The sequence below is a fragment of the Neolamprologus brichardi genome, chromosome 16 (assembly GCF_056152115.1).
Source record: "Neolamprologus brichardi isolate AB-2024 chromosome 16, ASM5615211v1, whole genome shotgun sequence".
Taxonomy (NCBI): domain Eukaryota; kingdom Metazoa; phylum Chordata; class Actinopteri; order Cichliformes; family Cichlidae; genus Neolamprologus; species Neolamprologus brichardi.
In genome coordinates this window covers 4,287,020-4,411,387 of record NC_142119.1, presented here as the reverse complement: position 1 = coordinate 4,411,387, position 124,368 = coordinate 4,287,020, and the positions used below count along the sequence as shown (strand labels likewise).

At 39.7% G+C, this 124,368-nt stretch overlaps 1 protein-coding gene across 5 annotated transcripts; it reads left to right on the top strand.

Annotated features, from left to right (window-relative positions):
- The first annotated feature begins 10,169 nt into the window (after nt 1-10,169).
- pcbp3 (poly(rC) binding protein 3) lies at nt 10,170-90,526 on the top strand. Of its 5 annotated transcripts, none has more exons than XM_035909052.2 (17): nt 10,170-10,468; nt 39,957-40,018; nt 40,175-40,241; nt 41,519-41,624; nt 41,993-42,114; nt 65,582-65,741; nt 69,797-69,820; nt 69,905-69,937; nt 70,150-70,266; nt 70,912-71,043; nt 73,123-73,251; nt 74,600-74,674; nt 78,979-79,020; nt 79,993-80,068; nt 81,899-81,951; nt 83,106-83,275; nt 86,795-90,526. In XM_035909052.2, the coding sequence occupies exons 6-17, from the start codon at nt 65,667-65,669 to the stop codon at nt 86,829-86,831; spliced, it is 963 nt and encodes a 320-aa protein (XP_035764945.1). In that variant the 5' UTR covers nt 10,170-10,468; nt 39,957-40,018; nt 40,175-40,241; nt 41,519-41,624; nt 41,993-42,114; nt 65,582-65,666; the 3' UTR covers nt 86,832-90,526. The 5 variants fall into 5 exon arrangements, with proteins under 5 accessions (XP_035764945.1, XP_006793770.1, XP_035764943.1 ...); XM_006793707.2 differs by having other exon boundaries at nt 79,990-80,068; XM_035909050.2 differs by lacking the exon at nt 86,795-90,526 and adding an exon at nt 84,269-86,777.
- Nucleotides 90,527-124,368: the final 33,842 nt, after the last annotated feature.

Genomic DNA, 124,368 nt, shown 5'->3' with positions numbered 1-124,368 from the left:
TATAATAGAGTACCTTTGGGATGTGATGAAAAGGAAGATTCACATCAAGGATGTATAGCTGACAAATCTGCTGGAACTGTGTGATGTTGTCATGTCAGTATGGACTAAAGTCTGTGCCTTGAAAAATTAAGGCAGTGAAGGTAGGTAACAAGCTATATTTAACAAAGTGGCTAGTGTGGGTGTATTAAGACTAATACTAATACCACAGACTGCTCGACCAGCTCGAGCACTCGTACGAACTTGCTTTAGCATCACAAGCCTGACTTGTTTCCAAATGAAACTGTCACTCAATCATGGAGACATTGGCTGTAGTTTTACGAGAAAGGGAGATTTTGAAGGACTGAAGTAGGTCACCAGTCATTTGTGATGGCTTACGGAATTCTCTTAAAGCTCTTCCTCAAAGTTAGGTGTTAAAGATAATATTTGATTAAGAAGATTATTCAAATTACTCAGAGTTGACCTAAATTGGTAGTTACTTTAAAATGAGAAGTTTAAGGTAAAACACCTACAAACCTAGATCCCGTGGCATGGCAAAATTAAAAGATTCAGCTAAAACATATGGGCAGCATGTCTTCTCACTGCTGTGTACAGGTCATCTCTAGGACCGATAGGTTAGGGATTAATTCTCCTTCAAAGTGCCCTTGACAAAAGCACTGGCTTAGAACTAGAGCTCTCCTGCCTAGGACCACAAAGATTTCCAAAAGTAAGCTACTACATTTGATGCTGTCAAAGTCACGCACCAAATTTCAAAAAATAGTTATTTGTCAAAATCTTTCCTTACATGTCATCATGACATGCGATCATGACATCGCCCTACTCTTCCAAGTATAAAACAGTAACATTTGCCTAACATAAAGGTGGTGCTAGATCAAAGTCATATTACCAACCATACATCAGAGTTATTCTATGAAACAAATGTAATAATGAAATAAAATACCATCCTGGAAAGGTGTTTTTTTTAAGATAACAGGAAAACACAGGGGAATGTGTGTGTTAAGTAAAAGGCAATTTTCCAAATCACTGTCTGAAAGCATGTTTTAATACTCTCGACGACCAACCTGAAACAGAACATAACCAGCACATACAAACCACTGATTCAAGAAAGAAAAGCTCAGGCAAAGGTGTTTGATGGTCAGAACCCAATTTGAGATTTTTAAATTACAAAAATTTAAGTAGCAGTCATACATGAAATGTGTCCTGAACAGTGATGGCAATAACGGTGTTACAAGTAACGGCGTTACTTTTTCAAAGTTCAATTCAATTTTATTTATATAGCGCCAAATCACAACAAAAGTCGCCTCAAGGCGCTTCATAGATACAGAGAAAAACCCAACAATCATATGACCCCCTATGAGCAAGCACTTTGGCGACAGTGGGAAGGAAAAACTCCCTTTTAACAGGAAGAAACCTTCAGCAGAACCAGGCTCAGGGAGGGGCGGGGCCATCTGCTGCGACCGGTTGGGGTGAGAGAAGGAAGACAGGATAAAGACATGCTGTGGAAGAGAGACAGAGATTAATAACAGATATGATTCAACACAGAGAGGTCTATTAATACATAGTGAGTGAGAAAGGTGACTGGAAAGGGAAAACTCAATGCATCATGGGAATCCCCCGGCAGCCTACATCTATTGCAGCATAACTAAGGGAGGATTCAGGGTCACCTGGTCCAGCCCTAACTATATGCTTTAGCAAAAAGGAAAGTTTGAAGCCTAATCTTAAAAGTAGAGATAGTGTCTGTCTCCCGAATCCAAACTGGAAGCTGGTTCCACAGAAGAGGGGCCTGAAAACTGAAGGCTCTCCCTCCCATTCTACTTTTAAATACTCTAGGAACAACAAGTAGGCCTGCAGAGCGGGAGCGAAGTGCTCTAATAGGGTAACTTGCTCAACACTGGTCCTGAATATATAATAAACCAAGAGGATGCTGTAAAAGAAAAATGACAAAACCTCATAACCTTATAGCCCTTAAAGAAGGGGTGGGGGACTCCAGGCCTCAAGGGCCGATGTCCTGCAGGTTTTAGATCTCACCCTGGGTCAACACACCTGAATCAAATGATTAGTTCATTACCAGGCCTCTGGAGAACTTCAAGACATGTTAATTTAGTCATTTAAATCATCTGTATTGGATCAAGGACACATCTAAAACCTGCAGGACATCGACCCTTGAGGCCTGGCATTCCCCCACCCCTGCCTTAAACCAACTACTGACAACTAAACTAACAGTTAACTGAAAGACCTCCATTTAATTAAAGAAAGAAGCTATGCATCATTTATTGAACTACTGCAGGCGTTGGGCTCAGTTCTCTGAGCTCATCACTATGTACTTTAGCAACACTTTGGTATCAGCTACATTTTCAGACTGATAAATGTGTTACAGTGAATCACTTCCTGTGGTGATTCACACTAAACAAGACAGTTTTTTGGACAGAAAGGCCAGTGTGGATTGCACAAACTTTGGGGTCAGTTTCTGTCAAGTCTAATATTTTTATAAACTCTCACAGAAGTCAGGATTAAATAGTAGGAGCTGGAAGGCATCATCTGTCACAGCGTGTCACTGAAGAATCAAGGCCCAAACTTATCCATTCGCCCACCCTATAATAAGATGTTAGGGATATCCTAAAAATAATCAGTAAATGCAGCAACTTCCCACTCAATTCCATCAAATCTTAAGCATTGAAGCTTTAAGAGTGCTATAAGGCTTATATTAATTGACTGGGGGGGCTCAGTGTCACAGCAGTGTCCCCAGATGAAAGAAAAATAAACTAGCATCATAACTCCTGTCCACAATGTCCTGACAGAGTAAATCTTGAGGAAAAAAACCCCCCAACATAACTCACAGAGTGGCGTATTATTGAAGTCTAAGTAAGGTTACGGTGGGAGGGGGTGGTTAGGATGTAATAACCCACAGCTGCAATGTGCTATCGCACTACGTGCCTGAGGACAGCTATATTTAGTGGGCAGTAAGTAATAAGTAAGTACAGTGAAATGATCCAGCAACAGTAATGATACAACAAGGTGACAACCAGATATTGGGGGACTTAATTACATTGGCGGAGGAAGCGAAAAGCCACAGTTGTCAGATCTCTGGGTGGTGTTTATCCATTGGCGGTGACTCACTGTCACTTTAACCCAAATCTAACAATATCTAAACAGCGCGGTGCCATAGCCACTTAGTTTCTTCCAGTGTGTTCTCAGAGAAGAGATGCCTTCGTTTGGTGTGGTAACAACCTCAGCAGCACACAGGAAATAAATATGTATAAAAAGACTATTGTACTTATACACTATCAGTAAATGTGTGACTTTAATTTTATTAGTTTTAATGCATTCTAGATCAACATATTTAAAGGGGAATAAGGAGATGTGACGTTACATTTGTGTTGCATCTCAGTACTTAAAGCGTTCTAGGAGGCTTTCACATCTCACTGACATTTAGATAGATAATGAGTAACACTCTTCCTGTCTTTAAATCCCCTTGTGAATCTTCTGGCATTTAAGTCTATTTTTTTTAACATCTCGTCTTTAAATATTTGATGAGGATGATGTTATCTCCAGTGGATATTCCTGGCATTGTGGAGATGAAGGCTTTGACCACATCATCATAGCTTTGCTGTCTTTTACACTGATCCAGGTATGTTGCTCTGATGACTCAATCAATCAGTCTCAACGGCCTGGATGTTTTTTAAGCAAAGCTATGTCACACGGCCTTGTACTGACTTTCTATTAGTGACTGCCTATATTGAATTGATGCATTTTAATTAATGCAATTTGTGCCCGTGCTCTTGCTTTAATGCATTTTTTATGTTTTCCTTTTTCTTTCCTCTAAATGAAAATGTCGCTTGGCAGCAGCGAGGGAAGAGAAGACTTCAGCTCGTGCCAAAACTCTCAGCCAAACTGTAGCAGCTCACGGATAATATAATTACTCTCTGTTAATTTCCGAAAAGCTTTTCAGACTTCTCCTTTAAATAAACGATGGTGTAGCTACTATAGATAAAAATAAAAATTTTGCTCGGTTTATCAAGCTTCCAATTTTGTACTTCCGTGATGGCATAATTTAGAATTCACTCAGGTCAGGTCTGCAGCGCCGTGTTCGCTGCTACAACGCCAACCTTACACAGCTCACTGCCCGTGGTCGTCAGTGCAGCTGGGTACATATTCGATGTGACATCTCTTTCCATCTTCTAATGAATTTTTTATGTTTCTTCCTCTCACGCTTTCTCACACACACACACACACACACCCAGAGACAGACGGGCTTCGTTTCAGGCCTATTCTGAAGAACTATGCCACTGTAAATGACATGTTGCCTTTGTCCATAACCCTTCTGCTCTGTCACTGCTATAGATTTCAGTATGGTTCCAAACTGATTGTATATGTTCAGAGACATTCATGCATACATGAGATCCTTTACAGGATGTGCTGTTAACAGAGATAGTCGTGGTCATGAAAGGAGTTGAAAAAAACCCAGTCGATGGGATAAATAACTGTGAGGTTATTTTTTTCAGATACGCACTTGTGCATTTATATCCAAGCCTAACGGCCATTTCACAAGCAAAAGGCCAACACAGATGATTATTATTATTACTATTTTAAGAAAGTCTATCCCTGTTTGAATTCATTTCAGAGAAAGTTAAACTCTGGGGTTTCATTCACCACTAAACTGAGTGTTTGATGTCATGTTTTTGCTGTGTTTTGCTATAATGCACTTGTGAGTGCATTGACAGCCCCCACTGATTTTCAGTGCTACCTGCAGCCCTGCAGCCCCTAGACGTGCACAGAGTCTGACCCTAGAGCTGTGGATCATTTTTTATAAAGTAAGTCACTGACTCGTGCTATCCAAGTATAGTTCCATTAATCTTACAAAACAGTAATCGCACCAGGTTGACCCGAATGACAGTTCGGTGATCTCTCCGAGTCTAATTAAATGCTTTGCAGAAACACTATTAAAGGTGTAGTGATAAATTTGTCAACTAATTACAGTTGAAAGGGTTATTCAGGTGTCCGAGTCATTCAGATTCGATGCTCTTCTTTACATGTCCTCCAAAACCCTCTGAAGGATATACAAACCAAGTGAAAAGCTAACAACATAATCACTGGGAAATTGTCTGTCCAAATCCCTGTTTCCCACAAACAGAGTTTATTTATTTATTTATTTTAAATAAATGAAAGAATGACACAGACCCAATCTATCAATTAATTAGTGGCATCTCCATCCATCTTCTCCTGCTTATCCAATTCAGGGTCACCAGTCTATTCCAAGGATACCAGAGAGAGACATACAACAATTCACACTCATATTATCACCTATGGGAAATTTAATCAGCTGCAAACCTAACCCCACAGAAATGGTGTGGAGTCATGCTCTTATTTTTGTAAGTTCAGTCACTGCTGACCACCAGCTCCAACCCTTCCCTCCCCAGGTTTCCCTACCATCTGACTAGATTAATTCTGTGGAGATCCTCTACACCATTCAGCTGTCTCTCCAGTGTGCTTCACGTCCTGTGGACATAATCCAACTCCAGTGTCTCACTGAGGCTGCAGAGCTGAACAAGGACCAGGTAACTAGTACCTAAGACGTTCAGCCTGACTGCAAAAATAAGAAGCAGCTGGTTCTCCCCTAACCATCTGTGGCTCTCTGGCTAGGTTGGTAATGCAGTGATCCAAAATATCATGCAGCAGTCTCACCAGTTACTCACACCACAGTCAGACAGACAGACTCTAAATCCACTGGGTGTGACTGAAGTTGGTAATAGTACTTCTCCTTCTCTGGAGATGCACTGCATAGGTAAGTGTAACCAGAACCTGCAGCAACTGGAGAACTGGTTTGTGTAACCAAAGACTGATCCTACAGAGCAAAGAAATGACCTACAACCTGCAGTCTAAGACCATCAATGAGAACTTCTTAAAGTGATGCACGTGTATTCCTCTAAGATCAGGAGCAATATGTTTGCATACCTTTTCTTGCAGACCTGGATAGGATGAAAACACATTTTCCAGGATGTCATGTTACGGCCAAAGATCAGTGAATGAGAGCCATTTGAATAATGCTTCTTTATAGAGGTATTCATGAGTTAAAAAGTCTGGCATTTAGCGTCTGCTCTTCTCTTTCCTTTAGTGTGTGGCATCATCATGCTAAGAGCTAAAGAGCTCTGTAAGGCCTTCAGAAAAAAGGTTGAGTGTATCCAAGAGCTTGCCAAGGGATTTAAATAGATTTCCAAATTTATCTACAAGTGGTGTAAAACTCAGGTCCATGATGACCCCCGTCCTCAGGAGAAAAAAAGACAAAATCAGCCTTGGAGCACGCCATTTGCTACAAATGCAAAAGTGTTCATCTCAAAAATCTAAAAAAGAAAAATACTTAATTTATCAATGTGTTGAAAAAATAAATGAAAGAACAGTGAGGTGAAGGTCATGATTAACCAAATAACATTTTTTTTTTTTTTTACATGATGCATTTTAACATTTGGAAAAACCACAAAGACAAAGCCCAGGCATTTAAGTGAGTTACATTTCAGACATTAAAAAAAGAAAGGATCAAAACATAACTTTTATATAAGAAATGGATCAAAAAAAGGAACGACTAAAACAGAGGAGGAAAAGAAAATTCAGCCACGTAAGAATCAATTAAAAACAATGCTTGTGTAATTATTGAGCTATTCCTCACAGGAACCATCCCTGAAGGTGAAACTGAGCACCATGGTGGTTCTCCACAGGGGTGGATCATTGCACAGGAAGCAGATTGGCGTCTGGTGATTGGTGAACAGCTTCAGTCATGCTCACAGAGCTGAAGAAAATGGTACCAAAAAACCCAGAGCATGAAAAGACTTGTGTGCACTGAGATGGCTTGTCTGAATCTTGTTGCCCTTTTCCAAACACGAACAAGTTGCTGGCACTTTCGTGAAAGATCAGTGCACTCACTGCACTCACCAGCTGCTTAATCCTGAAGTAAGGCAAACTCAGGTGGTATTATTTCTAACAATCAGTGTGCCTTTAATAATCATGCTTTGTTCATTGTTCTTTCAGCGAGCTTCCATCTTCCAAGCACGACAGCTTACGGGATGAAATTTTCCAATGGAAAAAAGGTGCAACGTTTCTTGACTTTTCTTCTCAAACGAATTATTATCTTTTTGCAAAATTGCAAAAGGCACAAAACACATTGCAAACATCGGTATTAACACCACCAAGTCCCCATTTCCCGCGGTTAGAAAGAAGAACATGCAAAACTCACTTCACACCTGACAAAATATCAGCTTGAACTGAATTTGATCAAAATGTCATGTGTGTTTAAATTACAATTATTTAAAATAGTAGCAATAATGTAAAAGAATACTACACAATAGAAAAATGCAACTTGTCCTTTGCCAAATCTGACTGCACTTTCTTTCATTGCACTTTGATCACAGAACCCGTCAAACACTTAGCCGCTCTAATATTGAGAACATGGTGGGTAAACTGGCCCGAAGCACGTCTAATTTATCAACTTTATCTGGTCGCCACTGTTTTTGAACAATTATGCTAATTGGACTGAGAGTGTGTTTTGTAAATGTATTCGTAATTTACCTTCTCCCGGAGGGGAATATGCATGCACAAGGTCAGGGTACCATCTAAAAATACATACACATTGCAACATATAAGATCACTGATTAATTCTACGCATGGAAACCTAGGGTAAACCGTGCCCCAGGCATTAATGTGCTTTGGAAAGGAGATATAAAGACAGCAATGGTTGGTAACTGTAAATAAAGCGTGAACCAAAGCCAGCTTTTCAGGGGAACAAACGGAAATCAACTTCTGGTTTGTGGCTGCTTCACTGCCTCGGGGACTGGGCAGCTTTGACCTATAAATAACAAAAATATGAAAATGATTTTTTTCTACTAAAGGCAACTCTGATGTGGATCTTTAAACAGTATGCAAATAATTTCCACCAGGAACAACACCAAAAGAAGATAAGAGCATTTATGAGATAGACTAGAATCTTACTTAAAATGCGGCTGAAGGAATTTTACAGGACGAGCAGTCAAATCTTCAGCAGTTTCACCAAATTTCTCCATATTAAAGGAAAGTTGAATCATACAGCTCCAGCACAAGTTTCTTCCAGAAGGATTTTGCCTGAGATCTTGTGATATGACCTAAAAAGAACCACTGAATCAAGACATCCCAAAAATACTGATGAAGAGAATGAAGGAATGGTCCAAATTACCATCTCATTGTTGTGCAAGTCTCATAAAGAGGTTCTCTGAGTTGAGTTCTGCAATTTCAGTTTAGTGTGATGAAAACAATCAGTAATTCCATATATATGTATGAAAACTGGTTCATCCACCATGCTCTCAGCCACTGGTTTGTGAGGACACTTTATAAACCTAACGCGTTTGTGCTCATCGTGTTGTTTTGGAATCAAATATGATGAAAGACAAGACAGCCAATGAGAATATCACATATACTCTTATTTTCTGACTAATTTTCAGCAGAAATTACTCGAGCCCAACCAATATAGGACTTTTAGACCTATAACGATATTTGGTGATTTAAAAATCTAATTTTCCGATATTTCAGCATTTTTCCTAACATTCTTTATGTGCAGTTAATTATTTATGAGCTTACGCTCCACCTGACTCCACTCTGACTCCACTCTGACCAACTAGTTGTTGCGTTTGTGGCTACTACACAATGTCAACACTTCATGGCTCCCATCTCTTCTTTACCTTTACATTTTGCATTTACCAACTCTTCTAAAAGCTGATAAATATTCAAACATCGAATATAATATCAGCCTGTGGATCTAAAATTTACTAAAGGAACACTTATTCAAAACGGGAGATTGTGATTGAGGCCAGTGTAAGTATTTTGGCAACCAAAGAATTTGCCTCCTGCTGGCCAGGACAAAGAATGCAGGTTCACTTTTCAGACCCAGTAGCTATGCAGATCATTTATGGTATTTATGGGTTTATTTATTTATACTATTCATGTTTCTATTTCATGTATCATCCCTATGTTCTTTTCCTTTGTGCTAGAAAGTTGTGGGCTGTTCGTCATGACTGGCATGCACACGTTTGGTAACTGGAAACGTTTACACGGTGCGAGTGTGATTTAAGGCGTCTGTCTGATCAACTGCCGGTCTCTCCACTCTATACTCACTTCTTATCCAATGAATGCTGGGATAGACTGTAGCAGAACTCAGAACAGCAGTTAAGAAAATGGGAGTATCATTTTCCTTGAGGAATGTTCTTTTTTCAAAAGGATATCAGGGTATTATTAATTGTGAACCAAGTGAGGAAAGTGCTGGGTTTCATAGCACCGTTTCAAACCCTGCATCCTCCACAGCTGGCGGCCCTTGAGAATTCTTAAAAAAAAAAAAATCTAGTTTTCAGCAAGTCATCAAAATGTGCTGACTAAAAGAACAACCACTTTTCTGTTTTTCTTTGATGTAATAGTATAACTGGTGTTTCCTTTGTTTCCTGAATTGGTGATGTGCCTCTCATTCCTCAACCTGACCGCTCGCCATTGATCATTTATTATGCTCGGTGCCTGCCGGAGCCATCGATTGAGAGGGAGGAAATAAAATAAGACTTGTGGAAGTGAGGTATGGTCCTCAGTGAGCGTGAGAGCAAAGGTGCCTGATGAAATTTCACACTCGGTTCTTATTCTCCGCTCATAGTTGACGAGCCTGTAGATTCAGCGTTAAAGGCACAGAGCGTGACACATATGAAGTCATAAGGTTTGCATGTGACAGCCTGTGAATATAAACACGAGTGCTTATGCTTTTTTGTTTGTGTGAATGACTAATTCTCAAACTCCAGTGAACTAGAACCTCTTTATTTTTTACTGTCGAGCAGCAGTGGTATGATGCTGGGATGATTGGCCCAGAATCTAATCACTCTAATGTCTGTGGCAGCCCTAAATCACAATCTGTGGCAGGAGTGTGACGCCTGTTCTGTCCTTCAGAAGGGAAGCCTTTCATGACTCCTTCCATATTGTAATTATTCCAACTGGATATGAGCTATTGCACTTATTGGCTGGGGTAAGGCACCGGCTGCCTCTGCTTTCATTGGCTGGCTGGACACCTCTCTGCCACCTGCCATTGGCTGCCTGGAGGAGAGTGGGAGGGGAGCTCACCCCATCCTCCCCCTGTGGCAGAGCTTGTAAATGTAAAGACTCTTTCTCTGTCTATTATCTGAGTGACTCGGGCTTTTGGAGTCTGCCTCCGAGCGCGTGTGTGTTTGTGTGTGTGTGTATGTTGGAAGGAGAAAAGAGATAAAGAGAGAGAGAGAAAGGGAGGGAGAGGCAAGCGGCGTTTATTCTCCCCCCTTTAGCCTCCCCGTCTCCCTGCTCCCTGTCACTCCATCCTTCCTCCCCTCTCCTGGACCACCCTCCAGCCCCGCTTCCAGCCGGACCGAGACCCCCTACCACCCAGACCACCCCGGGACCCTTTGACTCTCCTCACTTCTCCGTCCCACCAGCCAAAACCTCTGAGCAGGTAAGAGTCTGCTTTTCTCAGTCTGCACTGAGCTTCAAAAAAGTACTTGCTGCTCTCTCCTCTTCTTCTTTTTCTTCTTCACTCACCTAAAGCACCTCTAAAACTGCCGCTCTGTTCTCTTCTCACCTGTTTCTGTCTTCTTTGCCTTATCTATACGCATATTACAAGTTTTCCCTGCAGCACTTCTTTCCCCTCAGAAAAGTGACACGGAGATGCTATCAGTGAGGTCACCATATTTTTGTTCTTGCACTGATATTCTGCTTTGATATCAACTTCCTCCTCCTTCTCTACCCTGCAATCGCTGCATCTCCTCCCCTTTTGTCTTTTGCAATCTCATACCCTCCAGCTTTAACCACGTGCAAATTCACTGAGAAGTCTTTTCTTTTTTTCTTTTATTTTGAAGTCTGCCCCGGAGCACAAATTGACAAGGACACCATGCTGTATTTTGGTAGCGGAAAAGGCATCTCTAATTGATTTCTGAAAAGTGTTTATGTTAGTTGGTGATGGCTATTTATAGCTGCTGACGTGCAAGGCACACATGCTTTCGCTAGGCCACTTCCTAGCAGAACACGGGTCCGTCCGCTGGCTCCAGAACACATGACATTGCACAAAGTGTAATGACTTTACAAGGCAGCGACTTGCTTGATTGAATCAAGCAATCTTTCCACCCAGAGAAGTCCAATATTAACATGGCCCATAAAGCATTCCTGGCAACAGCAGAGGAGGAGAAAAAACTGCTTAGTTCTTGAGCCGCACATCCTGTACTTCACCAGGAAGGGGAAGTGGAGTGTGTATATGTCTGTGTGTGTGTGTGTGTATTTGTGACTGAGACAGAGATACAGCTAAAGTGCTTTAGACATCAATACTGCCAGCCAAGAGATTTTAAAGCCACTCAATCATTTCTGAAAATTGGACCTTACAACAACATCAGCTGCTGCTTCCCATGTGGGGTTTTGAGGGTGGTTTTTGAGGCGCAGGTAGAATGCATAATACTAATTTAACTTGTGTTTTCACTCCACCGGAAAAACTCCTCTTATATGCAGAGTTACAGGTGTGAAGAGCTGAAGCGATTTTTATTATCAATCTCTCTGCTAAATGCAACACGGCAATTAAAAATGTTTCTTACACACCACTTTCACCTTTGCTTAGTTTATTTAGATGTTCACATTTTCCTATGTGAGAAGTTAAAAACACCATCATTTGCATGCATATTCACATTATATTTCCATAATGCAATCATACTAAGCCTGCCTGTGACTTTTAACTTAAAAAGAACTCATTGTGTCTTGCAGACGGTTTGACCTTTCTCTCTGTGATAATCATTTTCTAATTTAGACAAAAAGAGCATCTGTGACAAAGCCTTCTGGGAGCGTCAGTTGTCCCAGTAGGGCCGCCTCAGGGGAGAGCAGCATCGTTAGTGACAAACAAGAACAGAAAGAAAACACAGAAATCTGTAACTGTGAGCAGTACTTTGATTTGGCATCTTTACGGTGTTTTTGACTACAAATATGTCAGTGTAGAGAGGATTTATGATGCTGCCGACTGCATGCTCATACTCATTTCTTCAAGTGTCAGGCTGTTAGTTTATTAGGAAGTGTAAATTAAGAATGAAGGAACGTGCTGGTGTTTGTTTGCACCAGTGCACAGCAGAAGCTCAGCTGGCTGTGGCCAAGATGCTGACTCTCTTCTGTCTTTCATTAATCCAAACAATTAATTTTTATTCAGTAATGAAATCTTAGGCTTAATAATGTTGTAGAGCTACTATGGTGAAGGTTCTAATCAATAAGTGTAATCTTGATTAACTCAATTAGTCCTTAACTTGATAAACATCCATTTATTAAACTTAAAATGTGCCTTTTATATGGGGACATTCCTAAAGACATTATGGGGGCAAAAAAATGCTATGGTGGGGGTGGGGACATGGTCATCCAGTACAGAGTTGGGACCAGGCTAGCGGGTGCTTTTGACCTCGCTAGGGCAAACTGCTGCCCCGCATCCTCTACTGTGGGACATCTCCGGGTGGCAATGACAGAGGCAATTATGGGCTCAGGTAGCAGCAGATTCACGCGCCTGAGGATACCTGCACCATACCAAAAGGCCACGCTGACAATCAACCAATACCTCAGTTGAGCACCATAAAGTGGAGTTGATGGCAGACCCTTGCAGGTGCAGACGCTACCTGACGTCTGTTAGATGAATCCCATTGACGAAAGCTTCTCTTTTATATCAAGATAAAGACAATTCTAAGTGAGTTTGGGGATTTAGAGAGACTTAAAAAACAGACCTCTGTAAAGGAAAGGGGTGCAAAACCAACAAAAGAGTATAGCAGCAAAAAAAAAGTGATTTATTGTTTTCCAAATCATTGACAGACAATTAAATGAAAGACACAAGAGGATGCAAGGGACAGGGTGACAGGGAGGCTGTGGTTACTGCTCAAGGGAGCATCTGAAAAAAAGACAACGGCCTAAACGGAAATTAAACAAAATGGCAAAAGTTGGAATAAAAGATGTAGGTCTGACCAGTAAACGCCATGATTGTAAATTCACCGTTTTCATCAAATAGTCAGCTGCATTTAGTGAATCACAACTTATATTCATGAATTCAGACAGTAATTCTACTGTAAGTAAAAAACATACACCTCAAAGCAAACCTAAAACAACTATAGGTACATGAAATATAAGTGGCCTTGTTTTCCTTCTTATGGACGCAACTCTCTCATGAGCCCAGGAGCTCCCGTGCAGCTATATTTAATGCACTTACTGCGCTCTTGCACCGTAAGCTCTCATAAGAATGCATATGCAACATCCCTTGAAGAATGAGATATTTATGAACCCCTGTGATGTGTTTGCACACGCCTGCTTGCGCACTTGCGTGGCTTTATAAGCCACCACTTTATGCTTAAGCTGAGCTGCGTGTATTTAATGCAGACAACGAGTGTTGCTCACCGTGTCACGGCAGTTTTACACCTTCACTTCACAGAATGCCACAGCTGTCAGTTTAGGGCACTAGGTGTTTGTGGAGGTTTGATTTGAGCAAAACACACAAATGTAGTGCTGAAAGAGCAGCAAATGAATTGTGAACAGGCAGGAATTGTTTTTACAAAATAAAGACTGATTAAAGCTGAGCAGAGATCTATTAAAGGGGTGCAAAATGTGTTAATAGAGCTTGTTCATTTCCCCTAATTTTCCAAATCTAATAACTGCACTGGAAAAAGAGGCATCACATGTATCCAGTACTTCCTCCTATGTAAAGCCAATGCAATGCAAGCAGCTGGCCCTTTGTGGCTTGGCCCTTTTGAGCCATTCCGGATCTCCCACTGGCCTGGCCCAGTGCACAGTGTGGTGGGAGCTGCCTGTGTGGGGACTGGCTCAGTGTGAAAAAGACCTGTGACACTCACTGGATGCTGTCATGCAGTAAAGGAGAGCAAACGGACACGGACAAAAGGCCTGACAAAGAATTCCTGTCTTTACACTGTGGAGTTCTTCCCTTTGAGCTAATAAATGATAAACTAACTGAGGACTAGTGTATATATTTCCATAATAAAGATTGATTACAGCATATGAATAACATGGAAAGTCATTTTTACTTCATCTTTGCTTTTCAAGTGGCATTTCATCCCCACCTCTCAAACCCTGAACCCTCCCTTTTTGTGGATGTGATTTAACACCATAAAAAGACAGCCTTAAGGATTAAAATGTGTACACATGTGGCATGTTGTTTACATTCAATCACCTAACAGCATAAGATTAAGGTCTTGTTCTGTAAACTACACTTTCAGGATAAATCCACACTATAAAAAAAATAAACAAAAACAGAAAAATCATCAGGGTTCTTGTTTGTTCGTTTGGTTTTTTTTAATGAAGCGTTCCGTAAATAATAAATTCAATGTGTAGGTAAATTAAAAAAACTGGGAAAAAATCCTTTAAAAAACAAATAATCCAGAAAATTCCTAGAAAATTGTAGAAAATTTCTTCTAGCAGTGGAGGGAACCTAGGTGTTTGTGGAGTGACACAGAAAAATAAAATGAAATAAAATAAAAATATAAAATAGCTGCAGGTATAACGCCATGTCCATACTCTGCAAATGATATTTGGCATACATATAAATATAAATATAAAATATAAAAGTGTGTCTTTAAATTTTTTTCTTGCCAACACAAACCTGGTGTGTACGTTTGGACTGAAGCCAAAGTGGTTTAGTTCTCCTAAATCAGCTGTCAAACTGGTGCATATACCAAATCAGATGACCTACAATAAAAAAAAGCCTAAAGCTGCTTATCTATGGCAAAAATGATCATGATATTTAACAGGGGTGCTCATTAACTTTAAGAACACGCTGCATTTACTATATATATATTCGTTTAACAATGGATTTCCTGGAACCATGATATCCTGCAACTGTGACTCAACAGTCAATCAATCAGTGCAGACTGAACTGAGCCTGACGCAGGCTGGTGGGAGTGATTATGGACTTTTAGGAATGGGTACTGTTGTTAAAGGAATGGGGGTGTCGGTTTTATAGAACACACAAGGATATTATCATGAAACAATTTGTGGCAGCTATTTCAATTATCTTGTTTTCATAATTGGAGGAACCCAAAATTTAATTTGAAAAAAGGTTAATTTTTCATGTATTATACAAACCAACTGACTCCAAGTACAGCAGACGAGGTTCATTTGGTTTTAGCAACAGTAATGAAAATGAAATTAAAACGTGCTTCACTACTACAGTCACACTATTAGACAAACCAAACCAATCATCTGGTCACCTGTGTTGCATGCTTACAGGAAAAAAAAACGACATTTTGTAATGAACAACTAATGGTCTTGGTGTCACAAACATTTAAAGCCACCGTGCATCAATGCCACTCACATGAGCAGGACAGAAAATTTAAAACCATTTTCTATACTGTATTATTAACCAATACACCTTTAAGTTGGGGTGTACACGCCATAATTATAGGGTGTTGCAAAAACTCTGTGATACTTAGTGAAGCTGCTAGATGGCTAACCTTAGCTAGCTTGCTTCCTTGCCAACGTGACCGTTAGGAACATACTGAAATCAGTTCTTTGTTGATATCAGTGATTAGTGGAATACATTTCTAAGCTACCATTCATCACTGTTGATGATGTTGGGAGCAAAAAACAGCGACTGAGGCAGTCAGGATTGACAATAAATGTCATATTATTTGGACTTCACATGGAACTTAACAGGTTCTTTGAGGCAGCTGTGCTTAGGCATGCCATACATTAGTGAAACAACTTCAACCACATTAAAAAGACCCTTGCAGTTAATTCAAATTAGCAGTTGGTCAGATGCTATTAAGTATAGCCATACCAAAACATGAAAGTATATATATTTTTTCATTCTAGCTCGAGTGGTTGAGAGCATCAAGCCTTACAGCAACCAATGGGCATTTAGAGAAATTATACCCTGGGTAGTTGATAAAACACTTGCATAGGAAACTGTGCAAACAAACCAGTGGGCACTCCTGAGGCCACCGTCTGTTTTTTTACATTTCACTCCTGCCTTTAGACCAGTTGATTTGTAAGCATTTCTCAGTCACTGAGCTGGGCCATAAACCTAAACAATCTATCAGGTGTCATAATTCAAAGCAATGGATGGGTGTGAGGCACTGCTGAAATTGAACATGGCATCTCTTAAAAGTTGAAGCTATTGGAGAGAATTATGATCTGTGAAACCCGAGGGCCGTTCTGTCTCCGCGCAAAAGCCACTGGCTGATGTAATTTAAGCTAGCGAAGGTTTTTGAGATCAATCAGGGAGGATGGAGAGTAGGGAGGGGGCGAAATGGAAGAGGCTGCTGAGGGTTAAGAAGCAAAAGGTGAGGCAGGAACAGAGCTTTAGCCTTCCCCGCTGCTTTTCTTGCATCGCTACGGGTGGTGAAGTATGGTCATAAATAGGCAGCCCCTCTGCCCCGTGTACTATTTTTACACTCGCTAATACGGGCAGTGGTGAAGTGACAAGAAAATATTATTGTTGGCTTGGAGTAAAGCGAACTGTAGTGATTAAAGAGCTATGCAGAAACCCAGAGCGGAGGGTTGTGTCAGAATTAGCCTTGTGCTCCTCTGTTTTTAGGGGGTTTTTTTTAATTAGATTAGAGCTCCACTGTGTTCATTTATTACTGTGTCTGACATGTGTTGAAAGGTCCATTTTATGCCTTGAATACGAGTGCAGTTACTCATTACTTTTCTATTTAAAAGAACAAGCACTTCTATGCAGATTTATTGTTGTCTCAGTTAAAACAACAGCAACGCTGTGACAGCTTCAAATGAATTAAATATTCCAATTGCTCATGGGAACACTGATATTAAAGTTTCTCACGAGAAATTTAAAAAAGTGACCTGGAAGAAACAGGCACAATGGAATATAAGATTGATAGAGTTTGAGTAGTGCTAAAGAAGAAATTTTCCTGTAATTCCATCCATGTCATACCAATATCAGCTGCTCTCACCATTTCAACATCGACAGTTTACACCTGCTGATGCTGTCACATACTGTGACCCAGATTGTGACAGAGGAACACTGTGCATACCTTATTGGTGTCTCTCACATGTAACAATCAATTATTCAGAGGACTTTTTTAAATCCACACACCCACCCACTGACTCAGAATTTCCAACCACTCCTGCCCCACCCTCCAGAGATTCATCTGCCTCATGACAACAGCCCAAAACCGGTGCTATTAATTTTATTTTTGGCGTTTGACCTTAAAATTCACCTCACTGCTCTATGGTATGCACCTAGGTCATTGTGTGTGAATTTAATTAAGCTACTATTTATTCATTTACTAGTATCATTATTATTAATATTATTATTATCATAATTGTTCTTCTAATGACCTAACCAGCATAGACTAAATGATGAATTGCAGTCTTTTTACCCAACTCTATAATAAATTAGTGTGCAGACTCTAAGATCCGAAATTTTTCAAAACCCCTCTACAATTAACAGTCTTACAGCTTTTCAAATCAGTCACATTTTATCCACTTTTGACAAAGAAAATAGTCAAAACTCTTCCTACGAGTCGCACTATGCCAGCTGGAATAGAATCCAGCCCTTTAGGCACCAATAAGTAAGATAGGCAGTTAAGAATATGGATGGATGGAAATAAATAATCAATGGTTGGTTAAAAAGTTTGCGTAACCCCAACCCCTCACTGTTCTTCTGAATGAGCAGCTGGCTTGCAGTCTGCCATTTCTTGCTTCATCCAAGTCTGAAATGTGTCAGAAGCAAGCAAGAGACTAAACATTCTGTTGTTTGCTATAAGAAACAACATAATCAGTATTATGCACACACACATCATATATATATTATATAGATTTTTTATCCCTGCAACATAAAAATATGTTGTATATAATTTAGAGTTTTTAAAGATACTTTTCCAAAACTGATCATGAAACAGTGGCCAACATAGTTGTATGTTAGTCACTGCTCTGCACAGCTAAAGTCTTGATCTTATAAATGGTGTTTCATATGGGCAACAACACCCCGCTGCACTCAGAAATCTGTTATTCTTCATGGTTTGTGCTATGCAATAACAGTTTGTCACACAGCTCAAGAGCTCTTATACAGCGTTCAGGCCTAAATTAGTTGCTGCACACTGGACCGTCAGTGAGCCGCAGAAACAAAGCATTCAGACATCGAAGCTAACGTCAACTAAAAGCTGAAATTATGTGTCTGAACTTCCTGAATTACACAACACAAGTCTGTGTTTGTATTGGCCCTTTGGGAGGAAAGGTGGTTTCCAATCCAAGCAGACATGTTAAAAATTTTCTTTAATGCTTAGGTAGCATGTTGTGGGCAGAAAACATATACATACTTCAGATTTGTTATGCGTTTCTGCCCAAGAGGAACAGATTTAACAGAATATGTTCCTGATGGGTCTGAGAGCTGATATGCTATGTTTGGCTTTCTCCAAATGTACCTCTGTGCATTATAGCCAAACATCTCTACTTTGTTCCTGTCTGTCCAAAGGATACTGATCCAAAAGTCTTGTGATCGTTTAGATGCAGCTGCTAAAACCTAAACAGTGCTGCCATATTCTTTTGTAGAGACGAGAGGCTTCCTTCCAAACAAGGCATACTTGTTCAGTCTGTTTCTAATTTTGCAGTTATTAAGTTTAACATTTAACATGCTAGCTGAGGCCCATAGACTCGGAGATGTAGCCCTCAGCCTTTTTTAAAATTTCCTTGAGCATTTCACATCTTGGGGTGAAATTGCCATCTTTAATGTTTTCAACTTGTGAATAACCTTTCTCACTGTAGAATGACAGACCTCAAATTGTTTGGAAATGGCTTTACAACTGTTCTGGAAGCAACAATTGCTTCTTTAAGACCTTTAACTTTAAGACCTTGCCATTGTGTTAACACACAATTGCCAAAACTTGAGCTTTTATGAAGGTGCTCACACGTGTTGATGGTGTATTTTAGTTTTTCCACAGTTGCCCTTTGATTTTGCTCAAGCCAAGGCAGTAGATAACGTCTGGGTTCATAATCTAAATTAGACTGTCACAGTTGAGCAATGCTGTAACTGCGCTCTGCACCAGGGTCTCCTGTAGTGCAGTAGGTCATGAAAAAAATGAGAACAATAGACTAGAAACTACACAGATTGCCTTCATTCACAGTAAATGTGAAAGCCATTTGTAGAACGCACACATGAATGGCGCTATAAGGCAGCTACACTGAATATGATGACTCACATGGAGTAAAGGACTGGAGAAAATGACTGTGTCCTCTTTAAAGAAAAAAGGAAAGAGAAAAACAGACGTGTCTGCAGCTTACAGCGAAAATGCACGTCTGGTAATGTCAGGAGAAAGTGTAACAGATATTCTAAAGCTCATCTCTTAGCCTGGGCTCCTGGCACTCGCCACTGCCTCTCAGCATTTTTGCTTGATTAAAAAGCACCCAGGAGTTAGTAAGCGCGTGGTAGGTGTGAGCGCACACCCTGACAGCTTAACATACTGATTATTCAAGCCTCTTAGGCTAAGCCACGGCACTCGACTGATGAACGTCAACTCCCCTCTCTCCCTCACACAGTCTCGGTTTCTCCTCTCTTTTATTCTTCAGTTGAAAGAGTGGAAAGCCAGTGACAGCTTGCAGAAGGCAAACCTGTTGTCTGGGAAGCAGAGGGGATCAGTGACACAGTGATTCATACAGTGCAAGGCTTTATTTAGACATAATCCAGCCAATGTTGGGTCCGCTCACTACTTTTTATGTGGAACTGGCTAACAGGAGCCAGGCTCGAGTGTTTCTCCTGTGGGGTTTAACACATTATCAGAGCTTGTCTATGGCAACCTTGTGAAGTTAAGACATCAGTTAAACACAAAAAAGATCAGTCGTCTATTATATGTCTTTGATCATTTCTGTTTTGTTTTTGTAGATGAATTGCACTTTCCACATCACTGCCCCAGTTCAGTTACGGTGATGGGAAACACTCTGATTTCTGTCAACTCAGAGAATAATGCTCCTGTTTCTATTTAAATGCCCTTCAAGATTAAAAAGAAACATTTGAAGAACAATGAATTGCCACCAGAATACAGTGTGGATTTTATCCTGTGTGTTGCACTGCAGTGTAAGCAGTGTTCCTTTCTGTATTTGTGCTGTGTGCACTCTCAGCTTGCTGGCAAGGCCATGGCTGCTACTGCTGAGCCACACCTGACCAACAGATTGGCCCCAGCTGGAGGCCGGGGCCTGAACAGACACTGTGGAGGCCAGTGATTCAGCCGATGTCGTGGACTTGTACAGGTGTAAAAAAAAACAACTTCAAGAGCTGTGCATAAATCCTGGGTAGCAGAGCTGCTCATTAATAATCTTTTTGTATTTGTAATCTTGATTATTATTAAACAAATTTCATTATGTTGTTGTTTCTCAACTTATAAGATATTTTGCTGAACTTTAAATAAAATTCTAATGAAAGAAAAATAAATAAATGAGAAAAAAGGGATGGAGTATAAAGTCTGGCCTTTATTATGGAGTATTTTTGACACCTCTCCCACCTCAGGATGGCAGATGGGGGGTGGGGGTGAAAGAAAAACCCAGGTGGCAGAGGACAATGATGGGAAATAGAAATAAACTTCTAACTGCTCAGTCTCCACCACCCAGGAATAATGAGGATCTGACACATCCTCTCAAGCTGATGAAAATAGTTTTTTTTTTTTTTTTTTTTTACAGAAGCTGCCCAGAGCAGATGAAGAGGCAGGAAGTCAGACACGAGAACAGCACAGAGAATCAAGACCAATTTCAAAATAAAAGACCAAGTGGAGAATTAACGCTCCACTTCTAACACACTCTTGGTGTGACGTGAAAGATGGAACTAATTGTAACGCAAAGGCAACGTCAAAGGCACATGCTGGGTATATTCCTAGTGTGACCCTCTGCAATCCAGAGACAAAAGTAGCAGCAGGCAACCATTAATGATTCTTCCACACACTCCCCTACAGATACAGTCTTTCAGTCATCTCAGCTCCAGCTGGCCTAGGTGCTGGGTGACTCTGGGTTTTATGCAAGGGGCAAAGGCACATCACTGTATAAAAATGGGATGCATTTGTTTTATAGCACAAGACAAGACATGAAATCTTTGCATATCTTGTTTTCATAACTGTTGGAAGCTAAAACCAAAACTAGGATGGAGTACAAAATAAACTGCAGCATGATTTGTTCAGTGGTTACACAAGATTTTCTCACCGTGCGAGTTTGAAGGACAAAAATAAGAGAGACATTGACTGAGTGGCTATTTTCATTTCAAGCCCCTCTCACAGCAAATAAGCAATTCATATTTTCCCCCATAGTGACAGTGGCGGGCAGATGTTTTTGCCTGTTTCTAAAGAGGCAAATATGAACTAAATGGGCTCAACTGGGTACTTGTTTGAGCATAACACTTTAAGGTAGACTGCCGCAGAGGAGACTGTCATTCAGATTGGCGTCCTTGGCTCAGACAGACAACTTTTGCCGTCTTATTTATTTGTTGTGAAGGCTGAGAATGCACTTGACTGGTACACTGTAGACTGGAATTACCAGAGATGCTTCATCTAAAGCTTTTTAAAGCAAGAAAGCATTTCTCCAAGCAAACGTGTTGGAAGTTAGTAAGACTGTCTAAATATTGGACTCCCTGATTCTGCAAATTCTCGCTTCAGTGGACGGAAATCTTGTAGCATGCAATTTGTCTGCACCCAGCTGAAGCTCCACCCCTCACAGTAAGTGGTCAGGGAGCTGAAGGGGGGATTCGACAGTGTTATGTTCGACATACTGTTAACATTGAATCATTAACCTGAGGTGGCACAGCATTGAGAAAAAATTAATAAGGAAAAAAAGCTAACTGCTTAAAACTTAATTAGAAACAGCAGGGGTCTTATTAACAAGTCACTCTCAGGTAATGATGTAGTATACACAGGATCATAAACAACAGTTTAAATCACACTAAATATCCTCCCTGTTTGAAGTCTTACACATACAAGAAAAAGAAAGAAGAAAATCCTTGGACACCGAGCATTTAGAGTTTAGGAGTCTGAAGCCTGAGTGCGTAGTCCAAGCTCACTGTATGTAACACTAAATATATGACCGATAACGGAGACTTGTTTCCTACAAAAATATGCTACATCCTTATTATTTAACTCAAATATGTTTAATAGATGTCTTCGTTTTAATTTTTTTACCTCACCACTGAATCCCTGGATGCACCAATAAAGGGACAGGCATCGTCAGCAACAAACTCAGGTAGTCTATGGTGCTAAAATAATTCTTAAACTCAGTTGGTTCCAAGGGGCTCAAAAGGGTGCCAAGAAAATATCCCACACACCATTACACCAGCAGCCTGAACTGTTAATACAAGGCAGGATAAATCAATGTTTTTTTGTCCAAGAGTCGCTCTCATGACTCATTGAGTGACGACACTGACTGGCCAATAAGCAGCATGTAGTCTGTTGACGTCATATATTCAGACTGACTCAGATTATATATATATATATATATATATATATATCTCAACACACATACACACTTTTGTGTGCAGCTCCAGAAGCATCCGCAGAAGAAGCTGCTAAGTCAGCAAGAACTCAGCCAAGTGAGCTTAAGCAGAGGGGGGAAAAAGAAAGAAAGAAAAAAAAAAAGGAGGCAAGACCGCTTCAGGAGCTTGAAAAACTGTTCTCCGGGTTGCTGCCGCTGGCGTATACTCAGCATCTTAGCTAGTGGGTTTGATGGGAAGAGGAAGAATGATGAAATAGGGGTAGGTCTGAAAGAGGAAAGCTTCAAATCATATTAGCCAAGGCCGCGATTTTCCACCTCTCTACGTTTACAACCTAATTCATTAATCAGTAAAAATTCCAGACATCCCCCAGGAGACACATTTAAGAATTCGATCATGTACAATCAGGGTTGACATTTGAATGCTTTGTTGCTCTGAAATAATGCTTCAAGTGTGCAGTAACTCCTGCAAAACCTAACATGCATGCATGCCTTAGTGTAGATGCTTTCCCTTCTGTCTTTCCCTTCTTTCCACATTAAGAGGAAATGCTCTTAACCCTCCCTTCTTCCTCTATTATTCATTCAATGGAATACTGAAACTGCAACTACTCATACACTGAACCAGTGCTCCCTCTCTCCTGCCTTGTTCTCTTTGCTTTCTTCTATGCTCACTAACTCATCCTCTAATCTCCCGTTTGCCATGTCACCTCATGACAGAAGAGACATGACATTTCACAATGCTCTTTGAGACACACGGCATCCGTTTCAGCACGGCACATAATAACAGCAGCAATAAGGGAGACTTGTCGTTCATTGTCTTAACGCTTCAGTCAGCTTTTCTTTAACTAACAGACACAGCTCTTCTACTACATTTACCTCTCTGTCGGTTGACATTGTGATGCCAAATCTGGCACAAAAACTATAAGAACATCCTCTTGATGTTCTTTTTAAATTTTGCACAGCTTGATATGAGTGGAGCTACAGTCTTCTTCCCTGCAGGGAAATCCAAAGCGGAAGCAGATTATTTAAACAGCAGGGTGTGATCTCCGTGCGCCCAGATTTAACAAAACTTGATCACTGGCTAATTTGCTTTTGTCGTCCTGTAAAACGAAGCTGTGTGACGTCATCGATACCCCATGCAATGACAAGCACACGCTCTGTAATTTCTCTGTAAACTTTTTTAAATTATCAGTGTGAAATCCCAGGCTACCACAATAAATCGACTTGTTTTTGTGTGTACAAGTTCAGAAACATAAAATTTCCTCCCTCCCTCTTTGGGATTAAGTGGTTATATACTGGGACATCAAAGAGCTTTGGTGCCATCTCGATATTAAGGGAAGGCTCTGTGATGGAGGTGTGAGGATGTCAAATGTTGCTTAACAACACAGGATATTCCCCGGACACACAAACGGAAAGACAAGCACAGTCAGTGCCTGTTTAACACACCAATGAGCCAAACACACCATTTCATGATTTTGTGCTGCTTGTCTTTTTTGTGCAGTCTCCTGCATCTTGCACCTTTCTATACTCCTTCGTGCTGTCATTCATGACCTGAATTTTCTCTCTTTCTTTTAGGCTTTTCACAGGTTTAATCATGTTGCACAGCTAAAAAAAAATGCTTGTGAGTGGGACACAGGAGGGCCCATGTACATGAAAATTGCATCAATTATAGATGTCACATGTCACTAATTTACAAGATTGATGCAAACAAACAATATGAGTTCCTTTAATGGAGATACCATCATTTGGAAATGCAAGGAGAGAGACTGATTTGCGTTTGATATGTTGGGATTGATGTGTATGTTTAGACTTTACTGGGCAAGCAGTGCCTGCCTCGCTTGCACAGAGAGCACACCCATAATATAAAGAGGGCATATACACAACCCTAAAGGCTTTACTGCTTGTCATAATGATGCTGACAGTTGGATATAACAAAGTTTTCTTTACCTAATACCTTGAAATTCGAAATTGTCTTGTTTTATTCATACACACCGACAGAATTAGATCTAGCACTAAACTTTGAACCTGACCTTAGAAAAGTTGTCTAGTCCTTCATTTTAATTAAGATTAATGACCAGAATTGAACTGATGTGCCATTTCTAACTTTCTGGAATAAATGAAATGCTAGTTCAAAATGCAGCATCGAGGTGTGTTGTTGGTTTGACTGATCAGTTTAAAGCTCTTCTGGCGCTTGTCCTAAATGACATGGTAGAAATGTGGACCCTATGTGAAACATTTGAAGCTTTAAATCCTCCAAGGCACTCCTGTCTGTTTCAAAGTGTGGGCTTAAATCTAAGGTAGCTATGGTTTGACATCAGGATCCCTCGCTTTTCAAATGACCTGTCTGGCTCACTTTTTTTTAAAACTGTAATTTTAAGACAATTTTATATCCCTGTGCAACATTTTCTCAAATTGTTGCAATTATGTATGTGTGTTTGTTGTTTTAAAAAAAATTGCTTGTCATTTATTAAGTTGACAGTATTGTTGCTTTTTTGCATTAGGTTTTGTAAGACGTGGGGCCTTACACAACTTTAGATTTGTCCCGTTTTGTTTTTTATCCCTAATGTGCATTTGATTGAACTTAGCATTTAGCATTTGCACCGATATCAAAGGATTCTAAAACTTAGTTCTCAGTGGTACAATATAAATAGAATTGTTTTTATTCCAGATATAAACACTTATTATTAGCACACACATGACTGCCTCTTTCAGCAGTACAGAATTGGTCTACACTAGGCTGCAAAGGATATTGAGATGTGTATAAGCACAGGGGCAGTCACATATTGAAATCTCCCTAGACCACAAATAGGACGACTACAGTATTTTAATCACTGCAAATCTGCACATCCAAACTTTTAACATCAGCTCACTGGTACAACAAACAGAAATAAGACTGGATGATTTTTACATTTGATGTCTGGCTCCATTAATTTGTGTTTTCCTCAGAGTTCCAAGTGCCATCAAAAGGTCTTGTTAGCCAGTGACCTCATTAATGTGGTTGGATCAAACAGACTTGTATCTGATTCTAGCGACCATTTAGCAACAGGGTTCTCAGCTGCAGGGTCAGAACACCACAGGGGGTCAAAAGTCAATTTTACTTCATTGAGTCTTTATTTATGGGTCACCAGGAGTACTTTCATCCCCTATAATAATTGCTTAATATACAGGGGCACCTCAAATAAGGTAGTACAGCTTATTAAGACATTTTTTTGGTATACTTTGGATAACATATGTAAACACATTTTTATCTGCCTATATGATTTATATACTGTTTTACCTTTTAATTCAATTCAATTCAATTTTATTTATATAGCGCCAAATCACAACAAAAGTCGCCTCAAGGCGCTTCATAGATACAGAGAAAAACCCAACAATCATATGACCCCCTATGAGCAAGCACTTTGGCGACAGTGGGAAGGAAAAACTCCCTTTTAACAGGAAGAAACCTCCGGCAGAACCAGGCTCAGGGAGGGGCGGCCATCTGCTGCGACCGGTTGGGGTGAGAGAAGGAAGACAGGATAAAGACATGCTGTGGAAGAGAGACAGAGGTTAATAACAGATATGATTAACTATGGAATCTTTTGTTATATGGATTGTTGGAATGTATGATGATGACTTATGATGCTAATCTTTTGAGTCAGGGCAATGGTTGGTCACAACAATCCTGCACACCGTGTGCAATTTGATATGCAATTAGTAAAATATGGGATCAATACTGGTATGAATGTTTTACATTTTCAAAAATCGAAGGTCTGATATTAGTTAGAAACTGAATGTCCTACATGGACTACCAGGCCTTGTAAGTAAAATAAGGCCGAAAATAACATGTTAGAGATTTTTTTTTTCAATGCTAGGATGATACTGTATGCATCTCATGAAGAGGGATCATAATAGGGCATTCCTTTGATCATTACCCATAGGGGTAAACATCATACTGTATTCAGCACAACAACATGTCAGTCAGGCTCTATTTATTATTCAAGGAAGCAATTATAGTAATGATAGTAATTCTATTCTAAAAATAATAGCTCCTTTGTGTACATCTGCTTATATCTTTGCTTGTGTTTGAGCAAAGGAGAAACTGAACAGCTGAGAAACTGAGTAAGTGGCTCCTAACTGAGAAAATTCACTTGAGAATGCTCAGTTAGTTCAGCATTATTAAATCTGTAATTTACCACCGTAGGGAGCAATCAAGCACCATATGCAATCCATCTTTATGGAAAGGAGAAACTCAGGTAATACACCCTGTCAGAGAAAGTGACTGGTCAACAGTTTGCAACTGGTAATTTATCAGATTTATTAACGCTGGCAGTTTTCATCTGCTCAAAAAAAATTGTACTAGTAAGGGAAAAAAACAGCTGCACAATTTCCACGCACAAAAGGGGGTGTGTCTCATGATGCATGAAACATATTTGGCTGACTACGTCTTTGTGTACAAACAGGTGACAAATTAAAGGAAAATCTGTATAACACATCTTAGTAAGCTTCAAAAAGCCTCATCTTTGGAACTATGCTGAAGGGATGGACACAGTTCTTCCAGAAGTTATTCCCGCAGGAGTCCAAAATCTCTCGCAGGTGTTCGGTTGAGTGGAGTTCTGGATACATTTTCAGTGCCCTAAGGATGGTGGCTCATGCTGGAAGAGACCATTTTATCAAAGGATTAAGGTCACTCTGATAAACTACAGACTCTCCATGACTAATGTGAGACGTGCCCCCTCATTTGTATTTGTTTCTGTAGGTATTTGACTATGCAGAGAGAGGTACTGTGAGACTTTAGGCAGTCTAAAGGCTATGGAGATGCACTTGTGGGCAGTGCTCCAAAAAGGCAACAGCTTTTTGTCCAGGGGAGACTGCACAATCTAGGGGAAAGCTCACTGGTTATAAAGTTGGCATGAACAGGACGATAAGAGACAACAGTTCTTTCTGTGAACTATAATTGATGGCAACTAAATTCTAATTTTTATATCCATAATAAAACAAACTATTAAACATTAAACATATTTTTTAAAGATAACTGGATGTCAACTCTTTTCAGTTCAGTTCAGTTCATTTTTATTTCAAACATTTCAAACATGTGCCTTCACAATCATTACAAAATATTATTACATTATTTGTTTGAAAAGGAGTAGGCAGAAGTATTTACTTATTTGTCCCTACGCCCTCATATTTGCAGATACACAAGTTATGGAAAAACAAACAAACCAAAACAAAAAACCCAAAAAAGAACCACAACACCATTACCAGCAACATTACTGTCCTGGGTTAACCCCGTTTTCTTCATTCTTATACTTATTTAAAATTAGGTTTTTATATCTTACTTTAAACTGGTTTATGTTTTTACTGTCTTTTATTTCTTCTGTTAGACTGTTCCATAATTTAACTCCTGCAATTGAGATAGACATCGTTCTTAAAGTTGTTCTAGCACTTTGTATTTTCAAATTCCATTTCCCTCTTAAGTTATACCCACCTTCTCTTTCTATGAACAATTTACAGATTTCTTTTGGAAGCAATTTATTTCTTACTTTATACATTATTTGCGCTGTTTTAAGCTTCACCAAGTCTTGGAATTTAATAGCTTGCATTTTGACAAAGAGTGCAATTGTATGGTCCCTGTACCCCACATTATTTATTAATCTAATGGCCCTTTTCTGTATTATAGTTATTGTTTGTGTGTTACTTTTGTATGTGTTTCCCCAGACCTCTACACAGTAGCTCATATATGGCAGTAGTAAAGCACAGTATAAAATGTGCAGTGCTTTCTGATCCAACATATGCTTTGCTTTCCCCAGGACGGCAATGCCCCGTGCCAATTTCCCCCGAACATAAGTAATGTGTGGCTTCCAACAGAGCTTGTGGTCAATGATCATCACCCCAAGAAATTTTATTTCATTTACCCTTTCTAAATATACATTGTCAACACATATTTCTACTTTGATGTTTTTCTTTTGGTTTCCAAACAACATAAATTTGTTTTTTTCTTTTTTTCTTTTTTAATGAATTCCATAATTTTCCTTGAAACTGCTTTGAACCCGTGTTCATACCAACGCTCATGCTGGGGCTGGTGGCTTGTAGCTGGTTAAGCTTAGCCTTTGTTAGTTTCTTTAAATATATACATGTTTACCTGGATGGAGGTATTTTAAATGTCTCATTTTTTCTGGTGTCTCTGTGGTTTGTTTTGGCAAAATCTCTGTCTACACTCATGGTGAAGAGCTACCATGTCAATCAGTCTTAACTGTAGTAAAGGTGAAGAAATAAATAATAAATAAGTTGCCTTTTTGTCTTTTCCATAGCAGGGGGTATATTAAAGGAGAAACAGAGAAAAATTGGTGTGTTTCAAGAACAGTGCATATTTTCATTTACTCAATTTTATTCTGATACTGCCCCCTGGTCACAACAGACACCCCCAACACGAAGACATTGGTCTACAAATCTGCATGTACTACACGACTATGCTGGACCTAAAGGGGAACAACTGGACCAAACCTTGTTCAGACACCCCCCAACATAATAGAGCCATAAGACCTAACTTTTTTTCTTTGATACGTCAAACGCCAGGATGAGTGGAATACATTGTACAGCTTAAAAGGGCTAATTATAGACTGTAATTTCTCTTTCATTAGAAATATTTGAAAGAAAGATATGAATACTTGAGCTGGACATAAGTGGAGCAAAGAGGTGGTTAGCTTCTTTCCTCCTGAAGATGTGTGCAGGATTAATAAGGCTCATATCCTCTACTCAGGGAAATACATTACTCCTAAAGCACAGAGGAATAAGCTCAACTATAATTAGAGTGATAAAAAGGAAGAAAAATATTGATAATGTCTTTAAAAGATTTACATTAAATTGGGTTTAAGTCTTCAGTGGAAATGAGTAAAGCTATCTTGCTTGAGCCATATACTTTCAAATGAAAGTTTCTTGGATGGATGAGCAACAATTATCTGTTCTAATATCAGCATTCAGAAACAGATGGCAAGAGATTAATAAACACCAGTGGCAGAATCTGATCAAGGGTACTTGATCTGATGCTTGCAGGGTACCTATCCTGTCAGGCAGAAAACAGACGTGGCTGTAAATCAAAGGAATACTCATAAAACTGACCTAGCAGGTCCTGACTCACTGCTGATCAAGGAACTAACTGATGGCAAGACTTATTTATTGAACAAGTTGCATGTCGCAGCAGATAAGACCCAATTCCTCTATGCAGCTTGCAAAAAAAAAAAAAAAGAAACAATCTGTGGGTGACCACCAACTGCTGGCTGGAGGCACTACACTTTAAAACAGGACTTTCAATTTCTGCATATTGTCAGATTAAAACATGGCTGTTCAGAACATAGACTGTTTACTTGCTTTGACACAAAAATGGCAGCATTTTTCACATGGGCAGTTATATACACACGTATATAATAGAGGTGGGAATCACCATACATCCCACGATACGATATTATCACAATACTTAATGCACGATACGATATTATTGCAATTTAAAATATTTTGCAATATTCAGATTCTGTGCATAAAGGTAAACTTTATCAATATTCATTTTATCTAATATCAAAGTCTCACACTCAGTCTTTCTCTCATTTCAGTTTTATTGTTGACAAACTGAACGGTTTGTATTACAGTCTAGTCCAACTTAACTGAATCAACCATCTGGTGCAATTATAGCTATTCTGAACTATGCAGTTTATGAAAACTATGCAGCCCCTTCAGCAACTGAAGAATTTGAAAGTAAATTAAAACAAAATATAATTTTACATTAAATAAAAAAGTTTTAAACTTAATTAAAATAAAACATGTCTTAAATTAAAATAAGTAAACTGTCATGTTTATTGCTGCCATAAAAAAAGTTAAACACATTTGGACAGTGAAGGAATGTCAGGATTCTTGCTCAGAAAAAGGATCAACATGCTCTGAAGTCAGAGCACAAAAACCTTTTTGTAACAAAATATTGATTTCTGCTGTCCCTGTATCGATACATTATTAGCAAACAAAATATCACGATACTACAAAGTATCGTTTTTTTCCCCCACCCCTAGTATATAACTATCAGTGTGCTCAAAATTCACTCACACAGGTTGTGAATTTACCTGTAGAGGTGGGTGGAGCTGTGTATAACTAATCTGCATGCAGACAATAAAGCAGCTTATGGCAGACACTGTACACCAAATGCGTTGCAGATAAGAGACCCCTTCATTTTGTAGGGAGATACTTCCATCACATCAGTCCTAAGCTTAAATCTGAAATGAAACAATCGGTGATTTTTTCCACATGATAAAAAACCTTTCACACTGCACAAACATGTGGGTAAATGCCTTTTAACTTAGTCTTCAAAAGTGACAAGGGAAGCGTCAGAAGAAAACAAACAAAAACATTTTTAGAAATGTGCCATTAGTATTCCCAGCTCCATGTCTCAGTGCTCATTCATGCAGATGTCACACAGGATGAACTGATTCTAATAACCGCTGTGAAACGTAATTCATCAGACAGTAACGTAACAGCCCATAAAATTATCCTGACAGGCCTCAGTTTGCTCTCTGCATTTGTCCTTTATGCAGTTTGACTTCATTAAGTGGACGCTCAAGTCACATTTTCACATCTCAGGGTCAGGCTTCCCCTTTTATATATATATCAAGATTCTGTTTTGCTGCACACACAGTAATCAGAAAGTACTGCAGCAAATTTATGGAATAAAACAAATTTGGTGAAAATTTAATATATAATAGGACAAAAACAGTATAGAAGATTACATTATTAATATAGTGGAAAAATACCCAATTAAAAAAATATTTCTCATTTATATATAAAAGGCTTACAAATGAAAACATGCAGAACATTGCAAATATTAAGGAAAAAAATGGGAATTTAAAGTAAATATTATAACTGCTGATAAAGCGTGGGAGGAGTCGTGTACAGTTTGCCATAAAGGAATTGAAAGCTAACTATGGAAAGAATTTGACTGGAAACTAAAAATCTCTCATAATCTCTTCATATGTGAAAGAACCCAACAGGGATCTATGTTGGAGAAAATGTGGAAAAACAGGAGCACTCACATATCTTTGGGACTGCCCAGTAATCCAAGGATTTTGGATACGGGTCAAAGAAGAAACTGATCAAATCTTACCAGTGAATTCTCCATTAGAGCCACTGATCTTTTTTTTTGGGAGCTACACCAACAGAGACATACAGCTCAGACCAAAGGCACAGTCTACTGACACTTTTACTGATTGCTAAGAAAATGATAACTGTAAACTAGAAAAAAACAGAACCACCATCCATAACTCAGTGGGTACAGAGACTGAAAAAGGTCTAACACAATGGAGCGAAGTCTGCAACTGAAGCTGGCCATTTTTCAACAGAGGTAGAACTGCTGGGTTACACCGTACCTGGGTGACTGAAGGATTTGGGTTATTGTAGCAAAGCCACTATTGTGATAGAATAGTTAGAAGGAGCTGTGCTTTTCTAGGACTGATATGGTTTTGTCACAAACTTCCCTTTTTGTATCCTTTTTTTTTAAATATGATTTTAATTCAAGTCGTATATCAGTGAATACCGTCGTTTTGTGGAAAGATGAAAAGAAGTTCATAAAGACGGGGTTTTTTAAGTGAGGTGCAGTTTCATGTGTTGGCCTCACGGTCTGATACGCTCTCACACAATTAAATCTTTTTTTAAATACTTTAGAACAAAAAAACATCCTTACTGAAATTTTCATACGCACGATGCAACTGTATTAACATGTAAAAATGCTAATTCTGAAAATTGTGTAGCAAGTTTTCATGTGTTTTATCTTTTCAAAGACAGAATTGATCATGTTTGCTCTTTCTCCAGGTTAATATTTTTGCCTCATATTGATAGCCTGTTTCGACTAAGTGCACTATTCTTTATTTTGTTTGTCTTTCTTAGTTTGCCTCCGATTCTTGTTGTCCAGCGGTTGTTGTTTTCCTAATTTGCACTTATTTTACACCGATCAGCGGGATTTCAGTGGGACCATTCTCCATTTAACTGAATAACCATTTGAGATAGCAAGTAGAATGTTTATACTGGTTTTGTGCACCGTTTTCTCTCTAATCTAAAAATGGAATTGGCCTAAATGAGCTCAGTAACCATTGTTCAATGTGTTTGTTAGAATCACAGACAGTACAAAAGACGAACATAGCTTCTAAAGTTGGAAAAGTAAATCAAATGCTTTAGGGTTTAAACCTTTATTACCTATTATTTTTAATAGCCACCAGGGGGCAATGCCTGTGGCTGCTAAAAGACTTCCAGTCCTGTTGAAGTTTAATGGAACACAGTCCTCTGTCCTGGCTTCAGTGATTACATTCCTGATGATTTTATAGCCACACTCTCATTTTACATCACAATGAATAAAACATAATTTTGTAAACTTTAAGTGTCAGTAAGGAGGATTAATCAGAGAATGCTCCTTTGCTAATCACTTTGACTCTCAGACATGAGTCTTGTTGAGTCTTGTTGAGTCTTGTCACATCTAATTTAAAACACCAAGAAATCATCAAACTTCTCACCTCAAGGTCTCAAAACAGGACTTCACAGTGGCTACTTCCATCTTTTACACCATCTATAGTTAGATTGTATAAACTATGCATCTATTTTTAAATCACAAAATAAAGGTTATAGTTCATGTTCACCAATTCTGGCAATACTTCTATCATCACAGTAAAACACATGTAAACTTAATATTTCGTAAATAAATGATGGGAAATAACTTCTCCCACCTTACATTAGAATTTAGGGGATTTGTAATTTATTTACATCAAACACAAACATTATGCAAATGGAAATAAATGTGTAATCGCATACAGTAAACAGTATACGCATGCAGTGGGTCACGTCTTATCAACACTGCACATGAAACCAGCAGAAACACCACACGGTTGACTACCAGACAGTTTGTGTGATGAGCAGGCAGAAAGGCGAGCCTCTCCGGACATAAATATGTCCAGCCTTAAGATATACAACTGGCAATTCCATCTCCAGTCGAAGTCTCACCAATTGCTTTTTGCCCCTTCCCTACAACTCATGCAGGCGTATAATCCACAAGACAAAAACACGGCCTTGTCCACGTGCAGGTGCAGCACAGGCTCATAATCACACCACGGCAGTGTGAGAGAATGGATATTTATAACAAAATGAAAACGATGCCTCCGTTTAAATGGAGGTCACACTAACAAATCCATCAATGGGATGTGGAAGCTCTGTGCAGTCAAGCAGAAATCCAAGAACACAGATAAGAGTCTTATTCATGATAACTAGCAATATTCGAGGATCGATACTCTCGGACTGAGGACTTTAAAAAGTGCTTTGCTTAAATGTTACTTTTGGACAAAAATTGAAATTGATAAATTGTCCCAATAAATAAAATGTTTTAGTCCAATGTCTCCAGTGCTTCCCATTTACAGGCCTTATTTTGATTGGGCATCTAGGTATGCTAACGGCAAACCCCTATTAGCATTATTTATTCATATTTTCCATCCATTTGTGATTATGAAGCCATTAGTGGTCAATTAACTGGCCATCTAGTTTCAGCTCCTTCACTGTACCCATTTATTTTGCTAGCTCAAGTCAGGTCTACTTACATTGATATATGTTCTCTGGTATTTCACTCTATGTCCACATTTGAAACTGAAGTTAAGACCATAACCTCTAACATCTGAGTGCTCATTTTACATGGAAATAATGTTAGAACCATATATCTTATGTCATTAGTGGCAGCTGGGCTTGCCTTTGCATCATCCTAATCTACAGCTTCTCAAACCTCAGGAGAAACTAAAGCATTCCTCCTGCTTGGGCACATAAGCCGATTTCTTACCAAGAAAGCTTTCCCGCTCTTTCACAAAGGCCCCAAACTGGCTGTCATTTGTATCAGTTGGATACTGTTGCAGTTTTGCGCTGGCAGCTATTTGGCTTATAGTTCTTTTTGTTAATATTAGTATTATTATTAATATTATTATTAATAATAGTAGTAGTAGTAGTAGTACCTTTTCTTAGTAGCTGCTGTGTGAATTTCCTTTCTTTGTTGTGTCCTGAATGAGCCGGGCTTAACAAAAATCATAGCAAAGCCACTGTAAGTTAAATTATGACATCAAAATTTAAGCAGTGGAAAAACAACAGCTTGAAAGTGATTGCGGTTAACATGTAGAGTTTCTAACCTGCTTTTCAGTCTTCATGTCATCTCTGACTTCCTAACATGCCCACTTGATGTGGGTCAGTCAACTGGCAATGATGTGAAGCACCAGATCACTGTTGTCTATAATAGCTCAGTGTTGACACACAGAGAGAGAGAGAGAGAGAGAGAGAGAGCATTTCTGGGTGCAATTCTATAGATGACACTGCACAGCTGGCTTAATCTGTAAATTGACTGGTTCCCTTCTATTCTACTTGAGCAAGTCTAAGTGTTCAAGTAAAAGAAAAAAGTATATGAGTGTGTCTGAATGTTAGAGCATAGCACCTCTATGCTCTAAAATCCTGCTAAATACTATAGGGTATATATAGCTTATATAGTTCATAATTTATAGCTTCTAGTTTATACAGAACTTTAGACTTGTCAATGTGAACAAAGCTATTTTTATAAGTCAGCTATATCAGAATTTAGTGCAGCTGCAAAGTGATAGATTTCATCCACAGCATATCATTGGCTTTAATAAATAATATACAACATGTGAGGTATGGATAATATCACTTTTATAACTAAAGATTTAGTTATAAAAGTGATATTATGTAGGCCAGTGACGCAGCAAGTGCACATCAAAGTTCAGCAAACTTTAATTCTCTGTGAAGTCATAATAGAAATTCACGACAATGTAAAAATGTTTCCGTGTGTGTTGCTCACAGAGTGTCAGTGACGGGTGAAAACACCTCAGAAGCAAAAATCCTTAAAACGCAGCACTCAAGAAAGCTGATGCACACTCTCCAATAAAAATAGCATGACTAATCCCTCCTCACAAATGACAAGGCCTAGTCATCTCACACACAATGACTTCAAAGCTAGGCATTTGCCACGATTCAGACCGGAGTGATGGAGCTCCATTTCTCTCCGTAGCATACAGGGTTAACTAAACAAGCAATTTCAGTGCGGCAGCATTTACTAAAAAGCTTGATGGGGCCAGCTAAGCTCCTGTGATTGGCCTTTGTGTGTAAAAGTGACCACTTAAGTGCTGTGCAGCCTCTCCTGAGTGTGTTTGTAGGCATAAGCATTTCCTCTGACTTTTTGCCTGCTTGCACTGTGCATTTGTGTGTGTCCTTGGGAACGTATTGGTGTGAGTTCTTGCTCGCTGGTGCATTTGGGGTTGATCTGCTGTGTGCGCATGTGTGCAAGAGAGCCATCTGTGTTTTTAAAGGCCTTGATTTGTTGTGGTGCCGTAGCAATTTAAACAAGCTTATGGTAATATGCTCATTTTTCAGCATTCACAAAGTCACATGGAATTTTCCTCAGTTAAAATATTATTTGTCATCATTGAAATTTATATTTGTTTCTTTAGCATAATTTATATGCCCCCAAACATTACTTAAAAGGCGATATAATCATTACAACACTGATGTAATTTGAAATGTTTTCATTTCATTTGTTGACATTCAGCTGGATGATATATGTTAAAAGTTAAAAGCATCTATCCACTTGTTAAGTGTGACAACATGTCCAGGTGCAAATGCTAACTCAGTTCCCTGAAACAAAGTACCTAACCAGGGCATCTTTCAGGGCTAAAAATGGTCTTTTAACTACAATCAAGTGATCAGTGTGGCTGTTCTTCAAAGTGTTACAATCAAGCAAAGAGAGAATCATAAGGCTGAACGAAATCAGACGTAGCTGTAGTCTAGCTAGCTCAAAATTGACATCTGAAAATTACATATGTCAGTTTTGGAGGGTTAAGCTATTTGGCATAGCTTAAAATTCTCATTAAAGTGGCGGGGCTCAACACCAGTGGTCTGGATCAAGGCCAGTTAATGTACACTGGCAGGGCTAATGTTTGGCCAAGTTTTGGTTTGACATGCTGGTGCTTTAATGTGAACTTTAGTTTTTTTAAAGTTCTACTTACTGCACAATGTTCACATTCATACTGTACAGCACATGCCTTTAGGAGAACGTTTTATACTCTTGGTCCATTTAAAAAAAAAAATGCAGCAGACAAGGCAACTAGCCAAGTGAGGAATTTTTTAAGGCCAAGTACTGGCAAGGTTTTCAAAAGCCACCACAACCCACTTACTGACAACTGGACTGACTGCCGTAGTGCCTGACAGATTATAAGAAGTGTAAACAGCTGTATTATAGGCCTGGCACAGCATTATTAGGTAATATGTGATTGCCAGCATTCAAGTAATTGTTTAGTTATTGATTACAAAGGATAATGCTGTTAAAATATAATGTTATGGCATTAGAAATACTTACTGGTTTATTATACAAGTAATAAGTATTATTATTACTACTATTACACACTGGTTCAGTAGCTATCCGTCACAATCCAATAGCTCCCCTTACCTTACCCTATATATGTATTACCTGAGGAAAGTTAGCTGGCTCCAGCAGTGTTTTAATTAGGAAATAAAGATCAGCATTCAGGCTGTGTCGGAATGAACTGACATATAAGCATTCAACAAGACCATTCACTACAAACACATTCACTACAGCTAAGTGGCTGTTAACCTACAAACATAGACAGATGCTGCTGCCTCAGTGTTAACAGTAGCCATGCTCTGAGTGACCTTACTTTTAAACTAAACGATTAGTCTAAAAGTAAATTAGCTTTTAATTGAATCACAAAATTAGTAAGTACTTTCTTTCTTCTTTCATTTATTCCTAGAAGACCAGATGAAACATCAGGGGACTGAACACTGTGAATTTTACACTCTTTATTCACAACTTTCTTGTTACAAATACATCATATAACCCGGCCTAATCTCAAAGTTGTAACCCAAAATAGTCTGAAACAATTCACTCGTTCGCTGAGTACATTGGGTCACCTTGTTTAACAGCTCTCTGAGCTCAGCTATTCAGTATTTAGTAATAGTATTTATACACATGTACCACATGAACAACAACTTTGCTTTAAGACACAGCTAATGGGGATTTTATTAAACAAACAATTAACAAATTATGCAAAAAGCTTGATGGTTTTACATAACACGTCACAGAGAGCGCTGAGACACAAGATGTAGTTTCCTTCCTACTCTTTTGATTTAAACACTCACTGCTTTTCCTGCATATGAGTCACTTTTTTAACACCTCCATATTTCATATGGTCTCCCCTTAAACACATCTTAAACGGCACATTAATTTCATTCATGTCATGTGTGTGTATGAGAGAAGGATGCATTTACCATCAGTGAAGGGTGAGTCCTTCAGTAGACAGGGTCAGTGCTCTAATCTGAGGAGGTGACGATATTGTGAGGATATTTAATGAGAGGATAAGAGCGCAAGCGAGAGGTGGGGGAATTAGCCTTTTTAGATATCATTAAACATTAATATTCTCGGGGGACTGGAGCACACTGGGGTCCTTTTCATTGACTTTCATGCTGCGTGCTAATAGAGTTTCACCTCTGGGGACCTCAGCACCCCTCACCCACCCCTAAGTGCAGAGCTAAAGCTAATGGAAGATCAGATCGCCATCCCGCTTCTGAGGATGAGATTAGTGTGTGTGTGTGTGAGTGTGTATTCGCTGTATATTGTAAGATTTTGTACTCTCTTTTGCACCCTTTCTATCTTTTGCTCACATATATATGCAAGCGTAGCATACATTAAATATAGCTATTAAAAACTATAAAAATTTTAATGGACTTGCATATGTTAACTTAATACTTAATCTGGGTGCCTAACATTGTCTCCTATGGCATGTTATTCTTACAGTATTAAGCAAATTGACGTTACCTGCTCTGTTGTTCAGGGGTTCAATCTGAAAGACTGCAAGAAGATATTTGCATTTTCACCTGCACCTCTGTGGGATAATCTATAATAAAGTTCAGGTTCTTCTGTGGTTTATATCAGAGACTGCTATAAACGCTCCATTTCAAACAGCTTCTTTCCAGCCTTGGATCTGTGCGATGTCATGTTGAGGCGATATCCCTAATATAGCCATGTCAGCCATACGGCTATGGGTGTCTGCACTGACATTTAACCACTTCCATTTACAATCTTTCCTTTTTCTTTCTTTTTTTTTTTTTAATGAGAGACAACCAACAAGAGGAACATCGACTTAAAGCTTAGGGTGGACTTATAGGGGGACATTTCAGACAGTCAATAAGATGAGGGGCTGCATCAAGTAGAGATGTACCAGTCCAAGATTTGGATCGGATTTCTGTCAGATCCTGATTCAAAAAACTGGATGTGATATTATATGCGAGTCTCGTCCTCGCAGTGTACATTACAGCTTATTAATTTAGCACTGGTACAGGATCAGTACTCTGCGTCAGCAGATCCCTTAACCCCTGTGTCTGTATCAGCTCAGAAATGGTAATGGCTGGATTGGTGTATCTCTAGCATCGTTATAAGGCAAATGAAGATCGCAAATCACCAGATACTACAGTAGCTTTGCATGAGTCACAGACCAAAGTCCAAGAATATAAATATTCAAATGGAAATGTGCATGAGTCACATTTAACCCCTAGTAAACCAATGGGGTCGGATCTGACCCCATTGGTTCTCCAGGGTTAAAACTGACCAGATTACTTTGAAATGTGTTTTTTAACTTAAACAAACATAGTCTGAACGTTTGGAATTTCATGTGAATCAAATCATGTAAAAGCTTAGCAAATGGGTGCTGGTGATGTACTGGATGGTTTTAACCACCTGACGCAAAGCCTTCCCATACTGGGCGGCGCATATTCCCATAACAATTTGTGATTTTTCCAGTTAGCACGTTTTCTATAGCTCCCTGACACGGGATTAGTCGTCTTGACATTCCTCAAGAAGATTTCTGAGTTTTCTTAGCCAGTGTGGAAATGTGAGCATGACAGGTGTTCTGTGCATTCACCTTGTCCACCTCAGTGCGTGCCCTTGCCTTCTTTTTAGCTAGAGCCTTTTAGATTAATAAAACTTAATTAATTATCAAATTTAATTAATTTAACATTTAACTAATTTTTTAATCTAAGGTTACAAATGTGCATTTTGGACTGTACAATGTGTGTGTGTGTGTAATATGCATTATATAACAATCAATTATGGAAACAATTATCGAATTGTCCTCTTTATGGCTCCTTTTCTATTGTTCTAAATATCTTTAAAATGGGTGGTGTATGGCACATGGAGCGCCAGCAGAGGGCGGTGACTTCCTTCTAAAGAGAAGAGGCTTAGCCATCAATGCAGGAGCTCCTTTGCCCTGTGTGTGTGTGTGTGTGTGTGTGTGTGTGTGTGTCGTTCAGCTGGGTGTGGCTGCGCCTGAATGAGCCCATGTGCCCACTCTGCTAAGTGGGATGTGGGCAGATGGTGACACAGGGAGCTGTTATCGTACAAAACCCAAGACACACTGATACTGCAATTAATAAATGAATCCTTTTTTCCCCCCCAGGGATTCCACTCGGGTCCTCTCCTCTCTCGGAGTGCTGTCTGTGAACATCTCAACCGCACAATGTAAGAAACATTAAGCACATTTTCATTTTTAAATTTGAAACCCTTTAAAGCTTGCAGTTCATGCAGTTTGATAACATAGAAATTATCGTGGAGTGAACGATGTGCTTTTAGATATTACACATCACCCTTACAGCAGTATTTTTCTTTCTTCCACAGATCCACTTAACCCAGCTGCCACACTTAATTTGATCTAAATAAGCTTCTGCTGACCAGGCGCAGCAAAGTAAGTGCTTGTACCAAATTTGATTTATCTAAACACACAGAGCAAATTCACATCCTTTCCACGGCCTCAATCACAATCCACTCCTAATGAATCACTTTTCTCCTCTTTGCACCTGACTTGCATTTTTGGAAAACCAATGGAGTAACCTTTGCTTTGGGGGGAAAAAAAGTCCACAAAAAGTTTTCGGCCTTCCTTCACAAGCTCAATTTTGAAACTTAATTTACTCGAGCATAAAATAAATGTTTGCTTATTCAACTAACTGTAAAGTAAGACATAGAAATTTCTTTAATTATGTGGGCACCAATCATGCTTACATGGCTGAAAGGACCTTCCTGAGCAAGGACCCTGGTTATGGAGGTCACGTTAGCCTTAGCCACAGATTTACAGAGGCCATGGGAAGCAGCACAAACTTAACCTTTAAAGGTTTTTCAGTTCAAATGGTTACTATGAGAACTCAAACGTGTCTTTCACACATCCAGCCATGCAGCCATAAGCAATGCATTGTCAAAGATGATTACGCCTCAGTACGAGAAAAGTGTAGGTATGCATTTGAAAGTGTCTGACAACTTTTATTTCCAGGCTGGAGAGCTTCTATTCTCTCTGAGATGTGTTGACTGGTGTTAGAAAGAGGATCGATCTCACAGAGTTAGCAGAAGTTATATTTGTGACAGTGACAGCACAATAAAAATATGATAGTAGCACAGCTGGGCAAATATACATTTTCAAATGAAAATCCCCACTGGTGATTACAAATTGATAGGCACTGACATAAAATCATCAGTTGTTAATACAACTAATGATTTTTAAAAAGCAGGAAGAAGGAAGGGGAAACCTATCCCGTTGGATTATTGTAGACCTAATAAACAATATCTTTTTTGCAGATTACAGATGATAAACTTAGTAAGTAAGAGCATCAGACAACCATTGATTACTGATATTTGCAGATGGGTGAGTGTGCAGCAGAGGAACAAGGCACCACCTTGTGGCTATATTCATCAATTGCCCCTTACAGGCCAATTATTAGCAGGCTTCTATTCTTAAAGGAAGAGACTACTAACAACTATATGTTCAAAATGAAACACCACAAAAATTACCCTACAAAATCAGTGTGAACAGTAGCTGCAGGAAAACTGTTAAATAAAGGATCTATATTTATGTGTCTATATCTAATTTGCATGTTCCGACAAGTTTATAAAATCTTAAACTAGTAAAAGCCTCATGATTCAGCCAACACTCAATAATTTAAACATGGCCACGTTCTCATACGATCTCTTTAGGTCCATCAGCCAGACGTCCAGTCACCTCATTCTGCTGAAAGGCTGATAGCCACAGGTCACATGACCTGGAAGAAAAAGCCTTGGAGACTTTTGGGATCCCTCTTTGGTCAGACACACCTTCTCATTGTTATTTCTTGCACACACTGTGAGTAACTTGACTGATGGGCTTGTCTATTCTGATTGAAAGTCTGTGTTGGGAGCGGCTTAGTTTGCTTCAAAAGGAATTGATCCAGTGCAGAAGCCCAGGTTTTATCAAGAAAATCTGCTCATTTATTGATAATCTATACTGCAATGCAATAACAAACGCGATTTGAAGTGAGCTACCAATTTAAAGTACGTAATTATAAAAATATGTGAAAAGAGCAGATTAGTGCTGCTATGTCTCATGCATTAAAATGTATTCAAACTGTTTAAAGCACAGCTACAAATAAAAGCTGATAAAGCTTTTTTTTTATTAATTTTATTGTGTTTTAGCATGGACTGGTTATCAACCTGAAGGGAAATCCAAAGGCTGATGAACTGATCCGTGTCTGTGTGAGACCACATTGCTCTGGTGTCCTATATGCACTGCGAACACACCACGCAGCGCAACTCTGGTGAGTAACACCACTCATTTGATCATTCAAGGTTAAACTGATGGGATTTACTCCATTTCATTACTGAAACATTTTAGTAAGCAGGTGTCCTTGCTTTGAAGTTTTGAAAAGGACAACAGTTGATGAAGGAAGGCTGATGATGAAGAGGACGCCGATGGTGTCAATGGTTTTTAAATAGTCTCATCTTCCAATGACATGATTTTGTTCATTTGAAATCAAGAGCAATAAGCAAAAGCACTGGTCAACTAAACAATTAAAACATAACCCTAAACTAACTAGAACCAGACATACTCTCCAGTTTAACTAATAATTCATAATAAACACATTTTAATTGCCAGTTCACTGTTGGTTTCCTCTCTCTCTACATAATGGGAAGAGAAGAAAAAAAAGCTGTGTGGCGCAGGGCAGCTCTGCAGTACTTCAATCTGTTTGTGTATAGACCGTATAAACGTAAATTGGCTCTCAACCAGAACAATGCACAAATTTGTAGATCCTAACCTGCTAGGAAGGAAGGGTGTTGTTGTGCCACTGCTATCCACAGACGGAATAAAAGATGGACACAGTTTGAGAAGTGAAGCCAACATCAAACTGCCTTAAACCTGCATTCTTTTCACTGGCCACGAGGGGTGATACCTGTGGATGCAAAAAAGATTCCTACTTCTATCAAAGTCTACTGCAAACGGGACCTCAGTCATAACCTCATCAGACACTTTCCTGATGAGTTTATAGGTTCACTCAGTCATTTCATGCCACACTGAATAAAACATGAAGCCTATTTTTGTGATATTTGGTCATTCTAACAGGAAGGACGATCATCAGGGGTATGCTTACTGGCTAATGACTTGAGCCTGCAGTTGCACTGGGAGTTACACCCCTTGCTCATCACATTCAGTTTAAAACAGCCATATCAAGGCTTCAAAGACAAAACTTCATAAACCAGTGGGTGAAGCCAAGGTGACTTTGTGCATCTTTTGTACCGTCTCTGCTGCTAACATTAGCCTAAACTGACCTTGTCTCCAATGTAGAGTTAATTAAATCTGCAGGGATCAAAGCCCCATCAATAATAACTACAAATTCATTTACTTTGATGGTACAGATGCAGAATACCTCTTATTCCCAATTAGCTGATATTGGTCTTCCTACATTGGACTTCATCTTACAAACTACCCTGATGTGCTTCCGGTAATTGTTTATTTCCTAAAGCTATTCAATGCATTTCTACACGTAATCCTATATAACTGAAGTAAATTTACAGTTCAAACACCCATGTGGTAGAGTTATTGAACGTTATGTTATTGAAACATTTCCCTCATTGTTCCTTCTCAGCTGCTTTTCCAATACATGCAGTCAATATAAAAATACAAAGCTATTGTGTGGCAAATGTAAACAATACTGAGGCACCAACTAAATGCGGCAGACCGTAATGGCCACATATTATAGTTGCTGTGACTGATAATGGCCACCTTCAGCTGTTTTGAAAGCAACAAGGAGGAAAAGGAATAAATGTGTCCAATTCCTTTCAGGTTTTTCCATCACAGATATATTTTATATTTGTCTGACCGTCTACCTGTCTGCATCCAAGTCCTTTGAGCTTTTTGTACATGTCACTGCATACACATGTATGTGTGTTTTGACACTTTAATACTGGCAGCAAAGCTTCAAGAAAAAAATATCTAAGCTTGCTCCCACTACAGAGAACTGCTCTGTACTGATAGGACTAAGTCAGGAGATACCGGCGTTCTTTTCATAACTCTGTAGGGGAAGAAAACTGCTATTTCTAACCATAGCATAATTCATAAATACACAAAGACACGTTAGGATATTAATACACATACATATTTCAGACAATTTCTCTTTCACAAACTAAACTTAACAGGCTAAACTATTCATACAGTAATCAATGTAAAAATCATAACTAAAAAAATGCCTTGTGGAAAAATTGAAAAACATAAAGTACATTAGATGCTGTTTAGCTTTTGTGAATGCAACTACTTTGCCTAATGCAGACAGTACCTTATGTTATTTGGTGGCCCTAATGATCAAGCATTAACAAACTAACTAAAACTGGCTTTATGTGCATGTTACGTTCTGTTCTTTCAATAATTGCTGCAGTGTTGACTTTGTCAATAATAAGGATAATTAGAGGCTTGTCTCAAAAAAAGAGCACTATACTGAGCACAGTAGGATCTCTGTTGGAACTGATGGTATGCTGAGTAATTCTGACAAAAGGCTATCTCATGACTAATAGCGATAGAAAGAATTCATTCCAATAAGTGCTAAGGTGCTAAGGCTTGCAGCGAGTTATACACACCATTTCTAAAAATGCTGGGACGTTCTTTAAAGTGTAAACAAAAACAGAATTACTCAGTTACACTACATTTAACTGAAAACAGTATATCAGAGATTTTAATTACCTTTAGTATATATATATATTTTAATTTATTATAATATTTTACTTTATGAAGCAACCTTATTCTATTACATTCAACTTTTTACTTTCTATTGTATGCTATTTAGCTTTGTACTTAATGACCTCTTCTGTGTTATTTAATCTGACTTAATTTTTTGTATTCTAAAACAATTCTCATTTTTAAACTGCTTGTGGAGGAGAGGAAGCCTCTTCCTGCTAAAAAGAACATGGCACCATCGCTGCATGGTTGCATCTGAACAAACTGCAAGATGTCTGGAACAATGTGCTTTGGACAAACGAGAGCAAAGTGGAGTTGTCTGGTGTACCACAGAATGGCTAAAACCAAAATGACCCAGTCAGTCCTCAGCCTGATAAAGATGCTGTAGCTGGACCTTAACTGAGCCGTGCATTAACGAACAAATAAGCAAAGCAAGAGCAGGTCAAAGTTGGTTCTACAAACTACTAAATGATGGGGTTTTCATAGCTGTCTTTAGTCTATTTAAATTAAACTCTGGTTTCTTTTCTCCCCTCGGTGCAGCCAAAACGCTTTGTTTATGGTGTGAGCGTGATTCGAACCAACTACCAGTAGAGCTGGGCGATATAAGATGTTTTCATATCACGATATGTTTTTTTCATTTCAGGCGATAACGATATATATCACGATATAAGCCAAATTACTATATTTGTAAGATTTAAATGTGCCGTTGCTCACAAGTAAAATGTGAAATAATCAGCAGCTTGTTTTGATTTAAATATTTATTTCCCATAATAAGTTCAACAGGGTAGATGTACTTAAGGAACATGAGACTTTTTCAGATAAATAAAGGCAAATATTGCAAACTACACAAAAGGCAGCCGCTAAAGCGTTTAAGTTTCAAATCAGAACAAACAAAACAGACTAAATTGTCAATTCCACTTAGAAACAAAATATTAATTCTAAAAATAAATCTTAGTTTGTTTTACAGAAGAACAGAAAAAATTGACTAACTTTTGTCAATATCAAATAAACTGAGAACTAAAAGGAAATTCTCAATCTCTCCTTGTTGTATAGCTTAGCTTTTCAAACAGTTTTAACAGTTACTTTAGTCTGACAAAAGCCGAATGACGAATTAGCGCTTTCAGTCAGAGATCGAGCATGCACCGCTTTATTGTATTTCCAGACTTGCTTTCGGCACAATTTACAGTGCGCGCTACTCTGTTTGACTTGAAATAGCCGAAATACCTTCACACTACCGAACTTCTATGGCTCTTCCGTTCGACAATCTCTCCGGCATTGGAACCATCATCGGTTTTCTCCTCGGTAACCTTCGGTCACGCTCTCGGTTGATTTTTCTCTAGTCAGCACACTCATTTCCTCCATTACCCAGGCGGCACGGCGGCTGGCTGCTTCCCAAACAAATACACATGTGCAGCTTGGCACTTGTGCTGTACGTAACAAGTCACATGATGTGACGCTGCGGCTGTGATTGGTTCGGCTCTGCGCTACTTAATTTGGATTGGCTGTTCTTCTTCTTTTTTTTTTTAAAGAGGACAAGCGAGATGAGGCTTATCGCAACAGTTTAACTTTTCTATCGAGAAAAAGTTATTTTGCAATACATATCGTTATCGTTCTATCGCCCAGCTCTAACTACCAAGCATTAGCCACGTATGCTTTATATTTTCAATGCAGGAACGTACTATAGATCTGCACAAGTGAGTACAGGCCAGCAACTAGCTGTGAAATGAATGTAAATTCTCTGTGTTCACAAATAATCCAGAACGCAGCACCTTCTTCTGTACTTACTTTTGTTGCTCCCGCCCCACACACATGTGCCCAATGAGCAGACTGAACATTCTCACACAGTTTGAATGAACTGAAGAGATCAACACAGGGCGATAGTTTCAGTCAGAAATAAGCCTAGTTCACAGATTAAAAGGGTATTTATTTAAATTTCAAAAAAGTAGTTCTTTAGGGATCTGTTAACAGAACAAATATTACTGATGTGGTTGTGATACTTTATAATTTAGCATCCTTTTTAATGAATATCTCTTCATTTTAAATGTAATATGTTCATAAACTGATTTGTTTACTTGTGCTTACAGACTGCTTTTGACTCCAATTAGACTAAAGTTCAGCCCACATCATAAGCTTGTGCGTCAGTAAATGACGCACACAGCTCAGACTGGGTGTGTCAAACACAAAAATATTTTAAGGTGCAAGATATGACAATTTGGGAGCAGGAAAAAAAATGCAGCTTTTTCATGACAGCTGACGTGCATCAAAACGCTGCCAGTGTGGGCCTACGTGGAAAACAATGGATATGGGTGTTGTGATGAACATCAGTCATACTGTGCATTTGTGTGCTGCTCTTAATTCTTTGCCAATTTAAATAACAAGCAGAAGCATCGGGATAGGGGCTGAGATTTTAGAGTGTTGTCTGACCAGCATAGCTATTTCTTATCAAGCATTTATAATCACTTGTGTCACTAAAGCCAGAAACATCTCATTTGGACTTCATATCAGAGAGTATATCTGCAGACTCTACATCATGGCCTGTTTTCATTAAACAAAAAGCTCACGTGCAGGCGGTTTCCATTCACCTTTTTCCTCACTATTTATAGCTTCACAGCTGCATGCCATGGCCATCAAAATGTGTTTTAATGAAAGGATGCCATCCTCTTGATGACCACCCATTATCACGCAGTTCCCCAGATCAAATTCTGATGCCAGTGTGCATATGCCTGAGCAACGTAATGAAATAAAAACAAATATTTAAATATGCACCAATCACTGGCACCCTGTACTGCATCCAGAGAAAACTATATTTCTCCTTTTCTTTGTCATTGTGGTCAATTCCTTTGATATAAGGCAGCAGAGAGTAGTCAGACTGGGAAACCAAATGTGACATGTTTCTCAAAGTTAGTCATTTTCAAACATTTACTCACTGCCTGCAAGCAGCAGCTGCCAACATATCTTTAAAATGCATATTGAAAAGAGGCAGGGGAAGCTGTGTACACACACCAAAAGCAACATTTTTTTGTATCACAAGAAGGCCTCTGCTTCTGATGGCCTGACAGTATAAAAGTGAAAGTTATTTAGACAGCAGCTTTCAGTCATGCAGTGCTTATTAAAAAACACTGCATGACTTTTAATAAGTGCAACAGCAAAAATGCAAAACCACTAAAAAACTAAACATGTGCCGTTATGAACCAGTGAAAGTGATCAATACCATTCCTGAGAGAAGCAATAAACACTAGTTAAAGCTCATTAGTGTATTCCCATGAGCCATAAACAAACATGCCATCAGTTAAGGAATGTGTCATTAGTACACTGAAGAAAAAACAAACACACACACACACAAAAAAGCAGATGCTATCTGTAACCTTTGAATTGCTGAAGGATGAAGGACACAGAATTTCTTTCTGAATGGAGCGCTTAGGAAATTCAGCCATAGCTTTAGGGAATTTGTCATTTGTTGTCACTGATTGATTTGAGCGGAAGTGAAGCCAAACGAATCGAGTCACCGCTTGTTTATTTCATACTAAAGTAACCCAAGCTGCAAAGCTCACACTGCAGCTCGCAGTATGAGATTTGAGGGATAAATATTATTTGAGTGATATATCCGAGAACGCCGTGGCACAAGAACGTCTATGTTAGCTTACTTCCACTGATCATAGCAACGAACTTAGACATATTACATTAAGATCTGTGGATTAAACCATGTGACTATTGAAAGAGCTGCTGAATGTGCTGCTGCACATTAGATTTTTTAAGTTTTCACATTAAAAATTTAAAGAGTCTAGAAATGGAGCACTGAGGCCAGGCAAGGTGACTCCAGTGCCGAATAGAAATCCACCCATACCTAAGGAACATCACGAGACATGATTATGGTTATATGTTAAACTGGCCAGACAGTTGCAGAATACCACAAAGGAAGCCACTCCTCTCCCAAAATAAAAAGAACAACAGATAAATTATAACACTAATAATAATTATGTAAAACAATTTTTAATCACTGCTTTTGAGGTTTGGTTTTTTTGGCTGATCAAACTTTTTTGTTTTGGAGAAACACTAATTTATGTAAAAAGGCAAGACAGATGGGACGAGACCAGCACTGATGTGGTGACCACAGACAGTGGGATTTGCCAGTTTGTAGCAATGACAGGCTAAATTATTATTAGCAACGAGACTCCGAGATAAGAGGCTGAAACAGCTACGAGTGGGAGAAAAGGATTACGTTCAATGATGGAGCCTGGAATCTCCACTAGCGATAAACTGTTAGATAGAAAGTGAGGGGTGATGAGTGACCTAAACTTAAGAATATAAATCTGATGAAGCTGTTCTGGGAGAAAGAACGGTCAGTTCAAAATGTATCCTGGATGTTGTTTAGGTCTGATCTGCAGCTACTGAAAGTCGCTGCTGTTAATAAATCCAAGAGGTTCTCTCCCACCAGCACCGGCAACATGTGCTTGCTCGCTTATGTCTTGATAAATCTAGATTATGCTTGTTTGTGCTTGTGATTTAGGTTAAGATAAGATCAGACTGTGGTACTTTAATGAATAAAAAGTAATAATAATAATAAAAATCAGCAAAAAAAACAAGGTAATTAGGAAAAGTTTCATCTTATTCTTGTTTATTCTTGTTTAAAAGTGCCACCAAGCAGGTTTTCATCCCCAACTGTTATACAGTATTCGATATGTCCTGATGTAATATTTAATAGATATCTGGTTTGTGTAGGCAGGATGTGAGTGTTCAAACAATGCTGTGAGCATTTTTACTGAAAAACTCTGTGGGAAGTTATTTTAGTTTGACCTCGGGAACTGGTGTTATCCATCATCGTGTTTTAATTTGTAAACTAAACCGCTTGATTTCTGCAATTCATCTCACGGTCATGAAGAAAAATGTTTTACTGGAAATAAAATTACAGAGCATGCCAAGTCATTTGTTATCTACTGAAAATATATCGCACCTGTTGAGTTTACTTAATTGTAAACCCATTTTACATTTAATAAATGAAACTGTTTAATTTTTAATAGAGTTTAATTATTTTTTCTCCGGTAATAAATACTGTGGTGGATAAACATTTGGAGAAAGTGTTTTTTGCTTGGACTTGTTCTTTGCTTAACCTGCAGTTAAGCAAGAATAATCTAATGTGCAAGAGGAAATGATATACTCAAGATTAAGATGACCTCACTGTGGCTTCTCTTCTGTTACTCTACCTTTCTGACAGGCTTTCACAAGACTTCCTAGTGAAGAGTGATGTTTTGTGTGAACATGTGAAAAACAATATATCTCACAGTGACTATTACCTCATTTGAACTTTTCATTCTCTTCAGAAAAGGTCAAGGTTCAGTTTGATACTGTCACCATATTAGGAACGATAACAGCTTGAACCTGGGAGGTCCTTGGGGTGGGGTGGGGACCATGCAACTTACACCATGTTAGAAGCAGGTTGCTATGAGGGATGGTGTATTGGTTCAAAATATGTTATTATAACTTTTTTTTTTTTACCTAAAGCATCATTAGGGGAAAAAATGGTTTAAGACTGACAAAAGTGTCCTATAGCCCCTCCCCCAGAGCAAAACTGCGAAATAATGACTTTGAAAGCAGTTACAGTAACAATCACGAGTTTTGTCAACTTTGTCAACTATAAAAAAAATACTGGCACCCACCAGTGCTGGTGGGTGCCAGACTCCTAGCAGATTAATTTGGAAGTACCCGGTTAAGTCCTTCTAGAGTTACCACGTTCACAAGATTTTCAGAAAACGTGACCTCTGACCTTCTGGTCACTGGGATTCAAACTAAAGATATTTTAGTAGATGCAGTAATGATACGAATTTTCTAAATCCTATGTTACCTCATTCTTGAGTTACAGACTTTGGTGTCTATGCCGCCCACCCTTCAGGGTGACAACAATACCCCATCTGGCTTTTATGGCTGAGGGTTAAAAACATTTCCTTTCTCTCCACATGGGATCACTGCCTTTGCTGTGTTGCTGACTCTTCACAGTCTGTTCTGTGTGTGTGCAGAGCTGCAAGCTTCACCATAAACTACCCATAATGCCCTTTTCATTCCTGCTGTGCTAACGTTTTTGATGAGCAATATACAGACTACCTAATGCAAGATGTGAATCAACTGCCCCCAGCGGTAACATTATAGTGGAATAGTAGTGACACAGTGATATAACAAATATTCAATAGTCAAATGTAAGCACAAAAGTAGCCTAGGGTAGAAAGGTGGGTTTGTAAAATAAGGCTACGTCTACACTAATCCGGATAAATTTAAAGATGGAGTTTTCTTCTAAAAACGCTCCGCGTCCACACTATCGTTTTCATCCACACAGAAAACGCCACGTTCCTGTACTACGAATGCGTGAAGCGTAAGACGATTCGACCTGTGTCATTTCCGTCTGCTGTTTATTTACTTTCCGGCTCTTGAAATGTTGCGGCAAAATGTTGAGGAAAAGTGCCGAGTTTTATTTGGAGCATGTACAAACTGATATTAATCTTTAATAAGGCTGTCAAAATTGAGCGCAAACAAAAGAACTGCTGTACAATTCTGTCCGCCATCTTAGTTGAATTGGTCACATGACTGCATCACATGACTAAAATGCATCATAGTTTTTGAAAGCCTCCATTTTTGCAGTCCACACTGCGACGCGAAAACGGCATTTTCAAATTTATCCACTTTGGAGAGCGTTTTCAAAAAACGCAGTTTTCCTTGACCAAAAATGCCGTCTCAGTGTGGACGAAGGCCAAAACGGAGAGAAAAAGATGTGTTTTCAAACAAAAACGCATTTACTCTAGCAGTAACTAAAGTAACATAGCTTTGTAACTCCTCAGGAGTCTGCACAACATAATACAATTGAATCTGAAAATTGTATGTATTTTGGCTTTGGCCTGTTAACCAGATGCTCAAGGCTTTCTTTTAATACTGCTTATTATAAAACTGCTCTTCCTGTCATATAAAGTGCAACTAACAAGTGTTCCAGTGAGGTCATTTGTTTACACTGAAGTCATATATCGCCAGCTGCGAGTGTCTCCTTCCATGTAGCCTTGCTGTCCTTGACTTGAAAGACTTTTCTGACATTTCTTTTAACAACGTTTTTAAAATAAGAGAAAGAAAAAAAATGTGTAAAACTCATTATATATAAACAAGGTCAGGAGAGCTTCATTGTCTTAACTGTATTCAATTGCTTTGGGGTGCCTCTGCATACAAGTGTCAAGGCCCAATTAGAGGTAGTAAAAAAAAAAAACAAAAGGCAAAATGTGGACGTGGAGGATTCTGGTTAATGAACAAGATAGTAGAAAGACCAAATGTACTTTTTGTCCATGGTTCTACCATAGTGGATAAATTACACAGAACACTGGCTACTTTGCATGCAGGGTCCCCCTCGGGATGCTTACAGCACCAGACGTATCTATGATTTACAGACAACGACAGCAGCATTATCAGAATGGGGAGAAATGAATAAAACACAAACATGGGAAAACAATAAGATAAGAGGAAAGTTTGCAAGTGTCATTGTTGTCCCGAATAGTACCGGTAATTGGCAAATGCTCGGTCAATCAAAACATATTCTTTGAGTTCAACAGAGTCCTACTAAAGTGGGTAGTGAACTGGAACCATTCAATTTCAGACCCTCTTAATGCTCCTTCTTTTGCTTGTAGCAATAAAGTGACAGTGTGTGCAGCAAGGAATTACTTTATCAAACAGCAAATGCAGCTTTAGTGTGTGGTTTAACAATATGTGCAAGTCAACCCACAATGCAGGCAAACCAAATACTTGGTTAAATGCAGATTACAGGTCAATCGCAATGTTTTTATTTGTTTCCCCCCCCCAATTATGTCATTATTAAAAGGTAAATTCAGAAAATCCGAGATGTGGTACAGAAGTTGATTTTAGCAATAGGCTGACAGAAAGATTTAGCATCCATGTTCGATGGATTTACCAACATGTCATTGAGAATATCCTGGCGCCCACTGCAATTGTTTGCCACCTCCAACCTCCCCCCAGACCCTGAGGGGGACCCTAATCTGGGGCACTCGTGTCTTCTGTCCATATAAAAGAGGACGCTTGTCCATGACGAAATGGACAGGTCTGCTGCGAAACTCATCTGAATCTGGGAATATTTTCGGGTTACACTACAAATGTGACCTCACCATTTTTGATTCGCCCACATGACCCAACGTCTTGGCCAATGGCTTGGCAGCTTTTTGTCTCGTCTTGATGGTAGGAAGATATATTATTTCGATTCCGATTGATTCATCTTTTGTTAACAGCTGAGGCGGGGGTCATCTCTTTGGAACTGCGATCAGGTAAATTTATTATTCTATTTAAAGATGATGTCCCATGTGTTTTGATTAAATGTTTGTGGCCAAAGGTTAAGATTTCCTAAAAGTAAACGTCTTATTTAGGATGGCTTTTCTGGAGGAACACAATAAGATCAGACTCTGAATTGCTTTAAATTGATGAGTTGAGATGTTTTATTGTGTTAATTTATCCTATACTTAGTAAAAATTTGGGGTCATGATTAAGGCTAAACTCAACTCGTAGATGGCAGCTTTTCATGTTGAATGCTTAAATGTGACTTCTTGGTGCAGAATGTCTTTCAAGGTGACTGTGCCAATCTTGCACTGTTGGTTACAAATATAATTTCAGTTCATGGTGAACCGGAAAACCTGAATACTACAATTTTTACATAAGCAGGGGAGACATGGTTTTACTGGTAGCAGAGTCTACTTAATCAACCAACGACCCTGTAAGAGAGGCATGCTCTCCATTAACGATTACTGACACCATGTACAAAATAAATAATTTCTTTATATATTCTTGGGAAAACTGACAGCTAATCACAGCGACAACACATGTTAGCCATCCAAGCTAATCCTAAGAGGCAGAGGAACAATGCAAGCGGCCGCCGGCCTGTGAGTCTAATTTAAGCTGAGATCTTAACCAGGCCGACTGATTGGAGATGACAGGCTACAGCCAGCTTTTGGGGGCAAATGGGGGGGACTGGCTGGATGGTTGCTTACAGACAGAGGTGCAGCAACAAAATTCTCCTCGGCATATGTAAAGGCAAATATATTATTCTCTTTCTGCTCTAATATAACTCAATACCCTAAATGCATCAAGGCTGTTGTTGTCTGAGAGACCATTTTGATTTTTTAGAAAGGGCTCTGCTGTGGAGCGAAGATGCTAATAGGCCACAGAAGCTAGCAGATGATAATTAATCCAAACAAAATGATGACAATTGTTCTTTGAGGTTATTCATGCAAAAGATGTCCCCCGGTAAGCAAAATGCACAAAATTGTCCCACTGATATATACATATATATATATATATATATATATATATATATATATATATATATATATATATATATATATATATATATATATATATTTATTTATTTTATTTATTTATTTATTTTTTTAAAACACATCACACTCTTTATGTTTGAACTACAGGAGGCAAAAACACCAAGTGATTTCTAAAATACTAAGGGTCGTTTTTCAAAGAGCCTTTTAGTACAGTTACTGACAAAACTGCTTGGGTGAATGTGATTATAAGATTACTGCATGTTATTTATAGAGAGTATTTTTATGAAACTGGATAATCAGAAACTTCTGCTTTCGTTTTAGTAAATGCTTATAAAACAGGCATCACATTTATTTTAATACAAAAAAGTGTATCTCACCAATTTGGTTAAACATTTTACTGTAACTTTTCCTTTTATAGTCCTGAGTGATTTTTGTTCCCAATTCCGTCTGTCCTTGTAGACACAATAAACAGACATCAACAAAGATCAGATGGCGTTCAACTCACACTCGTTTATCACCAAAGACAACTATCATTTAGAAATCATGATGATTTGTGTTGGATGTTCGACACTGGAAAATAAAGATACAAATTTAATTTAAAGTAACTGGAAATATCAAGGAATTGAGCAGCATATTTATTTATAGGAATATTTATGGTTATAAAATACCATCAATAGCCTTTACCAAAATAGTTTTTTAACCTTTTTATATAGCTTACAGTTCAGTCTCTGTTTTCGGTTGAACATGCACCATGATTGTTAAAACAGGACAGAAATGATCAGGGCTTTATTATAAATATACACTGAATACAAAACCAATTTGCTATATGGGTTTAGTCAAGCTTATAGAGTGTAAATTCTAAGAAACACAATTTAAACACCACAAATGTTATATTATGACTAATCTAACTTTAAAGTATCTGAGATTACGAAACATTTTAATTAGTACAATTCTACAGTATCATATATATTTCTGCATGTGAGTGTCTGTGTGCACATGTAAATAAATAAATTAGGCCTTTAGAGCTTTTCTGTCAAGCTTGAGTAATTTCTTTTTTCCCCCATGACGTCCTCTACGCATACCTTCCTTTACTTTCAAAAAGCTTCCACTTTAAAAATCTGCAACATTCAAGCTTGTATTTTGTTAATTACAGTAGTTGTGGATTAATTGATTAGTTGATTGTTCCTTTGTGTTAAATCTAATCTAATTTTATTTGTAAAGCATCATTTCATAAAGAGGTGGTTCAAGGTGTGTTCTTGTCGTCCTTAAAAATTAACACAAGGTCTTTACTTTGCTTTTTAAAAAGACTGTGATTGGTGCACTGATGATAAATGCTATGTCACCTCACTTTGAAAAACCCTAGAACAGGGGTAGGCAACTCCAGGCCTCGAGTGCCAGTTTCCTGCAGGTTTTAGATGTGTCCTTGATCCAACACAGCCGACTCAAATGGCTAAATTACCTCCTCAACATGTCTTGAAGTTCTCCCGAGGTGTGTTGACACAGGGTGAGATCTAAAACCTGCAGGACACCGGCACTTGAGGCCTGGAGTTGCCCACCCCTGCCCTAGAACATGTAGAACTACCAGGTGACCCAAGCGGTCTAATAGGTGTATGTACTGAAAGCTTGTTTGGTACGTATTTAAAAAAAAAAAAAAAAAACTTGTTATGTTTGAGATGTTTGTTTGTCGGCAGGTGACAGCCTTTTGATAATTTTCTATACACTGGAGGTAGTAATTATTTGATCCCCTGCTGAATTTCTAAGTTTGCTCGCTCGTGCCTGAGTATGTTTCAGCGGGAAATCTACAACTAACCTGACATGCACCTCCAGAGAAATGAACGCAGCCCGCAGCTATTGTGGTTGTCCTGTTTCACCTGATTCCTCCTGTGCATTTTTTTACCACTTTTTCACCGGAGTTTTTGAATTTATGAGCGAGGCAGTTGCAATTGTTGCTTTAATATAATGAATAACAATCATAGCATCAATTTAAAGATTCATAAATGTCTGCAAGCTCTTGGAGCGAGATTGGTGCAACTGTCAGAGAGGATGTTAGGGGCTGTATAATGTATAGATGGAACCATGTATCTTGGATAAAAACTAAAGAATGTGCATTTCTTTGTAAGTGAGCAAAGTTACAAACTGTGGACACTGTGGAGCAAAATAAACAAAAACCACTATAAAACATATAGCCTTCTTACTTTTAGTTCTAAATATATTATGCAAAACGTGTAAAAGACAACCTCAACTGGCTTTCTTTAACAGACATTACGCTGAGTAAAGCTAGCTATCCATGTAGCATGACAGTCTGTTAAAACTGTGCAGAACCTGTGACTACCTTTCACAATAACAAGAGACAGAAGTTGAAGAAAAGAGAACAGAGATGGACCAGAATAAGCTAAATAAAGTGACCAAGTGAGAGCTGTGTAGAGGGATTTTACATGCATGAAAGTTTGAAAAAAACATAAAAGACCTAGGACATAAACCCATGAGGAAACCATTTACTGAGCTAGGGCAAAGGTCTGTTTTCCCAGAGGCCTCTATAGGAGCACGGACGTTTCCCCATCATAGCCAATCCAATAAATGCTGGCTTAAGGCACTTCCATACTGGCTTCTCTTTTCAGACACGAAAGCTAAAACTAGCTGTCAAACTAAGTGTTTTTGCAGCTCTGTGCAGGCCAGTCTTAATAGTGACTAATCAAATGAGTCATAAGTTGATTTTGTTTGAAAATAATGTCAACGTCTAAATAAAAAGCATAAAAAACACTGTTCAACACTGTTCCATAGGCCCATGGTAAATATTAAGAGCACACAATTTGCCATTTTGGGTGTGTGGTCTATTTTATTTTTTTCCAATGACAGCAAATTTATTTGTATCATATATACTCCTGACAGAAGAATGAGGTATTATAAACTCATTCTAAGAGCCCACTTATCCAAAAACAATATTAATACTATGATAACACGAAACATCAGAATGCAATGACAAAAATCTATTAGAACCTACACATCACTTTGGTTTTCTCTCAGATATCTTGATTACAACTGTTCCTACACTAGCTGCCTCTGAGCTGTAAGGACAAGAGCAGGATTTCACCTTCCCCCCAACTGAGCTATGCCATCATAGCTCAGGGGGAAGTGATATTGTTTTAAAATAAAAATGCACATATTTGCAGACGCTCTGCAGAAACATATTCCTAGCATTGCAGAGTGTATATTGCTTGCTTACAGAAGAGCTCAAGCTGTCTCTTCTGTACACTTAGGGAATCATGACTTGAATTCAGTAATGCCAATGTCATAGCGTGTCATATTTTCAGGAAGTCAGGGAAATTGTCAGGAACCCTTTCCTTCCTGACATCTGAGCAGTGTTTGGGAGGGAGGAGTTATTACACCAAACAGGAGTAGAATGGTGCCTTAATGCTCAAAAGCATTACACTGGATTGAGTTGAATAATGTATACAAAAACATTCAAGGTGTTTACAGTGGATTTTTGTGACTATTTTATGAAGGAAGTCTACTGGCCTCATAAAATTATTAACTCTTTTTTAATGCTAGCTAAGATACAGCAGTTACACTTACTCCCTGAACATTAGTCTTCATCCGTCCTATGTACTGATTCTTGAATCAGAGTCTCGCACTACAGACCCCAGTCACATATTTTTACACTTCAAATTTGTTTAGTAAGTTACTAAATTTGGTCTCGTCACTCTCTAGTTTCTGTTCTGTCATTGTCTCTCTTTGCCCTCTTCCACTGGTACCTACTTGGGTTTGGCACTGCTCAGCTTATAGGGTTTTCTATTAGGTAGTAGTACATGGTGCCAGATACTTTTTTAGTACCTACTTGGCCGGGATTACAAGTGAATCTGAGGCAATCTGAAAATGTGGCATCACCAGATTGCATGCTACCAATTGGCTAGTCAATGGGTCACTCAATGAGCCATGAGGGCGTCTTCTTCATGAAAATCCAAACCGCTAGTTTTTAAACTCTGAAATAAGGGAAATGGCTACACAAAAAATAGTCTGTCAAAAAGCCATACACAGAGCAGCAGGTAAACTACTGGCTTAAGTTTGGGAAAAGTTCATGGTTTAGGTTCAAACTAGAATTAACCTTATAATAAACCGTAAAAAGGAGTCTTTAGGTTTGACAGAAATAAATACACAAAATTGGCGTGATAAGATCTTTCACCCCATTTTCACCCATCCTAAGTTTACATTCTGCTTGATTCTGTTCAGATCACCTGTTTTCCGTTTATATTGTTCCTAACATGTGTGCAGCCTCTTAGTGGACAAACTATGCAATGTCAAAACCCAACATATTTAATAATAATAATAATAATGGATTGGATTTATATAGCGCTTTTCAAGGCACCCAAAGCGCTTTACAATGCCACTATTCATTCACTCTCGCATTCACACACTGGTGGAGGCAAGCTACGGTTGTAGCCACAGCTGCCCTGGGGCAGACTGACAGAAGCGAGGCTGCCATATCACGCCATCGGCCCCTCTGGCCATCACCAGTAGGCGGTAAGGTAAAATGTCTTGCGACACGACCAGGACAGAGAGCCCGAGGATCGAACCGGCGACCTTCCGGTTACAGATACGCTTCCCAACCCCCTGAGCAACGGTCACCCTCATGTATGGTGTTTCTCTCATCTCTGCTTTTCTTTCCTTCATTTTCATTAATCATTATCGTTTACAAATGCTGATACTGATAGATTGCCAAATAGGTAATAGCAGCCAATAACACTGACCTGCCAGTAAATCAGTCAGGCTGTACATCACTTCATTCTTTGTTATGAGACTGCGCTGAATGAACGGTTTCCCATAGCTGCCAAATACTCTGTTTGTTTTGATAATGCAGTGCTTGCCCTACAGCTTACTGCTTTGGGTGAGAGATGTTACTGCGTTATTTTTTGTGGAGTTTCATTTCAACAGCAGCTAGTTTTTTTTCCTCAAGTGTTACTCCATCTCTGCAGCAGAAATGCCACGAGGGTTAAAGCCTGTGATCATCTGTGTTTGCTGTGTGGCTGTGCTGTAAATGAGCAGCAGAGCTGTTTTTGCTCGAGCCAGGACTAGCTTCCCTGTCATCGGATGTACAGATGTTTGAGGTTGTTCACCACCAGTCCATCTTTTAGATTATAGACTAATTAACCCTTGCTAGAAAACTTGAAACTGGGGTGTTATTAACTCAGTTAACAATGCCTTCCCTTCTGCAACTGCGCCACATGCTCTGTTCCACCACTTTCCTCTTCACACATATGCACACAGTGACAGCCATGAATAGAAGTCAGGCGACAGAATGAAATTACATTTAGTAGAGATGCTCAAAGAAGTTAAAAGAAAATGTTTCTTTAGTGCTAACTGAGAGGCTGGTTTAATCAAAATTTTAATTTACAGGTAAGCCAATCCCAAGAACATCCCTCGAACAAACTATAGCAGTTTAGAAAGAAGAAGACAACAAGCGGAGACGAAGCAGGAGAAACTGATGTTTTAAATACAGCAACACTGATATGTGAACAGTTTACTATGGGGTCTGATTCACATGTGAACAATTATGTGACACGTGATGCTTGTTAACACCTTTGCTTCCACATGCTGTCTGACACCTCTTGATAAAGGCACCGTGATCATTAGACCCGGAGCAAGATGAACACATTTGTGAGCATTTTTCTTTTTGTACCTTTATTTACACATCAACACGGTATGCTTTTTTGTTCACAGCTCTCTAGGTGTTGCCAAATGGTTAGGGAAAAAAAACAAAACAGCATCCCTACGAGGTGCAAAAAGCACAAAGCCCAACGCACCATGTTGGCAGTTTTGTCTGACTCATTTGTTCTAACACCACAAACTATCACTCTGCAGTTGACCCCGTTTCTCATAGCAACACGTGAAACAGTCATGACAAAGTCGTCTAAGTGTTTGTGCTCATGGATATGAATCCTCTCAGTAGTCAGCACACCTGTTAAGCAAATTTATTTGTATTGCTACATTTTATTATTGTCAGCAGGGACACATCACTCTGGCAAACAACAAAACAGAGCTTTAAAAGAATTTGCAACTTCTGTTTTTAAAAAGAAGATCCAAAAACATTAAGTCGTTTTTAATGAGAAATACCACATTTCAAATTACTGTACCAGCCACATGCATATAGAGGCACATGCTACTAGCAGGTAGCCCCTTGTGTAGCTCTCTGGCTGTGAAACCCCAGGCAAGACTCACATTAGTAGTTACTTGAGTCAGGGAAGGGCAAAGCAAGAAATGCAGTATGAGGAGACGGACCTGGACACCCTACTGATAAACACATGTTTGCTGAAGGTTCCTCTGACTGCACAGAAGCAGGGTAACCCAAAATCATGCAATGGGACTGTATTGCAGGAAAACTAACAGACAAGCCTACAAGGTTCTGAGCAGGTGTTCACGTAACTGCCCATTTATAACGCATCAAAAACTGCCCCTGCATTTTACATTAGGTGGGCCTCAAGAAGCCTTGAAAGAGGTATAATAGTAATGACTAATACTTTGTGACATCGCTTAGGATAAATGAGGCATCTCACTACCAAGCAGTAACAACCCAGGGAGGAAATGCAGGGGAACCTCTCTCAAACAAGGTCCCTGTCAGGACAAGAGGCAGGCTGTAGGACAGGAAAACTAACCATGCCAGTGCAATGGTTGGGCCTGGCTCTTACCACTTATTTCACAACTTTGTGAAATATTCATAATAAACAAATTCTAGTTTCAAAATGCTGTAAGATTATGAACTTCCCAGAACATTTTAACTGAAACATCTGTTACCTGTCCTGTACAAGAAGTGCTCTCATCTACTTACTATAAGAGAAAACACATTTTAAAAAGTGATTTGCTGTGTAGAAGTAAAAGTAAAACTTTAGTGGCAAACAGTCAGTCAACACACAGAAGGTTGTATATAGGGTTGCCAACTCCCTGAGAAATAAATAAGGGACACCTCGTGGCCAGGGCCGGGCGACCCAGTTGTCTTCACCCTTCCCAGTGTGGTGAATTTTTTAGCTCTTTTTTTGTGTGTGAAATTATTTTTTAACCATTTGACTTGAATTTGATTTAAGTAGATGTGTATTCTTTGTGATATCAACACATGGGAAACAAAAATCATTTAGCCATTTATTTTTAGCTCAAAATGACAACATTAACACAATAAAACAGGTCTCTTTCTTAAACAGAAGATTGTCATGCTTAACTTTTGAGAATAAAAGTAAATCTTTCTTTAAAAGAACTCTGTCCTGCTTAACTTAAAATTATATAAATTAATAGAAAACAATAGAAAGAAAAATATTCTTGTAACAGTGCACATTTGTGGGCCAAAAGTGCGAAGCCCAGCATAATGCTGGGCTCACACTGTGCGATTTTTGGCCCATTTTGAGCCGATTTTTGAGTCGTGCGACCAATTTGGTGATCGGCCCGATTTTGGCCTTCATCGTGCATGTGTAATATACGTGGGGTAACGAGAAGCGATTAACACCTCACGACCAGCTCCCGATCATCAATCGCTCGTGAGGGTGTCACCGCAGCCGCTCACACTACTCACGCGCAAACACGTAAACGTCGGTGAAAAAGACGGAGCAGCACGGCTGTGCAGCGTGTGATCTGGACACAAGCGATGGAGGCACAACTTGTAGAACTTTGGAAAGCTCATCCGAGCCTTTTCGATGTGGCATCACCAAATTATCACGACCACAACAACCGTGAAAATAGTTGGGTTTACATTGCTGCTCAATCACAGCTGCCTGATCATGTTTTTCATTAGCAATTTAGCAAAGTTGATGGTGGCGTGTGTCTGTGTGAGTGAAAGACAGAGAGCGAGAGCGAGTGACAGATTTTCTGTTATAACCTTCATTTTATGGAGGCACAGTGTGAGCACTCAGGTCGCATCAGAGCATCGGGCGGCATAGTGTGAGACCTGCATCGTGACCTACGAACTTATAACCCATACGAGCCAATCGTGCAGTTTGAAAATCGCACAGTGTTTGCCCAGCTTCAGGTATACTGTCGTCTGAGACTTGCACCGCAGTGTCGGCGTTTGTTTCCCTGTTGGCCATGCTTTTTGTTGTGGTCATCTGTTGTCTTCCGGTATTTTCTCCGCAAGCGACCTTTCCTCAACCAATGAGATGAGCGGTAATCTGAATTGTCATACTGGAATTGCAAAGCGTTAATTACATTAAAACTTATAGACTACTTTTGATTCTCACTGTATTACGGACAAAGTGCGTTCCTTTTCAGCTGGGACGTGTACTTTTGTTTCTAAATACGGGACGATTCCGTTTTTTAAGGGACGGTTGGCAACCCTAGTTGTATATAACACGGAAAATGTAATTACCAAACTGAAAACAACAGAGGTGGATTGTTTTACTCACGGCATTCAGATGAAGGTCATTCTCTTTGTCCGGGAGAATTACTTTTCCTGTTGGATCTGTCCGGGCTCCTCTCGGCCTTCACTCTGTGCCGTTAGCGTGGTTAGCTAGCTGACAGCATTAGCAGCACACTTGATAGCAGTGTGAGTCAGTGTGATGTTGTTGCCTTTAGTTCACTTTGTCGGGGTTTACTACAGCTTCACAATGGCTTCACGTACATTTAGAAGTTTATTATTAAAGGACTGAATGTTACAACCTGGCTGTCTCCATGCAAACCTTTTTGAACACCTTCCTTGGTCTTGCAAAGCTGCTACAGCTCTAGCACAACCTCACCTGTGGGCAACTCTTTTCCCCGAGGGCCATTCTGGCTAATAAACATTAAGAGAAATACCCCATTATTTCAAGTTTTTTGTTATGAATCTGATATATAACCTCTAAATTTAGTGAAGTTATCCTTTCCCTTTCTAAAAGTGCAAATTATTACTTGTTAATTGGTGCTCAGAGGTTCCCAAGGTGCTTGGCAGGTAGTTTCTTCCACCTATCCTGCAGAACCTGCCACCTTTTCCCCCTCAGGTTCTTGTGCCTCCACTTCTATTACATCTCATTAATCTTGTGCTGTGCTGAACTCCTGTTTTTTTCTGAATATATATAAATCTAAAATTAGACCACTTTTAGCCACAGCAGTTTAATTCATTGCATATCACCGGAGTATCTGTAGATGTGCCACACTTATACCTGCATTCCATAGTTAATGATAAATCCCACTTTTCTGTAGCACAAGTAGGCACAAATATTGGTAGGCTACAACAAAGCAATCTTTATTTCCAAAGATGTATAACAAAAAGCAAAAATAACTGACTGGTGTAAGTGTGTTGCATCAAAACAAATTTTGCATCAAAATAATATTTTAATTGATTAACCATAAAGAGTATTTTTATTTATTAAAATATGAACTTTGTTTTCAGTGTACCAGATGGTCATCAGTGCTATTTTTTGGATATAATGAAATATCCATTCCTAACTGATGATCTGACCTGAGGTTGCCTGAAGCTTATCCCAGCTGCCACTGTGCAAGGAAAGACAGGGTGCACCCACATCACCAGTCAGTCATCGGGCTAACACACTCTCATGAGCATGTTTTTGGACTGTTAGGGACTTATCTTTATTGGATCCCTGTTAAATAATTAAATTCCATTTAAAATGTTTTTGCTTATATATGAGGTCTAAAATGATGAGGTAACTCTGGGCCATGTTTATATCAATCAAATTATATTCCTGTCTCATGTCTGTGCCTACCAATCATCCCTCAGCCCTTTGTTTAAAAGCAGTAAAGTTTAGGGATGAGTGTTTCTCGTGGGAAACACAACACATCTGATTGTTTCAGTGGGTTCTAAGCTAGACATATTTTTGGTTCGTGGATGTAATCACTTCAAGGTCCACAGTCTTACTGCTTCTTCTTGTAATCAACTAAACTTTGACCTTTGAACCAAATAAAGCACCAGGGGCTTCCTGGTGACCAAACCACTCTTTGTGGCTGACTGTATGTGTGGGGTTACTTTCATGCTGCAGAATGAATTTAGAACCAATCTTATGCCTTCCTGGTGATGCAGAGTGATAGACAGGAATCTGCATTTAAAGTTGGCCCGGCAGATATATTTAAGTTGACCTCTAAAATGTAATTTACATATATCCAGTGTGGATATCAGTATCTGTGGGTTTTGCCCTCACTTCAGTGCAGTTAGCATGATTTATATTCCCTTTCTCACAATACTCAAACCAACCTCACTAACCAAAATGGGTGGGGAGGGCTGATGTGCTAATTTTTTATATATTTCCTCTTCATCTTTGTTTTCATAGGATAATATTGTTCCATTTTCTTATATGAGCACAAAAAGTAAACAGTAGCCTAAGGTTGTGTCTGGCTGGAAATTAGAAGCTGTAGCCAAATGAGTCTCCACAAGCAGCAGAAAATAGAGATTGGGGAAGAATCCCCTGGGGCTGCTTGATAAAAATTTAAACCTCAAACTTGCAGGTAATGATAACAGCAGTAACTCAACAAGATGGGTGATTACATCAGATTGCAAACTGTATCTACAGAAGACTTAATATTGACATTTGGATGGTATTGTCTGAATGAAATGACAATAGCCAAAGGGTTACAGAGCACCACACTAACCACGGGACAGTAGGAAATGAGAAACAGACTGGATTCAGGCTCTGCATCACATCACACATCATATATTGACATTCGTGTAATAAAGGTCATTCTAAACTTGGCAACAGTACAGAAACTTTTCCTTTACTCATTAAAGATTTCTTTGTTATATACTTTAGTCTATGTCATAAGTCATTTCTTATAACTTTTTAAAACACAAAAAGCAGCTATGACTTTTTGGCACAGCCATCCAAGCATACAGACGGTCTGTTTGCCTTTGCCTTAACAGCAAAGGCAGAGGAGAGCAAAGTAATTTGACTAACTGTAATAAGGGCACAGGAGGAAGACTTTAATGTCTGAGTCAGAGGAAAAAGCTTTTTAGCAGTGAAGACTTGGAGGATTCTGCAAGTCATCATGCTGCACCTTCAAAGGAACATTACATATATACAGATAAGGCATTCCTGTAGTCCATGTATTCATTTATTCACCTAGTTTCATCTCAATGGCACGGACCTCCGTCACAAATGTTGCAAATTATTTTACTCCTGTATTGGTCAGTCTGGTATTTCCAGTATATTCCTAAATAGTTCGTGAATAAGAGCTCAGAAGAATTTTCTCTCTCTCTTCTGATCTGGCCTGCAATTAAAAACAAAACAAGTGATTGCTTTGTTTTTGCGTTTGAATTTTTAACAGAGCAAATAGACGGGAAAAAAAATACCCAGGGGGGAGCTGAACGTGATTACATTCTGTTATCTCTCGATCTTCTCAACACAATTACGTGTCATTCATTAAACAAATATTGAGCAGGCAGCTCATAAATATGTTGCTTGGCCACGCTGCAGTCGAATGGGCTCTGCACGTTGGATTTTTAGCCTAAAGTCATCACTTATTTTTAATTTAGGCATTTGTGGCTAATATACCCCAGAAAACAAGCGTGTTATTTGGTGCTGTAGATATGAGGAGTGTGCAGTCTCACAAACAAATGAACCACTGAGCATTTGTTAAAATCGCTGAAAGTTTTATGTTGTGTCAAAGCAGTCTGTAGATTAATGGCTTTAGAAACTATTTTATGTGTCATACAGCAGAAATATGATTCAGTTACCACATCGGCAGAAGCACCAAACTGCCTTCTTATAATAATTTAATGCAACTGGACGTTGATATCATCTGCTGGTTGTGAACACACAGACTCTGTTCGCTTATGTGTGATGTTGTGTTTTGTAGGTGACTGGCTGGCTGGAATACCACCGCACTCCTTCTCCTTCTGAGGACATCCTACTGCTGGACCACCAGTTTTTCCTCCCTCAGCATGGAGCCCACAAAAGTCCAGTCAGAGGGTGGCCTCAATGTCACCCTGACCATCCGCCTCCTCATGCATGGAAAAGTAAGTGAGCACAGTGATTGAGTGAGTGCCATATTGACTGTTAGGAGGGCTGAAAAGTGAGAGACATGCAGAGGGATTTATTTCTTCATTTCAAGATCCTTTCAGTGATAAATCAGGTGCCAGTTTTTACATGGCCTCTCTTCCTAAACCTTTCACCTGATTTTAATGAAGTTGTATTCAGATGAATTGGAATTGTACAAATTGTGCAATGAAATTGTTAACTTTCAAATCTTTTCTCTGTTTGTCCCTTTAACCCAACTCTGACCTTAGACTTGACCGTCCTAGTAGCAGGACATCTGTAAATTTAAAAAAAAATAATTATATGTCACAACCTGCTGTAATTCATAGGACTTGCATCATAGTGGTGCCTTACATTTTTAAATAATTAAATTAAGTAAGTTGGTTTGTGGAGACATCTGTAGACATATACCAAAACATCTATATGTCACAATATTCAGGATAGTTGATGAAAAAGAGAGAAATTACAAAATATTTTTAATTTGTTTACCAAACGTAGTTCCACTTTACTGTCAAGGTGTGTGCTGTGGCAGGCGGCAGGCAGGATGTACGACCCAAATGCAGGACTCATACATGGAATGAGAAAACTTTCCACAAAAATAAATTTCACAACAAACAAACTAAATCCTCAAACAAGAAAACTAAACTGGACTCTAGAAAATAAGAAACAAACCACGGACTGAGAACAAGAGTTTCTTCAGGAACACAAAGGCAGAAACACAGCACTGTGAGGGCACAACGCAACAAAGCGCAAATGGAACACAGGGCTTAAATGCACAGTTAAGACAACGAGAGGATGGGGAACAGGTGGGAACACATCTGGGACAAATGAGACATAACGAGACGAATGAAGCAAAGCAGAGTACATTGGCAAAGGACACAGACTGTCAAAGTAAAACAGGAAGCATGACGCAGAGATACAGACTTGAAACATGACAGATTCTGGAACAGCGGGAACATGAAGCACAGAGACAAAAGTAACAAGACGTGGGACACAGGGAAGACATAAAGACAGAAAACTAAGACTAAGCATATAACACACAGAGAGAACAGAAACAGAACAGAAACCTAGAAACCAGGAACTGTAAATATAATACAAAACAGAAAACCATCATTCAAAGAGTATAGGGGCTAAAAAAAATCCTGCTAACGTGAACTACCGAAAGCCACCAAATGGTAAACAAAAAAAGTACTTTAAATGTTAAAAAGTATAGAACTATTGTATATTAGCATCCTGGAGGCCTAGGGGTTGAGGTATTGAGTAGCACCAACATTCAAGTCCAGATAGCCATCTTTGCTGTTCGTAATTACCAGTCTCCTTCCTCCATCAGTTCCGTCCATCCATCTATTGTCTAATACAGACTTTAAAGTTCTGATGCTGGTCTATAAAGCTCTGAATGGTTTAGGACCAAAATACATCAGTGACCTCCTGCCCCAGTATGAACCTTCCAGATCCCTCAGGTCATCTGGATCCGGTCTTATATCAGTTCCCAGAGTCAGAACCAGACACGGAGAAGCTGCATTCAGCTTTTATGCTCCTTATATCTGGAACAAACTCCCAGAAAGCCTCCGATCAGCTGAAACACTCATTTTATTTAAATTCAGGTTGAAGACTCACCTGTTCTCAGCTGCATTTGAATAAAACACCAAATCCACACCTTTAAGCTTAAATTTCAAAACTTACATTTTAACTACTGATTTTATCTACTGTTCTGATTTTATCTGTTTTGATTTTATATACTGTTTTGTTTGTTTGTTTGTTAATTAGTTAGTTTGTTTGCTTGTTTTAATCAATTTTAAATCATGCTTTTTATTTGTTTTTGTTTCTAATGTCTCTGTAAAGCACTTTGTTGTTGAATTGTGCTATACAAATAAACTTGCCTTGCCTTGCCTTGCCTAATAAAGGCCCAAAGTGCTTGAAAAATGACTGCTGGGCATTGATTTTGAATGATGCTTAGGAAGTGCCAATAAAATCTGCAATTTGTCCCATTATGGAAACCGTTAGAGCCAACAATAGCTTTGCTTTGACAACAGTCTAGATCAGCTTCACTGAAAGTACAACAGCAGCATATGCTGTTTCCACTTACTGTACACAGCCTTAACTCATATTATGTAAGATCAACAAAATAAGCTAATGGCAGTAGATGTATTTTGCCTTCCCACACCAAAGTCCAGCTTTGCTCTACTTTTACCTTTCTTTACTGTGGGGTTATGTAAGCAAGCTTCACTGAGGTTCAAAGGCCTTTGTAGACTTCAGGCCTTTAAGACTGAAAATCTCCTGCTGTGTGTTTCTCTGCTGCTGACTCAGCTCAGCGTGTTCTTGTTCGCCCTTAGTATTTTCAGATTTCCCAGGGCATGGTGTATAATGTATTAATGGGCACCAACTTTTTAGCAGTTCTTATTTTTATAGACACATGTGTACCATCCTCACTCCTTTCTACTCTTTAAGTGGCCATCAGAATTAGTTTGTGTTCACCTGGTTTTATAAAGAATGCTGTATTATCATGGCTCTTGCTTTCCACCCCCCACCTCTTGTGCTTTACTTTGTAAATAATATCTGTATGCAACGACCATTACTTTCTTGTCAGTGTAGAGTTTGTAAAAAAGCAGATTTACTTGTCTATACTTGTCTAGAACTGTATGAACGTTACATAACAGCCGCTCAGTTACAAGTTTGCTTCCAGCTAGGCAGCTAGAAAACCCGCAGCACACGTGCGTAGCTGATAATGCTGGTAGATTCTGCAGGACAAGGAATGAAGCTCACATCTTCTCCTTGCCTGGTGTGCCAAGCAGCCTGTGAATGGCCGTGCAGGTCAGCCTGCATGACTGCTCATGTAATCGCTTTAAAAGCCAGTGACCCTGTGACTGTTTGAATAACCCCACATCCTGGCAGGGACATAACCACAGCAGCCACAAGGGAGGATTTTGGCAGGATTACCCACGTCCTTTCTCCACAGCGGTGAAGCCCTCAAATTGAGAAACCATTGGGTATTGGAGCATTTTCATCATTATCTATTGAGGGCAGGCAACCCTCCAGCATCCTGTTACACTTTCAAATGACTTTTTCCCCTTTTGTGATGCCCAGAAAATAGTTCTTGGTAGGCTCATCTCTGTGTCCCTGAAGCTGGAGTGGAGTGGCACAGGTGCCATTCTCCTTTCTCCCTCTGAGAAGAAGTTTATATGAGTATAAGTTATTCAAGAAGCTTGCACCTCAGCCATGTTTGCAATTCCAGGCAGTTATTACGGGATAACGTGACCAAACACACATCTAAATGAATTGGAAGAGACATCAAATGTATTTCAGTTGTTAGTGGGACAATATAGGAAGACAGATAAAGAATCACCCCTCAAATATGATTAAAAAAGGCTTTGATGATGAGCAGATGACTTAGCCTGAAAATATGGTGTTTTTTCCCCTGCAGGCTATACTTGTATTAAATCTAGGGAAAGTTCCACTTCATTACAACCACATGAATGAATGAACAATATAGTTAATGAAACAGGGCTGGATGGGTAATCTAATGCACTTCTGGGACAATGAGTCAATGCAACGGCCCTACAAGCACAGACAGCAGCTCATTGGTTCATTTGGTTTAGAGCTGGCACTGACCATTACAACTGAAACTTGTTATGTTTATGAGTATATTGTCAGAAAGTTAGTTTTGGAGTATAATTTAATGTAGCACTTGATAAATATAAATGATTCTTATAGGGTAGAACCTGGCGCTGTGAACTGAAACTGCCTGCAGCTTTAACGTCACAGTAGACGTAACCCTCACACTTTCTGAGGAGAGGTCGGGGAGTGTTGACGCTTGCAGCCAGCGCTGCCTCTGTGCCCTTTACCAGCTGCGCCACACCAAACCCATAAAGAGTGATTCAACATGCATGGAAAGTCTGACCCTGAACATGCCCGTCTTCATGTCTTGACACAGTTTTTACACCCTGTTCAGTAAAAACAGAAGCAAACAATTGAAAAGTACATATTTAAACAAATAAATATGTTCATTTTCTTCACTTGTTGTGTTTTCATGTTACAGGAGGTTGGAAGTATAATTGGAAAGGTATGCATTTTCATCAGATTACTCATTTTCATGATTATGGAAAGATTCTGATTTACTTTGATGTACAAATGTACTTTTTTTCAGAAAGGAGAAACAGTAAAAAAGATGCGAGAAGAGGTGAGTTTGAATATAGAAAAAAATTAGCAAAAATATTTATTACCCTCCCGCCCATCGCACCCCCCCCCCCAGCGAGTCACTAAAGATCACAATGAAATACCAGGCGAAGTTAACTTTGTAATGCATGATTCAAATTTGCTCAGGATCTGTTTGAATAATTAAGGTTTCTTATCACCGCCACTGAAAATGAAAAGTAGTTGCTGGTCTTCCAGAGTGGAGCGCGAATCAATATTTCTGAGGGCAACTGTCCAGAGAGGATTGTTACCATCACCGGACCAACGGACACCATCTTCAAGGCTTTTGCTATGATCGCCTACAAATTTGAGGAGGTATGATCAGTCTGCACACAATCAAAACGTACTCATTTTGTATTTCAATTCACCTTTTGCTCCTGTGGTAGTTCCAGACATTCAGCTTTCTTTATGTACACACAGTTTTCCTGCAAGCGTGGATTTCTCGCTTTGAGATAAAGATCTGTCTGCAAAAACAATCTCAGTGTTTGTATTTAGATAAAACCAAGACTTTTCTCACAGAGCTCGTATACATACATATATACAGTACACCTGCAAAGGGAACCTGTATCACTGAACAGTATGAGATGAATTTTCAGCTATCTTTCTGCTGATGTTGTCTTTGATGCGTCTCCTCTTGCTGGTGCTGTGTAAGTACTGTGACTGGAACTTGTAAGAGGAGACTGACTGCTGAGTTCTCGGTGATCTGTGTAAAATGTGCCGTGCCAATAGGCTGGGTGTTTACAGGAGGGCGCATTCAGCGAGCGGAGGAGATGAAAATACCCAAGGAAAATTTAAAACAAGTGTGTTTTTGCAGGTCATTTTGCACCACCTTTGAAGTCTGGAAGTTTATTTGGACATTCATTTCCGAGACAGTTAACATCACAAATGTCTCGGTGTCACATCAAGAAAACATTACCCTTACAAGATAAAATACTTGCTACTTTTGTTGTTGTTTTCCAGGACATAATCAATTCCATGAGCAACAGTCCAGCAACCAGCAAGCCTCCTGTCACCTTAAGGCTTGTTGTGCCAGCCAGCCAGTGTGGCTCCCTCATAGGGAAAGGAGGCTCCAAAATCAAAGAAATGAGAGAGGTGTGTGAAACATTTTTCTGAACGACCTACTAATTATGTTAATAATGTTTATCCTGTTTTTTTTAAAGGCAAACAGAACATTTACAGACAAATAGTTTTATTTTACGAGCTTACATTCTTCAATAAATATTAGATATTTGAAAATTAATGAATAGTTTAACTAAACTGTGTCATTTTTCCTAAATAATTAACTGCAGGCTTGTTTTTATTTGATTATGTGTTACTTAATAAATTATTAATGAAATATCTGGAACGTTCAGCAGCAGTTATGACCCTGCAGCTACAGGACAGTTAGCGAGTTCAGCTGTTCTTTTAAAAAACAGGACAACATTTCAGGCCTTAATGGTAGAAAGCCTCAGAAGAGGAGATACAGTATGACAGGCAGCTGAGCAGGACTCAAAGTTTGGATGATGCCATCTTGAGGTATATACCTTCACAAGGCCAGCATAGCACCATCTGCACCGTATCGCTATAAAAATTTGTTAAGACACGTCACTAAACCAGAAAATTGCCCACCCCCTGTTGCTGGTGCTTGAGGCAAAGTCAGTGCATTTTGTATTCTGGGTGGCAGGAACATTTATTTCAAAATTTGATGCGAAGCAGTCCGATAATTGTTGAGCTACTTCAGTCTGGATCAAAGTGTTGGACCGACCAAATACCACTGCTATCGCTAGAGCCACACTGCTAGTGTGTCTAAAAACTAAGTAAATAATAAATAAAATATCAACAAACCTTTAAAAATGCCAGGTGACAGTACAGGGAAGCAAATGACATTTGCTGTTAACTCATTTGAGTTGTGCTATACAGTTCCCTGTACAAGCCAGACGTTTTGTGCAGGTCTAACTTTTAACTGTGTGTTTAATGGATTCTCTATTGCATTACAAAAACTGTCACGAGTCTTTAGATACAAAACTAACGTGATTTTAAACTCAGACATCTTAATTGTGCTGTGGCTCGTCTGCTCTGTCTGAGCAGCAGGATTTTAATTACAGTCAACTGCTGCAGTTCCACTCCTCAGTTTATCCACTGTCTGAAAAAGCACTGTTTTAGCGCCTCTCCCTTTAAGCTACCTCTGCTTTTAAGCCAAATTTCTTCTGATTGGCTTCCCCTCACAAACAGAATGCTTAAAAATCAGGTGGGCGGGGCTTCTGTGCTCACAGCCAGGCTATTTTAGGGACTTCTGCTCGCTGAGACGTCTTACATATCAAAGAATGGAAAACACTGAAAAACTGTGAAGCCTGAGCTTTTGACCCACAGGAAACTTTGATCCTACTCTTTGACCCAGTGATGGATACTCAGATTAGTTTATATATGACCAAAAAACAGCTATTATAAAAGTTTGAACCATTTTATGTATTTTACAGTTTTGCACAAGTGTCATTAATTCACAGTCAGTATCATGAACACTGGCATTTAATAGCATATCAAAGCTACATTCCCAGTCATGATTTTGTAGGTGGGTAGATTACAGCTGTTGTACATAAAGTTATCTCTGTACAGATAAATTTTAACAAATTTTAACATCCAATTATCCAAAAATAGCAACTTTTTTGGCAGTGGTTTTAAAAGTGGTGCAATTAGAGATAATTATGAATAGCTGGTGGACACTAATGGTGGAGCAGTGCATCCAAAAAGTCTCCGAAATGCGTCAGCTGTAGTCTATGCTTGTTCCCCAGTGATGTAACAGACACTACACAGTGGCTGAATGAGTGAGTGGGTGAAGTGTGGGAGGATGCTTCATTATTGCCTTTTTGATGGAAGCTGAAAAAAAGAAGACGTGGAGACAAAATACAGCCATGAAGGCAACATGTTTTGACCCCAGGTGGATATGTGCCAATTGAAGACAATAGTAAAGGAGAAGCTAAACATCCAAATTGCCATGGTGCTCTTATAGAGGCTGAAACGGAGTCTATCATACAGCCTGCACCTTGAGTACTTGAAGTACCTTTCAATTTTAATTTCCCTGCCAAAGTAAGTGCCTGTGCTCTTGAGAGAAATGCAAAGCACAGTCTGAATGTGTTACAAATGAATTTCTGTCAACATCATCAACCCCCTTGAGAGTCCCTTCCTCTGCTCCAGTCCACAGGGGCCCAGGTCCAGGTAGCAGGCGACATGCTGCCCAACTCCACAGAACGTGCAGTGACAATCTCTGGGACCCCAGAAGCCATTATCCAGTGTGTCCGACAGATCTGTGTGGTTATGCTGGAGGTAAAGTATGTACAGATTTAGCAAAACGACTCTAGTTTAAGTGCCAATATGACTTACTATACAGCCTCAGAGAAATGTATTGAACAGACAGAGTGTTCGTTGCATTGCACTTCTGGCTAGACCTATAGCGAGCCTCTTTAAGAATTTATATTTAGTGCTTGTGCTTGTAAAGCACATTTTCTAAGAAATTGATTTTTGAATGGTCAGAACTACCTGGCAATTGTTGTCCATAAATGTCAACTTGACAGGCAACCGGCTCGTGCTATTAAGGTGCCGAGAAGGGTCTACATGCATACATTTTCTATTATGCTGGAAAATGAGAAATTGTTTGCAGCGTAGCAAAACAGACTGCAATTTAAATCATTCTGATGCAATTTAGAGGGAGAAATCTGTAATTATCGATCATTTTTGTGCATTAGTATCCTACTGAACTGTCAGGGAAACAGTAACACCATTACTTTGTCTGGATATTGTATCTGAAGTGGATACTCCTGCTGCTGCAGCACAGCAGCTACAGTGGAAATTTGATTAAGCCCTTTCCCCCGTCTTGAATAGTCTTGTTGCTGATGCACGGCATGAATCAATAACTTGGTGTCATTATAGTAAGTTCGCAAACTGGAAATCCCCTTCCTTCTCATTCCTCATGGCTCAGAAAAAATAAGGTGATGCATTTACACAGCAGTGCTTGAAGACTAAAGACATTTTCTTTGTGAAAACTATAACGTTTCTCTCAGCAAGACACTTTATTGCCTCATAATAATTTCTCTGCTTTTCTGCAGTAAAGCACTTTGGAAAATATGATTATATATGTGAATTGATAGGTGGGTGGATGGTATCCCGCTTCATATGCATTACACTGCACACAGTGATACACCAAGTCAAAAAATATTACAGTATTTTACAGAACTGTTCACTCTCTGTTTTTTTCTTTTCTAGGTTTTATTAACAAAAAAAAGAAAAGAAAAAAAGAGCACATCAGTACCACTAAATATACACATTAAATAAGAAGCTACAACCACCATTTAGCTAGTGTAGCTTAGCATAACAACTCTAAAGATGGGGAACAAAAGCTAACAAGAGGTAACAAAACAGAAACTAGCATCACCTTGTAGCATCACCTTGTAGCCACCTTGTAGCCAGCATGCTCTGTTACCTTCAGACAAATTGTGGCAAGCATCCTGCTCAGCTAATTGGCTACTTTAGCTTTATAATTTGCTCATCTTTAAATACGTTTCCGTTCATTGTTGAGTAAAAAAAAGTAAAACAATTCTTGTGCAGATGTGAGTTTGACGCACTTACATTTGCAATTATCCTGCTTTAGACTAACTCTGACTTTCCTTTCTCCTAGTCCCCACCAAAAGGTGCCACTATCCCTTACCGCCCAAAGCCCACCTCCACCCCTGTCATTTTTTCTGGTGGCCAGGTAAGTGCTGAACTAGCTTTAGCTTGTTAGTTTGTGCCTACAGCCAACTTGAGGCTTTTGCTGCAGTATCAGCATCACTGCCTCTTTAGTGCAAGCTTCTGTTAACTTTTATTCACACACATGCAATTTCTGCAACTCTGTCTCCTAAAAATAAATTTTATATAAGACTAAACTATATTGTTTAGCAGATTTAGGTGCAGCATATTAGCTGGTTGTATCGTATTTTTTAAAAGACATTTAGAAACTTGTAAGGATGTGGTTGGGGTGAATGACTGATGTACAAATCGTTCAATTTTCACGTTTTAGGCTGGAATAAATGGAAAGCAGTAGATGAGAGAGCACTTCTTAAATGAAATTAAACCTACTGTGTCTTAAGACACAATTAAGTACTTTTATATTGATCAACTACTACTGTGTTAAACTACCTAATAATTGTTCCTTTTGCATAGAAAAGAGCGAAATTGGTTCTGACAAGGATGATTGTCACAAAAATTCCAGCATTATCCATCCATCTTCATCTGCTTTATCCGAGGCCGGGTCGCGGGGGCAGCAGCCTAAGCAGAGAGGCCCAGACCTCCCTCTCCCCAGCCACCTCCTCCAGCTTATCCGGGGGAACACCAAGGCATTCCCAGGCCAGCCGAGAGATATAATCTCTCCAGCGTGTCCTGGGTCTGCCCCGGGGCCTCCTCCCGGTGGGACATGCCCGGAACACCTCACCCAGGAGGCGCCCAGGAGGCATCCTTGTCAGATGCCCGAACCACCTCAGCTGGCTCCTTTCGATGTGGAGCAGCAGCGGCTCTACTCTGAGCCCCTCCCGGATGGCCGAACTTCTCACCCTATCTCTAAGGGAGAGGCCAGCCATCCTTCGGAGGAAGCTCATTTCTGCCACTTGTATCCGCGATCTCGTTCTTTCGGTCACTACCCACAGCTCGTAGCCATAGGTGAGGGTAGGGACGTAGATCGACCGGTAAATTGAGAGCTTCGCTTTTACACTCAGCTCCCTCTTCACCACGACGGACCGGTGCAGCGTCCGCATCACTGCAGCTGCAGCCCCAATCCGTCTGTCGATCTCCGGCTCCCTTCTCCCATCACTCGAGAACAAGACCCTGAGATACTTGAACTCCTCCACTTGGGGCAGGAACTCATCCCCGACCCGGAGTGGGCACTCCACCCTTTTCCGGCTGAGAACCATGGCCTCAGATTTGGAGGTGCTGATCCTCATTCCCGCTGCTTCACACTCGGCTGCAAAACGTTCCAGTGCGAGCTGGAGGCCTTCACCCGATGAAGCCAACAGAACCACATCATCCGCAAAAATCAGAGATGAGATTCTGAGACCACCAAAGTGAAAGCCCTCCGGCACTTGGCTGCGCCTAGAAATCCTGTCCATAAAAATTATGAACAGAACCGGTGACAAAGGGCAGCCCTGGCGGAGCCCATCACCCACCGGGAACGAGTCCGACTTATTGCCGGCAATGCGAACCACGCTCTTGCAGCGGTTGTACAGGGATCGAATGGCCCGTTGCAATGGGCCAGACACCCCATACTCCCACAACAGTCCCCTCATCCCCAGACTCTGCTTCCTCCTCGGAAGACGTGTCAGTGGGATTAAGGAGGTCCTCGAAGTAGGAAATAGGAGTTTTATTCCTGTAGTAATTTCTATCTGGTTGCTTGGCTTTTGTAGCAGTAGGAACCTCTCAGCCAGAACTAGCACTGTTACCATGAAATGAATGTGGCTTATATTTGACTGACATATTTAAATGATCTTGCATTTGTTCAAAAGATAAATGCTCAATTTTATTAGTTTGATTAGGTGCACATAGCTGGTACCCAGTTGGACCACTTGTTGGTGTCAGAACTGCCTTATTTAATGTCTTGGATTCAACAAGGTTACTGGAGACATTCCTCTGAGATTTTGGTCCACATTGACATGATAGCATCAGTTATTGCAGATTCTTCTCCAACACATCCATGATGTGAACCTCCTGTTCCTTCACACCCCACATGTGCTCAATTGGATCGGGACTGTGGATGTCAATTGCGTAGCCAATTCACTGACATATTCAAAAAACATTTTGAGTTGGCTTGAGTTTTATCACATGGTGTGGTATCCTGCTGAAAGCAGGCTGGGGTGTTTAAACAAGCCTTACTGGCTACTAAGGGGCCTAAAGTGTGCCAGAAATGTCCTCCGCACCATTATACCACGAACATCAAAAGAAGTGTTGATACAGTGCAGGATGGAACCATGTTTCCATTTTGCTAATCTGAAATTCTGACCCCACCAACTGAAAGTCAAAGCAGAAATCTGGACTCGTTGAGCCCAGCAATCTTATGTTGTTCACTTTTGATAAATCTATGTGAATTGTAGCCTCGGCTTCCTGTTTTTTAGTTGACAGGAATGGCACGCTGTCTGCTGCTGTAACACATCTGCTTTAAGGTGATCTTCTCCATACCTTGGTTGTTACAAGTAGTTATTTAAGCTACTGTGACTTTACTGTTAACTTTAAAGTAATCTGGCCAGTCTTTTCTCCTCCATTTTCACTCATCTAACTGCTGCTCTCTGGATACTTTCTCTTTTTTGGACTCCGGAAACCCTTAGAGATGGTTCTGTGGGAAAGCCCTAGCCAATCAGCAGTTTCTGAAATACTCAGACCAGCCTGCCTGGCACCAACAACCATTCCACATTCAGATTCACTGGTCTTGACCATGTCTACATGCCTAAGTGCATTGAGTTGTTGCCATGTGAATTTTCCGATTTATTATATGTATTAACAAGCAGCTGGTGTACCTAACAGGTGTACCTAAAAAAAGTGGCTGGTGAGTGCATTTTGGCTGGACAGTCATTGTTGTTTGAGTGCACCGGATAGTGAAAGAGGGAAGCAGCGACGGTAGTGGCACCATAATGTGTGAATCAGTAACAATGGCATTAATGTCAACAAGAATGCTGGGTGCATACTAATGTCTGTCCAGCCATATCCATAAGTTAATTGCAGATTTGGACTAAAAGCTGTTGAATGGATTTGAAAACTTAGCAAACAAGAGATACGCTGGAGGAACAGAGCAATCCAATTTTCCTTTTGTCTGGGTGTTCTCTCCATCATCACTGGGTGTTAAATGGAAAAAAAAAAAAGCCTTTAGAAAACAACTTACACGAGTCTGATTTAGAAAAAAAACAAACAAAAAAACATGCAAAGACTAAAATGCAAAAACATCTGTCCAAAATAAGGTAATTCAGTTGACTAATATGCCATGTTTAACGTTAGTATATACATACACAGTCTAGACTGGGATTTGAATGATTACTCACCTGAGACTGAGGCAGCTATTTTGTTTATACAGTTGAATCCATGAATTATAGATGAAACAGGAGAACCAAAAATGAGGAGTCATAAAGCAGCACTAAGTTGCATTGGCAGCCCTCAGCAAATGCGCTTTATGGACATTATGAAACATTTTCTGCCAGTCATCGGATATATTTTATTGTATTTTTGGACTTCCAAGACTTGGATGTCATTGCACTTCATGTACATATAATAAGCTTTTTCTGATACTGCTTTGAATATGCTAACACTTAAGTGGATCATCAATTAATGTTAGTTAATGTCATTGCTAATGATGCATAATATTAAGTGAATCATTACTTTAATGTCATTACTACCAGAAACACATACCAAAATTTATAATCGGTATTATATGTAATATATACATTATATATAGTACATAGACAGATAATAAGGAAAAGCAATATTCAGTTGTGGTCAGAAGTTTACATATATTCATCCTGGGCATGAAGGTCAAGGTTATTTTGTGTTTTTAATGATTTTTTTAACTGTTTTTCATCCAGTGTGGAATGATTGTACAGTATACATCTTTAATGATGTTTTAATTGAATGTAAGTTTGAAACAGGGTCAAAAATATTTACACTGGGTCAAATATATAACTACAGCACTAACTAATATTTGGTTAAATATTAGTGGAAGTTGCACATCAGCTAGACACTTTTGGAAGCCATGGGCAAGTTTCTGACATAATGTTAAACTGAGGTAACGTTTAAGGTGAAGGTAGTCCTCCTTTATTGTTTCATCCACTTTGTGGAATGCACCACTACCAAAAGTAGAAAAACTGTTCCAGAGCATGATCCCATCAAAGCCCAAAATGATGATAATGTGCCCAAGATGAGTGTTTGTAAGTGACTGAAAGGCTTTTTGAAAGTGTTTGAAAGTGTACAAGCTGATTTGTTCTTCATTTTATTTTTTTCCCCTCTGATACTGAAGTCTGATTTTTCTTCTATGTTTTACCTTTCCAGGCCTACACAATTCAGGGACAGTACGCCATACCACACCCAGATGTAAGTTCTTAGTCTCTTTTTAAAAATGTAATTTTGAAACAAACCTGCGTTGTTTCGTATATAAAGAGCAGACATTAGATTAGATGCACACATCAGCTCTTATGAGATAAGCTATAAAGCCCTTCCACTTTCAGAACCACTGGCTGTCTACAGTTTAAGGTTTTATTGTGGCTGAACTACCAGAAAGATCTGGTCGATAACAAGCCAGTGGCTCCTGGTGTTAACGATCAAGGCAAAGACAGTAATGGCAGTTTTGATGTAGACAGCTCTTTAATTCCAGTGGACCATATAGTCTCCATTAATAATCTGCCTTCATCTGTCCTTGTCGTAAGAACATCTCAAGAGCTACCTTGTGTCAGATCCACTAATTCAAAGTTGGGCAATGATTGATGCCAGTGGAGGTGGTGGTTGACGGTACAATCACTCAAGTACGGGCATGACACCCTCTTCCTCCCTCATTAAAACTCCTCTTAAAAGGAGAGGAAGCCTTTAAAGTATCGGCCTTCCCTTATTCCTGATGGAAATGATATACAGCAGCGGATGGACATCCTGTGACCATACTGGCTGGGAGAGCAGGTGCTCTTGCAGTCATATGAGTTCTCTGAGTGTGAGTCAAAACTGCCATTTAGAAAGACATGTGGTAATTAAGAGGGCAATAAAAATTATTTCCTGCAGTTAATGTTAATGTGCTCACCAGTGGGTCCACATTTTCAAAAATCACTATGTTAAAATAAAGAAACAGGTAGAACAGAAAGGAAAACATCAAATTACCTAATAGAGTCTATCTCCACGACAGACAATCATCCTCTCTCTGTATCTCTTTTTCTCTTACTTTTTATCCTCCACCACCCCGTGCCATGGCCTCCTTTTCCTCACCGTTTCTTCACTCTAGTTTTGGTTGGTTTCATTTCTTGGTGTGACCTGTGTAACAGTAACCTCTTAGTTCTACTTTCCCTCCTAACCCTTCAGCAGTTGACCAAGCTCCACCAGTTGGCTATGCAGCAAACCCCCTTTACCCCTCTCGGACAGACCACCCCTGCTTTCCCTGGTACGTACCCACGAGGCCCGATAGATACTTCCTTCTCTTTGCATCCAGAGAAACATTTTTCTCTTTCCCTACCTTGCACCTTATCTCTATTTTGGCACAGCATGTCTTGGCCCCTGTAGTTTCTATCTTTCTTTGATTTGTCCATATATGTTTTTTTTTCTTGGATATGTCTGATATTTTGCCACTGAGAGGAAAAAAATGCCTTCGGGCTTCACTTTAAAATGATGTATTCCAAACTGCATTATCTCTTGGAAACAGGGCAAATTGTTTATGCTGTTGACTTTCCTTTAAGGAGGGAAACTCTAATGCCACAGGCCCGATTCTACCATAATAATTGTACCTCTAGCTCTTTTATAGCTCTTGGTGTTTATGTTAGCCTATGTGCATCGCAACATCTGCATCTGTGCAGTTGATCAAATGAAGGTCTCATGAGTACATTTTTATCCAAAAGCCTTAACTATAATGAATGCAGAAATGCAAACTTAGCATTTTGAGATCAAAAAAGGTCACCTATGAGATTTATGTGGATTCAAGGCTTTTGGGAGTAGCCCGGGTGGATAAGAAACATCTGTAGTTCACCTCTGTGGGATGCATATTTCAGTCTAGCAAGGTTGTAGGTTATTGGTTTGGCTTTTCTTTTCTTCCATATTTTATTTTATTTTTTCAAATTCTAACTTGTTGGGAAAATAAATAAACAGGACGGCAAAACTCTTGAAATTGAGTGTGAACTTTTGAGACAAGTACGCTGGGCTGAGATAAAACAGAATATCAGGATATTTTATGAGGCCTGGTGACCCAAAGCACAGGGAGAACATGCAGACGCCACACAAAAAGGCCATGTGCTGGTTTGTTGATCTGCAGTTTCAACACCAAAACACTAGTTGGTGGTGGAGTTTCTCTCTTTGACCTAGCAGCGAAAGAAGACGTGGACAGTACCGTGAAACAACAGTACTGAACGGGCTAATCACATTCATTGTGTTGAGTCAACGCTGCATTTCTTGTGAGATGCATGTCAAGTTACGGTGAAGGGTTTCACAAAGGTTTGGAGTTATGATTAATCACACTTAAGCCACCATGCTACTTTTATTCCATTTATATCCACATATCAAGTTCTGGATTTTTTGACAACTCAAATAACGTTGTCTCCCCTCATCGGTCGCTCCTCTGATCTAAAAAGTGAAATAAGCATTAGTAAATAAGCAGCTATAACCTGATTTCCATTATATGCTGTTGATGTTTTCTGGAGTTTGACTTATAGGTGCATTCGATTCACACTTCTATTGATTCCTCGTGCGTTTTACATAGGGTCATCTATCCCATGGCGGTTGTTAGATTTTATTTCATGGCAGCTGTATATCTTTTCATTTTGTTACCTGAGCAGCCACACAGCGTTCTCTCTCCTATTCTTTTTTTAACCCTTACTGTGCCTGTCTGCATAGCTGTACATGGAATGAGTAACTGATTAAACAAAGTTCATGATCCCCCTTCCGAATGTGTTTCCTTTTCTCTCCAAGCAGGAAGTTTAATTTAAGATTTTGCTGTGTAATTTGGGAGATATGTTTTTAATTTCTTTCTTAATAAATATAAATTAAATAATCAACAGCAGCTAAAAAAAAATTCTAGTGGCTGCACTTTACTAGGCATTACTCATAGTGCCTTGATTAATATGAAGCCAGAAAAAACAGGGTAGTTTATTTTAACTCAGCTGACCTGCTGCTAGGTGGATGTGCTACCTTTAAAAAAAAAAAAGAAGAAAAAGTTCCTTTTAGAGATGAACTCTGCTAAAATATTGAAATTGCAATGTCTTTTCTTATAATGTCCGCGGTGCAGGTTTGGATGCCAGTCCACCAGCCAGCACCCATGAACTCACCATTCCTAATGATGTAAGTAATGCTGGAAAGGTTTCACGAGACATCAATTTCAAGAATACAGTCATGTGGAAAACTAAGCAAACGCCACGATTTTGTAGCTTGTAGAACCAACTTAAAGTAATCATTTTCTTAATGACATAAGGCTTTTTACAACATTTGTAAAAGTCATTGACGTGTGCAGGCATTTGTTTATGCACAGCTCTCTTAAGGTCCCACAGCATTTCACTCAGGTCTGCACTTTTCACTGGGTCATTTAAACACCTTGAATCCTTTATTTTTCAGCCATTCTCTCTTAGATGTGCTAATGTGTTTGGGATCATTGTCCTTCTGAAAGAGTCAGTTTTGGCCAAATTAACGGTCGAATTAATGACTTGATGTTGCGCAGGTCCTGTGGCTGCAAAATAAGCCCAAATCATTACTGCTCTACTACCGTGGAACTCATCCAGGTTATGGTAGTCTTAGGAGCTTGACAAGAAGACAACTGCATTTCTTTAAGGTTGTTGAAAAGTTTGAAAGTTTAACAAACTTAAAAAGGTCCTTTTGCCTTCTTTCCAAGCTCCTGAGATCACTTGGTATGAGGCGTTTGTGCTGGTATGCTGTTTTCGCCAGATGAAATTGCAAAAATCTCCAATTTGGTCTCATCTGTCCTAATGAAACTGTTCCAGAAGTCTTGTGGTTTGTTCAGATGTAACTTTTCAAAGCTAAGCCGTAGTTTCCTATGCAGTCCTGTGAAAACTTTTTTTAAATAATAATATATATGTTTAAATATATTATGTAGGGGTTTTTTTTAGAAGAGATAAATTGATCTAACTATTTTATGTAAATTTAAAAGAAAGGATTACTGTCTATTTGTAAATATATAGAAATAATGATTGCACTGAGATGCCATCTTTTTAAAACTGTAAGCGTTATAAATAAGAAATGATTGTTATTACCAGCAGTGATCCTGCAAACCTTACTTCTTACTGTTGGCCCAACAGAATGACCCCACATGCTGCTGACCATGCCATCATTACTCAACCTTTCTGAAATTAAACTCAGTCCATTTCATAAGCCATTACGTTTCCATTTTTAATTAAATCTAGTTGGCATTTTGTATAAATATTGTAAGACAGCACAGTGATTGCTTTGCTTCAGATTCAAAGACTTTTGCTTTTTCCCCACAGTTAATAGGGTGCATTATTGGACGCCAGGGCACCAAAATAAATGAGATTCGACAGATGTCTGGAGCGCAGATCAAAATTGCAAATGCCATGGAGGGCTCATCAGAGCGTCAGATTACCATCACAGGGACCCCCGCTAACATCAGCCTGGCCCAGTATCTCATCAATGCCAGGTAACCTTTCAACTCTGCTGGGCTCAAGCACAACATTAAAGATAAAAGTAACATCTGAATGAGCATGCTCACAGTGAAGATCCAAGAAAGCTTCTCCCTCTGATTGGGCTATTTGGAATAAAAGGAGGTCGCTGACAAGTTTACTTTTGACACTGAGACTTTGATGAGTCTCCAGAAAATGCAAAAAAAAATCTGTCAGATTTACACAAGCATCAGATAAGCCCATGAATAATGTGAGCCATGCTGGGTTTCCCCCTCCCCCCTATTTCCCTTAGTTGTTCCTTTTGACTTTTGTTCTTTACATCCAACCAAGTGTAGACATTAAAATGCAGTAAGTTTCTGGGAGAACACTCTTTGCAAGTAAGTGGCTCACGGGAGCAAGGCCAACTACTGGAACGAGTAAGCTGTGCCTTTGAACAGAATCTGCAGATTAGTAAATTGGATGATCAATAAATGAATCATCAAATGTTCAATGCTTACTTCAGTTCACAAAGTTGGCCGACACAAGAAGGTATACAATCTCTGCGAGCTTAATTTAGAGATATAACTGCTGTAAGACTGTGTTTTTGCACATAAGCTGTCAGTGTAATTAAATAAAAAGAAAATGACTCCAAGACAGTTACATCTAAATCCCATGCAGGACTAAAGAGCAGGGGCTGTGTAGTAAGATAGTATACATACCAGTAGATAGTGTGAAACAGTTTTTAAGTTGTCTTGGCATGCTCCACTATCTCTGTTTCTCTTCTATCCAGCGAAACCTAATTCATTATCACCAGTGAAAATAAATGTAAAATCCGCAGCTCTGAGAAAACAGAACAGCACTGATGTCCACAGGCTACCTGCACCTCAAAGTCATATGTTATCAGCATTAGTGCAGGGGAACCTACATGCTCAACACAAAGCGATTTTTTGTTTTTGACTTCTAAAAGGGATTTTAGAGAACAGCCCACAAAGAAACTAATGGTTACTGCTTTCCCGCAATTCCAATGGCAGGTTCAGGGACGTGGCCGCCATGTGGAATGACCCTTCATCCATGACAACATCCTGAAGTCGCCACAAATCTGGTTCTGTTTTCAGAAGCTAACATCAAAACCACACCTTCACGATAAACCTCTATGTGTTATCCTGTGGGACTTTTGCTTTGCTAGTTGTGCATATAACTTCAGCCCTAGCAGCCTGTATTGACACCGGGGTCTGTTTAACAATCGATGTAGCCGGTGTATAGATTAAAAAAATAGTTTTTACTTTGGAAAATATGCTTATTCACTGTTTTTTGCAGAAATGTTGACACGAAAATTAATAACAATTTATGTGTCTTAAATGGGTAGCAGCTGTTACTTAAAGGAAACAAATTCACCCAGAAACACATCTAAAAGCCAGTGACTCTAAGCTAATCAAGGCTATTAATGGCAAGCTGTTGTTGTGGATTTTTCCCTGGACTTTACAGGTACAACCCAGAAACACAGATACTAGTGCTAATTAGTGCTAAGCAACAAACAAAGATTTCTTTTGTTGAATTTCAGAAACTAATATTTGGAGTCAACTTTTTTGATGGTCTGTTAGTACAATCAAACATGTCTAAACACATGTGAGGTATCTGCATTAAAAATCCTTCAAAAGGAACCAAAAACCAACATGGATGAGAGGTCCACCTCCATCCATCTTATCAGATCAGTCAGTTCCATCGGCATTTGGACCTCGCCTGCCTTATATATTGTCACAGTTTTTTGTCCTAAATTACACCGACAATGTTGTGAAATAAATATATATTAATGAGAGAATACTTTTACTTTCTCTCTCTTTTTTCTCTTCTCTTTTTAAATTTCTTTAACCTTTTCACGCATGAATTATGACAACCTTAATCAGGATTTTTTTCTTAAGTATTTTTATTCATTTTTAGGCATGAAAAAAGATTTTTACATTTATTTTTTTTAGATTAGATGAGATGAGATTTTATTAATCCCTTGGGTTGATTCTTCTGGGAAATTCAGTTTCCAGTAGCACAGCACCGACAGAAGTTGCATGTTACATATACCATATATACACATATACACATATATAAATACAGAATATATAATATGGAATACCAGTGGTACCAATTACATGTACTTTTCAAAGATTTTTCTTACAACATCACCTTTGGAGTGGGTGGCAGGGTACGGAGTCACACATCAGTGTCCAATGTAGTGGTTTATGTGCAAGTATACCATCAACACTGACACAAATACAAGAAAACAACCCTTTCACGCATAGTGGTCACTACAGTGGACAGTTATTTGAAGGCTGAGACTGGATACTTTATATGTCTTCAAAAATTTGGAGTTGAGCACTGTTACTTTGTACCTTGGTCAGAACGTCGTGCCACTACACTGCATGAATTATGGCCAAATGCAGTTTAAATTGAGTATATAACCCTCCTATACAGGGGTTCAGGAGGAAGAAATTATTTTGTGCCAAGCTGTAAACATGTTTACATGCTCTAGATTTGAGTATTTCAACATCTGAGTCTATGGAAACTGAGTTTTGGAGAGGAAAAGGAGAATCCAGCTTTTAGAGCGAGCCTGAGGTTGTTTTTTTCATCATTTTTTGTCACTTCAAAGTTGACTTCATATTGAAACTCTGGAGGTCGAAGCTTGGCATCGAGCTTAAAGCAACATTTGATTCAGATGGATACTTTGGTCTCTGGTGATTGGTTACAGGGAAATCAAATCCCCTCTTCTCTTCAGACCAAAGATGAAAAAAAGAGTAATGCACAGTTTGATAATTACAAAGAAGCTTTATTTTACATGTCTAAATAGGTAGATTCAGCAGAGCCAGGTAACTTGTGTTCACCTGTCCTCCCTTCCTCCAGCTTCACATTTAAAGAACCCACATCAGAATACCATTGATCTTCTCATTTTACTTCCTGCAATGCAGCGAATAAGCATATTGTCCCCAAAAAACAAGCAAACAGCTTCTTCAACTATTTATTTAGCATGCCTCATTTCAAGAATATCGTGTTTCTTTTTGGTATCGTTATATAAATTTGCCTATAAAGTCCTCTTGTGTCATTGTCTACAAGGAGTAAAAATAATATTTAAAAAAAAAGGGAAAAGAAAAAAATAAAGAAAAAAAAAGGCAGGAAACGTGATTGCTACTGAGCAATGCTGTTAGTAAGAAGAGTGATGTGATGCCTCTGTAATGCAACTCACTATTTCATAACACCGTTTTTCTTTTAATGTTTTTATGGTTTTTTTGTGTGTTTTTGTGTTTTTTTTCAGTCCACTGCATGGCTTCATGAGAGGCTTTAGTACTGCATGGTTATGTATCCACATCTGTTTTATGTGAATGGGTGCAATGAGAATATGGTGTCAAGTCTCTGTGAAGAAAATGCACCAAGCAAGAAAATTCAAGCACAAAGGCAACCATTGCAGCATAACTTTCACTGCCAAGCGAAAGTTCTTCTTTCACAGTTGTTTTATTTTCTGTCTACCCCCGCCCCCTCCCCCCTCCTCCCCCTTCTTCCCTGTACTGTTTTAGGCTGACGTCTGAAGTCACTGGAATGGGCACACTCTAGTTTCAACCCATCTTTCCTCAGTGCATCACATGACCCTTGAGCGAATGAATGGCATTGTACCTAATTTATTGGTTTCTCTGTGTTTGGTATTTTTTAAGTGACTTTAACTTTGATTATTTATAGTATATAGTGTAAACATGTGTATCTGCACTGTTGCTAGGACTCCTCACACCTCGTTTTACGTTTTTGAAAGGTTTTACTCCACTCTAGCATCTGCCATGCCATCTCATGCACTACATCACTGTGTCGTACCTCGCGTTTTATAAGACATCACCATACTCGTTGTTTTGTAATGCAGGCACCTGACAGTAAACACAAAGTAAACCTAAGTATTGGTTTAACAATTTACACTGAGGTTGTCCCTCCTCCAGCCCCACATCCTTTTACACTGACCCAGTTTTTAGACTGCTAGCTGGGACAATACATTAATCAACACAAAGGTTCAGCAGCTATATCATTTACTTTATTCCAAATCATTTCACACTGATTTCATGATTGATGAAATTAGTGCTCTACTTTGTGCCTGTAGACATTTGCCTGTTCGTCCTAGCATTGTATGTACACTATAGAATGATCTGCATGACGCACAAACCAGACTACATTTCACATTCATTTTAAAATCAAACAGGTGGAACCAAACGGAAATGGAAGAGTGAAAGGGCTGGGTGTATCACTCTGACTCCAGTCTGAAATGACCGAGTGTGTGACCCAGAACAAAAAAAAACAAACAAAAAAAAGGAAACCATGCTAATGCATAAATATGAGCCTTTCTGAGTTTCTCGTGAGACCTGACAGAAAGCTGGGATAGAAAAATGAAAATATATCAAGGAAATGACTGGAGCAAAGAGTGAAATTCAAATGCATGCGATGAATAAAGCCCTTTTTATTCACCTATACTCCACCACCATATTTACATTATTCATGTCGTCATGTCATAGCTACTGTGTACATGCAGCATGGGCCATATGGAGCGATTTCAGAATTGTCTAGTGTATATTTGCGCTCACATGTAGCTCATGAAAAGATTTCATTGTAAATCACAAGAGCTGAAAAGCTCATGGGTAGTGTCCTTGAAGACACTTGTTACAAAGTGGTAGGAAGCAAGCCATTTTAGAAACAGAAAGTGTAGAGTATTACTGGTAAGCATGCGGGATATCGAAAACACTGAAAGCATATTTTTCAATTTAGGTATTTACACATGATTCAGTTGATAGCTGTGCTTACATACACGTATGTATAACTCTCTGCAGCTGCCATCTATTACAGAGAGTACTGTGGGTGACTGTACTGATTTTATGGTATGTGTTCACAGGGGCGTTTCTGGAAGTAAGCAGCTGCACTCAGAACTTGCCACTAGGTAGTGTCAGTGTCCATATGAACATCTGACAATCTCCTACTGGATTTTAATTATGACCCATATGCCAGCTTGCTTAATTTGACCAACATTATAGAAACAGTGGGACCCAAGAAATAAGCCAAGTAATGGTATCATATATTTAGTTTCGCACCAGTTCTTTCTGTTGAAAAGTAAACACAGGATGGTAGAAAATAGCCACAACAATCTGAAAAATTGCTATAAGCAAGCACTTAGTGCTGGTGGGGAAGAAAAACTCCCTTTTTGAAAGGAGGAAACCTCAGATCCAAACTTATGGAGGGGCAGTCATCAGCAATCATTATTTGACAATGATTATGAATTCTGGCATGAGTTTCCAGGGCTGATGAGTCACACCACTGTGCCATAATTTGTATAAGTGCATCCCTACACATTGGGTCCAATTACTCCAACAAAATGTCTACAGTGTTTCCATTACTCCCACCTACAATATCTTTTGACTGGTATGACACATCGCAGCACATCAGGCTAAAATATTTTTCAAAATAGAAATACTTTCAGCTGCATACATGATCCCTGGTGGTAATAAAGATATGCTTAATTGTTGTTAGGATGATGAAGAGGTCCTGGCCCCAAAAGGTTTGAGAATCCAAGGGAATATTGATGCTACCAGAAATGAAAGATCCTGTGAACATGTACCATTATCTCTAAATGGACACACAACTTTTGGCCCTGTTGCTCAATCTGAAGCTGAATGTACTTCAAATATGTGTTTTTAACTAATATTTACATGTCACACTGGGCTATAGTAATTACACGGGTATATTTTCAATCAGGTGCATCAAAGCTAAATGATGTAAACAATTATTTAGCAAACGTTTTCGAACGTTACCAGGTTAAGAAGGTCACCCTCAAATGAAGTCGGTTTCAGATAATGCATTAAATAATTACCATATTATTACACCAGATACATACAATATTACATGCTGAAATTATTTTTCATTATGGTAAATAAAAAATGTAAGCTTAAATGTTCCTGTATTTTCTGCAAGAAACAAATTTATTTAGCAAGTGCAGCGCTTGTTTCAGCTTGTGTAGGCTATAAGATCAAAACTAGGGGATACCTTCATGTGTCATGTGACTGAAGATTGTTTTGGGGGGATATTTTTACCTTTTTTGATAGCTGAGGTAGATATAGGCAAGAAATGCTGAAAAAGATAGGACGTGCAACTATTACATTTTTTTCTCAATCCCACTGTTTCAAAAATTCTGACTATATTACAATAATTACACAATTTACTTACAAAGTGTTTATACATGTATGGATAAATCTTATATGAACTATTGGTCGGGCCATTACAAATTTGGCCCAGGTCCCGAGTATTTGGATAGAATGGATTATATATGGGTTATTACTTTTGAGTAGAGAGTCAGTGATATTGTTTTGTTACATTTCACATCTTTACACACTTACATTGTGAATGTATCTCTCTACATTGTACATTATCACTCACCTGGCTGCATTCAGATGAACAAATGGAGCACTCAGTGATTGAAGGCTGGTGTGTTTTAAACATTGTGTTAATGTAAAACTGTTCTAACTGTAATTACTTGAGCAGAGTGGGTAAAAATGGTTCACATTACTATGAGATTTTGATATCAGCTATATAGCTGCCTGTTGTCAAAAAAGACTTGCAGAAATATTTTGCACTAGCACTAAAAAGACCAATCCAGCAGATGTTACAGACCCCACAATGTCTAAAATATTACATGGCAACCATCTGCCTCAAATGTTCAACAAAACAAAAGAAGCTCATGTGAACAGTTTATGTGGCACACGGAGGCTAACCACCTATTCCACTTCTCTATAATCTAGCCATTAATGTGTTTATTTTTTCATGTTAATTGCACAATAATGGTTGTGCTTGTAGGTTCAGGGTATCTGCTGGTTGTGTGCACAGAGGTCAACCAAGATGCAGCCCCTTACAGCGAGACCAACTTTGCAAACAACTCAGTTGCCTTTTTGATTGCCATACTTTTCTCATTTATGCTCATGGCATCATTCATGTTCTCTTCACCCTAAAATGCTCTGTATGTCGTCCACCTATTGTTTTGTTGCTTTCGTTGATAAACCGAGTCAACACTTTTTTTTTTCTGTGCTAAAGCAGCAAAAAGTTAAAGGTTAGCACTGAGGTAATATATGATGTACGCTGTTTGGTGCTGTTTGAGGAAATGTGTCAGATCATGTTTAAAGTTGATCATTTGCACCATGAAGGTCAGTATTGGATCTATTATTTGTTGGGGTTGATTCTGAAATGTTTTGTAAAAAGATGATAATAAAGTTTGTGTTTTTTTCCCTTGACGTCCGTCTAATTTGTATTTCAGAAAGTCCATTTCAGTCAAACATCCATCACTCACATAGATATGGATACACACAGGCAGAACTCCATTGCAGTTAAATGTTTTCACACATCAGTAATAACATGAGTGATCATTAACCCTGCCAGTAAAATTAGTCAGAAAAAAAACATCTGATCTCATACAGTTCAATGGTTGGCCCTCTGAACTCAAAGCTATTAAAATAACTGGAGCAATTTCAGAACGATTAAATAAGCAGCCTTGAGAGACTGAGGTGAAGGTTGTTAAATGAAGTCATGTGTATGGAGGCAAAGCATCTAAGACAGGAAGATGACTGTGTATGGGAAGCTAATGCAAAAGCATCAGTGCAAGTAAAATATGATGCAACCTTTTTCCTGCCCTGAAAAAAAAAAGGTTGGCATCTGTAGTAAGTATAATACCACGAGGCATGGATATCTAACATACCCAGCAAACTAAGCCCACTGGGTGGTTTTGCAAAATGAAAATGTGCATACAAGGAGGGCATAGATTTTGCACTGGACAATGAAAGAATGGATCACATCCCAACTGTTAACTATACATGAGCCAAAGGTCGAGATAAATGTCAGTTTGACAGCTTTTTCACTGACAAACACGTTAGCTATGGACTTTCATACTACACCAAAGAAACCATTAAATAATGTAAGATCTACTTGTTTTCAATACAGAAACCAATAACAGAAACTTTCTGTTTTTTGAAACAGAAAGTTTGCCTTGAGCTGATGATTTTGTTGTAATGGCACTACATGAATAGAACTGAAATAAACAGGAGATCAACACGGGGGTGGATGAAAAGGGCATTTTGGTTATCATTAAAGTTTTTCCATTCAAGCTACACTTATGTAATACAGTGATTTGAGATCCATTCAGAATCCAGCCTCCTCTCTTTTTAGGCCATAACATGGGCAGTATACTTGTAATTATCCCAAACTGAGTAGATTTGAATACTCTGTACAGCTACTTAATAAAGCGGAGATAACCCTGCATGAGGTCAGTCAGTTAATACTAATGTACAAGTTAAAGACCTTATAGTGGAGCCAGTCACAACAGAAAATCTGCAAACTGCAGCCAAGCTGTTTGATGATTAAGACGGTTCCAGACATCCGTGTGACTGACTCGTGTACCTAAGGGCAGCGGTCTCCCGCTGTGTCAAAAATTTCCATCCATTCTCACAATGAATGAATCCTGAATGAATGAATCTCTACTTCTCCAACTAACTGGAGAAGTAGAGATTTTTGTGCAAAGTAAATCGGCCAATGTGTTCTGGCTAACAGCATATATGGATCTGTTGTTTTTATAATGTCTGAATGTATAACAACAGATATGGATGTAAAGAAGGTGGACAAAATACCACGAATGCCCTGCAATGTGATGCAATCATTAGAAATATCCAAGAAAAAAAACTGTGCAGTTAATGATGTTCTCTTCAAGCTGTCAGTGAAGTGCTGCATGTTCTTTTTACATGCAGACCTTTTCAGACCGTAACAGGTAGCAGTGTTAATTATTTTCCCATCCAAAAACACCATCAACGAAACAATTATTAATAGTTCTAGACTGCACCCATAAGAAAATATGTTGTGATGGGACCAGTCTCAGTGCCAGTTCTATGTTCACATCCATGATCGAGGCTTAAAAAATAATGTTCAAAAAATAGGTCACCTTGTATTTGTTTCCAGCTCCATATTTTTGTTCTTGAACTCTTTTTAAGTAGGTTAATATTATGCTGGGGATGGTGCAGCCCCTCAGTTGAATCTGTCTGAAACAAACCGTTTTAGCTCTTTCCAACCTTCCTTTAAGCCAACATCTTTCTTTGCCCATCAGAAACAGAAGGTTTGAACAGCAGGTGGGAGGGGCTTCAATTCTCCCAGCCAGATCTGTGTGCCTGTGATGACCATATTAGGGATATCCACTCTCGTAGACATCACACAGATGGGAGAAAACAGAGCTATTGGTTCACAGTCATTAATTGCATTTATGCTGAGGGTAAATTGAGAAACTTTAATCGTGTTTAATATCAGTATGCTGTCCTCACTAAAGTTTGTTGCAGGCAACGTAATTTCAGCTATACAGCTAGCTTAACAATCTTTATTCCCAGCACTTCATCCTCCAAGAAACAGGCCGCTTGTTGTGTTTGGCAGGATTTAATGATGAAAATAAATTCTCTCTCTCTTTTGTAAAACTGTACAAAGAAAAGGAATACAAAATACATAATGAAGACATGTTCCATTACACTGGGAGAATAACATTGCTCTAGTGAAAAACACACGGCCACAGATGAAGCATCTGCTGAAAAAATACAAGCATCTACCTGCCTCCATATGATTTAACTCAAAACAGTGTCAAAACTTACTAATACACATTAAATGTATAGGAACTTACGGATGAAGCCGATATTGTGGACTTTAACACCAGGATTGCAGAGATTGCCATCAGATTACAAATGCTGTCACTGCAGCAGCTAAAGAGCACACTACTTCCTGTAGACCACTTCCTCTACAAAAAAGACATTCTGCTTAGTTACCACTAGGTGGTAGTAACACTTCTTAAACAACTATAATATGTCCGTTCCATGACACTCCCCGCCTGGCATATTAAAGATATGCCACTTTATGCCACAGTCTCAATCCCCTAGCTTGCTGATGAGTCATTGTCCTGTGGTGAAAACAACAAGATTACTTGAGAAACTGATCTAGAGAAGACCTTCGCTGTCTGGTTCCGTATCACCTTAACTTCGACTTTCCTAACAAGTCCATCTCTGCTGGGAACAACCTTGACAATAATTCCCATAGGCCACTGATTCCTCTTGGTTTGATCGTCCTTGAGCAGAACAATATCTCCTTCTTTGAGATTAGGTTTCTGAGATTGCCATTTGTGCCGACTCTGTAATGTGCTCAAATGTTCACGGCGCCACCTAGCCCAGAAGGTATCTGCCAAGGCCTGAACTCTTTTCCACTGAGCAGATCCCCTCTTGAAAACTCACTTACAGTAGGCGAGGGAACACCCTCCTTCTGGGTCAGCAATATGGAAGGTGTTAGAATGAAAGGCGCCTCAGGATCAGCAGAAACTGGTATTAACAATGGCATTGACAATGGCACTCACTTCAGCCATGAAAGTGGTTAAGACCTCATGAGTGAGTTTTACATGTCCAACCTGAAGAAGCATAGAATCTAAAATCCATCTTGCCACTCCAATCATGCGCTCCCAAACGCCGCCCATATGAGAGGAGTGAGGTGGGTTGAAAACCCACCTGCATTTTTGTTGAAGAAGGTAATCCTCTATGCTCTTATTGCCAGGATCCATCTTCAGCTCTTTGAACGCTCCAGTGAAATTGGTCCCACAGTCCGAGCGAAGCTGTTTGGCATGACCCCTGATGGAGAAAAAACCTTCGTAGCGCATTTATAAAGCTTGAGGACGTCATTGTTTCAATAACCTCAATATGTATGGCTCGAGTGGACATACATGTGAAAAGGACAGCCCACCTTTTGTCTTGAGCTTGACCACCTCTGGTACGGTGTATCACCACTTCCCATGGTCCAAAAACATCAAGGCCAACATAGGAAAATGGAGGGTCAGCCTGAAGGCGCTCTGTGGGTAGGTCTGACATTTGTTGCTGCTCGGTTCTTCCTCTTAGTTTCCTGCATGTAACACACTTGTGAATAATGCTGCTGATGAGACGTTTCCCTCCAACAATCCATAGACCACTGTTGCGAATTGCACCTTCAGTGAAATGCCTGCCCTGGTGCTTTACAGCCTGATGATGATGACAAACAAGCAAGCTTGCTACATGGCTGCGGCTTGGTATTATTAGCGGATGGACTTCACCACTTTCAAGTTGTCCTCGACCAATGCGTCCACCTCTTCTTAACATACCTTCGCTGTCGAGAATGGGTCGGAGTTTGTACAGAGTGCTGGTTTTCGGAAGGTCATGTTTCATTTTGATGCATTTCAGTTCTTCTGAATACATTTCTTCTTGCACACATTTTATGATGATCTGTTCTGCTCTGACAATGTCAACGACTGACAGGCCACTTTTGCACATATGCCATCCAACACACCTTTGATTCTTTGAGGAGTGAGAGAAACACTGAGCAATATGACACAGACGTGCCACAATCTTACTGAGTGTGGTCCAGGTAGAAAAACGCTGGAAGCGTTTTGAGCCAAGCTTGTCTCTACTAACTTGTGTGGCGAGCGAGATTACCTCAGGACGTACCTCAGCATCAGCATCTGGGTTCACAAGGTCAAATGTTGATCCTTTATTGCCACTGGCAGCTACCTTTGGTTGTTTCATTAGGAATGCTGGTCCTGTTAGCCACGTGGTGTCAGAAAGCTCGGCGGCTGGAACAGAACGTGACCCATGATCAGCCGGATTTTGTTCTGAAGGAATGTAGTTCCACTGATCAGGTCGTGTTGACTGCCGGATGCGCTGCACTCTTTTGTTCACATACACATAGAACCTCCTAGTCTCGTTGTGTATGTATCCCAATACAACTCTGCTGTCAGTGTAGAATTTCACTGTCTTGAGATCTAGATCAAGCTCCCTCATTACAAGATCGGCTATCTCAACGGCCATGACGGCAGCACACAACTCCAGTCTTGGGATTGTGAGGCCTGGGTTGGGAGCGAGCTTGGATTTCCCGAAAACAAAGCCCACCTCTTGGAGACCTTGTTCATTCGTTGTCTTAAGATAAGCAACTGCAGATATTGCTTTGACAGAGGCATCACAGAAGATCAATAATTCGGCGTGCTGTGCTTTGGAAAAAGAGAAAGAGGCATATGCTCGTGGAACATCCAGGTTTTTTAGTGCTGACAATGATTCATTCCATCTTCTCCAATTTTCTTTTTTAGCCTCAGGGAGTTCTATGTCCCAGTCTGCATTCTCAGTTGTTAGCTCTCTTAGAATCAGTCTCCCTGCCACTGCAACAGGAGCTATGAACCCCAAAGGATCAAACAGACTGTTTATTGTTGACAGGACACCACGGCGTGTAAATGGCTTTTGATTCTCAGGAATATTGAATCCAAAAGTGTCAGTCATTATGTTCCAGCTGACTCCAAGACTGCGTTGGACTGGTAAGTCATCCACAAAGAGGTTAAGGTCTTTTACATTGTCTGCTCTTTGATCTGCAGGAAATGCGTTCAATACTTCTGCTCGATTTGAAGCTATTTTGTGCAGAGTGATGTTAGATGCTTCCAACATCTGCTGTGTTCGACGCAGAACATCAATGGCCTCTGCTGTTGTAGCAAAAGACCGGAGGCCGTCATCTACATAGAAGTCTCTTTCTACGAAGTGCCTCGCATCACTGCCATATTCAACTTCTTGGTGCTCTGCTGCTTTCCTGAGGCCAAAGATTGCCACTGCAGGTGATGGACTGTTTCCGAAAACATGAACACGCATGCGATAATCCACCACATCCTTACTCAGATTGTTATCCTGATACCACAGGAACCTAAGGAAATCCCTGCAGTCCTCCCGAACAACGAAACAGTAAAACATCTGCTGAATATCTGCAGTTATGGCTACAGGCTCTTTTCTGAATCTGAGGAGGACACCGATGAGACTGTTGTTAAGATCTGGTCCAGACAGCAGCACCTCATTTAGCGAGATTCCATCATACTGAGCACTGGAATCAAATACCACTCTAATCTTGTTTGGTTTTTTGGGATGGTAAACACCAAACGTGGGCAAATACCAGCATTCTGCCCCCTCCTGGAGTGGTGGTGCAAGTTCAGCATGTCCCTTGTCTAACATATTTTGCATGAAGTCTGTGAAATGCGTTTTCATCTCAGGCTTCTTATCTAAAGTCTTCCACAGTGACATCAGACAGTGATGAACGTAACATCTGTTATTTGGTAGCCGTTTACGTGGGTGCCGAAAAGGAAGAGGGGCAACCCAGCTTTTTGTCTCATTCCGGAAGAATTCCTCTTCCATGATCTGTAGGAAGACTGAATCCTCAATGGAGTGTGCTAGCTGGTTGTCATCTTCTGTGGCATTGAAGACTGTTTCTCCAAGATTAGTCACTGTCGATGCATTTTGAATGTCTCTATTGGGTGGGGTTCTCTTTTTCTCATCTTTGCCATTAGGATTTTCTTTCACCTTTATCTTAATCTCACACGTGGCAAAGTGACTTGGTCTGCCATTTTCCAGGATGCAGGTTTTCATAGCACTCACTGTAGTCGTGTTGTGTGCACCTCCTATGCACACCTCTCCAACTATGACCCACCCTAGGTCTAAGCGTTGTGCATATGGGGCGTTTAGTGGACCATTATACTGGTCTCGAACCTTATGCGCTCTGATAATGTCTCTTCCCAATAGAAGAAGAATGTCTGCATCTGGGTCAAGCGGTGGAATCTTATCTGCCACTCTTTTAAGATGATGGTGGTGACATGCAGCTTCGGGTGTGGGTATCTCTGACCTGTTGTTTGGGATATCATTACACTCTATAAGTGCAGGCAAGGGCATGGTAACTTTCCCATCCAACGATTGAATCATAAAACTGTGGGCTCTTCTCCCAGATGCGTCTATGACGCCTGCACAGGTTTTCAGTGTGTATGGCATGGTTGCTCCCTTGAGACCAAACATGTCAAAAAACTCAGATCTGGCCAGTGAAACATTACTTTGGTCATCTAAAATGACATACATCTTCTGCCATAGCTCTTGGTGGCCATTTGGATACACATTCACCAGACAGATCTTTGAGCAGGATTTCCCTTGAAACCCATCCCCACATACCTGGGTACATCTGGATGTGACACTCTGTGCCTCTGTGTCCGACCTCTCCTTCCTCTGTCGAGGAAGTAGGAACTGCATCTGAGCGTGAAGCTGGTCCGGGGAGCAGAGTGGAAATGTGTTTATCGCTGTCACATTCCCCGTATTTTACGATGGCCTTACAAGATTTGGCTTGATGAGTCGTAGAGGCGCAGCAGCAAAAACATATGTTGTTTTCTTTTAAGAACCTTTTCCTCTCTTCCAAGAGCAGTTTTCGAAAACCTCTGCATTTTTGAAGAGAATGAGGCTTGTGGTGCATGGGGCATAGCTTCTCTGGATTTCCTATTTTGGGCTCTGAAGCCATAGATATGTTTGTCTTGTGCACGGAAACAGGTCTCACTTGATTTGACTTTTCTTTTCTGTAAGAATTTGGAAAAGGATCTGGATAGTTAAAACTGGGATTATTTCTCTCTTCAGCCTCTCTGCAGATGAATTCTTTGAAGTAGGAGAAAGGAGGAAAGGCAGCATGATGTATTTGCACCCGTGTGACAGCCACTTGTCTTGGAGATATAAAGGGAGCTTTTCTACAATTGGCTGCACACCTCTTGATGTGTCAAGATACGCTAGACCTGGCAGGTAACCCTCTTGTTTAGCAACGTCAAGTTCAGTAAGCAAGTCAGCCAGTTCTTGTAGTTTTTGACTCTCTCTGTTGTGGATCTTGGGAAAACTCTCAAGTTTACAAAAGAGAGCTCTTTCTATCACCTCTGGAGCACCATATTTTTTATTTATTCTAAGTCCCACATTAGGCTGTCTGATATTCACAGACCGTATTCTGATTGCATGCTCACCAGATTCTTTACCCAGCCATTTGATAAGCAGATCCATTTCTTCACTTGCTGATAGACTCAGACTTTCGATTGTGTTGATGAACGTTTCTCTCCAGGCTTCATAGTGTTCGGGTAAGTCATCAAACTTTGTTAGGCCTGAAGAAACCAGCTGGGATTTATCAAAGAACTTGGCAAGATCTGTAGATGAGTCATTATTGTGGGAGCTGTTTAGATGTGGTCGATTGTCGGGCAGTACCCTGTGTTGGTAGCGCTCATCTTCTTGCTGTGGAAAGTTCATATGGAGAGGCTAAGCATTATTTTGAGGAAACCTGGCTCCGTTGTCAATGAGCTGGGGCTGTGCATTCTGATTGTAGCTTGGAAATGGAGTGGATGTTGGCGGTAAAGTCGAATCATTCTCTACTTTGGGTTCTTGTGGGAATTGAGCTTGTGTGTGTTGTGTAACATAGTGATCAGTCCTTTTCAATGCACTCTCTGGCAAGGGCAGAAAGTCAAATTCTTTGTTGTTGGATTCATTCACGTCTCCTGCAGCTGCCTCCAACACCTCAGCTTCAGCTTGGGCAGCCTCAGCTTCTTTCTGTAGACTAATATAATCTATCTTGGCTTCTAGTCTGGCCTTTTCGACTCTCAGTTTGCCTTCCTTTTCCGTGAATGCTAGTCTGGTTTTCGCCGCCTCTGCTTTGGCTCGCGCCCTGGCTGCTTCATAGCTTACTCTGGAGCTTGTTGATGAGCATGAAGAGCGTGACCTCTTTGAGCTGTGGCGTGAATAAATAGACCCCGATTCAACTTCATCTCGTGAGCCTTCAGCTCTATCTTCCTTTAAAGCTTGTGCTGAGGCGCTTGTGGCCTCCATTGGAGTGTGATGCAGACTGACAATCCTTCACTCTTCTTAACTTCCACGTTGAGTGGTCATCCTTTTACTATGCTGTCCTCACTAAAGTTTGTTGCAGGCAACGTAATTTCAGCTATACAGCTAGCTTAACAATCTTTATTCCCAGCACTTCATCCTCCAAGAAACAGGCGGCTTGTTGTGTTTGGCAGGATTTAATGATGAAAATAAATTCTCTCTCTCTCTCTTTTGTAAAACTGTACAAAGAAAAGGAATACAAAATACACAATGAAGACATGTTCCATTACACTGGGAGAATAACATTGCTCTAGTGAAAAACACACGGCCACAGATGAAGCATCTGCTGAAAAAATACAAGCATCTACCTGCCTCCATATGATTTAACTCAAAACAGTATCAAAACTTACTAATACACATTAAATGTATAGGAACTTACGGATGAAGCCGATATTGTGGACTTTAACACCAGGATTGCAGAGATTGCCATCAGATTACAAATGCTGTCGCTGCAGCAGCTAAAGAGCACACTACTTCCTGTAGACCACTTCCTCTACAAAAAATACATTCTGCTTAGTTACCACTAGGTGGTAGTAACACTTCTTAAACAACTATAATATGTCCGTTCCATGACAATCAGCATCCAACATTTGAAAAGTACACAAGTACACATGACTTAAAGTACGAGTTTCCATTGTGGAGGAATATCAAACTGCTAAAACTTCTACTTGCATGTAGTTGGTCTCACTTGCTGATGACCAATTAATAAAGGGCATCTGATTAGCAGCACCTAGCTTCTACTTACCCTCTTCATTCTATTGAAAGCAGTGTTTACTTAGAAGGGATTATATATATTCAGTTTTCCACATGAGTGTATGTGACAGATCATAAGGAAAAACATAATGTTTAAGGACATAAATTGCAAGGAGCCATGGGGCCACTGGCCCCCCACCCATCTGTGAACATGACCTCCATTATAATCCCATCTACACACATATAAATTTTTCCGACCATAATTTACACAATTACAGCATTGACAACCTGTGTCCACAGGCAGGTGTATGAACATGCGCCAAACTACTTCAAACTCCCTTTTTGGCATGGCCCATTTTGCCTTGTTGACACAGACATGCAGATTCATAAGGTGACAAGACCAGCCGGGCTGTCGTAGATGATAAGAATTTAGCCCGAGAGCAAAATGTGAGCAAGAAAAAAGCCCTCTTATCGTCTCTCACTGTGTTAGCTCCTTCTAAAAGAGTCACTGCTGTTAATTGGATGTAGGTCTGACATTCAGCTGGAGTGTGAGTGCAAGACACTGAGCCACAGGGGACGCCTTTGTCCACAGGCATGTTGCAAATTAACAGTGTCCCTCTTCTGGGGCGACAAGAGGTCACCTTGTATACAGCTCCACCATCAGTCGTCACCAATCTTTCATGGGTGTTAAATATGCCCGGTTTCAAGCAGCTCTTGATTACGCTCCCAAAGTCCCTTATTGCATTTAGTAGCACATTCACCAAGTCTAAATAAGGAGAGATAATCCCCACACTAAACAATTGACAACCTTGCCAAGGAAAGAGCAAGCTACAAATTAAATGTAGGAAGCTCATTGTGATTTTGACTGGTTCAATAGCTTCATCATGACTCCATTGTCATTTCCACTCAAAGAACCAAGACACAAACTTCTGTGCAAACGTCTCTCAAGACAGGTAAGATATGACATGCCAGAGTCATGCATGGTCTTTCCACACAGTTGGCAAGTAGATGAATGGACAATTTTTATTTTGTTCCTAAAGAAATATTATTGATAAAATAATCAACGTTGAAGTTTGGTTTTCAAAAGTTGTATGTAAAATTGTTAAATTCCAGATTGACATCATAACCACAAAACACTTCTTTTACTTAAACCCCCCCATAAAGTTTTCAACGTACTCAAATACTGTGTTTGATGATGAATAAATGATGAATTTTCCTTATGGTTAGTTTTATAAAGATAATCTTTTTACATTAACGTGTGATATAAAACTCCTCCACTACATTTGCAGAGCAGTGAAGCTTAGGTGATATTTAAAAATAAATACATTAAGTCATTTTTTTTTTATAAATTTTGGTTATTCTAAGGTTCAGAAAATAGCCCTGGTCAGCTTTTATGAACATGCAGTTTCAGAGGTACCCAAAACACCAAGATGGCAATATTAAAAAACACTCGTTTCTGGTAGCATCATCCATTATTTTTACTGTCTATATGCTCAGCCAGTAGAGGTCAGGTTTCATAAGAGACATATCTATTTAGTGCAGTTTACAAAAATTCATTTTTTACTACTTCAAGGTGATTTTATATAGCTTAAAAGAAATGCAGTCCTGTAATGCAGAGAAGTTTCCTGAAGGTTTGATTGAGGCAATATTCTTTGTGTGTGTGTGTGTGTGTGTGTGTGTGTGTGTGTGTGTGTTGGGATGGGGGCTTGTTAATGCCATAGACTATAAAATGTGACTGTAGCTACTGTGACATCACAATTGGTTTCCAAACTGTTCTGAAGCATCAAGATGAATATTTTCACTTGACTCCATTGAAGTAAAGAGCTGCATCACCAGGAAGGTTCAACTATGGAATCAAAGAAATAGCCAATCTGTATATGACTAACAATCCACTTTGAAACCGAGCTTTACAAAATTGGCCGAAATATTTATTCAGTATCACCTGAAATGAGAGGCTGAGCCAAAGAAATCAGGAGGAAAGTGTTTACAGACATCATGTCAGAAAACTCGTTTCTAAAACACTTCTGATGCCTTCTGCAACCGCAGCTATCACCATCCGGTGGTCTTAAGCTCGAAGACAGGTTTAACACACTACTGCATTGGCTTCGTATTTCCTCCCCTGAATCTACATCCATGTGTTATTTAAAACACATTATTATGGATTTCAAAATGCTATTTGATTTTTGTATGTACCTATTATCAGTTTTCAAAATTTGACAGGCATATACTTCTTTTATTTCTCTCCTTTTTGACACATTTTTCAAATAACTTTTATTTGACCACAGCATAATGAGACTGGAAAGTCTGTTTTTGGTGTGCCAACAGAATATTTTTAGTAGCCCCCATATGGCCACCCCTATGAAAAAATTCTGGAGGCACCCTGCTTCTCAGACTCCTATATTAAAATGCTTAGAAGAACTAAACATGTTTGCAATCTGGTTCAGATAGAGCTAATTACCCCTTCCATGACAGCTACATGGGTGGTATTTTTTTTTATAACTTGATGATTCAGGACACTGTTGCTTTTTCTGACAGGTGGATTCTGGCACAGGTGGCTGTAGTGATTGTACAATCATACATATACAAATGTGACTGTATCAGATCATAGTTTGGGTTTAACTGTGCTCTTTTAACAATGTCAGCCACGTCTTATAAAGCCTGCCTGCCAGAAAATCCTGGAGGCAAACTTCTCCCATGTGCTAACAGGTCTCTTGCCTAGTTACGGTTGCTAATGTCTGACTGGACATTGGCCTGTTATGGGCTTAGGGAACTGTCAGATGCTTCATTGAGATTAAAGAGACACGCACCAGACTCGTTTCCCAGTTCTATTCAGCATTTCATTCCCATACAGAAATCAGAAAACTGGAAAATATGTCTAAAGGAACTAAAAATAAATAAGGCTGGCTGTTTCAATTTTTGATTTTCTTCTTTTGGCACTGTGATGGTAAAAGAAGTGTGCTGCAGCAAAACCCCAAATTTATTGGACACTTCTAAAAATGCAAATAAAGGACAACATGGTGGTATTAGAAAGTATTTAGGGAAAATTACTTGAAACTTTAATGTATTCTATAATTAACAGCTTGTGCCAAAACCTTCCTTGCTTTGGTCAGGCCCATCCATCTGGCACTCGGTGTGTGATAAAACAGTCTCTGGTTGAAGTTTTGCAGCTTAGTAATATCAGATGGTGCACTGTTTAGCTGGAATGGAAACCCTTGGCTCTGTGCCGCATATTATTTAAGGCCAACTCATTTAATCACTGATGAGTGGCTACAGATAAATACTTCTAACTTCATTTTTTAAATAATCTTTTTTATGTTGCTTTGATAGATAATGTTTTATATGCCAGTCAACAAAAAACTCTTTAGTGCCAGCAACGCATTTCTAAAAAGTTTTGATTCCTAAAATTTGAAATGAGCTCATATTTCAGAAAAATAACTTTTTTTAGATGCAACATTTTACAAGTGCTGTTTGCAATATTTTCAAAGAAAACACAAGACACGACCCAGGACCCTGACACCACCACCAGGACTCACCATCAATAACTCAACAGCCACACACTGAACAACTGAACCAAAGAACGCCACATGTAGTGCAAAAAGTATGTTCAAGTTTGGTGGACGAGACTGTAATACAAAAAGCCTGGACCCTTGATTTAAAAACAAAAACACAACAACTCTTGGACTTTCTTGGGTCATTCTGGTGTATTCTGACATAAAACACACCTGCATGAGTGAATGCAGGAAATATTCACATTCACAGATGATTCCAATTATGAGCAGATACATACTTGACTGCTGTAAAGACCTGATTCACTGACAGGATATTAGGTTAAAACGTACTTTTTTTAAGCAAACACTTTTTTCCATTTAAATTGTTGTGGGCTCGGTCGTATACCAGCTGAGATGAAGGACACCCTGGACGGGTGGCCAGTTGACTGAAACTAGCTTATGAGAATGAACTGTAACTGTGAGATCCTTTAATGACATGTCGTGAAATGGTGTGTCATTTAGCCTAATGGGAACATTAGAGACGGTCACCTCTCTTTGCGAGACCATCAAAGTCTGGCGTCATGTCTGTCTCAGCCGTGAGCAGTAAGGAGTCCATCAAGGAGAAGGTTTGTTTGGAATTGAGTTAAATCGCAGACTTATTGCAGTTATGTTAATGAATCTCAAGGTGAATAACATTTCAGATTCATTAACATTTCAGACTCTGCATTTCCAACAATCCAGGGTCTGACTTTTTTTAAAAAAAAGATGTTGATATTGATGGTTCATCCTGTGGACTAACAACTCTACATGTGACGACACAGCACTGGAAAATTAGTCTGAAGCCAAATGTTCACTCTTTACTTTTTATGTTTCTTAGAATAAAATAAAAAAAATAAAACTGATAGATAAACATGTGAAAAACAGATTTGAAATATTTTTCTTGGCATGCTTTATATGGATTTTTAACATCCATCAATTTTCTGGTACACCCTGGACAGGGTGTCAGTCGATCACAGGGTTAACAGAGAGACAGACAATTCATACTCACGTTCGCACATACGGTCAATTTAAAATCCAACCGTGGGGTTAAAAAATCGAATCCCACTAACTATGTCTTTGGCCTGTGTGGGGAAGTTGAAGCACCCGGAGAGAACCCACACAACATGCAAACTCCACACAGGAAGGCCCTGCCAGATGGAGGATCTGAACACAAGAGCTTCTTGAGGCAACAGTACTAACCACAAGTCACTGTTGAATTTTTAAGTTGAAGATGTCAGAATGAGTCTATTCCTTACATGCTGTAGCTCGGGCGGTGGAGCAGGTCATCTACTGATCGGAAGGTTGGTGGTTCGATTCCTGACTTCCCCTAGTCTGCATGTCAAGTATCCTTGGGCAAGATACTAACCCCAAATTGCTCTCCGATGCATCCATCGGAGTATGAGTGTGTGTGAATGTTTCTTAGAAAGCACCTAGAAAAATGTGCTTGGGTGAATGCACAAGTTGTGTGAGCGCTTTGAGTGCTCAGAAGAGTAGAAAAGCGCTATATAAGAACCAGTCCATTTACATTATTGTAGCTTACTATTGATGCAAATTGATAAAATACTCACTTCTAGCATTGTAAGTGATTAAATTTCACTAGATCTACACAGGAAAAAGAAAATCTTAAGGAGGACTGAGCAAAGAGCTTGAGAAGATGTGGCTAAATGGCTTCCACTTGTTGCTGACATGTTTGCATGATATGGATTTGGGCAAACAGTGCACCATTTATTTGCGTTTTTTGCATCAGAATGTGTAGACTGCATTTCCAGACAGACTTTTGAGAGATATTTCCAGACAGTTATAAATAACCACTGTAAATATCAGAAAGTCTGGTTGTTATTGGCGGCATCATTGCTCGGCTTTTTTTGTGTGCACTCAGGAACTTTAGTTTGAGTGTAGTTTGGGCCATAAAACCAGACCAGGAGAATTTTAAGATTTTTTTTTCCATCTCATTCAATGTTTCTTAAAGCAAGAAACACCGTCTGCACTCGTCATATGACTTCCCTGTGATTATTTGAACATGGCGCTGATTTTCATTTCAAGTGTGGGCTTCTTTTTTATCTGTTTAGAATTAAAAACCACACTGGAATCAATGTCCCTCCCTGCTATATTTAAGGGTCTTAAACTGGCAACTCTGCTGGCACAGTTCTTAGTGCCAGGTGCCGATGCAGCAACAGGCCAGAGATAAAAAGAGATTAGCTCATCTTCTGATAGAGGATGCTAAGCGTGTGAGTTATTATTATATTTTTTGCAATGCAAACTACAAAGAAGGGAAGCTCTGATGCCGTAAACCTATTATGGTTCATTAAGAGAGTGAAAGCAGTTAGCAGCTGATATTAAGAAAATATCAGGGTCAAACTGTGACATGACTCTACAGAGAATTTCTTTTATCCTCTTTTTTTTTCCTCTGGCATTTTCCTTCTGTCTCTTAAAAGACACTCGGATCTCCCAGTCTCAGAACAAATTGCAAGGCATGCTGGGAAGAAAATGAATCCACCCTTGGGTTTAGATTAGTGCTTTGCAGAAGTTTGGGGATTTGTGTTTCATAAAACTGTGAAAATGGAAACCAATTAGGTAATTTACCTCATGAATCATTCATGGTCTTAAAATTAGCTGTAGGGTCACAAACATGTGTTTAAAGAGATTTTCTGCAGTGCAAAGGTGACGACACTGAGCCCTCAAACTAATTATCTTTATTTTAACCACAACGACCATATTCTCACAGCAGTGATAAAATCCTGTGAAGTAATTAGTAAAAATGTCAAATTATTTATTAGATATAGGATTCTGAACAAATTCAAATAATGGCTTGTAAAGTAAAAGGTTAAATGAGGCCAGACTTTCATGTCGTATCTGTGTGGCAGAAAGGTAACAAGTGACGCTCACCCACAGTGTTCAGTCTCAGTGAGGTAGTTTATTTGGCACAAGTGATTTGCAGGCATGAAGCTTCTATTCTATGTTCAAAGACACTAAAATAACCTTGACACCCATGTGGGAGCCACTTTGAATGGCGACACTGTCATCCCACGCAAGTGGTGCGACTGACAGACCGGGCATCTTGGTGCCTGCGTCAGTCCGAGCGTCTGTTACTCAGTTATTATTTATTATATATGTAATTTTTTTTATATATTTTTAGCGAGACTGCTATCTGACGACATCATTTCATCTCTGTATGGAACTGTAACTTTCCTAAGAAATAAACAGAAATATCAAAAGCAGTCTTTGTACCTTCAAAAGCAAAAGATTTGACTCTGATGGATATTTTTTTAAAGGCTTTAAATGAAAACTCTTTCACTGGCACAAAAACAGTTATTTGCAGATTTTTTTAAAAAAAAAATTTGCTTGGATTCCTGTAGCTTCTGCCACAGTAGTTTGTAGTCTTTCTGCACAGTTTTGAAACACATTGGAATTGGAGCATGGACAGATACATAAAAATATATTTTTTAAAACAAACAAACAAAAAAAACCCCAAGGTAACTAGAGATTTTTGCCACTTGCAACAAAGTAACAGGAGATGCTTAAAAATGTACTTACATTCCCGTGTTTAAAAAGTTGTTTAAATTCCTCTGAACAGAATTTGAAATTGGCAAGTAGGTACCTGCAGAGTCCTGTCTGGGCCCCTCAACAATAATATTTAACTATTAATCACAGTTTTCCTAAATAAAAGGATCTGGCTTGCATCAGTCACATGATCACATTTAACCAATGATCGCCCTTGACGGCAGAACGCGCTGGTTACGAGCCGGGAACGAGCTCACAAAGAGCACGCACATTTTTTGCGGTCCGGAGCTGTAGGAGAAACACAAATTAACTCAGAGACAGACTGATGCAACAAAACCAGTAAGTAGGTGTACAGCGTACACTGTAGTGTATAGCACACAGGAGTATTGGCTTATTATGTACACGTTGGTAAGTTGAAACAAACGAGCGTGCTGCGTGTGCAACAGCGTGACAAACATTACCTGTCCTTTTATTAACTGCACAGGTAGTGCTGGTCATAGCTGCTGGCTACCTGTGTAAGGCGGTCGTGGGTCTGTAGCTCTGTCACCGTTTTAGGGAACATATTTAGTTTTAAAGTATTTAGAACATATTTAGTTTTAAAGTTTCCGGGCTTTTCCTGCCTTTCTGGAGGGATTATATTTCACTAAAAAACGGTCTAATATGCATGTCCACATAATTATGCATTATTATAATATTTTAAAAAACACACACTGTATTTTAAAGAACATACATTAAGAAGCAGATTATATTAGATTTATATTTTAAATAAGACAAAATTGGGTTTTTACAGCAGTAAAATTATTGTATCTCTACAGTTTAAAAATGTAATAAGCTTTGCCCCTGCACAGAGTGGATTGTGAAACAAATGGAATCATCATAAATACATTATTTCATATTTATTACTTCCCCCTCCTCATTGCTTTATTATTGTAGCTCTAGTAATAAATAATAATGTAAGGATTCTGGATTAGCACCGTGATGCCCACAGTATATACAGTATTCTGAAGAAGGTCTAAAACGTCACTGTGTGTGCGTGCATGTGTGTGTTTTATTTAGATGGATTTAAAAAAAAAATATTACTCATGATATAACATTGTGCAGACATGCCTGGTAAGGACACGAGGAGGAAACAGTAGAGCTGTGTGAGGCTACTAAAGGCAGTGCTATAACATTTTTCTGTCATCATTTTATTATAGATTAAGTGCAAGAGTTGTTAAGTGTGGATAATTAAATTATAGTTTATTGCAATAGCAAGTTGTGCCTTGTTCTCAGATAGACAGCAAGTGGAGAGTGATATATGAAATGATGGGATGGAAGGAAGAAGAGAAGCAAAGAGTGATTCACAGGCAGAGCCGAGTTTATTTCTCACAGTTTTTTGTTGCCTTATGGTTCCAAGCGCTGTCACCAATCTTTGCATTTTGTTATTATCTCATGACACTTGTTTAATCAGCTACCATCTCTCCTATGGACTTTTTAATGTCTACAGTCTCAGATCAGCACAGCCCTGCCCTCCAGCACTATCAGCAGCAACCCCTCAACAGCAACATTGTACCCATCAGGTAAAACATCGGCTACGTTTTCTTTGCCTTGTTGCCCATATTAGATTCTTAATGAATGTGTGTTGTTATTCAGCCTGGCTCAATGTGCCCCTTTTTAACTTTGAGCACCCGCCCCTTTAAACCTCTCTGCACGGCCCTGGCTCAATGTGTTGTGCATTAAGAGATGCGCTTCTGGATGCCTTGGTTGTTATGAATTTTTACAGAGTTACCGTTGTCTTCCTACCAGACTGGAGTACCCTGACCATTCTCCTCTGACATCAAAGCATTTTAACGCAGAGAACTGCTGCTCACTCTGTAAGAGTGTAGATGGCTTCAGCAGGTCATAGCTTGCTTTCAGGGTAAAAGTTGTAAATCAGTGCTGCGGTCAACGTGTTTCAAAGAGCATGGCTCTTACATTGGAGGCAATGCTTCTCCATTTCTGGTTTGTGTCGCACTTTCAGTTTGTGCTACTGCTCGGCTATTAGTTAGCAAAACAAAAAACTACAGGCAACTGTGGCAGTGTGTGGATAGGCTCAGCTGCAGGGGGGTGGAGCAGTGGGTCCAGGGTGTGGTGTTGGGGGGGGTTAGTTGGCACTGCTGGTAGTCATACTTCTATTTCAGTAGGACGCCGGGACTGGGAGAGGACGGACAGAGACTGGAGCTGCACTACGCAGTACTGGATGTATGTGGAAGTGTGACAAGGACTGGTCAAGACTGATTGGAAAGCTGCACTGTAAATAAAAGCGCACAAAGCAAAATCTGAACTGCGTGTCTGTAGACTCGTTAGCGTTGCACAAACATAACAATTACTTTTGTACAGCCTCTTTTTTTTACAACAGATTTCACCAGTAAGAGCCAGCAACCTCCAGGAACCACCACCAACCAGTCTGGAAATATACTTTTCCATAGTAACCAACGGTTATGTTACAGGTGTATAACAGGCTGAGTCCTTGTAAGGAAGTGATTCATGCAGAGTTTGCACCAGTATGCTATTTGCTCCAATGTAAAGCATCTGCCATTTATATAACATGTGCGTTGTTTCCAGTTTGTTTTCTAAGTTTTGCAAAGCTAAATACTCCTGGTGCTTCTTTAGAAAATACACTCAAGTTAAAATCTGCTGCAACACCAGTGAAGGACAAACCCAGAGAACTACAAAAATTTAAAAGTCTAATTTGAAAGGTACAGTAAAGAGTCTGGACATGGAGTTTTGACATACTTTGTGATACAGAAGCAAGCTATTAGCTTCACGGCAATGCAAACAGTTCATAGGATAGTTTTTTTTTTTTTTTAAGGGCAATGGTTAAATATTGCAAATTTTGGCAGCAGAGTTTATAAGGATGCCTTCACTTGTAACAAACCCAAAAGTATCAATTTGAGAAGGAGCATTTTTTGCCACTTTGTCCCTTTTTCCACTGCTACTTGAATAAGCCACATCACTGGAAACTTTTTATGTATGCAAAGAAATTCACACAACCAATACAAACATATCAATAGTATCACAGATAGTCCTGGCAATGATGCCAATTTGATGGTGTGTTACATTTGATTTTTCTCTTTTATGCTGAATAAACACTGTTTTTCTTTTACATATATGTGTTTTGAAGCTCTGGACATTTCTCCCTCATCACACTAAGGATACAGTGCAATTACAATAGTTTCTTTACAGCAGTGGTGAATACGCAAGCTTACACGTTTAGTTCATATGAAACATTTTTTTAGAAATACATTTTTATTAACTAGGTTGAGTGACAATTGATCAAATCTGAACATAGCCAAGGCAAAATCTTGTTACCTGACTCTGTACTTACCCACTGCCCTCTGCTGTGGGGAGCATTGTCAGATTCAACTCCTGCAGCTTCCTTCTGTGCTGCTACCATTACTGCAATCAAATTACACACTCTTTCTCCATTTTGCAAATTACATCATATTCCTTCATATAATAATGATGATAAACATGCACAGGTAAAGGGAATCAGTGCTTTGAATTACTTAAACACCAGTTCCAGTTGCTGCCAACCAACTGGTGCCTGGTACAGATCACATCCAAACCCCTTCTCTTAGTTCAATTCTGCATCACACTGAAGCTAAAGTGCTGCATTAAAGCAGCAAATTAGTAATTCAGCATACTAGCATTCTAACAAGACTATGCCCCTTTCTTATTTTTTTATTTTAATGATGTCACAAATGCTTGCCCTCTCCTTAAATTGTAGACAGCTGTAAACAGTTTGTCCTTCATTAGACCCTCTGCTTATTTTCAACAGCATTCATCTCCGCTCGAGCTGAAAACTGCTGAAAAATAAGAGTTGAAACTGAGGTCATTTTCTCTGGTCAAAATGGTTTGGTTAAAACTGCAGAAACATTTAGTGAAAAAATGTTCAATGAAATGAAAAGCTGTATAAATTTCATAATTACCACATGAATATACTCAAAGAGCTGGAGACAGAGACTTGCAGCAGTTTGAAGAGATTTATATACAGCAACTGGGAACACAAGGAGTGTAAACAAGAAGCAAAGTTGATAATATGGTGGTTTTTATTCCAAAGTTGACTGTATTTTTTTAAGGAAATGGTATTTATTGCTTTCTAAGTTAGGATATTGAGAGATTTGGGAATAACTTCAGCCACTGGAGACAGATAAGAGAGCAAGGTTACGCGGGACATGAAACAAGAACTAGTACTCAGCATGGAGTCAATTACAACCACAGCAGCAACAACAATCTGTTAGAGGCTGGAGGCACAAGCTGGTCTTTAAATACTACTTCACAGATGAGGAGATGAGAGACAGGTGTGGCTGCTGAAGCCTGGGAAAACAGAGGATCCACCAGCAGGTGGGCTGGGAAGGAACGGCCAGTCATCAACTCTACTTGAGCGAAAGAGAGCAAAGGGGGAAAAACAGGCTGCCTGGCTCATGACAATGTTTCACAATAGTCTACGCAAGAAAAAAAGAAAACATAGCAAGGCTTAACATTTCTGATGTGTGAAAACTAGCAGGTTCATTGGATTGGATCCATTGGATCACCTCTAAAGTTTGGCAGACTATACATAATCCCGTAAATGGAAAAGGATGAATTGCTGGCTAAACTTTATTAAATATAAATGTATTTAGCCCATCTGAATTAAGGAAAGACGTGAAAAATATATCCTACAGATGCATGGAAACACATCATCACCTATGTTTCCTAGGTTCAGTGGAATCAGTGGGATCTTACACCTTTGCCTAGGCAACCTAGCGAGGGTTGATCAAGTCTCAACCTGCGTCCCAACAGCTTTTAGCGATAGATCATCTCTCTTGATCCAAAGCAGCACCGGGAAGCTCTCTGCTGCTGCTTTTGTTGCAGTCTGGATGGCTATACTTCTGAGAAGCCCCTCATGCCCAGCAGGATAGGGACTCTGTAGTATCCAGCAGAGCTTCTGCAGTCTACCTCAACAGGATTGGATTCTGCTCACCAACCTTGCTAAGCTCATAGTTAGGGCTGGATCAGGTGACCCTGAACCCTCTCTTGCCTCAATAGGCTGCTGGGGGCAACTCAACTACGCATTGAGCATTTCTTCTTATCTCTTTTCACTCTCTGTGTGCACACCACTCTGCATTCAATCATTAGTTATTATCAAACTCCACAGTATGTCTTTTGTCCTGTCTTTGTCCCAACACCTCATGTCAGATGGCTCCCCCTCCCTGAGCCTTGTTCTCTTGGAGGTTTCTTCCTGTTAAAAGAAATCTTCCTGCTCACAGTGGGTCGTCTGATTGTTGGGATTTTCTTTGCATTATTGCAGGGGGCTTACTTTACAATATAAAGCACATTTGGCTTTATATAAATAAAACTGAATTGAATTGAATTGAATGTTTTCTGGCAATCCTCCAGGCATCCCTGGTACTTGGCCACCTTCCGTTTAAAGGTCTCCTCCTCCTGCCAGGGTACAGTCAATTCAGGGCAAATTGTTTTAAGGCCTCTGACAGAATGACAACATCTGATTGATGAGTTGCTTGGTGAGATCGACCATTAGCTGCCAGTCATTTGAGCTGAAGAGCAGACCTCTATTCTGCTCTATTCTGTTGTTTCAGCTGCTCTCCTGCCTCAGTGAACAAAAGATGCTTTGTGGTAGGGCTGATGTCTGCTTTTTATTAATGAGGTGCTCTCAGCCACCGCCCTCAGCACCTGGTCATGGCACTACACCGATAGTGACTATCCCCTTGGGCCTTCGGGCAACTTGTTGACCATGCCCCTCCCTGGACAGAGAGGGCAGGAAGGCTCAACCAGATTTGCTTTTTTATTTTGTCCGATGGGCTGGATCTCTACGCCTTTTCAAGGCACCCAAAGCGCTTTACAATGCCACTATTCATTCACTCTCACATTCACACACTGGTGGAGGCAGCTACGGTTGTAGCCACAGCTGCCCTGGGGCAGACTGACAGAAGTGAGGCTGCCATATCGCGCCATCTGGCCAACACCAGTAGGCGGTAGGGTAAAGTGTCTTGCACAAGGACACAACGACCAGGACAGAGAGCCCAGGGATCGAACTGGCGACCTTCCGGTTACAGATGCGCTTCCCCCTGAGCCACGGTCGTTTAAGGCATCCTGGTGTCCCTGGAGTCCCACCACTTTACAATGTCATTCTACTTGCACTTGAGCAAGAAGTCTGTCACTTGACTTGACAAGATGGTAAAAAAAAATCTTGCCTTTGACAGTGAGCAGTGATATAGTGCTAAACTACTCAGTGCTTGTTGAAACTTCCTCCACTGATTGGTAACAATCCCCCAGATTGTATTTAATTACTTCAGGAGGAGTTGGCGTTATGAGCACTGACTGTACACACTGTAAGGTACTCCAGTTAGTTAAGCCTGAGCTGGCTCTGGCTGCTTTTACCACCTCTTGCACTCTTTTTGAGTTTGGCACTCTCATGTCAAAGTTGACCTGGCTGGGAAGCTTGAGAAACTAACACATCAATGACACAGGGAGAAAGACAAGAAAAGACAAAGACTAGAAAAACACAAACTAAAATAATAGATAGGAAATCCAAGGCTATGATACTAAGAAAGGATGGGACCTATACAGTATACAGTACTGTACATAAAAGGGGAGAAGTACAACAACAAGAGACTATGGCCATCTGTAAAACATGTTGGAGGCTCTGTCATGGTTTTGGGATACATTTCAGCCAGTGGTGTTGGAGACCTTGTCAGAATTGATGGAAATATGAGATCAGAAAAGTAGGTTCAGGATGTGATCCACTTTACAAAACCATCTGGGAAGCATCTGATTGGTTGTGGCTTCATTTTACAGCAATTTATGAAAAAGACACTGCCACTGCTGTAAAAGCACAGCTGCTTATGGATTCAGTTATAGGTTGACCTGTCCATAACTGGGTCTCAATAGTATTAAGGCAGTGTGGGATCACCTTGACAGAGAAAGGAAGGGGAAAAATAGCCATCTTACAAAGAAGAGCTTTGAACGTCCTTCAAGAAGCCTGGAGAAATATTCCTGGAGAACTATTACTTAAAGAAATTACAAGAAAAACTTCAGGGAAAGAGTTCACTTTGTTGAAGAATAAAGGTGGTTATGCCAAATATTGACCTTCAAGTCCATTAGAATTGCACAAACCTTGCTTTTGCACCTATTTTCTTAGAATACGCAGAAATGAGGTGTAGCTCAAGACATTTGTGTAGACTGGAGATGTTGGGGAATTTGAAACAGATGCTGTGAGAGTGGGAGTCAGCTGTTTCTAAACAGAAGGCGAGTGTCATCGAAGGAAATACTGCTGATATGACAGGCACCGTCAGCATTGTAAATATACACACACAGTTTCCCCTGGCCAAACAATCACCTTTTAAATAGTAATAAAAAACCAAACTAACAGGGACAGAGGCTTTTCAGTCAGTGGCACCGAGGCTTTGGAATAATCTAGAACTCATGCTATGTTTAGGTGACTCTGTGGACGCCATTCAAAAGCAGGTGAAAACCTTTCTGTTTAAAAAGGCTTTCTATTGAGATTATATTATAACTTTTATAAGATAACCCAAGGATCTTAAATAGACCTTTCATTGTCAAAAACCCTCCTTTGTGGCTGAATTAAAATAATTCTTCAAAGAATGCACCAAAATACCTCCACAGCAATGTGAAAAACGCAGTTATCACAAATGCTTGATTGCAATTCTTGCTGCCAACAGTGGCACAACCGGTTATTAGGTTTAGGGGCAATTGCTTTTTCACACAGGGCCAGGTCTATTTGGAAGCTTTTTGCCCACTTAATGGATATTTAGAATATTGAGTTTTGTTTTTCCTTTCTTTTTTTTAAAATCTAAAATATGCCAGATTGCTCATTTTCTCAGTAAGGACATCACAGTCAATGTCTTACTGTTAAAGGTCAGAAACCAAAACCTATTCAAGAATTCAGTTTTGGTTAAAATACAGGCTGTCACAGGGAGAGACTCGGATATATCCTGGACAGGTCTCTAATTCACTGCAGGGCTAGATTTGTATCTCTATAGTGAAATCCGGACACCTTTTACATACTTGTGCCCTGGGAATGTAAATGGGCTGGACAGTGACCAGGAGTGAAAAGGTTATACATACACAGCCACTGTGACAGCTCCTGCTCATGCTGGAGGTCAGTATGACTATTAAGAAAAATCTTTTTTAAATGTAACTTCAGTGAAATCTTCATAGGACAGAATCCATAGTCCTTATTCTGTGAAAGAAAATCTATTTTGGTGTTCTCCTGAACTCAATATATGACTGCAACTGTTTGAGTTAATCAAAGTATGAGGGTATCATTCAAAATTAGCCTTTTTAATTAAATTAATATTTATTGATTGCAGTTTCAAAGGGAACCACTGCAGAAATGGAGCAGTGAATTTTCTAGTGAAAAGATTTTACTTTTGACTCAGACTATTAAAACTTAGGTGTGTAAAGGAAGAAATCTTTAATAGAATGATTATAAAGAGATCAAAATCAGTAAGGTTGGTCTTTATGACAGACTTATGTGAACACGCCTTTGATCTGTTGAATCAAATGTTATTTTAATCTGAACAAATTGTGATTTCACATTCAGAAAGAGTCAGTTTAAACCCATTCCATGTTTGAGCCTTTCCTCCTTGAGATGTGTAAACTGAACCAAATAGCTTGTCTAAATAAAAGAAACACAGTTAAGTAATGAAAGTGAGTGTGAGCCTATTATACTTAAAAGCCTAGCTCTCGCACAGAGAGCACTTTCTCCATACTCTCTACGAGATCTATGAGAGTGAACGAAGACACACAACTTTTACCATGAGCACACATTCCCCCCCCCCCCCCCCCACTGTTCTGCCTACGAGGGGCACCCAATCAGAAGAAAGACAAGTCTCACACTCATGTTATCATTGAGAGTCTGCCACACCTCTAAACCTCAATTGTTCACTTTTGTTGCTCTTTTAACTTGAAGACTGTCTGTTCAGCAGGTTGGATGACTTCCATTGAAAGAGGTGATGACAACTTCTCAGTATGTGGGGGAGGACACGTTATACGCATATACATGGTTGCAATAACATTTGAGAACAGCCCTTCATTGGACTTGAAAAAAGTAGCACCACAGACAAAACTATGAAAATAAGTCAACAAAAGTCAATAAAATGCCATCCATCCATCCATTTGCTTCCGCTTATCCTTTTCAGGGTCGCTGAAGCTGGAGCCTATTCCAGCTGTCATTGGGCGAGAGGCGGGGTACATCCTGGACAGGTCGCCAGTCTGTTGCAGGGCTAACACACAAGGACAGACAACCATTTGCGCTCACATTCACTCCCGCATTCACACCTATGGGCAATTTGGATTAACCAATTAACCTATCCCCACTAACTGCATGTCTTTGGACGGTGGGTGGAAGCTGGAGTACCTGGAGGGAACCCACGCAAACACGGGGAGAACATGCAAACTCCACACAGAAAGACCCCGGCCTGATGGTGGAATTGAACTCAGGACCTTCTGTAAAATGCCATCTGATTTATTGAAGTGAGGTTGCACAGGGTAGCATGCATGCTATGATGATCACATGTGGTTATGTAATCCTATATGCTATATATCTTTTAAAAATGAGGTGGTAAAAAGGATGGTGATAAATCATCCCGGTCATTTATTTCTTCCCTTCCATCTGTGCTATTACAAGTCATCATGTCACACACAAACAGCTGTAAATGTATTACAGCAGCTAATCAGACAGTCACACCCCACCTCTTCCTCTGTGGATGCTATTAGCTGCTAATGCTCTGCTCCCTTGGACACTTCAAAGGCAAATAAATGTAATTGTGATGAATTGCTTCAAACTAAAGGTTTCACTCATCAGCATCTCGACCCTCCTCAAAAGAGATGAATTTACTTTGTCAAAATAAATCCAGGGTGACACACTTGGGTAGGCAAGTAGGTGGCAGGAGGCTGAATTGACTGGAACAAGGTGACGTGGGTAATTTGTTCATCCCGAAGGGCTGGAGCATTCATTAAGGGAAAGCTGAACAGGAAGATGAGGGGAAAGGCCCGCTGGTGACAACTGAACCCATGGTTTACACCTGCAAGGTAAATGCTGCCGTACTAACACACACAGATACCAAAACAGACCTCTGCCCTTTATCTTTAGTGTCACAACCAACTGGTCATAGATCAGCAGGCCATCGCTCCAGGCAGAGTTGGATAAATGTGTTTTGTGTTTGGACCTGTTATTGGTTGTTCCAGGGGCAATTACAGGCAAGGGCTAGTCAAATTTGTTCTAAGCAGGGTATAATTTAAATGGATGATGATCATTAGCAACACCAGGTTGGCAATCATAGGGTAAATATGGATTTATCTCATCTTATTTACAGCATTCCTACCGACGAGCTTCACACACTTGAGCATTTAGGACAAAACATGTTTTGGCAAGAAAACAATCCTGATGTTATGGGGATTTCTTCTGTTGCTTTAATAATGATGATATATCTATGCAGAGTGGGTGGTGGGGGTGTTCATCAAAATGAATAGCTGCCTCCTTGCATCCCCTCCAAACCCTCAGTTTCTCCATCCAAGCCTCTTAAATTGATTGAGGAAGGTTAGCACAAGTCGCTGACGTTGAAACCCCGCTCCTCTCTGCCAGCAAATGTGTGGTGTTTCTCCTGCTCCAGCTGTGCTTCGAATTCCTGACCTTGGCTTCTTTTTAATCTGCCTGCCACAGTCCCTCTATTTTCTGACTCAGTCAGTGTGTGTTTTAGCAGAATGAAACTACCGGTGATCCCTGTTATGACCTTTTATATACTCAGACAAAGCATAAAATCTGTGTGTGAAAGTGTCTGTGTGAGAACTGTCAAGCTCAGCAGATCTGCAGAGATAAAAATCCCCCTCCAGCTGCTTGTGTTGTCTCCGAGCCATGTTTTTCTATTCACGTTAAGTATTGTTCTGCCTTTTTTCTTCTAATTTAGCATATTTAAAGCAGCTGGAGTGTTCCTTTGTTGGGACTAAATCAGTGATGATCGTTAGCGGTTGCGTGTGGTGCATAAAGTAGGGGGCAGGTAACGATGATGCTCCGTGACAGTCAGTGGAAGAAAACTTTGAATGTAAGTGGAGCCACCATGCCTCCCAGCATGAGGACTCCAAATTTAGCTCTCCACCAGTGTGTGGGTGTTAAAGCAGTGCCTAGTTTTTAAGGGTTTTAGCCCCTTTAACCTCACGAACCTTTGGTTGTGATGCATCACTTGTTAAAATATAACGTGTGCTCAAAGTCCTGCTCTGCTGCCAGAGAGCCTCTGCATTTTCCGTTTGTAAGGGAGCCAATTTAACATAGCTTGAACATCACATGAATCTGGAGAAACTTCATTATACAAGCAGGGAAATTCATTTTGCTCACTGCATGACAATCAGGACTTACCTCGGCTGTGTAGAGCAGATAGGTAAATTTAAAAAAATGCACACCTCCTTATCTAAATGCTTGCATTCTCATTCTAACAACACGAGCACCACTACAAAATACAAAGAATGAGAAGAAGGAGATAGCATCTTCTATCAACTATCACCAGCTCAGTCAGCTGATACAGCCACAGCCTCAATCTGCGCGATCGCTCGCTGGTTCATTTACATGATCCGTGTCTGATAATTGGGGAAAAGACAGAAATCTCAAATCTGGCTACAAGAGGAGATATTTTTTATTAGATCTTGTATCTTTACAGGGATCCATTAACCAAACATGCTTAGAAAAAAATATATGCACATTTATGTATATTCAGTATTTGCATGTACCAGGTTGGTATAGATTTAGGGAGTATTGCACATAACTATTCTTTGTCCTGTGTGTATCTGATTAATGGTGCCTGAGTTTTTTTGTGGTTCTGTTTTTCTGTTACTTGCTCAGTGGTCAAGGATATTAATCAAATTGGTTATTAAAAGTTAAATTTTTCTTATTAAGAGATTTCTCACAGATGAATGAATTTACAGTGATTGCTAGGAACATTTGAAGGCCAGTACAAATGAACTATTGTGAAGGCAGGCAGATCCTTGTGATGATAAGCCCACAACTTTCAATCTATTATTATTAATATTATTATTATTATTATTATTATTTATTTATTTATTTGCTTTTCCTACCTCGAAGGGGCGAGGAAACAATTTGAAATAGAGACATTGAATACTGGCCTACCTTGCAGAATTGGCCTCATAAAATGTTAGCATTGAGTTGGAAAGCATCTGTTAAGAGGCGCTTTTTCTTTTGTGTTGCTTGTGCAATCTAAAGTTTGGCTACTTGGGGAGAGCTTCTGGAGGTTTCAAGGAAAAAGTGTTCAGGAGTCTTCTTTTACTTAAGTATGTACAAAAGTTAAAGGAAAGCTTTCTAAATTCTAAATTGGTTGTGTTGGCTGCAGAGCAGTTTATTTTATTTTACTTCTTTCTGTAGCTAACACATCAACATTTGCATCATCAAAAAAAAAAAACCCAAACCTTCCAACCGGCAAGACAAACACTGAAGTCAAAGTCGGGAGTTCCATAAAGGAGTCTTGTGGGACCATTATTTTGAGACTTGAATTTTCTTTCATTTTAGACTCTTTGTTTTCAGTCATCATTCGGTGATGTTGAGACACAAAAACTATTTTTGATTTTTTTTAAAATAAGATTTAGCAAAGGATCATATTTTGCGTAAAATAAACCATTGCATGTAATATCAATGTGCTTAAAGCATGTCCTGCTTTTTCGCGGTTACTTGAGCAAAGATTTAGTGATTAGGAATATATTTCACAGAAAAAATAACCCTGCGAGAGGCAGGGTTAGCGGCAGCTGTCTTAGTGCGAGAGGCAGGGTACACCCTGGACAGGTCGTCTGTCGCTCTAACACATAGACACAGACAACCATTCACACTCACACCTATGGGCAGTTAACCTGTCCCCACTAACTGCACGTCTTTGGACTGTGGGAGGAAGCCAGAGTAACTGGAGAGAACCCACACAAACACGGGTCAACACTCAAACTCCACCACAGAATGACCCGGCCTGATGGTGGAATTGAACTCTGAACCTTCTTTCTGTGCAACAGAGCTAACCGCACACAAGAAAATACATTTCCCCCCAAGACACTGCAAATAAAGTTTAGGTGTGGAGGCATGCCATTTCGGGGGACAGGGCTGGATCTGCTTGGACACTTGCTAGCTGTGAATTCTGTGGTAGATTACATGCTGTATTCAGAGGCACTGCTTTCCACTAGGCAAGCCGGGCAACTGCTTGGGACGTCCGGCCAGTGGGGGTTCCCCAAGATATCAAAATCAGCAGTGACACTAGAAGAAACCAAAACCCCACTAAAAGGCCACCGCCTGACGCCACCGTATGAATCTGTTTAAACAAACCGATGACACCAATGAAAAGCACTTGGTAAAAATGAAGAAGAGTTATCCTTATGGGAATGAAAAAGAGAATGGGAAGGGGAAAAAAGCAAAGCATCGTTAAGTGGAGTAGATAATGATGCTAAATAACCAAATGATAGTCTAATTTTAAATATGGTGATGAATACTTTTTGGAGAAGCCCCCTGTGAAATTTTGCTTAGGACACCAGCACACTCTAGAACCGACACTACCTGTACTCACATCCAGGCTCAATTACACTGATTCTATGTTAACACTGATTTTATACCCAATGTCTGACTAATTCAGGGATTTTCCTTCTAACATGCAACTTTTCGAGTTAATTTCTCCAAAATCTCAGTACATATGCATAATGTCGTAATGATATTACTGTTTATCATCCATCCACTTATCAACTTATCCAGTTTAGGGTTTGTTGGGCCTGGAGCAAATTCACATTCACACATAGGGCCAATGTAGAACCACCAAGTAACCTAACAAGCTTGTTTTTGGACTGTGAGAGAAAGTTGGAATACCCGGAGAGAACCCGCTGTCACTGCTGTCAAAGACACAATAAAAAAAAGATAATTTTTTTAGCAAAAAGAATCCACTAAAGCTTCACAAAGAGAAAAGACAGAAAGCTCTCTACACATGCTGAGAGGAACTTCAGAAATTGTTGATAATTCTCTGTGAGCTTCTTACTGAGTTGACCGTTTTCACATAATAACCTATTGCTAATACAGAAGTATGGATTAGTGCAGCTTCTACATGTTACTATTTAGTGTTGTTAATTGGCATGAATCTCTTGTAACTCACTGTGAGGTCTTAATGAGACAACCACAGAGGCAATTATCTTGTAAACTGAAAACTTAGAAATTCTCCAAGGAAATTCTCCGTAACATCCATATGGTCCCACGTGAGATTGGATTAGTTCGGTACATAAGCGCCACATATAGCACAGTTCATTATACCAGCTGCCACAGCATGAGGTCTGAGACTGTGATGGGACTGGGCTCCATGAAAAACTTGCACTTCTTCGTAGCTCAAATGACACCTGGAACACTGGGACAGGCTGACCTACATTTGAATTACATGATGGGGAGTAGAATTGGAATTGAAGCGCTTCGTTTGGCTGCCTCTCTGCACATATTTGCAGATTCTTCTCCTTCTTGCCAAGGTTATCTGGAAGATTTACATGGCACTTTGTTTTTTTATAACCTGCACTAAATTGTAACATTCGCACATTTCACGAGCAGCTGTCAAAGACCATTTAAAACTGCTGTGCTATGGAGAAAACACACACACACACATAATGCCCAAGCCTTCATTTTATGTCTGGACGTGTGTTCATCGATCTGTTAAGGTCACATGAGAGCTGACCTTATGACTGATATTGATGCTTGTTAGTTATACACATAAAATTACTAACAAATGCTGAATGTCACACATATGGAAAACAGCCATGATAAAACCGATAGCAAATGTTTAAATGTCTTGTATAAATTATCCTTTGATATAGTTAGGAAGTTGCCCCTTTATGCATTTTTCTCATGCAGCATAACTGTATGAAACAAATGTGAACCATAAGAAAAAAGAGAAACACATTCCACATACTGTAAAAGAGATGCACTGGTGGAAAATTCTTATTTCATTATTTATTTTCCATCTTTGTGTGGTCATAGAAACATTACTAAACGCATGGTTATGAGCTAATATAAGGCAAGTGTTCATATTTACTGTGCGCTGATGCAGAGATGCATGGTGCGTGAGTGAAACAGAAAGTGGGGTTGCATTAAATGCATGAAAAAAAGACAAAACCTGCACACTGTACTTTCTATGCAGTTTGTGAATGAGGAATAAGCCCCCGCCGCTTGAATAAAGCACTTACCAGCGGAGTGTGCAGACCTCAAAGCTGACATCTTGATCCACTGCTGTGCAGCCTAAAATCCCTTGGGGTGTTTGAAATAATCAATACAGCACCTCTCAGTCAGACATGAGCAATCGGCCTCGAGGTGGTGGCTGGGCGGGGGGTTACGGGATCAATTTTATGTCTTTGACTAATTATGACTTTAAGAAAAAAAAAAATCACGGACTTCAACAAGACAAGCATGATTAAAGTGATTGTGATGGCTTAAGTTACCGCAGATAGTGCATCGCCAAAGAACGGTTACTATTGGTGCCATTTTCAGACGGACTGGTTCCTGTTTTTTTTGTGGCTAGTTTGCTTAAAGGGGAGACGGGGGAGGCATAGCTGAGGGGAGGTGCAGGCGGGCAGGGAGACAAGGAGGAGGTGGGGGAGCGAGGGAGCGAGGAGAGAGCTGCCAACAGAACAGTAGTCCAATCCACGCGCAGCCGGGACTCCTTCTGGCGCCAGGCGCGCGCGGATCACTGAGATTCAGAGCGACAGAGGGAGAGGCGCGTGACGAGTCGGAGCGGTGTGGCTCCTCAAGACCCTCGCTGGGACACCACCTCCTCCTTCTTCGCAGTTATAGTCAACAAGTGCGGCCGTCGCGTTGCGTTTAATTAGAAGAACCAACATCAGCCGCATCTGGATTCGGCTCGAGATTTGGGAAGTTCCACGCGCACCGCTGAGGAACTTTCTCGCGTTTCCAGCCCCTTCATATACGGACACACTGAAGTAGTACTTTTTAAAAACAATGGGCTTTTTCTGTTTGTTTTCAAAGACCTTCTTTCTTTCTAAAGACCCGCACGCGAGTGTTTTCTTGGGTTGCCTTTCTGCCGAGGCTGGGTGGAAAAAAAGTGGGTAAAAACCTTCCAGAATCCAATTTCCAGGTAAGTACCTTTATAAGTAGTAAACCTGCTATAAAAAAGAACTTATTAGCCTGCATGTCTTTGCTTTTCTGCTGCCCACAGAACCACATCATGATTAAAATCCGCAATATTACCAAACCCTCTCGTGTTGCCTTCCCATAAGCCTCATTAAATTTAAATCTCTCTTCCGTGTTTTCTTGCCGCTGTAGGCACCTAATAATATCCTCAGCTATTAAAGATACATAAATGTTAAATTCCTTTATTCTTGTGCCAGGCTGAAACGCCTTGTTATAAACCAAAATACTTTTACATAATTTTATTACATTCCTGCAAAAATACATTGAAAACCACAGCACGGTGTGTAAATCATATGGTGTACTATTTTACTTACAAATGCAGGGGTGTCATAACACAGCTGCAGAATGCTTTAGGTGGACAAGACGCCTCATCTTGTCCACACCTCCTGCTGAGCGCAGGCTGATTAGGATATAAAGGGCCCTTTTTTTGTCTTTTTAAGAAATGATGTGTGTGGCCTTAAGCTATGAGGCGCCTGCCAAAGTGATGGGTGCACAAAAAATGACAAATGAGAAGAAGACACCGCAGCTCCATGGGGCGGATGACCTCGAACACAGCGAGGGGGGCTCATTGTGTGCTCAGTTCAGCCCACCAGAGGGTGCGCAGTCCTAAAGTGATGATCCTCCTGCAGGACAGATGGGAGCAATTTTAGAGCGCACAGCTATTCCTACCGTGAGGCTGTGAATGAGTGGCAGCAGTTCTTGAGATGCAAGAGTTCTGCAGAAAAAATGCTTTTCCTGGTGTTTTTTGGTAATAATGTTTGCTTTTCTTTGCTTAGATATTAAATGTAATGTAATTAAGATCGATCTGCACATGGCCTGCACGGTGCTCTCAGAGCAGCGAGTGATTTCATGTAAGGAGATAATATAACTGATAAAGCCAGAGAAAGAAAAAATTGCACTTTTATAAATTGAATGAGAAAATACAGGCGATGACCCACGAGTGTATCTGCTGTTTTATGAGATTTGCTGAAGTGAAATGGATTTTTTTTTTCTGCTAATAATTGCATTACACCTTTAGCAAACATTGTGGGCATATCATTTTCTCCGCTCATTTTGGCAAGACAAAGGCAGCTGGCTGTGCACTCAGAAAAGAACTGATTTAGCAGGAATTACTGGCTCTGTTAGTTCTTTGTGTATAAACTCTGTGCACACGTAACCGCTCCTTTTACATAGTAGTAATTCTTTTTTTATTATTATTATGAAGAATAACTTGTTATTTCTTTGCTTTTTTCAGTGCACAACATGGTGAGAGGATTTCAGCGTTGCTTGGTTGGCTCCTAGCTCTCTGAAGCTTTTAACATCCTCACAATAAAACCTGAAAATACAGGTCTCTGCTGGAATATGTTCAGCAAACAGCTCAATTTTTGGATGAGCACCTTCGAAATATATTTCAAAAGGTTATATAAAACTCTTTCAAATCAATTTTAAAG

Bases quoted from the DNA above. Each gene is read 5' to 3' on its own strand.
- pcbp3 (XM_006793705.3), top strand. From the start codon at position 65,667: ATGGAGCCCACAAAAGTCCAGTCAGAGGGTGGCCTCAATGTCACCCTG. The intron at 73,252-74,599 runs GTAAAGTATGTA...CCTTTCTCCTAG, and splicing joins TCTGTGTGGTTATGCTGGAG to TCCCCACCAAAAGGTGCCAC. The intron at 83,276-84,268 runs GTAACCTTTCAA...TTCCAATGGCAG, and splicing joins CAGTATCTCATCAATGCCAG to GTTCAGGGACGTGGCCGCCA.